Genomic DNA, 144,179 nt, shown 5'->3' on the forward strand with positions numbered 1-144,179 from the left:
GGGCGATGATATATTTGTTTTCTTTCCTCCCACCAATGTAGTGGATCTTCTGTTCTCCTAATAAGAGGTTCATTAATATATTTCTCTACCTCTACGATTCACATCTTCTTTGAATGTTCTACATTTATTCAGCATTCAAACTCCCTGTATATAAAATTAACTAAATGCAATACATACGCTCCATATAATATACAGTCCTTGTTAGCCATAGGTTCTGTAACAATATATAATTTAATTATAGAGTTTTTGTCAGACACATGCATAGCTTTATAAATCTGGTACTCGTTCATGAAAATTTTCATGAGCGTGTATAGGGTTAGACTTGTACCCTTTGTTTATCCTATATGTAACAATACCTTATCCGTGGTCCAGTATTGTTTGTCTGTTAAAATAAATGTCTTGACGGACCCCTAGACGAGAAGCGAGTGTCCTTGTATTTTCCTTCGACGTGTTCTTCTATTAATTATTCGTCTATTTCGTTTTAGGGATATCGCTGTGCATTTGTCTGAGAGAAATAATCTGTACTTATCTGTGTATACTTTTTTAAGGAATATATTATAACCTTTCGAGACTGGCTGAATGAAGAAAGTCTATGCCACAAAAAAAATACCTCTACGATACTAGCAGCTATAGGATTTGCCACAGTTAGGACGTTCTTGGCTGTTCTATCGAAATCCTCCCAAATAGATGTATTTGATTTAGACTCGGGCAATTAATTAGGTTTAACAAGTAAAGGGGGTTGATGAGGGGTATTTGCAGTTACATCAAAATATGTTATTTTCAGAAGAAAATCCATACTTCTTGAGCCGAGGATTAAGAAATGTAGCTTCGCTTGTTAATTCATTGGATTTCAAGTCTTTAAATCTCCGGTTTATCTGTGAATGCTTTTTTAATATGTTGTTTATTTCTGGTGGGTTTTGTAAGTTAATACATGTTTGTAAATGGTTACTCATAGAATTGACAAACAAGATAACTTTAGATAAAGTGACAGTGATTTCCGCGCTAATTTCCACAACAGCTAATAAGCCGACAACAGCTGGTTTAACCAATAATATTCTTGAGAGCATATCATACGTAAAGTTCCATCTTGTTTTAATTTTAGTTTAGTTCACATCTGCGTCTGCAAACCTCTTAGTTTAGCTAAAGTTTAGTTGTCTAATATGACACAAAGTATGTTATTAGAAAGGCCCCATTCACCTGTCTGGTTTTTAGTTGATCTGATAACTTTTTAGCTGTATGTCGTTCAACAAAGGGAATGCAGCCCAAAAGATAAGATTTAAATATTTGCTTGCCATTATCATCATCAATAAAGTGGACGATAATGGCAATAAAACTTTGATTATTGGTTGAAGTCCACCCATCTGTAGTTAGACATACCTCATCAATTTCGGATAGTTTTTTTTTTTTAAACGACTTCTTTTATATTTTTATAGATCAGTGGTATTAAGCTATTCGATATTGTTTTTTGTCTGGCATGTTATAATTAGGGTTTATCATCTGTATAATTTTTTTAAATTCACGGTCTTCTACAACTCTGAATGGTTGGAACTCTTTTACAATTACCCTAATTAATTGTTCATCTAGCTCTTTAGATTTATTGACCGACTTTTCGCTTCAGTCTGTGGGCGAAGTTGGTACTTTTTTATTCTTCCAAGGAACGATGCGATTTTGAGTTACATGAACAGATGCAGATGAGGTACGTGGAATATGTTCTATGGTTCCAAATGGAGCAACTGGAATATCTTCACTAGGTGCAGCTGAAGTACTTGGAATATTTCTTGACTCTGTATCGACTTCATTATAATGATGCCAGTGTTTTTATATTTTTAGTTTTAATTTAAACTTTGAGCATAGTTAGGAAAGACTTTATGTAGTTTGGGTGTTAATGATGGTATATAAGGTAGAGACGTAAAAGTAAATTGAGATTGATTAATTTGGTGATTTTTCTTATTATTTTTTAGAACCAATGACAAATTTATTTTCATATGAGGTGGGTGCTGCGAATGGTACTTACCTGTTACTAAATATAGGTATTGTGTATCATTCAGTGCTCAATGAAATGTAATGAAATTTAAAAACTATGATTGTTTAACATTTTAATGTTTTGTGACAATATTGACAGTTGTATGGATTTTCACGTTGTAATTTTTTTATTGCTCGATTTATACAATGTTTTTCATCTAATATCATTGTATTTTCAGTGAAAATAAATAATTATATTTATATATTTATATATATATATATATATATATATATATATATATATATATATATATATATATATATATACAGTATACTCCCTCTATAACGAACACGGTTATTACCGAGGTTTCGCTTATAACGAGATACATTAGATGTCCCGTGAAATTTCTATTGAACTATAACCGTCTATAGCGAGGCAAATTTGGTTATAACGAGAGAAAATAAGATCCAAAAACGTGTTTTTTACGTTTTTAGTCCGGTCGTGGCTATAAATAAATACCTTTTCAAACAGCCCCTCAATAAACTTAACTGCAGCCCGCAATAAACTTCTTTACAATGAATAAATACAACTGTTTCACATCTTTAGAAAATATATGATAGAATGATACTAGACCATTTAAAGCAGTTAAAAATAACAGAGTTCTTAAAATTGCAGAAGCAATAGTTTATGTTATCCTTGAAAATACGATTTATACATTATGTAGTTGGAAAAAAATATAAGTACAGCTTTTTTGTTTTAACATATATCATTGATAATAAAAGTAAACAACTCTTTTATGTTTTAATATATTTCATTGACAATAAAAGTAAATAACTTTTTTTCAAAAACGCCATTCAAACAATATTTATTAGCATCTTATATTGGCTTCACTATAGAAAGTTAATGGTTTAGAAAACTACAGATTCATATGTATGCATAGTATTATAATTGTCTGATATAACGAGATCGGCTTATAACGAGGTAATTAGTCTGTCATTTCAGTTCTCGTTATAGAGGGAGTCTACTGTATATATATATATATATATATATATATATATATATATATATATATCTATATATATATATATATATATATATATATCTATATATATATATATATATATATATATATATATATATATATATATATATATATATATATAGACTGAGTCTGTGCTGCTCATCAGTTTCGTTATTTTCCCAAAAGGTCTAAATAATTTACGAATAGATTGCAACCGGTCCTATCGATTACCTCTTGAATTATTTATACCGCTATTTTCAGTAAGATAAATAGTTACACAATGTCTCAAATGAAGCAAAATTTTCTAGTTTTATAAATATTTGGTATAACTAAAGATCTGAAATATTTCCTTACAATAAAATTTTATACTTTAGAAGCTAAAGTATAAAATTTCATTACATCTAAACTTTAAATAAATAGAACTTGCAATAGGTCCGGTCCGGTTCCGGCCGGATTGGCCAGGTACCCGATCCGGTACATCCCTAGTCGCATATGTGTGACTTCAAAAAGTAGTGGTCCCTGCTTTTATGAAGGCAGAGGCCACTACTGTTCTTTTGAAATACTTTGCTATAACCCTTGTATCTGCTTGTACTCTTAAATAAATGCACACGCTCATTACATAATTGGTTACATTTTTATTATTTTAAAATGGTTTAAGTAGTGATCTACGTAATATTACAATAGTGACACTATTTTATAAAGTACTTTTTACCATTTTAATCAAGATTTGATAAAAAATATTTTATGTTGTGTTTAGTGCCACTTTTGTAACAAATCTGTGTGAAACAATACAAATAAAAATCGAGACGATACAATAAAAGATGAAAAGTACGAGATATAATAAAAGATGAAAATATATCACAGAAAGTTCAAAAATTTAAGAGAGTTTAAATTAGATATATTAGCTAAAAAACTTACGTGCTACAATTTCTTATACATAATTAAATTAAATTTTTTTTAGATATAAATACCTAAAATTACAATTATCCAGTATGTACCATACGTTAGAACCTGATTTATTGAAATGACATCTCAAACACACTAATAGTTTGTTGTATTTTATGATGGAACTTGTAGTATTATTTTATAAGCGGGGTATAATAATATTACAAGTTAGATCATTTTATTTAACATACATAAATTAATAAAAATATTTTATGAAATACCTCTAATCTTCCAGAAACAACTTTCTGTTATTCGGTTTATATTTATGTATAGGGCGGCGTATTACGTATCCGAAGGCACTGATGCGTTTTATGTGCAGTTTCGGACATAAAAGGTTTAAGGCCGTATCCTTTCTAGTCTAAGGTCGCCACAATATCCCTTGGAGTTTCGAGAGTCGAAAGGCTCAAAACAATGTGGCTTTACTAGGCAATCGAACTTGGCTAGGATTGTCACACGAGCTCGTATTTCCGTTGAAATTATTGGTTTACGGTGGAATCGATCCTTGTCAGTAGACCAGATCTTTAGATGGATGAAGGGTATTATAATCTCTAATATAATCTTTTAGATTTTGGAACTCGGAATTGTCTGTAGACGACTTACGTACCTGGCAGAGTGTTGAACCTCGTAGAAAAGTTTCCACGCTTTGATTCATTGAGACTCAGCCCTCAGTTTGGGAATTCGTCTTGTCGGTTAGACGGGAGCCCTAGTATACATTACAAAAACATGAATATAGCAACTCTCACCTCACAGCAGTCAGGAGTTTTCACACACACACATACAGTTTCTTTTTAGGTGCGAACACAGGTAGTAGGACAGAAGAACCAAGGAGTGTGGATCCTCAGTATGATTAACGAAACCGACAAAATCTATAGAGATATACTCTTGTAGAATTAGCAGGTCCGTTGATGCTAAGGGTTAAATATAGCAGATGCCCATATATCACAAAAGAAGATAACAAGGTCTAGGACACCTAGTCCTAGACTAGGACGGTTACTGTCGAAGCCTCAAGGTGTATTATAAGAGCATCTTGTAGGGCCTGTCAACATTAGGTGACGAACTTAGGCCAGGCACACTACTTCAAGAGTATTGAAGGAGAAGAGGTCGAAGGAATTTCCATTTTTTGATTTTAGGTCCATAAAAAGACGTTCGATTGAGAGGGGCCAAGACAACTGTGGAATCGGCTATTGCCATTTTCAATCAGAATGATTCCGGACTCTTCTTGGTGAGTCCAAAGACAAAGTATATGAAAAGAAGATCAAAAATCATATCATCAAAGAAAAAAATCTTCCGCCTGGATCACAAAAATGCCTCGTATGAGGTCAACCACTTCTAAAATCCCGTCCCGTTCTGCTGAGACCCGTGAAGAGGATAATACGACATATATCTCCCATGTCTCGACACTTTAAGAATTTCCCTGGTGTCGATTAAGATTCGCAACAGAAAAATCTCTTCGCCAAATAACTGCCATAATCTTGACCAGATTTACCTACTGGCTTACCAAGTACCTCCAATACGTGCTCAGGCCTTACCCGACGAATCCATGTAAGTAGATCAGAAGTTAAATTTCAAATCCAACGATCTCAACCTCAAGACAAGACACAACAACTTGTACCCAGGCTACATCTGAGCCTAACACCAAAAATTTAATGCAAATACAGAATCGAGCATATTCCAGACAATATTTACCAATAGCACAAATTTTATCAAATATTAAGCCCAGCGAGTCTTCAAATCCAACTTTCAATCTCTTATTAAAGTTTTTCGCAGGATCTGAGGCGAACTTTAATAATTTCCAACCGTCAATGATTCGAAAATACACAAATAAACATAGAAATTACCGTCCATAAAAGGCATTCAGAACCTCGACCAGATCCCAAAAACCTTCAGACCAACGACCATTTCTTCAAAGAATATTTCTATATGACCACTAGGTCATATAAAAATGTCATAAAAGTATTCAATATGGCGGTAATACCAGACACTAGCCTGATACTACTCTACTACTAGATTAGGCTCAAGTAGACTTGATCATCAACAAACTGGAAAAAGTAGTGGAGGAGGCGCCTATCGGAAATCATAATGAACTTCTACAGTTCCATAAAGCAACGTTTAGAGCAGAGACCCTGTGGGTAAACTGTGGATGTAAACAAATCTACCGTTAATGTGGCGAGGGTGGCTATGGAGGGCCTGTGGGAGGTAGCAAACTTGAGTATACTCTTAATAATATACCTAAAGGAAAGATCCTTGAAAAAGGTATCTTTTAAAACCATCAGAAGCCTTGGTGGCTTTAATCACAGTCCTGCAGACGAATTCCCAGCATAGTAAGACAGCTTCTGCAGGAGTGTTGCATGTAGCTTTGATATAAGAGCCTTGGGTCTACCAGGGCCAAATCAAAGGTCTATCGGGAATTGGTGGAGAGCTTATATGTAGCCGATCTGCCAAACCCCGAGGACCTGTATAACAGTCAAACGACATATTAAAATACTGCCGTTGATGAATTTATGTTTCAAAGATTTAACGACGACGGTAAATATAGATATCACAAAAGATGGAAGTATAAAAGAGATAATTCCCGGATCAGTATATCTTCCATATGGTGACCCCGAACAACCACTACCAAAGGAGATGAAAAGGCTAGTTTCAAGAAGATGAAACGGAAAAAACTGTAGAAACATTTTACGATAAATATACCGCAATTAATCATCGTCTGTTTGACAATGCGCACCATCTGACTTGGGGTAGCACAAACAGTTGATTTGTTTTTTGTTATTAAAAAGTTAAAAGAGTACAAAATTGGTATAGTGTTGTATTTTAGTGCACTATTTTTTTCTGTACAAATTTAAAAATAAAATTAAAAAGTAGAAAATGTAAAAATTTATGCAGAGGCCTAAATAAAATAAATAAAAACGAATAGCGACGATAGGAAGCACATACTCATGTTGGCCGCATCGCCTTGGATAAGGTCTCTACAATAGTACGTAATAATAAATAGGTACGAAAAAATAATTCATAACAAATACATGATAGAATATAATAATAATAATAACACAATCATTATCCCATTCAATATCGTTGAAAAGTTAAATTAATTTCAATTTTCAAAAGTGGTACTATTACCAAAAGAGATTGAAAAATTCATTGGATCGAAATAATTTTCTTTTTAAATGGACTCTTCAGATCCATGCTCTCATTGCTCATACAATAAACCTGAACCAAACGACGAGGCTAGGCTATCATTGAAATTAAAAGAAAACGCGAAATCAGAGAATCAATAGAAATAGAAAAACTCCCAACAGTCAAATACACCTTGGATAACTTCCAAATCCGGATCAGCTCTTCTTTATTAGCCATTTTACAGTACGGTCATTGAATAATAATTTCTAATAAATAAATAAATAGTACGTATTTGTAAATATAACTTTATAATAAATAAAAATAACTTTAATAAATAAACAATCACCCAACAGTTTGACATACAATCATATAAATAGTTTCGTATCCCATTTTTGTTTCTTTCATAATTTTCTCCCCAAGAACATTCCCATATATATATATATATATATATATATATATATATATATATATATATATATATATATATATTAGCTTAGCTTCCACAGTGGACGTGTTAGTTGTTGCTCTGGAGTCCTCAGAGTCTGCTAACATTATTGCCACAAATTGGTCGCATTGCTCCTGTAGTGATCCTTTCTCTAGTTAACATGCTCCTTTTCTAACTTGGCTGCACCGTACTATTGAAGACGACCAATGGTCAGAAATACGTATATACGGTTGCCTTCCATCTTATATACATATTTTATTATATTTTTTTCCTTTGTTGTTAGCTATGCCGATACCTATTAACTTTATTTTGCTATTAACTTGCATTAACCTTTTCTTGTTGTTTGAAACGTTCTAAACGTTTGGCATTCCTTTTCTCAGGTAGCTTAGCTCCAGCACAACTGGATTCAGGATGCTCAAGACGACTAATGATGACACTATATATATATATATATATATATATATATATATATATATATATATATATATATATATATATATATATATATATATATATATATATATATAACTACATTCTTTGTATCGACATCATTTAAGTATCCTTTCCGAAGCACTGACGATGAACAGCAAAGTTTAATGTTCATAAGTCGAATATTTACTAATATTTATTTCTTTGGCCTTAATAAAATGGACTCACACGTGTTTATGTTTTGATTTTTGAGAAAACATTAGTATTTTTCTTAATTTCTAGATTAACTCTTGTTATCAAGGTGATGAAACATGCCCAGCTGTCTCACTACAGGAGCAGAGCTGACACAGTGTCCCGTTCGTCGTTAAATGAATCTGTATAGAATACAATCAAAGTTTATGGTGAAACAACCATAATTCACAGTAATTTTTTTTATTCTTTTTGTTTTCTGCTAAAGAAAATTAACAAAAGCTGAAATTTTCTTAATGTACCCATTAATGTCATTAGTGCTGCCGTGAAATGTTAAAAAGATCTATCAGTGTATTTTGGTGGGGTATGTTTTTTATTTTTTATTTTCTTGTATATCTAGTAATTTAATCATTAATGTATGTAGATTGTATTAAATATTTTTTACATCCATCTCATGATATGATAATGAACATTTATTATATTTTGAAATTAAATATTTACCAGGCCATCAAGATAAATAATAATTAAAATTCTTATAGATATATTTAGGACCAGATAGCGCAGGCGGTAGAGTGTCCACGCAGAAGGCCGGGGATCGATCCCCAGCGTAGACGAGAACATCTAGATATTTTTAAATATCTACAGGCACCAGGTCGACTCAGCCTGAATAAAATGAGTACTTTGGATAAAACCAGGGGTCATAATGGGCGATTGAGGCGTAGGACTCTACCTGTTAACTTCCTTGTATAGTAAAACAAAGTATCCAAGAGAGTCATGAATATTCAGGTCAGCGGGGTGATATTGTTCCGAAATGAAAAGTGGAAAAATGGAAGTGTGAAATTCCATCAACAAGAAATATCAGTTTGAAGAGCCACGTACAGATTTAAAGTAGGTATAATTGTCAATGAAATGAACCTAATTTTCATCGATGTATGATTCCAGGCTCAACTGTAGTTATGGAAATGATTGAACCCTTATTGGATCAGAGTAGGACTCTTGTTACAACTGGAATATATCAGTTAACCTTGCTGAAATTTTGAAAACTAGATCCATTCATCTTCTAAAAACGTTGACAAAAAACCGAAAAAATCCCCCCCAAAGATGTTGTAGAAGCCAAACACAAGAAAGGAAAGATCATTGGCAAACAAAACAAAAATAATATTGTGGTTACGAAGTGGCATGACAAGAGAGACGTACTTTTTCTATCTACAAAACATAGAGACGATATGATAGAAGTAACGCATAGGGAAGGTCCTAAAAGAAAAGCTGCAGCCATTGTCGAGTACAATATCGCAAAAGCGTTTGTGGACATGTCAGATCAAAAGACAGCTTATTCACATAGTTTACACAAAAATCTGTCAAATGGTACAGAAAAGTGGCATTTGAGATGATTGCTGGTACTTCACTGGTGAATTCTCTCATTACTTTCAATAGCAGTTACAAAATTCGAAGAAAATGTGTGCATGTAACTTATTCAAAGTAGTAATCTACCCCTTCCTGTATAAGTTCAAACATAAACTTACTCAAATGCTTTGAACAAAAGAGGTAGATGCACGATTTAATACAAAAAAAACTCTGAACTAAATGGTCCAAAAATTATGCTGTAAAAACACAAAATGAGTAACATGTGTATGCAAGAGATGTCAAGGCAATCGTTTTATGTGTTTAGAATGTTTCTTTGCCAATTATGTTTCAAAAAAAAAAAAGTAAAACATGTTCAATAAAATGGGCTCTCCCTACTTAATTTTCTAGTTAAAAAATATTACGGTCTACGTTACTTTTGATTTTATATGCTGTACTGTCATAAAAATAAAAAAAAAAAATGTTAATATGTAGTCACATTTTCAGTTTATTATTAAATAAATAATTCTAATAAGTTTACTAAAAGACCATATAAGGTAAGTGTGATTGTTCCTTTTGATTTGTCTATATATTGGTTTAGAAAAAGGTTAAACCTAATTGTTATAGGTTATATTTTTGTCAACGAATCTTTTAACATCTAATAGCCTCAGTTTTCGGCGCCAAGTTAGCGCCCAGCTTCTGGGACCCTCTTTAACCATTCTAGGTTTATTGTACGTGATTATATTAAGTCTCTATGTAATGAGAGTTTTTTTATTTCGATCCATAAACTTTTGTAAAACTTAATATATGATTTTTATATAGCATTTTATAAAACAATAACATTTCTGTCTCAATAATAATAAAAAAAAGAAATCGTCAAAAAAGTAAAAAGAATTGTGATGTGAAAAAATGTAAATTTGTAAAGAATTTACATTTTTACCAGAAACGTTATAAGAAGTAAGAAAAAGAGACTAAAATAACAGAAAATAATTTTTTGAAATTAATAATAGATAATGAAAAAAAAAAAATAAAACTTCAAGAGCTCCACTCTAATACTACAAACTTTTTCTATTATATTTCTTTATTCAAAATGACAATGAAAACGATATTTCAACACTAGTAGGTATGAAATAGCTTTCGTTGATTTGTTGAGTAATAAATACGCATTAAAAAAATTTCCACTTCACAATTTGCTAACTATTCTAACTAATTAAGGTTTAATTAATTTCTTCTAAAAATAAATAAACTAGTTAGTGCTTCACAATGCCATCACCACAAATCTTACAAAACTAAACCATATACACCTTAACTGTAGTTATTTTCAAACCTATCGTCGTGTTCCCAACCTTTGCTTTTACCCTTGGCGTTTTTATCATTGTTTCCCCACCCAGACTTTTTACCCCATCCTCCACTCGAAGAATTATCCTTGTCTCTCCAATTTGAGGAATCGTTAAATTTACCTTTGTTAAGACGCGCTCCTGCTCCCAAAATGGGTCTTCCGAATTTGCCGGTGTTGTTACTGGAATTCTGAGTCTTCTGAGGTTCTTTTGGGGTGTGGTTGATTGTTTCCGTTGGGAAATTAGTCACGGAGTTGGTGACTTGTGGAACAGTAGGCTCTAGTGCAGGCTGAACTGGTTCGGGTTTCGTGGATAGCTGAAGGACGTTCACGCTGCTATGGTAGTTTTCTAAGGTTTTGTTGTCTTCTGGCGTTTGTACACTTAAGATGTTTTGGGAGCACTGAAAAACCAATTTTTCATTTCTAATTATATTTTTAGATCTAGTAAAAAAATTAAGAAATATGCGAACTAAGAAAAATAATTAAAACCGTACTTGTTTTAAGCACAAACAGTTTATATTAAATTTTGGAAATACATTTTCACCGCTGATTTTTCATGTCTTCACACTTTTTCTTTGCAAAGTCGGCTCGACGTATGTTTGTGAACGACTGTTTTCAAATATGAGTTTTATTTAATTTTATGTGCTTCAAAATGAACCAATATTCACTTCAAAAATTTAATTTAATTAGTTGTAAGAAAAATTGACCCCAGCATTCAAGATTTATTTAAGAAATTTCAGAATCAAATGCTGCATTATACATATTAACCACAATACAAGGTTGATCACTCAAAACAGTCATTATCATCATTGGCTCGACAATATTTTGTGGACATTGAATCATTTTCTTAATAATTATTTTAAGCGATATACATATTAAACCAATGAGAAGTTATTGAAACCCAAATACCCTACGGGTGCAAAGAAGGGTACACCATTAAGGGGTCTTAAACTTAAACAAAAAAAAATAATTTAAAGCTCTACATACTCTATGACAGTAAAATCAAGTGTACAAGACTATTAAACCAAAGGAAAGGTATTATAAAATATAAAAACTGAAAAATTAAGAAATGTCAATTATTTAAACTAGGTATTTTAAAGACAATTAATTTAAACCCACCTATCCTATGGCTACAAAATCAATAATAAACCAAGGATAAATAAATATTTACGGATATTCGGAAATTCGGAATTACAAGTATGAGGCGTATAGAAGCCTTTGAAATGTGTGTGTTTTTCGAAGGAAGCTGAAGATTTTGTGGACAGAGCACGGTACCAACAACGAGTCGCTGAGAAGAATGGAGACTGAGAGAGAACTCCTAAATATTGTAAATAACAGAAAAACGAATTATCTAGGACATATTTACACAGAAGAAAAATATAACTTTCTACGACTCATAATGGAAGGGAAAGTAGAAGGAAAAAGAGGTCCAGGAAGAAAAAAATGCTCCTGGCTGAAGAATGTAAGAGACTGGACAGGCATGAACACTCATTCGACACTAAGAACAGCTCAAGATAGAGAGCAATTTGCTGCAGGTACCCTTCCGTAATGAAGAAGGAACCTTAAGAAGAAGTGTAAACAGAATTTTATTTAAATTAATTTATTCAACAAAAAAAAAAATATAATTTAAGAATAGCTATTTTTATAATTAGGCATATTGGCTATAAGTCAGTGAAATATTTTTTTACTCGGTATTGAAATTTTTCTCACGAATTGTCAGCAACAGCCGGCAACGAGTGGTAAATAAAAGTTCAATGATTAAAAATACTATAAGAATAAGATAAGTAAATATTATATAATTTTATAAAATGTATTCTTTTCGCCTATCCGATTTAGAAGATCGCTCTATGATTGCATCAACATCTAGAGAAATTTTAGGATGCACATTGATGAGTACTAAACCAGTTAAACTTTCCTCCGAAGTTCTATTTCTAAGCCAAGTCTTTAGACGCTTATGTAATTAATATTTGCAGAAATATTCTGATATTTGGATACACATGAATATCGCAGTTTTCTAATACTTCTAAAATAGAATCGGGAAGTTTTCACGACTCTTCCACTTTTGAATCCACAGTGAAAACTCTTGGCCTCGGTAGCCTTCTTCTAATTTTGGTGACTAAAGAAGACGACGTGATACAGTTGTACCTAAGGGTGGCCGCACACAGAAAGAGCAAAACTGTTTTAGTCAAAAACGTTTTTGTTTGAAACGAAAACGTTTTTGTTTTCAAGAGAAACAAAATGTTTGCACAAACCATACTGCAATCAGTTTTATTGAAGATGTCGACAGATAACGACGAAATTGCACTAGTTTTCTGGCAGTGGTTCCTCCTACAGGACAAAAAAAACGCAAAATAAAAGACAATTTTGGGTGCATCCTATAAATGAGAAAAGAATCTGGCCTCAATCAGTACAATTAATTTTTCTGCGTCCACTTCCATGATACACACAATATAAACAAGGAAAATATCGATGTTTCCACATGTGCTTCTTGTTGACTACTCGAGCGGTTTCAAGAAGGGAATTCCAAAAACACGTTGCGCATGCGTACATTGAAATGTTTCGACACAAAACGACGATCCGGTAATCAACATCAAACAGACTGACTGAAACTAAATGAGCCTAAACATGCTTTAGACACACGACTAATCAGTGTGCGTCAGCTCATTTCATTTATATGGAAACATCAGCATCAGACTCATTTAGTCAAATACGTTTTTGACTAAAACAGTTTTGCTCTTTCTGTGTGCGGCCACCCTTAAACATCACTAAGACAAACTCATACTGAAATGATAAATTCTGGGCTCCTAATAGTTTGCATTAATGAAAATGCATCATACATTTTACTGTCCTTCCACGTAGAAATTGTTTCAAGAGCGTTGTATATTTTGATGATGGATTCGCCCTGGAACTGAAGATGACCTTCATGCCCTTCAACCCAACGAGTTTCACAAATACCTTATACAGCAGCCCCCAGTTCCTTTATTTTTATTCACTAACGTATCAGACAGAGCTAATGCAACAACAATATTCACTTTGATATTTATTATAGATAAATTATAAAATGAAGCACACAGTCTCACCATAATTATAAAACGCCGTCTACACTCTCGATCGAAGTTCCTCCGACGAAGTGAAGTTAATCGAGGCGAGGTGACTCTCTACATACTCGTGAACTCGAGTAATGTAGTGTGACACTTCGTATTCGAACTTCGGACCCTTTGACCCGGACGCAAAAAACCGACACAGAACGGAAGTACAACGAGGCGAAGCGAAGTCGCATGAAGTACCTGTCTACACTCTCGTATAGTACATCCACTAATAATTTTCCAACATAAACATGTCTCATTCTGGTATTAAAGAGACCGCCTTTCAAATCAAGGTTGTCAGACATATTTCCTAAAATTCCTAAGGTTATATTTAAAAAATATTCTCTATTCGTTATTATTCAATTGCTAGTCAACGAACGACACTCTTAAAAAATGATATGAACATATTCCCAAAAAATATATCTATAAATTAATTAACTAGGTACTAATATTTCCATGGACTCTTCACTAATGAATTAAAGCAACCGTGAACGTTTATATATTACTTATGCTCTAAGTAATTTTCGAATATCGGCAACATTGTAGTCTGGAGAGAATTTGAACCTTCGATCTATCTTGACGTTGCCATGTTGGTGAATTTAGCGGTAATACTCTTATAGATATAATGATCGACTTTTAAGAAATCAGACATCTTTTAAGAATCCAAGTTCTCAAAAACGGTTACAAGAATTGTATTATTTTTTTCCAAATTTCATTGATTTTATACCTTACCTGGAAACATGAAAAATTGCAGATATATTAATATGTTATATTAAAGTTACATTCAGTAATTTTAAACTCATGCATTATGACAACAGCGAATCGCAAAGCGATAAATCGTAATGAACACCTGTGTGTCTGGCTCTGTGACACCCTAAAATATTCCTATTTGCAGGCAGATATCACAGGCGGAGGTTTATAAGGTAAGTAATATTATATTTTTCTAGAATGGCATTTTGGAGACCGTTTGAAACGAATGATCAAGATGCATCAACTTCTGTGTTATCAATAAATAATGACAATTATTTTAATGACAGCCCGGAATTAAAAAATAAAGATTTGCACGTACAATCCCAAAGAATAGTTTTAAATATGTATGAGTGTTTGAAAAAAGAAAATATTGGGATGGCTGATAATGCAATTGTTTCGAGAATTCATATATTAACAAAAATCGGGTATAAGACGATATATACAATTATTAAATTAGGCACTGTTACAGATCATTCCTTAAAACGAAAGCGACCAAATAAAAAATTGGGTAGGATTGACACTGCTGCAAAAGACGTTATTCAGCGAACAGTTTACAATTTTTACAAAGAAAATAGATTGCCTACTTTAGAACTGATTCGTGAAAAATTGAGAGATTTCCCTGAATATAATTATACATCTTTGGAAACACTGCGCGAGATTTTGATAAGTTGTGGATTTAAATATAAGAAATTAGATAATCGAATGGTAATAATGGAATCTCGGCGTATTGTTGAACTTCGACGAGAATATTTGAGTAAAATAAAACAGTATCGTAATTCAAACAGAAACATAATCTATTTAGACGAAACCTGGTTCGATACGCATGATGTTGTCAAGTACGGCTGGGTTGACAACACAAACAAGTGTGCGTTAAATACACCGTGTTCACGAGGAAAACGTGTTATTATTCTTCATGCCGGAAGCAAAGATGGTTTTGTATCTAATGCATTGCTATTGTCGGCCAAAAATATAACAAAGTCTTCTGCCGATTATCACGAAGATATGACAGCCGATTTATTTGAAAAGTGGTTTGTTGAACAACTCTTGCCCAATATTCCGCCGAATTCAGTGATTGTTATGGATAATGCGTCGTATCATTCAAGCATATTAAATAAAATACCTAATAATAACACGAAAAAGGACGAAATTTTAAAATTTATGCAACTTAAAAACATCACTGTTCCTAAAAAGATTCCAGTAAAGAAAGAATTAATTAGAATGATCAAAAGTCGGAATTTTAAAAACGAATACGTTATTGACACCATTTGCAGCAGGCACGGCCATACTCTTTTGCGATTACCCCCATACTATTGCATTTTTAATCCAATTGAAATGGTTTGGGGTACCGTAAAAAAACGATTGCGAACATATAATCAGTCACCAACATTAAGCGCAGTGGCCATTGAGAATATTCGAGAAGTAATTAGTGGCATTAATAGCGATGTGTGGAAAAATTGCGAAGCTCATGTTTTAAAAATAGAAAACGAATATCCTGTTTTACCGGCAATAGCACCAATAGTTATCCAACCTGGGAACGATTCGACTTCAGAAGACTCTGACGATTCTTTTTAGTCCTTCTAATTAATTTCTTTACAGCTATCGCGATGCATCTTGAACACTAGTATTCATTATTATACAGTGTGTCACATTTAAGATGAAGACACCTCTATATATCAGCTATCAAAATACATACAGATTTAAAATTTTGCACAGTCATACATGTTGATAGTGCACATTTTTTTAAGATAGTGATCTGAAATTTTAATTTTAAACGCGGCTCCCTGCGAATCCACAAACAGGGTAAATTTTCGATATTTTGCTTCGCGTTAGAGAAATCGGAAAAACTTATTTGGAAAAGTTGTTCCACTTATTGTAACCGCACATACCAAATTTCATGACAAAATTCGCAATTTTAGTTTTTCAGTATTATTTGTAATCTCGATCATAAATCTACAATTGATGCATCTCGGGACAGCCAACTGTCCGTTTTAGAATCCTGACTACAATTGAAGATCTTATTTCCAAAGTGTCTTAAATCCATATAATGAAATCCATGAAATTACAGATTTTCATACAAATTTAACATACAAATTATACAATTTTCATATGCACTTTTAAATAAATAAGAAGTTGTTTTGGTACATATAACTTTATTCTAGACTTGAAGAAATCTATAAAGTTTAAAAAAAGAAAATTAAATCTTATCTAAATAAATATATATATATATATATATATATATATATATATATATATATATATATATATATTAATCATCTTAAATGCGACACACTGTATAAAGTCAGAACAAAAAAACAAAAAAAATATAAAAACAAAAAAGAAAAAAAATAATAAAAACAAAATGAAAAAAAAAACTAACTTTATATTCTTACTAACATACCCAACCCTTTCCTTTCCTGGCAAGGAAGGCTCATACCTCCTCGTGGTCCTTGCTGGACAGACAATATTTTGAGATTTTCTGTCCTTGCTGGATAGACAATCTTTTAAAATTTTCTGACAGAATGAGCCTTTATTTACAGATAATTGTAAAAAAATATTCTGGTTTATGTAAAAACTAAATAATAATTCCAATATTCTTATAAATCACTAAAATTAACAAGCTTTAATTTGAAAGAATTAATTTGTTATTTATTCAATATTCGATGTTGTGAGCCCGCTCCCATTTAAAAAAAAAACTTATTCTGTCCTTTGAAGAGTCCTATTCAAAAATGCCCCGTTTAAACAAATCGAAGGTTGAAGGGTGCCGGACATTTATGCCGGAAACAATTCAAATTCAAAAGATCACCTTTTTCTGCTACGGAAAATATTGCCCCGATTTCTCACCAAAATCAATGTTGAGACTTTAGTTTAGATACTCTTGAATCTCAAAAATACTCATTTACATATTTTTCAAGCCTCGAAAATGCATATTAGGTATCGTATTTTTCGGATTTTAAATCGCCTATATCTCCAAAACTATTAACTTTTGAGAAAAATGACATAGATCTTATTTAGAGTCACCCAAAAACCTAAAAAATATTTCTTGGAGCACAAAAGGTGATATTTTGAATTTGTTTAAAAAATTGTTTAAACAATTTCTGCCCAAAAATTGAGAAATTTTCCTGAATATAATTATGTAAAAATTAATAAAAATTATATAATTTTTCTTGAAATATGTGTTTGATGAACTGATCCCTTTTCTTAATTTCCACGCCAATGGTCGGCATTGACATCAAAGAATCTCAAAAGCCGACGCTTGGCAAATTGACATTGGAAAAAGTATACTCGCTGAACTTTCTATCAACTTCGTGAGTAGTATAGTGTAATACATATTCAAATTGCAAACAACCAATTCGTAGACAAAACTGAAGATAAGAAATACCTAATATAAGTAATGTCATGTACATTGAATGAGTTTAATTTTTGTTTTTGTTTAATACAAGACCTCTTGAAATTGGGAGTAATTGCTCGTAAATTATCACAATAATTAAAAAAAAAATTATAACAATATATCTTTAGGGTTCTACCGAAGCTTTGGAAACATTGTCATTTTTGTGATAATATTTTTTCGGCTCCTGCACTAAAATAAATTGAGATTGTACTGTAGAGGTAATGGATTTTAACAAGAGCTATGAGTCATGCTGATGCAATACACAAGATTACCTGTTATTTACAAGGCCATAGCTCTTGTCAAAATCCATTACCTATACTATTGTATAATACTGCGTCGTATTATACGTTCCGTTAAAGTTTAGAGAATTCTGTTAACTTTGGTTACGTCAGATCTGCTTTGATGGTAAGAGAAAGACGAGTAGAAGGAGAAGGTGGCTTGGGGTGGTCGACGCGTCGTTCGACGTTCAACATCATTACTGTTGCGTTTGTTTTAGTGTCAAAAGCTGATTTTGTGAGTTTTAAATCATGAGCTCTAGACGTAATAAGACTACTTGTTCTATAATGGGAACTTACAAAGAACTTAAAGATCGACAGCTACCAACTATAAGAGATGTTATGAAATGTATTTTATTTGTGAAAGAACGATCTAAAATTAAAATATAATGTAAAGTATCCATCCAATTCAGAAATATATGCCATTGTTTCTGAAGAAGTTATTAATATTTGGACAAAAGGTTCGATTCCAATCGTAACTAAGGAACAGATTATTCAGTTACTAAAATATTATTTCGAAAAGTACCTCAGTTTGAAAAGACACCCCAAAAGCAAACGAAATAACAGTTTTGAAAACAAAGTGAAGTATATTGTAGAGTCAGCTGAAAAGCTTTTCGACGTTGCTGCTTGTTTTTTTATCGAATCTTGTTCATGTTTAAAACATAAAAAAGTTCCCATCAATTATAGAGACTTTCTGTTGGATCAAAGAAATGACAGGATAATGGTTATAGGCAATGTTGATACGAAAGAAACTGCCAGATTCATGAAACGACAGCAGAGAAAAATAGGTGAATCAATAAGGGCAAAAAAAAAGTTGTGTGCTACTCAAACGACTGATTCTATATCAGCAAATTGTGATGAAGAAGCAGTGCCTGCCTGACTCTTTCTGAACAGAGACACCGTCGACTTCCACGTTTAATAGAAATACGTTGCGGTTGCCAACAGTTGCTAAAGTCAGTGATAGATACGGTTTATCGATGCGATCTGCTGCTGCTGTTGCTTCTGATGTTTTGGTTGACGTGGGTTTGGTTTAAAAGATGTTGCAGGTATTATTGTAAATAGCATTTACTTTGATGGACGAAAGAACAAGACCCTGATAAATGAGAAAATAGGGAATCGTTACCACGCAAAGAGATTTTGGAAGAACACATCTCATTGTTATCAGAACCCTGATCAATTTATTTGGGACATACAACGCCTAGTCGTGGCACTGCAAATGGAATTTTTACTTCGATCACAACTTTTTTTGAGGGTCAAAGTTTGAATTAAGATGATGTAATTTGCGTTGGATGTGATGGAACTGCAACTAATATTGGCTGGAAGGGTGGTGTGATTCAATATTTAGAGGAGTATTGGGAGAGACCGTTACAATGGTGCGTTTGTTTGCTTCATGCTAATGAGTTACCGTTTCGTCACTTGTTGCTGACCATAGATGGTTCTACTTCGGGTCTTAGAGAATACTCCGGACCTATTGGAAAACAGTTGCTCATAAAAATAAAAGTGGATTTATAAACTTTATGTTGGCGTTAGCGCTGGCGTTCGCCGTTGACCGTGGCGCTCGCTATCGTATACTGCATTTATAAACTTTCGGTTGGCGTTGGCGTTGAAGATCACATCTAAATTTCTAAGCTTACATTTTTGATTTGGTGTTATTAGTTTTTGCTTGAAAATTAATACAATGGAAAATGAAAATGCTCGGCGTTTGTTAGGTGCAGTGGCACTTATACACGATACTTTGTATTCGAGCAACATACACAACGTCGATACACTCGCAGGCCCATTAACCAGAACAGAAAGACAAGAGGTAATTTTAATTATTATATAAATACAAAAAACTGGGATAAATAGCAGTTTTTTAAATATACCAGGACGCAGGTTCCAGTATTTGAAAAATTACTGCAAATGGTAAAACCAAAAATAAATGTAAACTATCGCTCTCTAATATATAGGGAATATAAATTAAATTATCTAAACTATTTCATTTATAAACACGTGGAAACACAAACATAAACAAATAATTTAGTTTGATTTGTTTGACAAACCTTGTCACTTTTTCGGTATCGCTATTGGCTGCGATGACAAAGATACAGTTTTTTATGTTCTGTGATCACAGAACCTACAACACTACAACCACAGAAGGGTTGGTGTATTCTCTGCTACAACGGCCAACGGCGAACGATGTTTTTAAATAGACATACGAGTTTCCCATTTGACCATGTTGTAACGCGAACGCCAGCGCCAGTGCCAACGTAAAGTTTATAAATCAGCCTTAAACCCACCGTGACTTTTTCTGCTGTGAATGGTAATTTGCCTGATTTGCCAAAAAATGTGGTCAATGAATTAAGTACAGATCAAAAATATCTATATGAAATATGTCAAGCAGTATTAATCGGTTTCTGTACTCCTGAATTGGCAAACCGTGAACCTGGAAAAATGGCGCACTCCAGATGGCTTACTACTGCTAATCGTCTACTCAGACTTTATGTAAGTATGCTTAATCCAGCAGAAAATTTACAATTGCTTGTAAACTATGTTGTTAAAGTATATGCTCCGATGTGGTTCAGACATAAGCAAAAAGCGTCTTTTAAGGATGGAGCGAAGTAAATTTTTCAACTAATTATGTAATCTCGATTTCTACCCGAAAATCTAAGATCTGTTGTGGATACCGTTATCGAAAGAAATGCCTTTTTTGCCCACCCAGAAAACTTACTTGTGAGTATGTTGTTTGATGATAGAGATCACATTAGGGAGCTGGCATGGCGAAGAATAAAAAAAGCTAGAGACACTGAAAGTAGCGATAAACGCAGAATATTTAAAACACCAATATTAACTTCTCTGCTAAAGATTACACCGATATTATTATGTGGCACGAATGTCAGGATTGTCAGGTTACAACACCGCCGGTTCTTCGGCATATTTCTACTGAGAACCTTCATATCATGATAAAAGATAAAAGCTTGGATATTTTTGACTTTCCTGCCACACACATCTGTGGAAAGATGTGTTAAACTGATTACAGAGGTCTCGCAGAATGTAACTGATGCTACTTCTAGAGATAGCTTTATCAGAACCAGGTTGGAGTCTCGGGCAGAAATGCCAAATTTTGGACACAAAAAAGTTCAAATTTTAAGTTTTTGTCATCAAATATATGATCTATTTTGTTTGTTAAGTTGTTTGGAACCTTTTTCATTAATTTTAATAATAAAATATCTTTTAAGTTTAATTTGTGTATTATTTGAAGTATATGATTTAGGTCTGTACAAACGTAAAATTTACAAAACTTTAAAGTCTAGTAGAGCCCTGAAGGTGAGATGCTATCGTATTTATTTTACATTTTTCATAATCTCTGGAAAATTACACAAATTTGGATACCTCTTGCGATAGTGTAGCTCAAAAAAAATTTTTATGTAAAGACGGGACACCCTAATGAGCAATAATGTGTGAGCGATAATTCTATCTCATCTATAATCGAACGATTCTCTCAAATGGCACTCAAATGACGAATTGATAAAATTTGAAAATCGCGTAACTCTGAAGTCGGGATAGCGTTAGTCGAGATATTACTTACTGTATTCAGAATTGTTGATTTTTTTAAAGAGCAATGTAAAAAAGGCTTCCGCATAATTCTCCACTTACCCCTAGATTAAATCATTTTAACTCTTGACTTCCATCTTATAGGGTTGATGGGTTTTAAATTATTTTTTTTTAGGATTATTTGATCGATATTTAATTTTGTTTGGAGGGATCATGACCCCTCCCCCCCCCCCAGTTGTTTCATTAGATAATGCTTAACGTGAAAATGATATTAAACATGACGAAATTGTAAAATTTCTTTTGTAAAATTTTCTTAAGTTGTCACGAATTATCATTTAGGGAACACGATGTGTCGGGGCAGTCGTTAAACCAAGATAATTATAGAGAACTAATAAAAATGTTAAAGAAATACGATTTGGAATTTTCTAATTTACTTTCGGAGTCGAAGACATTTAGCGACGTATCTAAAACAATCCAGAATGAATTAACACAATCAATTAACATTTTGAATAACGTTAGTGAATCTGAGATCCTGGAAACCATTTGCTTTTCACTAGAAGTAGATGAAACTATTGATATATCATGTAGTTCATAATTATCAATTGTTGTTGATATACGTGTTACGTGGTAATATTTATGAAAGGTTTTTAGGTTTTACAGACGTGAGTAAAAACCATAAGGTAGAATATATTTTTGGTATTTTAAAGGAGACACTAAAATTTTTTGATATCAAAAATAAATTGGTAGGGCAAATTTATGGCAGCTCTACTGTGCTGTCTGGTGAATTGAATGGTCTTCGGGCAAAAGTTAAAACTATTGCACCGCAAGCTTTATTTAGTCACTGTCATGCGCATAAAATGAATTTAATTTTGCAGGATATGCGGAAAAAATTAAAGAATGTCTTTTTTTTACAGTTTCAACGGATTTGCTTCATTTTTCTTAAGCTCGCCTAAACAGAAGAATGTTTTAGAACAATTTGTTTCGAAAAAAATGCCAACAGTTTGTCAGACGCGATTTTACGCAGAAAATATTATTGTTTTGATGTCATTTTTCCATAGTTACCTCAGGATTTAACGTTATTATGAAAAAAATCAACGTATGTTGACATAAGTGAATGCATAGCTAGGGTTTAGTGAATTTTTTTTTATTGTTGAAAATAAATAAAAAACCATAAGGGTAATGTTTTTAATAAATATTAATAAAAATGATATATTAATTAATGTGGGAACTTATAAAAACATGCAGAGTATAATTTGTTTATGATAATCGACTGCAAATTCCATAGGTGGGCCAACTGACATGGGAAGGGGCTCGTATATTATCAAAATTAGACGCTATAGTAACACACTTATTATCGTTCCATTCTACAGAAAGTATTTCTGCATTTATATAATATCTAAAATCATGATCCACAAGCTTCTTTACCAAATATTCGCGATCATTGTTAGCGATTGTTTTGCCTGTATAAAAGTCAAAATTATAACGGTATCTGTCACCTCCACAAAAATCCCAAAATTTGTAGCAGAATCGAATAAGCCTTCCACGTATAAATTGCTTGAATGAGTTATGTTCATATTATTTGACAATAGTTTCATTTACTTTATTTTTACATTATTATCCAAAGTAATATTCGTTAAAATATTAGTTATTGCCATATAATTTCTCCTAAAGAAGATAAAATATAAAACTTTTTATGTAAATAGCAATAAAAAAAACTAAAATTAAAAAAATACTACTTGGTGCACAGATTCACATTCAACTGAATACTGAATGTGTCATATTTATAGATTAGTAAAATAAAACTTATATTGACGATTCAACCATTTATATTTTTAAGATTTATTCATGAATATAGTTTATAATAAACATTAATCAACAACAGCCTAAAATATTCATGGAAAATTTTTCTTTAAATTCAAAAAAATTTTAAGGGTTGAAAAAATAAAATTTTCAGTGATCTATAAATAGGACGCTGGCCTATAAATGGGTTAATAACACCTTTCTGTTGGGTTAAAAAAGTTAACCAAAGTAACAAACTAAAATATGCATTTTTTCTGACGAGTTCAATTCTACCTTAACCTTATTGTTCCCTATAACTGCCATGTTAATAATATTTCTTATAATTTCTAGACCGCATTTTAAATTAAACGAGAATTGTTTATTTTATGTAGCTTACCTATATCCAGGTTTTGTATAAATACGAAATAAGGTCCTTGGTCTGACTCAGCATATTTATTTGTTTTTCATTTTTTTTTTCAATACTTACCAGTATGAGCATATTTGAATTTTCTACTAGTTCAATTTTCTTGTTTCTTTCGTTTTCCTTATTTCTTTTGGGGATGTTTTGCATATCCATAATTGATTCATCATATTCATTATTTTTCGATTTACCCTGATCTGGCGGGATGTTATCTTTTTCCATTATCACTCTTTCACTTCACAAATGAGTACAACCAAATTCAATATATCAAATCAAATGTACTTCACAAAGGTTAAATAGCAACGTTTATTGAACTAATTCAATATCAATTTTAACTTTTACAGTTTAACAATTGTCATATGCACTGGTCTTTTGTCTATCAATTTTAGCACCAGAATTTCACTTTAACTTTGTTGCCCTCATACTTCACTTTTCGTAACTTCTTACTCATAATGCTGGTAGAATTGGCCTATTATTTAAGTTTCAAAGTAGCTACCACAAAGATAACTTTTCAGGCCCAAAAGACAATTTGGATGCTTGAATAATAATTATCCACAAACAATGCACAGCCTTCATTGATTAGTCCATTCAGTAATGTTATACAAAGATCGTATGTGTGGCCATGGGTGGAAAGTGTATGGACCATTTTTATTGGCATATACCTAAAGATGATAAGATTATAGGTATAGCCATCTGGAGTACACATTTTATACACCTTTACTCCACATTTGTGCGTTTTCTTGGGAAGGTATTGACGAAAAACTAATCATCCTCTCCATGTAAATTACTACATTTTCACCATGAACGAGAACTTTTGATATTGTTGATGAATCATTTCAGTAGTCCGTTTTACTTTAAACAACCATATTACTCTTACTCCAATATAGACGGCTTTGTGGTAAAAAACACATACCCATAATTATAAGAGTTTCTAAGTATCTTCTAATTTCTTGGCAAATGGTTTGCGTCCACTTATGAACGAATGATCAGTGTCGAAGATGGTGCGTGCGGATATGTTCAGCTGCATATCTATTAGTTTCTTCAACAATTTCATCTAGAATAACATCGCTTATAAACTATCAATATATTTTGTAGGATTAGATAATACAAAATTGTCCAAGTTAACTTTCTCTTAAAAGAGAATGTGAAGTTGTCTTGATTATTATACATTTTCCCCAATTTTCCAATATCAGATTATTCTTCTGATCTTCATCTAGGTCACTTGGTCCAGTCTCCTGATAGAATTTGTCTCTCTAAGGCACTGTCATCCTCTTCGAAACCTTAGGCATTATAAGGGATATATTCATCCTAAGAATCTAAACATGGTTGAGTTTCTTAGATCTTCTTAGGTGTCAAGTGGTACATGACCGCTATTAAAAGAAAATCACTATCGTAGCTGTCATGTACCACTAACGGTATAAAAAAAAATCGGAAATAACAGGCCAAAACAAGTCTGAACATACAATAAAAACACAAATAACTTTTAAAAATACTCTGCTTTATACAAAGCAGACAATTGATGAATTAATCAACAAGGAGAATCTACAATTTGCATTCCACAAGTTGCCGATCCACCAAGGCAAATATCCTTTGCGAATTAGTTTCTAGTACTCACGAACATGAGTAAATAAATAAAGCAGAAATACGTATAAGGGGATGGCAGGAGCCCTGCATTGAAATTAAATCTCCTTAATCGTTTTTCTGCTGAATACTCTTTGTATTTCATAAAGGCCGTCATATTTTGACATCAAAATTATGCAGTTAAAACATTTACAAATTATATTAACGAAAAGCTCTGTATACCAGATGGAGATTCAGCTTTCTAACACAGCCACATATGACGTACAAAATAAAATATTGAATATACAGGATTCTGCAAAGTAAATTTAAAGAAGTTTCTAAAAAAATATATAAATTTATTGTTATTCTATACATGCTTCATCTATTACATACACAATATTTATTTCTAGCTTCTGTACTTACTTGAAACAAAGACATTCCATTACCACCAATTTGTTCTTGATAAAATTTAAAAACATCTATAGGCAGCACTCCGAACTTGTTTGCCCCCAGTTCTATGGATAATAATAGCCATAGCTTTCCTTCTTTAGATATTTGTTTGTCAGATGTGAGAAGCATTCGTATTTTGTTGTATAGTTCGTTAAGCTTATCAGGACATTCAGTTTTAATAGCAGCGCCATTCAAATAAAACTGAAAACAGGTTTCTATTAATTAATAGTTAAATATATATGTAAATATTGCTGCTACATACGTTTCGAAATATGGTAACTTTCGTATAGAAATGCCAAATCTGTCACTAACATCGTAATATAATGATGAGCTATCGGGATATCGACCAGTACAAAAAGATACTACATTATCTTTACAATCTGTTTAATCCGAACACTGCTACTACTACTTATAACGGATTATGTACTACATAATACGTTAAAATGAGACAACGCGTAGCTGGTTTTTTCCCAAGCTCACATATACACTGTATATCTATACTACAATGGATATTATTAAATATGCGAAATCTTCTTTTACATAACAGCTCGGTGTATAAACATAAAAGCATAAAAATATGTACCTATATGTCGAATTCTACAGAAAATATCCACTTTTTATGCAAAAAACATTGGTTTTCAAATTTGAGAGCACACTCTTCGGACCAATTTTTGTTGTTCTTTATTACTCACAACTGAAGAAAAAATAGTGCCGCCACCCGGAACGAGGGTAGGGGAGGGCGTCACTTTAAGAGATCATCATTTTTTGTGACTTAATTTTGAGATGAAAGAAATATGTAACTATGCTAGCGATCTAAGAACTAAGTTTTTAACTTAAATTAATTTTCAGAAATTTTTCATTCGCCTTGATTAAGCGACAATAAACGCAACACTTTTTGTGTAACGTGACGGCATTGCCCCAGGCCTAGGGGGTAATGGCGCCACCTACTGAACTGAAATGATGGATAAGACTTCTCTATAAAACATGTTCTAAGCAAATATCTTTATTGAAATTTTATTTGGAAACATAAAAAATAACAGTATAATGAATGATAAATGAAAACATAACCTAAAAACAACCTACTATTCTATTCACAGAAGACACAAACATAATTTTTGGCACTGTCTTTTCCACTGCATTGAGAATGAGCACATTTCGAGCAAAGTGTACAGCGATACCAAAGTTCAGTGTCTTCAAATTTTCCACAAATTAAACATTTCTCCTCATCGGCAAACACAGTGGGTAGGGAGATATCATCATATGAAGCATCATCACAAAGTTTGTCATCATCAAAATCTTCCGACGATGTTTCATCAACATCGAATTTTGGTCTGGTAGTTTTCTTCATTTTCTTTGTTTTTTTATTCTTAGAAAGCTCGTCTTCAGATATAAACGTTCTTCTGTTTTGTTTCAATTTTTTTGATTTTTTTCCAATATTTTTGTTATGTTCGCAATCTGTAAAATTTCGTTTCACTGCTTTCGCTTTTTGCTTCAACTCCCTTTTTTCTTTAGCATCTTGCATGATATCTTTCATTGGTGTTACAAGTCAGGATAATAGAATGTTGCTTTCTATCCTGATCTTTTTGTTTAGGATCGGTCCTGTTAGTTGGCATTGGTGAAATGTCGAGAATGCTTTTTGAAAAATCTACTTTTCTTAACGATGTCCCCGGTTGACTGCGATTAATAATCTCGATAGCAGTAGCAGTTGCAGGACTTTCAGGAGGATTTTCATTAATAGGTGCCTCATTAGTAGAGGTATCATTGAGTTTTTCAGAATTTTCCTCCTTGTCCTCAACAATTATTTGCTCTATGACTGAATGAGCAGGAGCAAAATCTTCTTCACTAAATTTATCTGGTTGAAACGGAAAAATTCCACATGCTTTGAATCCTGCCACTGCCTTTTCAAGGGTAGCAATCCTCAAGTAAGCTTTGCTGAATATCGGAGCAATATCGTATGGAGTGATTTTTTGATGAAAATTTGTTTTCATAAAATTATCACACTCCTTATTGAACGCATTCTTAAGAGGCCCGTAGAAAGATACATCTAAGGGCTGAAGTCTGTGCGAGGAATGGGGTGGAAGCGACACAACGTGAATGTGGTTTGAACGGCAAAAGTCATAACATGGCAAAGAAATATGGGTTCTATGATTAACCATTAACAGAGGGACAGGGTCCTCTTCACTTGACTTAGTGGTTCTCTGGAAATGTTTCAGCCAATCTAAAAATAAATCTTCGTTGGACCACCCATTGTGTGAACATCTATAAATGGCTCCAGGAGGTCCTCCTCGATGCAACAAAGGTGACATCCGTTTCCTTGGATAAATAAACATTGGGGGCGTATATATCCCTGAAGCGCTCATGGAACACACTACAGTGATATTCTTGCCACGCTCCCAACTCGTAACTCCTCCCAATTTATTCTGTCCTCTTGGTACAAGAATTTGTCCCGGTTTTTGTACTGTGGAAATTCCAGTTTCGTCCATATTATGGATACGGTTCGGTGGAAAGTTATATTTAGTCATCTTCTTCTTCTCGTGCCACTCCTAGCGGAGATTGGAAATCATCATGGCCACTGCGACTTTGTTAGCAGCGCGCCTAAAAAGTTCAATCGAACTACACCCGAACCATTCACGTAGATTACGAAGCCACGATATTTTTCTTCTTCCCACACTTCTTTTGCCCTTAATTTTGCCCTGCTTGATATTTCTTAAAAGTTCGTACTTTTCACCTCTCACAATGTGCCCCAAGTATTCCATCTTTCTAGTTTTTATCTCATTTAGAATTTCGCATCTTTTGTCTAAAGTTTGGAGTACTTGCGTGTTAGTGACGCGGTCCATCCATGATATTCTGAGAATGCGCCTATAGCACCACATCTCGAAAGCTTCGATGTTTTTTGTGGTCAACTGTTTTAGTGTCCAAGCCTCTACTCCATACAACAAGGTAGAAAAGACATAACACCGCAGCATTCGTATTCGTAACTTTATGTTGATATCACGATTGCAAAAGAGTTTGCGCATTCTATTAAAGACTGATCTAGCGATTTCTATTCTACATCTAATCTCTTTTGTTTGATCAGTATCGTCTGTGATCCAAGCACCTAGATATTTATAACAGGACACACGCTCAATCGTTGTATTGTCTATTACAAGATTAGCTCTGATGTTCTTTGATTTCGTGATTACCATAAATTTAGTTTTTTTCAAATTAATTTTCAAGCCGTAACTGTTACAGTATATATTGAGACTTTGAACGAGATGTTGTAGTTCTACTAGCGTTCCCGTTAGGAGAACCGTATCGTCAGCATACCTTATATTGTTGATCGTCTCACCATTTATTATCAGACCAAGATCTTCTTCCTCGAGTGCTTGTTCACAAATAGCTTCACTATACAGATTAAATAAAAGTGGCGACAAGATGCATCCCTGCCGGACTCCTCGACGGATTTGAATTTCTTCTGTAAGCCTACCCTCAACCTTCACATTTGCTGTTTGATTCCAATATAGGTTGCATATAATTCGAATATCTCGGCTGTCTATATTTTTCTTTATTAGAATTTGTCTTAGTGGTTCATGTTGTACTTTGTCAAAGGCCTTTTCAAAATCAATAAAGCAGGTGTAAATTTCTTGGTTCATGTCTAAGCATCTCTGTGAGAGAACGTTCATTGCAAACAGAGCCTCCCTTGTACCCAGCCCTTTTCTGAATCGCATCTGAGTGTTACTGATGTCTGCGTCTAATTTCCTATAGATCCTATTATGGATTATTTTCAGGAACAGTTTTAGAGCATGACTCATCAAAGCTATCGTACGATATTCGCTGCATTCCCTTGTATTTGCCTTTTTTGGCAGTAGTATAAAGGTCGAACGGAGCCATTCCCTAGGTATTATTCCAGTTCTATATATTGTGTTAAATAGATCTAGGAGTATTTTAATAGATTCATCTTCCATAAGTTTGAGCAGTTCTACGGGAATTTCATCAGGACCGGGGGCCTTACCACTTTTCGCTTGTTTGATTGCATAATCTATTTCTTCTCTGATTATATCAGGCCCTGTATCATCTGTATATTCGTTTGAGATTTCTTGTCTATCTTTGTCATCAAAAAGTTGTGATATGTATTCTGTCCATCGATTCATTTTTTGTTGTAAATCTGTTATGAGTATACCATCTGTATCTTTGATCTGTCCTGTCTGTGTTGTTCTTCTCCTTCCTGTCATTTCTTTAATCTTTTTGTGTACATTAAAAAAGTCATATTTTCGCTCCAGTTGTTCCAACTCCTGGCATTGCTCACTTAGCCATCTTTCTCTAGCTTCTCTTATTTTCTTTTTTATCAGTTTATCTGTTTCTTTGTATCTTATCGGGTTATTTGTTTTGTGTACCCTTCTTTCACACATCAACTGTAGTATTTCCTCATTCATCCATTCTTTATGTTTCCTTTCTTTCGGTGTTAAATTTTCTCTCCCTGCCAGCATTACGGCATGTTTAATATTCTCCCATTTTTGGTCTATATTATCAGTATTTCTATTCAGTTTCTCTATATTTTGTAAATTTTCTTTGATGTTCACTATTGTTTTCTCTCTTTTTTTTTTTTAGACATAACAGTGTCTAAATTTTTGTAAAACAAATCAACTTCGTATTTATTAAATGCTTTGACCCTGTTCAAGCTAGTCGCTTTCGGTTTTCTTAAACTAACCCATTTAACCAATCTATCCCGGCCAAGTTGGTCTCTTTGTTAGAGTTGTGTTTGATTTGATGTTTTTCAGCCAATTCGAAAGCCAGTCGCCTTAGTTCATTTGTAGTGATGTCATAAAATAGTTTTGATAGGCTAACCACATGCTCTGCTAAGTTTTGTTCTTGTTCTACAGAAAAAACGCATTTCCGACCCAATCTCGGCTTACTACCATCGTTTGCCTTTATACTATCCCTTAATGTTGTCCGGGGTATGCCAAACATTGTAGCTGCTTTTTTTGCAAGACACAATTTTGGCGAACTGCTTCAATAGCATTTTTGAGGTTTTCCTCCTTCCACATAGCCTTTTCTGTTGTTCTTTTACGTAATCGTACCATCTGAAAATCACAAAAAAATGCGTTGTTAACCTTTCATTTCAATAAGAAAATACGGAGCAATATCGTCATGACTGAATTACCCCTCGAGAACAACATGGTGGATATATCACTACATAGTACAAACAATAACCAAACATTTAAAAGCAATCTCACCGAAAAGTATCTAAGGTATCATATTATTAAAGGACATATTCAACAAACCAGTTAAGAACCTTATTAACACACTTACCTCGAGTTAAAAATACGGCAGAAGTAAGTAAAAATATGGAACTATAATGGTTTTACTAATATTCGCACGAACTAACCTTGAAAGCGGCAATAGCTGTGTAGCGTTTTATATTTAATATCTATATAATAGTATAAATTCTGTTTTAAGTTTTGTATTCAGTTGTTTCAAAATATAGATGTTTTTTGTCTCTGTTACATTGTCAGGTAGAAAATTATTCCAGTTAAAACTGGGAAATGAGGACGTTTAAAATAATCAATAAAATGCGTGTTGTTTATCTCGTAGTAAAGACGTATTAACGCTGAGAATATTTTTTTGTCTTTATTTACATTAAAATCCCCCTATTCTCTGTATGTATTGTGAGGTCAAAAATTTCCAGTTACCCAATTTAAAAGTACATATTTCAAGATGTTTTTTTGTCGGTTCATTGCTAAGAACGAGGTCAAGAAGGGTCAAGTGAAATAAGTGAAAATAAGGTAACTTTCAATATATTAATTTTTCCAAGTAAAATAGACATTTTTTTTAAAAAACAATAATTGCTTTCATAACAATTTAAAAATTGTAATATGTATGGTTATGCTGTCAATCTATTTGTTCTTAGTCATCAAAATTAAATGTGACATCTGACAGCTAGCTTTAATTTGTTTTTTTGTTGTGACAATTTTTAATTTGCTTGTATAGAAAAGATGTTTTATAGAAAAGGTTAAACGTTACGATATCTTCACTTATAAAGATATCTTTGATTTCAACAATCTATTTTGGCCAGTGATAAATAACCTAGGAACCATTTTGAAAGATTTTGTATAAATAGCAATCTCCTTTGTAAACAGATAGACATGTAAGTTTTTTTTATTCTGTATTTTGCAACTATTTATATAGTATATTTTTTGTGCCATTTGTATTTTTGATGACTGTTTGAGACAAAAATAAATGTTTGATTTATTTCTCTGATTATTTTTTGTCTTTATTTTAGAAAAATCTCCTAACCTTTTTTGTGTGTTTACTTTTTAGGAAAGTAGAACCCTCCTTTCCTCCAGCAGGAAGTCTTCTCGAAGCGGCGTCCCATTTGAAATAGCTAGAGGTATTTCTTATCTGTCAATTTTATTCATAAAAGGTTCGGAGCCGATTGAAATGTGATACCCTTATGACCAAGTACAAACCTGATGATATAGTTATCGCCAACTATGATTAACAGGCGTTGATTCTTATTTTCATATCGGAACGGCTCCGGCGCGGATACCGATCGTGACTTGACACCTAGTTAAGAATATCAGCCAACACCCGCTTGTAGGTCACATTCAGAAATACTAAAGATACGCGGGGTTGATTCTTCCTAGTTGGCTAGTAGAACTGTTGCTAATATAAATATTTTAAAAATGATAAGTATCTTACCTGAAAAGCAATTTGTTGTAAATCGGAAATTTGTGGGGAGTCCAGGAGCATTTCCAGACAATTTACCAATGGAATTAACATAAAGGTAAATGGTTCGCCATTTACTAGTCGTGCTTTATTATAAAATTCCCCTAACATACGTACACAGTTTCTAAATGCTACCGGATTCGTTTTCTGAAGAACTTTGCCTCCTAAAAAATATTTTATTATTACTACTATACTCCATATGAATAAAAGTAGATAAAATATAAGACAGATTAATTTGAAAAGTTGTTCAATTTTGAACTGGCAACATCAAATAAACATTTATCTTCTATTTTGTGGTTTATGTCAACAAGATTTAATAAAAGCTAAGTTACCTCCTAAGCTCAGAAGGCCGAGGAAAGTTGCTAGAAATATACGGGAATGGAGATTTCTCTGCAACCATGCCAAGATCCACAAAGGATTGTGGAGCCAATTATGATAATGATAAAGATATCACCACCTGTGGTGACCTAAGACGGTGAGTATGAGTTCACCTTCACTTTACACAGTACATACTGGGAGGGGGAAGGTCTCATCTGGAACACCCATGTCCCAATGGTTAAAAGGAAACATCCTATGGGTACATTGGACCATAGAACAGATGCGAATAAGGTATATCCAAATGGATTAAGTGAGAACACGGAATAGAGAAATGACACCATCATGCCCAGAGAATGCACGGAACATGGTAAAAGTATTGCTTAACCGACGCTCCAGAGAATTTGGAAACTCATGGCGATTATAGCCTTGGCCATGGTCGTGCCTGACAGCATTCTGTCACAACTCCTGGGGAATAAAATGAACAAAATGAAAAGACAAAAATACATGGTTCAGAAGAGAACTCAAAAATGAGTGAGTTTTCTTAATCCATAAATAAAAATCTAGCGCGAACAAGCCCGGAGGCGAACACAGTAGTAGACTCGACATCTATCCCAAATTGATTTCAATGACCCCAATTGCAAACAGCAAAGTGTGATTTCTTTGCGTTCCCGAGAATCAAAAACAAACTACGAGGTAAACATTTCAAGAAGCCAGATGAAGCGGCGGTCGAAGCATACAAAAATCTCATTTCTGAGGTACCTATTTTGGATTGGAATAAATACTTTAGATTTTTTCCTTCTATTTGTAGAAAACTTTTAGTGTGCGCTCCATATACACATTAAACAATTTTTATTTTCCATAAAATATGTTCAGGCATTTTGGAAAGCCATTGAGCAAACACTGCATGTAGGGAACCTAGATTAAGATTAGCTCATATATGGCACTGCATGTATTAGACAAGTTCTGAACGGGTATATGAATCAATACAAATTTATTAAACAGTTGAAACTGATGTGAACTCTTCATAAGACAAATACAAAATATGCCATGTATTCATTTGAATACAAAAGTTAAGCCGGTACTCAATTTTTTTCTTTGTCGAAAAAATCTTTTCAATGTATTTTTTGTGTGTTTATATGAGAAAAATAATAAAACCAATCCATGTTTAAATTTTAAACTTTTATTTAAACAAATGTGTATCTGAACAACTGATAAGTAACCTCGTTCACTGATTAGAGAAGTGCAATCTAAAAAAAACGTTAGTTCTAGAAACTCTAACCGTTTTTAGGGATACATATCAAATTTAAGCAGGATGCAGCCATTAGTATATTTTTGACAGCTACATAAAGTTGATGTGTTTTGAAAAATGACACATATGAAGAAAAACGATTTTTTGACAAATAAAAGGGTGAAGGGACCAAAAGAAAAGCTGGATAAATGATATCGGAACAATGGTCATTAGGACTACACTATCAAATTTTGGTTTCCTGAATTTCTTCATTCTCCGTAAATAATAACCAACATAAATTTTCTGGATTGCCTGGACTTACCTAGACTGAAGCAAGAAGAATTTTCTGTAAGTGTAGATGATGAAGATCAGAATACTGAAGTGCTAAGTGTTTTTCGTAGTGATTTACATAACAACAATAAGGACCATAAAAATATATGTTTATAAAATTAGAAACTTTTGAAATTTGGTGTTACATGGTAATAGTACATATTTGCTGAATGGATCAAGTACATAATGAAATAAACGAAAAAAAAAGAGCAATGTTCTTAAAATCCATTTAAATAATTGTTCTGTATTTTGTGCTGATGTATGAGACATGTATTATATTTGACTAACATTACACTTACCTTCAAAATCATTCTGTAATTTTCTTAAAAATAAGAGACGGAAATTCTGGTCATGAACTTCTTGAGATATGAAAGATCTTGACGAGATCATAATAACCAGTTTAGAAGCTAATTCATCATCAATTAAACATCCTTGATACAAGGCATCAAAACTTTTCCTATTAAATATATTTACAAATTAGTAAAAATCATTAAACTTAAATTTTTAGTCAAATTACTTAGATTCCTTTTAAGTGAATAGAGTGAATACAATTTCCATCACTAAACTTGAATCATCTCTCTCTTTTGAGACTTAACTTTAGACAAGTTACATGATGTTTGGTTTGGTTCATATCATATTAAAATTCCAATACTGATTCAGACATATACAAATTTCAAAAGGCACACAATGGCTATAAATAGCACAGGTACTCAAAAAGAACTATCAGTGAGTGGAAGACAGTTATAACTGTTATCACATCATCTTTGATAATGTCTGCCACTTTGATATAGTTTTAAAGATCAGCATAAAAAGGTATATGAAATTACTAATGTTCTAAGATTATCAAAGGAACATGTTGGTCACATTTTGTATCAGGAATCAAACATGAAAAAGTTTTGACCATTTAGATTAAAAGAAAAAAACTTTTTACCTCAATATATTACAATGGTGGAAATATGGATTCAATAATATATATGTAGAACTTTGTGTGATAAGTTCTTGGAAGAAAAAGAAGACACAGAATAAAACATTTTTCAACAAAAAAATGTAAAAAAGGGGATCTGCTACTGGTGTAGGGTACAAAGGATTACATAACAATTTTTTTAAATCAAAAATGTTCAAAGTAGAACAATAAATTAAGTTTTCCTGAACATTCCTAAACAGTATGATATAAAAACTAAACACTGAAACACAAAATCTATGATAAAATGGTAATTCTCCAATAATTGTCAAAACAATGCCAGTTATTAGACAAAACGCAAATATTAATGTGCATGTTAATTGCAATGAAAATGTGGCACAAATAATAGCAGCAAAAAATTAAAGAAAACAGGTCGCAGCTTCACAAGAATGTAGGCTTAAGTCAAAATTTGATGAAATGGACTTATTAATGCAGATCTACTAAAAGTCAAAATATCTATCGCGTGAACAAAGACCTATTACGTTAATAATAATAGTCGCAAAGAGATGGCACTAAGTGTCCATATTTGTTTGGCGCGAATGGAGATAAAATACTTAACATTTTCGTATGAATACAGTCCAAAGTTAGTTACACCGCAGACTATGAAGCAATTCTGTGTTTACTTCTCGTCAAGAACGACCGTTCTTATATTTACGACTAGTTTGTGTGAAATTTTTCTCTAAAATAAGGACCCATTTTAATTCGGTCTACATCCATGCGAAATTATGGAATATTGTTTAGTTAGAACAATGGTGAGTCAGTGTTCATGAGATATTTGTTAAGGGTTAATGATAGAATAACAAAATCAGTCTATGTTCATACAAAATATGAATTACTTTTGTGGTATATTATGATGATGTTTAATTTTCTGTGTTATATGAAAATAAAGGTTACATTGATTATATAAATATATTTTGTTACTTAAATGATTGTGTTGTTCCAGAATGTCAAAGAGGGTTGTGTTCTTAGTCTCACTGCTAGAAAAAATATTACAAAACAAAAATCAGTGATTCAAGAAGATGAAGAATAATTAAAAGAATTTTCATCTAGCGACAGCGTAGCCGACATGGATTACACTTAGGATCAGGATTATTTATCGAACATTTAAATGACGACATGCCCCAACCAATTAAGATACAAGATAAGAAATTACCTATAAAACGAAAGTCACACCTGATGAATGGATTAGAAATAAGGTGAAGCAAGAAATAATGGAAAAGAATATGTAACTAAGTAAAAAAAAAATGAGACCGATGAGAAAAGTGGGAAGACTGTGTACAGATAAATGTAAATTACAAAGTACTAGTAAAGTTACAGAGGAATAAAAGCAGACAATTTTTGAGGGATGTTATGACTTACTAGATTTTATATCTTTTAATATGACACTTATTGAACCGAAATATCAATATAAGAAAGGAACAAGACAACCAAATACGACATTCTTTACAAATAGCGGTACGATACGAATCCGTGTATGTAAGACATTCTTCTTCTTCTTATCCACACTAGATATTTCTGATAGGGCTGTACGAACGTTAAGGATAAATCACGCAAAAAGCAAAGATATTCTTGGTATACTGTTTGATGATTTATGTGGAAAACATAAGAATTATTATCATGTTGATGAGAATATAAAGCAAAGTACTCGCAACTTCATTAATAATATACCGAGAATTGAAAGCCACTATTGTAGAGCTGACTCTAAAAAATAATAAATTGGTGGTGGAAAATCACTTTTAGATATATACAGAGATTATGTTACAGAAAAGGAAGAGAACAAGGAAGCTTACCTTAATTATGTTATGTTCAACAAAATATTCCAAAAAGAATTTAATATTGGTTATTTCCAACCAAATAAAGACCAATGCGAAGAGTGTATGTCTTTTAAAAAAAAAGACAAAAAAAAATAAAGATAAATTATCAGCTGAAAACGATCCATCACTTGTTGTCTGTGTTTATTATCTGCAAGCGTCTATGTCATGTCAGCGAGATGAAGTATCAAATTTTTATTATGTATCAAAATTAAACATGTATAATTTTACAATATTTAATTTTAAAATCTAAAGATGTGTCATCTTATGTTTGGCATGAGGGTGAAACCAATAGAGACAATGAGATTGGTACCTGCATCTTTAACTACTTACAGAGTCTACAAACTACAGTAACAGATTAGCAGAAAATTAATATTATTTTCTTCTCAGACAATTGTTGTAGGCAACAGAAAAACTGATTCTTAATCCCCCTATACATGTACACTGTGAAAAAGTTGCCTTACATTAACACAATTATACATAAATTCCTCATAAAGGGACATACCCAGAATGAGGGCGATTGAGCATATTCTGTAATTCAAAGAAGTATGGAAAATCTTTAAAGTCAGGCCCAATATACACACCTGACCAATATATTTCAATTATCAGAAATGCTTAAAAGTCGAGTGCTCCATACAAAGTTTTTGAAATGTCTTCCACAAGTTTTTTGACTTGAAGTCTCTAGCCCCAGATATTGGTAGTAATTTTTTTACAACTACAGAGAATGAAACCTTAAAGCTAAACGATATAAAATAATACACGTAACTGGTGATGATGAGGGTTATTTTTTTTATAAGACCTCATTTGTCCATCAAGAATACAAAGTAGTTAAAGTGCCAACTGGTAATAAGACATCAAAAGCTTTTAATCTAACTTATACCTTGAAAAATATTTATACAAAAAAACACTATCACCGCTAAAAAGAAAAGTAGATTATTGCATTTGATTCAAAAAGATGTTATTCCTGGATACTATCGACCATTTTACGAAAGCTTATAATTTTAGTATTATTAAAAAACAGGGTATAAAATAATAAACGATTTCATTTAATTGGTCTTTTATTGTTTGACTTCTGACAGACCTTTTATTGATCACTGACTCTGTTTTGCATATTGGAGCGATAGGTAAGACTCACTTTTAAAAAGATAATAATGGTAATATTACGTTATACAGTATATAAAAAATAGCCCTATTAATAAAGTTGAAGTAAATGTTTCTCAGGAAAAAAGGACTCAACTCTAATAGGGGTTAACAAAATGATAAAATTTAACTATTTTTAGACTTAAGTCAGCTTGAGAGGTATTTTAAAATGTCTCTCCTCTAAAATTGTCTTTTTTGACTTAAGCCTATGTTCTTGAAAAGCAGTGAGGTGATTTGCATAAGGAATAGATGTAAACAGAAAAGTAGAAATACAACAAATTATCGTCATAGAACTAATAAATTCATGTCCTGATAGTCGCCAAGGACCCTACAAGATGTTAACAAGTGGTTGAACAAATAAAGAATACTTTGTCTCAGTATTTTAAGGATTTGTTAAAACTGAGAATATATTGGAATTAGGCAGCATGCTAAATTATGTTTTCCATAAATACTTACTCCACTTCTTCACTACTTTTACAGTCTTGTTTCCAATTTTCCAATATATATTTAAGTTTTTGGTTAAACTTTATACCATCATCAGACGTATTGAGCTCTTTAACTCTGTTAATAATATCTTTGTATTCAGAAGAATCAGTAAATAGAGACTCATCAGTAACGGAAGGAATATTTGGTTTAGCTACAGTTATATTACCTGGAGGCACAGGGTTATTCTGATTTTTATTGATATTTAGCCATCCTCTACCTCTGCCGCCTTTAGACATTTTACAGTAATTTAGGAATATATGGTAGAGTGAATTTTAAAAATTGTAGATTCTGCGTTTTGGACAGTATAAAAGTGAAAAATAGAATAACCCAAAGGAGATAAACCTATTTAGGCATTAACCTAACTTTCTTTCTATTTGACGAAATTCAATCTAACATCAACATCACATCCATCATATTTAACTTCTTAAAACACACAGCAACACTTCACAGGACACAGAAATACACAGAGAAGCATTCTCGTAGACACAGACACCACAGATAATATAACAATTACAGACATACGGTCAATCAGTCAAACATCAAAAACTGTCAAAATAAATGGCTAATGGCATCTGTCATGGAAGTTAACAATTAATTGATAAGTTAACCTGTTTTTTTTTTATTTTTTTGATATAAACCCATCTACATAATAATATATAATTAAAATAGGCTAGGAAATGGAGGGAATGCTATGGGTGAGAATATAACATTGATTTTTTTAATCCTAAAGATATGAGAAAACATAACCAGGGAGACATTTTTGAACATTTAAATGCTCCTTTAACCATTATACAAATAATATAATTATTATTATTTATATTATACAACATAATCTCAAAACAGTTTTCATACACATAATAGATCCGTCTTAATTTAATTTTTTGTTTTTTTTTTCTTAACTTAATCACCATATTAGTTTGTGTTTTATACCTATCTTAATGTCTCATATGTTTCAAATAAACATTTCACTTCACTAAAGTTCAATTTTCCAAGCTAATTACCAAAGAATATAGACGCGTATGCGTCGATATACTTTGTAACTACTATGATTAATGGATGACTAATATTATCAACTTGAACATGTAATACTTATGAGATATTGTCAATATCAATATGAATAACAGAACAGTCTCATTATTGATGATTTTAATAAACAGCTTTCATGGTTTGAATTTTCTACTTGATTGGAAGGATAATTTTAATTGAGAACTAATTGTGAATGTCAAAACATAATTTTTGAAAAATTGATGTATGAATCACCCGCAAACTATCCTGGTCTATGATGGTTAACAGAGGTTTTCTATATATGTATCTGCAGTAATAGTATACTTTGGGGTTTTAGGAACCAACCTTATATACTGTAAAAGGTATTTTAATAATGGATTGCACAGGTGACAGAGTATTGGCCAAATACTATGATAAAAATGTATTTCCTACATCCAAAGAACAAAGGGCATTTGAGAAAAACTTATTTAGTAAAACCTTCAAAAATCCAGAGGGGGAAATTATCAATGTAAATGGTTTAACTTGTGTTTATAAAAGTAATGTTGAACTGCTTTTTTATGTTATAGGAAGTTCTCAAGAAAATGAGGTAAGATGTTAAAGGTATAATGACACATCAAATTAATTGAGCAGTAGCATATCAATTGATAAAGAGCCTTAAAAAATTGTAATGGGGTAGACTATGAAATAATTTCAAAGTAAGGGATGACTGTAGTTTACTTTATTACCAATTTTGCTGAATGATACATTTATGACTTGACATTAGCAATGTTATGTTTGGTTATAGAGGTATATTAAAAAAAATGAGAAAATTAAATAACAATTCAATCAGCAAAAAGACAAGATTTATCAAATATTACTTCTATACAGATGTAAAATTAAATGGTAAATGACATTATTCATTTCCAGAAGAGTGTGAATGTGTTTTTGACTAAGCAGTGGTCACATTAGATAAATTCTGTTCAACTTAGAATATTCCACATCAAAGAAGTTGGTGGGCACTAGAGTGGCAGGTTGGGGGATGTTTTGGGGTAGCATTCATTTTTAATAGATACTATCCACCCACACATTCCATTCAACTGTCCATCCTAAAATTATATCCTTAATTTGCCTAACTATATTTAAGTAACTTTGCAGTAGATTAGGCTAACATGGTCCTTTGATGCCAAATTTTTGATAAAAGAGACATAATTATAAATTTAATGTATGCTGCTTGAAAAAAAGCAAAAAACTCTCAGGTATTGAGTTGTACCAGTACTAAACTTTGTAAGAAACTTTTTATATTCAATTTAAAATATACAGTATATATGATTCTAATGTTAAACTAAAATTATACAGAATATCATTAAAAAATTACAATCATTAATTTTTCAATAATCTACATTAATACTTAAACATATGATATACACTAAGACATACCTAATTTCAATTATGAGGACACACAAGTTTAAATTCTGTACTATTGGAAGTATGCTATCTTAAAGACAGCTTTGTACACTAATGTTATGCCACTAGTTTGAATCTAACACTGCAATGTGCCTTCTAACTTTGTAACTACATCCAAATTTTAAAGGTAGACTAGTTTGGCAATTCCTTCTCCACATTTGAATGACCTGGTTTATGAGTTTTATTATAATTCTGATAAATAAGTTATGTTAAGTTCTGATAAAAGAAGTTAAATGTGTTTATATAATCTTATTTTGTTCAAATTTGTGTTTTAAAGAAAGCAACATTTTTTAAATAAGTTAGGTTATAAATTATGTGTTATTGTGTGGAAGTGACAAACTTTTTAACTAAAGGAATGTTTATTTCAAAGCCTGCCTAAATTATTTTTTCAATGGCTCGATATTTTCATGAATTTTAGTAAAAGTAAATATTTTAGTTTAGAGATCATGCACATTATGTTTAAAAATCTTTAGATTCGTAATATGAAGTATAATTGATAATATTTAAAAGACTTAAGGCAATATCAAATTGATTATTGCAGGCATAATTGGTAGCATAAAAATTTATATGAAAAAGTTCAAAGTCTATGCTGTGGAATATTGAAGCTTATTTTACTTAAAAGTTCCAGACATTGAATTAAGTTATTTAATAATTTTTAAAAAATAACAGAATCAAACTGAATTTGTCTGTTATAAAGTGTTGTTAGATTTAATCTATCTAAAATTACTTTTTTGTCTATATTTGCCACTGGAATTCCCATTTTGTAACCGCAATACCTAAGAAACTTATTCTGAACTTTCTTAATGGAATTGATTAAAAAAGCATATTGGATCAAAATTGATGCGTATTGATGGAAATAGGTCATACCATATTTTGCCGTGGTACACTCATAGACATACAAATAGACTAGGTAAGGCTCGGGCTGGTCTGTGAATAGAGGTGAAACAACAATATTCTTTTTAAGTGGTCTAGCTATCTTTGTCTGTGCGTGATCTACCAAATCTACTGTCTGTGCGTGATCTATGCGCATGATCTACCAAACTAATATAGGTGGGATTAATGGAACGCTGGAGGAGAGGTGTATTTGTTATGCTAGGTGATCTAGGTATTAAAGAGTGAGAGGTATACCATCAATTGAGCTTCACGTTTCATTATTTTACTTACTGTGCTTAGTCTATTTTTATTATGTTGATAGGTACACATTATCATTAGTAAGTATTACCAATAGGTATTGAACTTTAATAGCTCTGTTTAAGATATTTTTGTTGATTGTGGTGGTGTCATTAGCAAATATTCAGATTTCACTAGTTTTTATAGTAGAATAATTGATATGATTTTTTAAGTATTACAGCAGCCATTCATCCTCTTTTAATGTTTACAGAGCATATCCAAACTAAAATATTTACTCTAATTGAAATTTATACTGATATCAATTGATTTGTTTAAGAATAAATTCCTTTTTTGTATGTTTAACGCACAAAACTCATTTTAGCTTATGCTTGTGAGTGTTTTAAATTGTTTATATGACACAATTAACCAGATCCTAAAGAAAAATATGGAAAGGAAAGCACTCTTAGATTCATTAGATATTGTGATGTTAGCTGTGGATGAAATTTGTGATGAAGGGTAAGTTAATTATATCAGTATTATGTTCTTTTATTGAAACTTGTTTACATATGAAATATTTCACACAACATATGTATATGTATATCTTTTTAAAGCCAGGTTTCTCGAAAACATGTGTTTCTTAAAATAAGTTTTATTTATAGTACAAAAGATATTTCAAAATAAAACTTTTTACAGGTGAAACTTTATGAAATTAAACTACTTGAAGAATTTTTTTGTTTATTTATTTTTCCAAAATGGCGGATCTGAAAATGGCTGCTTGAATTCGTCCAATTTATTGGTTAGTGTCATCATTCCTTAGAAACGAATCATTTGAAAGCAGAAAACAAAATGGTTTTATATTCTGTATCGAATTGGCTATGGTCGGTACTACAATGAAACATTTTTACAAAACAAAAATAAAATGGCGGCGTTTTGAATTTTTCGACCGTTTTGTTTCACATTTATTTTTTATAACTTTTTTAAATAACAATGAATATTATTTTTGCTTGTAGTACCACCATAGAGAGACAGTTCTAAAGAGTGAAATGCCGTTTGGTTCATGTTGATAAGTGCAATTGGAAATAGGAGTGACACTTAGTTGAAAAAACGTGGTTCCGAGAAAAGCCAATTAAAGTAAAGAGCTACCGTCACCCGGCCCGCTTGAGTGGCCTGAGTAACCGCTTGGAGCGCATAGCTAACTTCTCTTCTTAACCTACTTCAAAGTCGCGCGGGTCTTCGTGACCAATTCTATACTATTTATAGAGTATTTTCTAGTAATTTTTGAAAAAATTTCCATTTTTTGAAAATTATTTGGATGAACCTGGCTTAACATATTTATTTTACTAGTTAGTAACAATTTTGCGATGGTTGTATCTTCATAGCCGCAAAAGAGATAACTCAAAAAGGTATAGCCGGGAAAACTATAATAATCTGTAGAGATAGCAAAAAGCGCTACTAACCTTGAATAGACCACATGTCACATCAGGGTTAGTAATGGAGTGTCACTAGTCACTAACTCGAGCTTCGGATGGTAATACCATCATCCTGAGGTGAGTTAAAGGACACAACAGGAATAAAGGCAAGCAGGTCATTGCTGACCAATTAGCTAGGGAGGTGGCATGCCTAAGACTCTTAGGACCTGGGGATCTTTTTGGTTGGTCAACTACAACAATCGCGGAAATTGTTAAATGTCATTCCCACACGGAAACCGTGAAAAGATTGGAAGAAGGGCAAGGATGTAGACTTGCCAAGGTAACACTAAAGCTATGGTTTGTTAGAACAGTGAGCGACGCATAACTCACAGTCAGTCGAACGCCACGCACGTTCGTCAAAATCAAAGGAATGGTTCTCTTATGTTAACGGTTTGTTAGGTTCTGCTTAGTTGCGGCGCGCTGCAGATCGATAGCAGTGTATGTCGAAGATGAGCGCTGGAATCAATTGCGATTTGATTTGGACGCAAACGTTCAGCTGAGCTCACATCGTATACATCTATACCGAAATTTTAATTGTATTTTTCTATAGTTATTATTATTGTCAAACACCACAGACTGGGACTAGTAGACACACGTCTATGCAGGAAGTGTGAATAAGAAACGAAACTGTAGAGAATGTCCTATGTGAATTCCCGGAATCGTTAATACGAGAGTACGCGTTCGGCAAGTCCTGGCCTACACCTGCCCATATAAGGAAGGTGTCCCTGGTGACTTGTCCACCTTTCTAGAAATGGCAGGATGGACAGCGAGCTAAGGACGACAGCTCCCTGGGAGGATGCACAATGGGTCAATTGTGGCCTAAGTGCTGTGGAACTTAAACTCGCCCTTGCTACTCTACAGATACACAACAGTTTGAGATCATTGTTTTTGTACTACAGACATTAAGTTTTAATTTTCATCATCTTCTTCTTTTTTGTTGGTTATTGACAAATTAATCCTCCTCCTCCTCAATCTTTTCTTCTTCGTAAGGATGTAGTGGCGTCATGTAATTTGTTTGATTATTTCTCTCCAATTATCTCTTTCCTGTGCGTGTTGTTTTGCTTCGAAGACAGATTAAGACGTTTGATAAATTAATATATCTATGGAATGTTGTCACTGCATCTTTTATGCGGTAGTCCTACCGATTGGTGACCTATTTCTTGTGATTTTGACCACACGGGTCTCCCCGATTCTGATTATGTGGTTATTTCATTCTTTTTTCTGTTTAGATTCCATTCGTTTATACACTACGTATTTTCTGTAATTCTTCTCAGTACTCTCATCTCTGCCGCTTCTAGTAGTCTTTGTGTTGTGGCTGTATCGGGTCTCGTTTCTGATACATATGTCATTATTGGTCTTACACTGGCTTTATAAATGTTTGACTTCATCTCAGTGTTAATATGTCGGTTATTTGCTCTTTATACTTGATCTATCACTTCTTTGTCCAGGTCTCCATATCTGGACATTGTAATTCGAAGGTACTTTATTTCCATTACTTGTTCAATAATAATGCCACGAATCTCATTGCTTCTGTGCTGATTACTATTGTTTCAGTTTTCCGAGTTGAGACTGTGATATTACATTATTTTGCTCTTGTGTTAAATACGTGGACCAGTCTTTGCAGACTATCTTCATCTTGGGCTATCAATATAGCATCGCCTGCGTAATAGAGTATTTTAACTTCTTTGTTTCCCATTCTGTATCCTCTGCGTTTGTTGACACTTTTAATGATTTCAGTCATGATTAAATTGAAGAGCGTAGAGCTCAATGAGCCCCCCCTGTCTTATTCCGCTGCCTATGTCTATAGGTTATGTAAGTTGTCTATCTATGCTGACTTTCATTTTGCTGTTTTGGTAGATGTTATCAAAAGTTTTTATGATATCTAGGGTTTTAAAAAGTTTTAATTCTCATTACGAAATTGTGTGCCCAGAATGTTTTACTCAATGCTTCTCATGAAATCAGTTTGACAATTGATCAGTAATTAAACGATATCAATGCAAACGTGAAGTTAAATGTGTCGATAGCAATTAAAGTAAATTGTATACTCACGCTTAATCAAGCCATTAAGAGCGATGCTGGGAATGTTTATATTCCACTATGCATCAACAATTTGCCCATATAAATTACCATCATTCTTGTACTCATTGCGTCGAGTAAGGATGATAAATATACGAAAACGGTTGCGTTTCGATTTAATTTGAGTCTCTTACCACTCCCTAATACGTGTTTCTGGGTCTACCCGTCATCTATCGACACATTTAACTTCATCTTTCCTCACTAGATGTTTCTAGTAGCATACTCTGGTAATTATTTTTTCTATAATTGCCAGAGTAGTCGGTGCGTTTTGATATGGTTTGAGTCTTCTTACAAACTCTCTCTGATGACGGGTAGACCCAGAAACACGTGTTAGGGAGTGGTAAGAAACATTTTCGTATATCAATGCAAACAACTATTGCTAGAATTTCTCAAATTGTTGCTTTGATTGAGGATATTGTACAATGGCATTATTCTTCATCGATCCTGCTGTATTATTACTACTGCTGCTACTAGATATCTGCGGCGGGCAAGCATTTTTTCAGTAACACATATGAACCCATTTTTTTTTGAGAAAGGGCTACATATGTAACATAGTTACTCTTTAATAAATATTCTTAATGGGAGGAGACTAAAATTAATGAAGTGATGAAAATCGAGTGTTACTTCAAAGTGAAGTCAAAGCATAAATTGGATCATTTATGCTATCCATAGTACAAAATTAAAGAACAAACTGTAGACAACTTAAAAAGGTCGTTGTCTTTTGAGTACTGTAGTAAAAAGATGAAGAAGATGCTTTTATTATGTTCATAAAAAAATTTATCAAATTCATTTGTGACTTTTTTTTTTCAGGATAATGATAGCCGCAGACTCGAATTCAGTTATATCTAGAATAGCTCTCCGAAACGATGATATTCAAATCGGAGAACAAACTGTAGCCCAGGTAACTACTGCGATACATTCTTTGTTTTGGTAGGATATATAAACTGTAAAAATAGTGTTTTTTTGTTAAATTTATACATTACTACAGTTGTAAAGATAGCAGTATTTTTGTATTTGTGTACGAATTATATTTTAAATATTGAACAAATAAATTTATTTATAGGTGTTTCAATCTGCCAAAGAACAGCTGAAATGGTCATTTTTAAAGTAAGAGATATATTTTAATACAAAAAACAATGTTAAATGTTACACATTTATTTCATATTATAAAAATAAATTTATTGTTCCTGAAACCTGTTTCGATATAATGTTAGTTACATTTGTTAATCAACTTCAACAATTTCAACTAAAGACAGTTTTACATTATGCTATTTTCATGCTAGGCAAGAGCCATGCAAGACAGATCATGGAAGTGCGCATGCCCACGGGCTATTTCCATGCAATTCCTGTGCTAGACGAAAAATTAGAACATGTTCTATTTTTCATGCTATTTTCTTGCAATTTATCGTTAAAATTCACGTTGCCAACATAACAATTTATAATAGATTACAGAATAAAACATAACCTTATCTCATCTCTATCTTTAGCGTATATCATAAATTGCCCTACACATAATGGGAATAAATTGAGATATAGCTGATTCTGATACTCTAAAATTGTACATTAGAGATCGAAACGTTTCACCAGTTGCCAGATACCTTAAAGATATAATTAATTTTGTCCTTGATGGAATGCACTGGCGAAAATTGGTATCTGTTTTCTGAATTAAGGGATTAATTTTTTCCAGGAGCTTAAGGAAAGTGGACTCGTTCATTCGAAGAAAGTTTTTAAAACTTTGAAGGTCTCTAGCATCCAAGAACTCTTGGGGTAACTTCAAATTTCCCAGTCCTGCATTCAACCAAGGTTTGACCCAGCATTTTCTAGGTTTTCTTTTTTTATTATTTTTCATGATTGTTGCTACAACAGCAATATTCAACAATAACAATGTTTTCTTTTCTTTGGTTGACATCCTTCACCCTTTTAATAACCATAAATAGTGTATATTTATTTATTATATTATTTATTTTAGTACTTAATTATATTTATTTAAAATAAAATAACCTCAAATTGATAAATATTTTCTCTGTTGGCAACAATGTAAGTGGGATCTAAAATTGCACAGAAATATCTCTGATGTAAAAAGGTCAAGCTAGGCAAGAGATGTGCCATGCAAGACGGACTTGCATAGCATGAGACTTGCATAGCCTAGATGTAAAGCTGCCTTAATGTTACTAAAAAATGCTTGCTTACGACAGTAACTATATTTTGTTTTCCACAAGGAAAATTAATTTCTTGTAGTCGGCTGTATACCATAAATCGCAAACATTTTAATTAACCCTCGAATTTATACAACCGATTGATGACAACGTAACAATCAAAGGAAAGGATAAATTCAAATACCTGGGGTTTATAATCACGAAAAAGGCAACAACAGAGGAAGAAATTACACAAAGATTAGGACAAACAAGAACAGCAATCCGACAACTTAACTCAGTATGGTGGGATAGACACCTAAATATGAAGACAAAAACGCAGATTTATAAAACAAGAAAAACAGCATTAAGATAATAGCAACAGAGATGGAATGCCTGCGAAGATGCTGCAGAGTAACAAGAATGGATAGGAGAAGTAATGACGAAATAAAGCAAAGAACATCAATAGAAACAGACATACTAACATATATAGAACAAAAAAGACTAAAGTGGTATGGACATGTAAGAAGAGCTAGTGACAGCAGATGGATAAAAAGAATAACCGAATGGAGCCCCATAGGAAGGAGGAAAAGAGGACGACCCCGAAAATCCTGGAGGAACGAAGTAGACGACGCCATGAGTAAGAGAGGACTAAACGATGGAGAATGGAACAACAGAGAGAGATGGAAACGGTTGAGCGAGGGAAGGCAGTGAATACTGTAGAATCCCTAAATATATATATATATATATATATATATATATATATATATATATATATATATATATATATATATATATATATATATATATATATATATATATATATATATATTTATACAACCGCCTTGAGGTGGACTTGGACCAAAGTCATATTAAATGAACGGGTGAAATTCTGGTTGCATACCTACTTAAAACTGTTTCGTGGATGGCTTGTTTTATATGATAGCAATGTCCGTAGTTTCATATCTGTCACAGAGCAGCCGAGGCGGTTAGTTATATGGGAACAATTAGTAGTATTGAGTGAAAAAATTATTTGGCGCGAATACACATTTTTATTCAAATAAGTACTTGTTTGTGGAACGCTAAGTGAAGCAGAAAAAATTATAGGTGAGTAGCTAAATGCCTCTATTACGCATTTTTTATCTAATTTGAGTTGAATCAATTTCGATATTTTCGGAAACTGGAACAAAACCATGAAGTGGATATATCCAGGAGTGGCTAGTATACCTGTTGAATACAAAGCATGTTGTGTTCGTGTGTATCAAGGTATAAAAAAATGCTTATTAAAAGCTTAAAACTTTTATTTTAAAGAAGATCTTTTCGGATTGAATCATTCCATCATCAGTTTAATAAAAAGTTGTTAAAAACATTGTTTGGCCACAGAAAAACATTGGAAGAACATCAGTAATAAAAACAATCCTCATGGAATTTACAAAGGTAAATGTAATAGACTGTTAACTTCGTTAATTAATAAAAACTAAAAATGGGGGCATCTTACATGACCCCCAGAGCTGGTGAGATTTTATCGACTTACATTACCTCTGATCTGTTACAATAAAACCGATGATCACCCGTCACCAGTTTAGCACAACAGTTTGAACTATGTTTTCTAAAACACTAAATAATAATACTTGTATCGGCATGTAAGTAGTATTTATTGGTTATTTATTTATTTAATTTCAATTTACTAGATTGTTTTTATCGCTTAATTTTACTTTTTGTTTTATCATTTCTAAATCATATTTAATAATCACAGACATATAACATTGGCATAATTGCTGTATTTTGTTTACTAGACAGCACCTTAATACGGGTTTTATAATTTCAGCATTTAGTTTACCATGTACCTTAAGACCTGAAGATGCATAGCAAATTATAGTATGCGAAACCGGTCGTTGGTGGTAGAATAAACTGATTATGAGTAAGTATTATTCTTATTTCTTTTTACCTATTTTAAATGGACTCAAACAGGCAACATATTCAAGAATTAATAATAATCAAGTCAGTTTTTCATGTGATTTTGATTGAAATCTTAAATAAATATTCGAAAAGAAGCCATTTTCATTGCCAGCGCTAATAATTATAAGTCTTCGTTCTTTGGAAATAGGTTAAAACATTCCTGATTCGAATGATTTTAAGATTCTAAATGATTATGGAAAGAATGGATAAATATTCCATCCATGAAAACTATAGGCCACTTTTCTGCACGATAGCGTTTTATAAATCCCAAAAAATTAATTCCAGATTCCAGTAAGATCCTAAGAAGGTATCCATTGAATTCTGACAGGCAACGTTTACGTTGGACCTTTGCGAAGTCTCCATCAGCTTAGCGTATTTCGCAGTGTTTAGTACACCACACAGGGGCAGCGTAGGTTACCACCGACTGGAAAACTCTATTTAGCACCTTTCTTTTGGTGCTTCCTGGGCCTCCAATGTTTGGCATCAGCCGTATCAATGCCTCCAGATTTCGGTTCGCCTTCTCTACTGTCTTTTGGATTATTATGTGACTTGGATAATAAAAAAAGAGGCCACTTACATAGTTTAGTCACCGAACAACGTTTTTAAATGTCTTTAAACAAATAACGTTTAGTCCAGAATATTTGAATCTTAAGGCAGAATTTTATTTTAGTTTAAGTCATGTGTATCTTGGTTCCAAAAATATTAAACCAATTTTGATTTCTTTGCGTGGTTCAGTGTTTGGGTCTTTGGCGACAGCCTCTTTATTCTATCTCATACAGACATTCATATTCGATGAACTTGCCTGGCTGCCGTAGTCGACTTCAATGGTTTGTGTCTGTATGTCACAGAGATATGTAAGACAGGGAATATGACTTACGGTGAAATATATGGGATCGGTTCGCCATATTGGTGAGTATCTGACAGATTGTTGTTTGTGTCGAGTAGTTCTGTGCATAGAAATTTAATTTTAAAAATATTTTGAGCTTATTTTTGTACGGTTTTTACGTTTATTTAAAGTGAAACTGTTATCCTGTTCTTTTATTTTGTGTCCAAATAACACTCGTAATAATAAGAAAATCTCCACTGGAATATCTTTTCATAGGTTAGTATCAAATTGTAAACAGTGTACAGGGCGGTATTACTTCCGTTTTTAGTGATGCCGCGTGTAAAAAGAACATGTAATCTTTTTAATTTGGTTTATGTGGTTGTAGATTTCCTAAATATGTTGAAAGGAGAAATGCCTGGATACAGTTCGTAAATAGTGTGGGAACTGGGAACCTTCAAAATTTAGTAAATTGGACATTATAATTATAATTACACCTGGACATTACACAGTATACAACTTCAATTGTACATTTCACTTGCTTTCATTTGCAAATAAATAAGTTTGTATAGGTGTGAACAAAGAGATTTCAACTAGAAGGTTCTTGATATTTTGTATAAAGTACTAGTTAATAATTAATCACATTTTTGTTTTGGCTATTCATATATATATATATATATATATACATATATATATATATATATATATATATATATATATATATATATATATATATATATATATATATATATATATATATATATTCGTATATATATAACAACAGCAGTTTTTTGCGTTTAAAAATATGATTTATGCTTTTTTGATAATAAAGCTACTTTATTTGTGTACAAAATGAAGTTTCAGTCAGCTTATAAAAAAATTTTGGTGCATGTTGAACTGAAAAATAAATTTAGTGGTAACTGCTTTCCTTTAGAAGATTTAAATATTTTAAAATGCAATCCCACCGATCACATTAATATCACTTCCAGAGAATATAGATTGATAATAATAGTTGTGATACTGATGTGTCAGTAGATATAATTGATCATGATCAATGAGCTATATCAATCCTTTCTCTCAATACTCTAAAAGCATAACTACATACATTGCTGGTTATGTTGTGTTTTACTTACAAAAAAGATTAGTATGTAGTGAATGTTTAAGCGCCTTAGTAAGTGTCACTCGGAACAACTTTTTATTTTCATTTATTGATAAAAAAAATAAAAAAGGATTGCAATATCCATCTGAAAGTGTAATTGATAAATGCTTTATGGCTGAGACAATTTTAAAAGAAATCCCTTCTCCAACTTGTATGAGTACCAATAATTTAGTTACAAAAGTTTTACGGAGGTACATAAACACAGACATCTTTTTAAATTTACTTAGTCATAGCATTGATCAAAAATTTTCAGATAATCACAGAATACTCCTAATAAAGGCTGTAGCAAGCCGCTATATTGATATTAGGATGTTCTATATGTGCAAGAGTAAGACTGACAAATCTCTCAGTATGAGACCTCTTATTAATAAAGTGGTATTATTTAGTGGAATTCAAATTGTTAAAAAAAAATAAAATAAAAATATTGTTTAAAAATTCTTGTAAACATTGTTAACATCAATATAATAAAGCTCTTTCATTTTTCTAATTTTTATTCGAGGGCTCGATATACCATCATATTGTGAGCCAGTTTTTGTACCAGCTTTATACATAGGATGAGTGTCTCAAACTGTAACATATGCTACGGAAAATAAACGAAAAGCCGGTGAATATCGACAATCGCCTGTTGAGTTAGTTATTGTTGACAGTTGCAACAGCTAAAAAGTAGTATTTTCAACCGTTTAAAATATCCCGCGACTTTGACACTAGCTATAATATCTCTTATCATAGGCTCACATTACTGGAAAAGGGATCTTTATATGCAGATATAACAATTCCATAGAAACCACAATAAGTTAAAAAAGGATAAAGAACACGGCATGTCTTTGATACAATTCTTTAACTACCTACCTATACACAATAACCAATTTTTATATTTTTTATATAAATATATAAAATAATTATATAAAAATATATAATTTATATTAATAGTACATGGAATGTACTATTACTACTACTTAATGGAATATTAATAATAAGTACCAATATGCCCAACTTATAGTGAAAGGAAAAATCGAGGGAAAGTGAGGCCTAGGAAGGAAAAGACTATCGTGGCTCAGAAACATCCGACAATGGACAGGGCTAAATTTTGAACAGCTAAAGAACAGCTGAAGATAGAGAAGAGTTTAAAATTGTAGTAGCCAAACTCCATTGAGGAGAGGGCACTTTAAGTAAGAAGAAGTACATGGAACTAACATATCTAAATGTATATAAACTTATGTAAGTGCACTTGCTAATTGTTGTTTTTTACTTGTATGTAAATGTTATAATTTTAAAACCATATCATTGACTGGTTTTGTACATTTTTTTAAACTTTATGTATGTAATAAATTTTATAATTATTATTAAAGTGTACTTGAAGAGTACTAAAAATGAAAGTAATTTTATTCCAAATAACTATTATTAATCTAACTCAATGCTTATTCCCAAACTAAACAGTAAATCGTAAATACAGTTTGAATTAATTTGAATCCGGACCTGCCCGTCGCCATATTGGAGAGTACATCCTGTCAAATTAAGTGGTCCCATTTAGTAGATACAGAAATATCGTTTGTGTCATATCCCCTCTCTTACATATCTCTGGTATGTCACCATGGTATTCATTGTACCATGGCACAGTATAGACCATGGTATGTCACAAGACTGACCACAGGACTTTTCATCAGCCGCCATGTTTTTCGTACAGACAGATTTAACAATGACGTCTATTAATAATTATTTGTAATAATAATACGTCAAACGTTTATAAATTAATAAAGAAATATCTATCAAATAAATATTTTTTATTTTATAAAAAATAACATTGCTTATAACGAAATAAGGGCTGAAGAGTTTAAAATAATATATGTATTGTTTTTAAATAATTTAGAGCGTGTGACACTCTTACATATTCCATAACTAAAGCGCTTGGTTGTTTCGTTTTCTACAGGTATAATAATAATTGATTAAAAAAATTGATTTGCCAATTGTGAAGCTTTATTTTTTCAAATAACTACAGTTCATCCCAAACCCTTCTTTCAGTGCGTCATAGTTGATCGAATTCTCTCTAACACATTAAGCTAGAAGTGACAGAAAAAAACGTGAGTCTGTGATTATTATACATAGAACTTGGAAAATTATTTATCGTAAAGCTAATTCTAGTTACGGATGTATAATTGGTTGGAGTTTAGAATACGCTAAATAGATATCCAATCAATGATGCGCATAAATATAATTTGACGCAGAAGGTCTCGATCTTGACATTACTTTCACAACGTCAATTGATAAAATAATTGTCATTCCAGGTTAGTATTATCAGACATTTTACAGTGAAAATTTAATTTTGTATTTATTGTCATAAAAATATTTTAAATATGCCGAGATATATCGAGAAAGAATAAAGACTAATATTAAAATTATTAAATTATTTTCAATTAGAAAAAGAGGGATTACGATCCTGCAACTGTCAAATTTAACTAAAATGACATGAAATAATTCTCGACATTCTTAAAATCCTATATTATGTCAAAATTAGTGACGCACTGAAAGAAGGGTTTGGGACAGACTGTAGATTATTTTTGTTTACAAAATGTCTGTTCGAAAAAAATGGGTGACACATTGTATTGATGAAAAGCCCTATTTTCTGTCAATGTCAGAGTTAACGTCAATACGTCAAAAAAAAAAACGTATCAACACAAATTTATTATAGCTGTAGACGTGTACTTTTGTAAATTTATTCTCATCTCAAATATTATTAATTAAAGTAACATTAAAATGGAAGGAATATTACTGGTAAGGGGAAAAAATTTAATTCATTATTTTTTATGTATATGTTCACATTATTTCTGACAATGGTTTGATGTTATATTGGCATTTAAATGTTAAGTATTCTAACTCAAAAATGTTTTTCTTTCATTACTAAGTTAAACTTTATTGATTGATAATATGGTTAAATATGTGAGTTTCTGTTATTTATTGATTCAAGAGTAAACCAAATTCCAATAAGACAGGCAATATCAAATGTCTGAATTGTTCTTGTAATTGCTACTTGAAGATTCAGCTATATGAAAAGGATTATTTGTGCATAATGGAAATATTTTAAGTATATAGTTGTGTTAATTTATGAATTGCATTTTAGGAACCAACGTTGTATACCATAAAAGGTATCGCTATATTGGACTATGATGGTAATAGAGTGTTGGCTAAATACTATGATAAAGATATATTTCCAACTGCAAAAGAGCAGAAAGCTTTTGAGAAAAATTTATTCAATAAAACCCACAGGGCAGATGCAGAAATTATCATGTTGGATGGTTTAACTTGTGTGTATAGAAGTAATGTAGATTTATTCTTTTATGTTATGGGCAGTTCACATGAAAATGAGGTAAGTGTTTTATGACAAACACTGTTAGTGGAATATAGATTACAGTGATTGAAAATTAACCAAAAACTAATTTTTGTAATGATGTCTTTTTAACAGGGTTAGGGTTTATGAATAAATGAATCATTATACTACTTATTGGTAGAAACAAAATAATAATTATCTTAATATAAACTTCTTTATGTATTGTTTTTGGTTGGTTAGTGCATTATAAAGCACCAAAAGATACTTGTATAACTTCTTATAAAGAAATTATCAGTGGTATAAGGAATCTATCAGAGTATATGGCAGTTGCATAGACTAATCCAAAAGTAATATGCAGTTTTGTTTAATTTTTAATTTAATTTTAATGTACTTTTAAATATTGTTTTAGCTAATTCTAATGAGTGTTTTAAATTGCTTGTATGACTCAGTAAGTCAAATATTGAAGAAAAATATGCAAAAAAGAGCTGTTTTGGAATCACTAGATATTGTTATGCTGGCTATGGATGAAATTGTTGATGGAGGGTAAGTTTATTTCTTCTAAATGTAAATAGGAAATACTTTTTGAGTTTATTGGCTTTATTGTGATTAAGCTATCATATATACATATAATTTCAAATATAAAGATTTTGTATTACTTCTTGTATAGAGTCACCTAACACAATCATAATCATATTTATAAGAGACTGTGAATTTGACTTTTAAATAATGGAAGTCTGCAATTCAGTTAACCACCAATTTTTGCTGAATAATGTGACATTTACTTCTTGACATTATCAATCTAAAGTTTGGTTATATATGTATTAAAAAAACGATCTACAAGTGTAGTATGAGGGTACAATGTCTAGGTATAAAATATGTAATTTATTTCAATGAATTCTGTACTGATTTGATGTTTTGATTATTTATTTAAAAATATTTCCACTAAAAAATTGATGAATTCCTAGATGAGTCTTTTTTTAATATGTCATACTACATATTTCAACTGTCAAACCCCATCTATACAGTTATGTTGAGTAAAAAACTAACTTAATTGGTTTAATAAGCCATATATGATAAAAGCAATTTGTCTGAACAATTTCTGAGTACTATATACTGTTGAACTATTTTTTATGAATATGATGAATATTTGTAACTAGAGAAAATTAAAAAAGTACTTTTGTTTTGTTTTAGGATAATTATAGATTCTGATTCAAGTTCAGTAGTATCTAGAATAGCACTAAGAACTGATGATATTCCGTTAGGGGAACAAACTGTAGCACAGGTAACTATAAAAATAAATGCTTGATTTCTGTATTCTGATTTTTTTTATAAACTTAGCCTCAAAAGTTTTGCACCACCAAAAACTATGCTCATTTTGATAGTTTATTATGTATAGCTTTATTAACCAGTGCACAATTCGATGATAAGAATATTTTTTTAACAAGTCTTCAGTACCTTGCAATTCAGGAAAATTTTATCTTTCTATTTTCGTAATTGCTATAATTTTCAATTTTTCTATAACCTCTAACCATGTAAATTAAGCTAATTGGCTGCAGAAAGACATAATTCCAGTGAAAACTCAATATATTATAATATTTTTTACAAGAGGTAATGAAGTTTTGTGTAGTTAATTTATTTATAATGGAATAAAAGTAAATTGAAATGCACAAGAAATGGTGAAAGTTAATAAATTTCAAAATAACCAACTGAAACATTGACATCAAATGTGGATATTAATATCAGACATCTATTTAAATGTAAATTGTAATAGGAGTTTTTTAATAGAACTTTCCTATGTATTATTTAAAAACTATTATTTATAAACTTTATAATTTTGGAATTAAAACTCAGGTTACTGAACTTTTGTGGCCTTAACATCAAAGGTAGTAGGGGCAGGAAATGTCACAGTGCTATAACTTTAAATTAACTTTCTAATTAGCGAAAAACATTAGGAAATAAAGAATTCTTGTTTGAAAGGAGAATATGCCAATGAAATATTGTCCCATGTTGACGTTATTTCTATCAAACCAGTGTCAAGAAATTGAAAAGGTTTTTACCTTCTTGACCAGTACCCTTTGTTTCTTTGAGTACTGGTATTTTCATATCAGGTCTACTTAAATAAATGATCTCATTTATTTTTCAGCTAAGTAAATCCTTTTATGTTCCAAGTTCCAAAATTAAATTTCCTTTTTCATAACATATGTTATCATTTTTTCATGAGTCTGTTCCAAGTCATGAGTAAGAGGAAGTTAACCCGATGCCTCAACCCCCCAACTTGGAGGACCAGGGTTTTAGCTAGCTTCCACTATAGCTTAAGAGTATCATCTTCCTTGCCTTTTGGTCCGTGAATAATATTTGTTATTTATTTACTGTGCTGTAGAAGCACCTAGTTTCTACCATAATCATCCATGGTGTAAAAACAGAATAGAGATATTTTTGTTAATCAAAAATAAATTTATTTCTAGGTATTCCAAACAGCCAAGGAACAGCTAAAATGGTCACTGTTGAAATAAAGTGTGTATTTTAAAAGAAGGTGATCGGTATTTATTTCATGTACAATTTAATTATTAAGCTGTAAATAAATTTATTGTGTTTAAAGATTTTCAATTGTTTTTTATTTCACATGTCCGATTGCAGAGATATAATAACACAAAATAATTTTAAATAACAGTTTTTGTAGATATACACTATGCTATGACAGGGAACAGGCACTTGCAATAGTTGCACTAGTGTCATGTTACCCAAACGATTTTAAGTCATGTATTAGTGTTGTATTAATCGCGATTGATTGGTACAGTTTGATTCAATCACTTCAAAGTATTGAATGACCGAATCCCGCTAGTTCATAACGATCGAATTGTATGGTGACAAAAATCTATTGATCGACCGCCGGCGGCGCTGAACGAGTTTAAACCAAAACAAAATCGCACAGCCAATACTCTCATTACTTTCGGTCCTTGGTCCTCGATCGTCCCTCATTTGCGACGACGACCGATATATGCTATGCGGCTGAATGATTGCATTCGTGTGAATGATTGAAAACTTAAAATACTACATATTGAATTAAGAATTGCGTGCAAGGCAGCTACAGACCGGGAGTATTGGAGTTGGAAAATATATTATCGGGCCCAATTATATCGTTATTAGGTAGTTAAAATCATAAAATATCGCAAAATTAAAATTTGCACAAAGACAATAAATATTTATATTTTGATGCAGCACACATTTCCATATAAATTTATAATTATTTCTGAGTTACACTAAAAGTCTAAAGACCAAAACATAATAAATTCTAGCTTCTCGAATATTTCTTCTAGAATCTAAGCTAAGCCCTACTCGCACTAACATAAACGTATGAAGGACAATGAACAAGGTAAACAATACTACCGGTTTTCAGTCGATTTAGATCAATCAATAGATTACTTGTTATTTGTTTTAAACGGCAACGAAAAGTATTGAAACGAACGAACGATTGAAGTGATTCAATCGTTTTCAGAGTCGGCCACTGATTATTTCGGTCCTTAATGAACGATTGACACAACACTACATGTATTAAGCTGGTATACTCAATTTTATACCTGACTAAATATACTTTTGATTGCAGAATAATATGTAAACCTATCAAACTTGCAAAATTTATGGCAAGTGTGTTTATGTCTGTGTTTTACTAAGACACTAACTACTTTTTACAAAAAGATTTTGTTTTTAGCTCAAACAGCTGATAAAAACAAAACCAAAACTGTAGAGTGTAACGAATCAGTAACTTCAGCTCAAAATAACAAATATAACGAAAATAACCAACCCAAGTATTGAAAATGCGCTCCAAAGTCGAAGAGACCATGTGCTTGAAGAGTTACCAAATAGTGACAGTGAAAATGAAAGGGAGGATCCTTTTAAATCGGATGATTCTCTAATCGACAAAAACTATGTTCTTTCTTCAGATGAATTGTACAATGATGTAAGTGCGAGTAATTTATTTGATGATGATAATGAGACAGAAATTGAAAGCGAAAAAATGTCAGAATCTGGAAATGATGATGAAAATGAGTGGCATGATATAGATCAGAGTGACAATGAAGATGGTGAAACAATATCAAGATATGCCTATATTACATTTTAACGTAAACGAAATAAAAAATCCTATAGACGCTTACAAGTTATTTGTAACCGATGATCTTTTACAGAATATTGTTACTGAAACAAATAGATTTGCTCGGGAAATATTGTTAAATATACCTCGATCAAAATCACGTATACGTTCCTGGGTTGACTGCGATATAGCCCAACTTAAACTTTTTTTTTCCAATATGTGTAGTTATGGGATTAGTTGATGGTCCCGCAATAAATTTATATTATTCGAAAGGTCCCATGTTCAGGAATGAGTTTATTACGAATACCATGAGACGAGACTGGTTCCTTTTACTGATGCGTTGCATTCATTTTTATATTAATGAGCAGTGTAATAAAGATGATCTGCTCTATAAGTTAGGTGAAGTTTTAAAAGTATTGAACAAAAATTTTCAAGTTGTATTAACTCTAGGACAGATTTTGGTAGTCGATGAAAGTATAGTACCATATCAAGGAAGACTGCAAATAAAGCAATATCTGCCAAATAAAATACCCCTATGGAATTAAATTATATAACATATGTACAGTGGATGGATATACTAAAAACATAACCGTTTGTCGTGGTAAAAATATGACTACTAATGCAAATACTCAGAGTGAGCAGATAGTGTATGATCTTGAACATGTTGAATTCGAAAATGGCTTCTATCGCTACTTGTATGCTGATAATTATTACTCGAGTTTACCTTTAGCCAAATCATTACTCAAAAAAAAAATATTATTTATTGTGGAACCCTGAGGTCCAACAGAAGAGGTATTTCCAAAACGATGATGTAAAAAAATGAAAAAGTGAGAAATTTGGGGTACTCAGAACAACTCCTTACATATTACAAAATGGATGGACAAACGGCCAGTTCTGATGTTAAGTAGTGATCCATCCCATACAACTACTTTAGAACCAACAGAAAAGCGAAACTGGTAACGTGAGCTTGTATTGAAACCAAAGGCAATTATTGATTACAATCAAGCAAAAAAGGAGTAGACTTTAGTCATCAGATGAGTTCTTATTCCGTTCTTATATCATTTCGTTTTCAGAAAAAGTTTAAAATGGTCCGTAAACTAGCCTTTGAATTTTTTCTTGAAACAGCTATTGTAAATTTCTGGATTGTTTATAACAAGATTAGTTGTTCCACAAAATTATCTCTAATGGAATTTAGAAGATTGGCACGTGGGTTACTTCTTACTTCAGTTGCAGACGAAGACACCACTACTCCCAAATGAATTCTACATACTTTTGTTAAACCGTCAAGACTTGGAAAGAAAAGGAGAAGATAATGCCAAGGATGCTATCATAAATTAAGAGAAACACATTCAAACAAACAGGTAAGTAATATGGTGATAAAAGTAACAAGTTATTGCAATGAATGTCCTGGACAACCAGGGATGTGTTTATCTTGCTTTAATAGCATTCACATTTAGTTTACACATTTTTTTGTTTTCAAATATCATTTATACTAATAAAATATTAAGAAGTCTTCTATCATTTGATCTTTTAATCTAACTGATGGAACTTTGTCTGATTTCCACCAATTGTTGGGGGAAACCTTATTAAATTTCTTTCCCCAGGGTGTACAGTACTAAATATTTTAAGACCATGGACTGTTCAAGAGTCTCCTTCGATATATGTAAGCAGACTTCACAGCGATAATTCCTTATGTGTTTGGTTTGATCGACTTGTACTTAAAGAAAAATAAAGCGTAATCAATCAATACTATACATTTAATAATTAGAGAATATTTACAAAACCACTATTACTAATTAAAGAGTTGCTTTAACACATTGTTCATTGTTATACCGGCGTTTTTGGGAGCGCGAATATAGTGGAAACTAATGCACATTTTCCTGCATTTTGGAGTCGAAGAGATGGCTTAGGTACCATTGCGCACACAGCCGCACGTTCAGCTAATCACTTGGGAACACAAAATCACATCTGCCATTCTTTGGCTTGAATTTTTATCTAAAAGTGTCGACATGCCGGCGTCAAATGGTTACAACCTTAGAGTAGGGAATTTTACTCGTCAAAACCTTGAAGAGTAAAATTCCCTGCTCTAAGGTTACAACCCAAGGCCCTTATAAGGTATTTATGACATAAATATTTTGAGGCAAGAAGTACAGTCTGTCACATAAGATTCAAGCCAATATTTGTGAAAACAAAAAATAAATTAATTTTAATATAGCTTGTTGTTTTTACAACACTAACTCTGTAAAAAATAGTAGGCTCTCTTGACACTTTAAGAGCGTAGGCGCAAAATTTCGGGCCAATGCTTTTTAAATGCAATCATTTTTTTCGAATCCTGAGAAAACTAACAAATATTTTTGAAAAATTTAAACGCAGAATGAAAGATTACATTATTACCGAGGGCCGAAAGTCCCTTAGAATAAACAAAAAGTTTTTTTGAATGAGATATTTGAAATTAAAAATCACACTAAATTTTCTCTTTTTTTTTCACCCCTGTAACTTATTATAATAAACATTATAGAAGTTTTCAGGGACTTTCGGCCCTCAGTAATAATGTAGTCTTTCATTCTGCGTGTAAATTTTTCAAAAATACTTATTAGTTTTTTCAGGATTCGAAAAAAATGAATACATTTAAAAAGCATTGGCCCGAAATTTTACGCCTACGCTCTTAAAACATTCAGGAAACCTGATCAAAAACAGATGACAATGGTAAGTTTTTAAATGTTTTTGCTTTTAATAATTGATCTTAAAACTATAATTTATATGATAGAACTGTAAAAGTATAAATTTAATATTTATTTATAAAAAACTACAAAAAGTGAAATAAATAGCCATATATTATGTCGTGAATATCATGCAAATTTATTGCGACATTAACTTCGTAAGCAATTCCGCATAGGTTTGGATACTTTCGACTTTTGTTCACGTTATTGGGACAGTTTGATGCAGGTTGACCTTTTTTGTAAAAAAGTATAAAAAATAATTACGTCATTACCGGTCCCAAACGGTCAGTAACGCATCATGTTCGCACCAATCTACCGATCCCGGGGGATCGATAATGCACAGCTCCGTAGTTTACATATTTTGGTAATGCAGTCAACCTGTTAATGTCAAAGTACTTTTTCCATAGCTTTTTGACATCTATTTCGTGAAGCAGTATTTTATTATTTTCGACCCGGATACGTATAATCAAATTAAAATCTTTTACTTTCTTTACTCTATGTTTGGTATTTTATATATCTTTGCTTCAGCCTCCCTAGTATCAAGTTGATCGTATTGATTTGTTTACTTTCGCTTCCTTTTTGGCTACCTCCTAATTTTGAATTACTGTTTCTGACATATTTTCTTGACCTTCATTTGATCACTACCAGGTTTCTAATATACTCTAGTGTATCCCCTTTTTTATTTTTACATTCCCACTTGTGACTTTTCACTTTTATTATCCCAATATTTTGTCTCTTTACAATACTGTCTCTAGATGTTAAGTGGTTCTTATCGTTTTTAGAATCTTCTTCCAGTTTTTATTCCCAGACTGCGCAAGGTATTCTAATGTTCCGTTTACCCATTGAACTAGTCCGGGGTGCCTTGTACAAAGAAGGGGTGGTTTTAGTAAGAAGGCGAATGGCGTATGTGTTTCTCTCCGGATTGAATCTAACAGCACTAGGGACACCTTCCCTAGTCGGTTTAGAACCTTTCCATCTCAGTCAAAAAGGCCTCTAATATACTAGCCATATTCTTCCAAAATTTATTATGACTTCCTTTCATTCCAACTCATTTTTTCCCCGAGTAGACTGAAAAAACAGATCTGAACAATTTGGATTTCGAGGCAACTTATTTGGTAGAATATGACCAGAACAGGATATTATTTAATAATCACAATCATGGCTCACGGTGATGACGGTAGTTCTGTTTTAAAGAAACTATAAAAGGTCTAATAATAAATGCCAAAATTTGTAATAATTGAGAGATTTTACAAGAATACTTATCTTTATTTATCTTTCCAAAAACGTATTCATACATATAATGCATGCTGAATTAAAAAAGGAAGACAATATGATGTTTTATTTAAATAAATGACTTACGTTAATAATATTTATTTAACAATCCACTCTGTTTACCCATACATAATTAAAAAAATAAACGTTTTCATTTATATCAATGGAAGAATGGTGATAATTAATTTCTTAAAAGAAAAATACTAATTATCTTATATTAATCAGAGAAGGCCAACTTCTTGTACTGTGGTCCGAAGAATACTTTCATGGACGGAATCGAATACTCTCTTAATATTTTTTGTATCTGTAGCAATTGTATAATGGATGTAGGTATCTCTTGGTGCTATTCTTTCGGTAATATTTTTGCCGCGTTTAACCGATTTTTCCACATTCACAGGCGTTTGAGCGATACCCTACAATAAAAAAATAATACAGAAATATAATACTATAGTGAAATTCATATAAAATTTCCATTACGCGAATATTTCATGAAGTAGTCGACAGAAACTTATTTATTTGCCTATATCTTCTGAGAATGACCTAGTGTATCTTTTTTAAAAATGTATTGGTGCATAACTTTTGGCATATATAGTACATAATATGCTAACCTTTAAGTTTTGAGTTTTTAAACAACTCCAAATAGATACGGTGAAACAAGATGGCCAAATTCAGGAAAATGCATCATAGACGAATATTATAATATCCATCGAAGGCCAAAGGGTATAACCCTCAAAAACTGGAACTGAAATACTGAGCAGAAGTATATCTCTCGGCCAAAGGTCGTACCCCACAAATGAATATACAGCTGTAGCTATCATAATACATTATGTACATTTGGCGATTTCAGCCCAACATTTGGCATAACTCTCACGGCGTAACCCACAACTACTAACATCACTTACCCCTCTTATGGGTGTTCTTATGTCCTCGGATTGATATCAAATTCTGATCTTTCTGTGTTTATATAGTTAATTTAGATGATGTGTCTCTGACTTTATATTATGTTGACCTCATTAATGTTGGCATATTCTTATTGCTGAGTTCTTCTTTCTTTCAGTATTGGTAATCAGAGCCTGCTACATTCTATTGATGTGTTTACTACACATTTTTCTTCTTTTAGAAAGATGAGGGCTGTGTCTTCGATTTTTCTCTTTTTGCTGTTCGTTTCATTCATGATTATATAGTGATGCATCTTTCCATTTACGAAGAAACACTGCATATACTTTTAGATATGTTCAACAAAGTATATACAACTGGAGTAATAGCCGAAGATTGGTTGCTGTCCATGTTTGTAACACTACCAAAGTCAGTACGTGCGACAGAATCCTCCCAGTACAGAACAATTTCCTTAATAAGCCACACACTTAAGATATTTCTCAAAATAATACATGGAAACTATACAAAAAAATAGAAGAAGATATAAATGACACCCAGTTTGGATTCAGAGGAGGACTAGGAACGAGAGAATCTCTGTTCGCTTTTAACGTTCTCGCGCAAAGACGACTAGATATGAACTAGGATCTCTATGTCTGCTTTATAGATTATCAAAAGACTTTTGATAGAGTACATCAGAAACTCGTAACACTGTTAAAAGAAAAGAATGTGGATAGTCGAGATATACGGGTTATTGTCAATCTGTATTGGAATCAAAAAGCAAAGGTTATATTCGAAAATGTCGATACAGAAAATATAGAAATCAAAAGAGGTGTTAGACAGGGTTGCGTGCTGTCCCCATTTTTTTTCAATCTGTACAGCGAAGCTATTTTTAAGGAAGCAATATCAGAGCAACAACAAGGTATATCAATAAACTGAAAACTCTTAAACAACATGAGATTCGCAGACGAAACCACTGGTTTTGCAGACAGTCTAGAAGCACTGCAACGGTTAGTAAATAGATTACATTAAGTCAGTATAAAATATGGACTAAAAATAAACGTTAAGAAAATCAAGTGCATGATTATTTCTAAGCAACATACAGTAGGAAGGCTAGATATCGAAGGAAAACAAGTAGAAAGAGTGAATAACTACAAATATCTGGGAACTTGGGTAAATCAAAACAATGACCAAGGTAGAGAAATAAGGACACCATTGAAATGGCAAGACAAGCATTTATAAAAATGAAAACAATGTTTGTTAATCGAGACCTTCCTCTGGAGCTGAGAATAAGAGCCTGAGATGCTACGTGTTCTCGACACGCTGTATGGAATGGAAAAGTGGATAATATAAAGAAGTTGGAAAGCACATCAAAACAAGAAAGTTGGAATATTTAGGCCACATTACCAGAGGTGCGAAATATGAGATATTAAGGCTCATAATGCAAGGTAAAATCAAGGGTAAAAGATCCATAGGAAGACGAAGAATTTCTTGGCTAAGAAACCTAAGAGAGTGGTATAGTTGCAGCTCAGTAGATCTTTTCAGAGAAGCCGCTAATAAGGTACGGATAGCTGTGATGCTAGCCAACCTCCGATAGGAGAAGGAACTACAAGAAGAAGATCTTTCAAATCCCTTTTTTGTAAGTATTTCTGAATCATTTAGGTGTTTTTGTTTTCTTCAATTTTATGGAATTCGTTGTTTGTAAGTAACAATGGATAATCATTTTTGTTAAAGCCGTTCTTAGGAGATTTTTTCTTCCTGTAATGCATTTTTGTTAGAGCCGGTGTTTTGGGTTCTGTCATATATTGATTTGATGGTTCCCTTTTTGATATTTATATTGTGGTTTAAGTGATTCTTTAAATGTCGTGTTACCTAATCCCATATATCAACACAACCAAAATTGCGGTTTAATCCCACATAAAACAATATTTAACTTAAACATGCATAAAGATAACTATAATCATCATCATTCTGGTTTTACAACCCTTCTGGGGCCCTAGTCTCCTCAAGAATTTCTCTCCAGTCATCCCTATCCATAGCCTACCTCCGTGAAGTTCGTATTCCCATATTTCTCATGTCTTCGTCGATGTTATCAAGGAACCTTGTTCTGCGTATTCCTCTTCTTTTCTGACCAATGGGTCTATCAAGGAGCGTTTTTCTAGCTGAGTCATTTTGTTTCATCCGCATTACATGCCTTATCTACCTCAGACGCCCTATCTTAATATGTTTTATGATATCTGGTTCCTGGTATATTCTATAAAGTTCGAAATTGTATCGTCTTCTCCACACTCCATTGTCATTCACTGCTCCATAGATTCGCCTTAGTAATTTTCTTTCCAAAGATCATAACATGTTTTTATTACTTTTTGTTAGAGTCCAGGTCTCTGAATCATACGTCAGGACTGGGCGTATTATTGTTTTGTAGAGTTCTATTTTTGTATTTCTCAATATAATTGTGGATTTAAGGAGCAAATTGAGTCCAAAATAGTATCTGTTGGCTATGCAAATTCTGCGGTAGTATTATTTTCAGTGTTAAGGAGCTCTTCCAGCTATACAAATTCGTTTACTGCTTCGATGATGTCGTTTTCTATAACAAGTGTTGTAGGATTTGTGGTTACGTGCTTATTTTCATCGTTTTGTTGGTGTTTATTATTAAACCCATTTTTGTAGCTGATTCTTTTATTGCTACATACGCCTCTCGTACAACGTTTTCCGTACTCCTAACAATATTGAAATCGTCAGCATAGGCAAGGATTTTCACTGCTTTATTATATATTGAACCAATGGTTGTGATTTGTGACATACGTATTACTTTTTTCAGAGCCAGATTGAACAGTATACAGGAGAGCGGGTCTCTCTGGCGCAGCCCGTTATTTTTTTTAAAAGGTTCAGACAGTTCCCCCTGAATTCGTACTCTACATTCAACTTTTTATAGAGTTAATTTTGTTAAATTTACCAACTGATTTGGTATTCCTATCTCTTTCATTGCTTTGAACATTTCTCTTCTATTCACAGAGTTTGTAGTCTATAAATATGTGATGAGTATCAATGCCATATTCCCGTGTTTTTTTCTAAAATTTGTTTCAGGGTTGCAATCTGATGAATTGTCGATTTACCACCTCTGAAACCAGCCTGGTATTTTCCTACTATCCGTTCTGCATACGTGCCATACGGTGACATAGTACTATGGAAAATATTTTATACGCTGCATTTAGAAGCGTAATTCCTCTGTGGTTAGAGCATTCAAAGATATCTCCTTTTTTGTGTATGGTGCAAAGTTTTCTAATATTCCAATCATTGGAAAGGGATTTCTGTGTCCATATTTCTTTTATAAACTGCTGTAATGCCATTATGGTATCGTGACCACCTTCGTTATAATATAGTTCAGCTGGGAGATTATCTATTCCGGATGATTTGTTTCTGGCTAGATTCTTAACAGCATATTTAACTTCAAGAATCGTTGGTGGTTCCTCTTCCCTCTTGTCTGTTCTCCTTACCTCATCTCTTTCGTCTTTCAAGTTTTCTTCTTCTTCCTCTAAAGATAGAATAACTATATTTATCTATTTTTATATATAGGAGAACTATAATCACTAACAATTCATTGGAAAAGCAACAAAAAAAGTGGAAAGATCATGATAAAATTTTGTTTTCTGTCCTACAAAGACAAATATTATATATTTAACTGCTAATTTTAAATTACAGGCTATTTTAACTTATAACTAGTATAAATATAGGTAACGCTATATGTACTTACTAATAGTTTTTGTTTCATAAATAATTTTGCTTTTTCATATTCACTGGTATCGCTTACGTTAAAATGCGAATATTCCGGAAAGTACTTCGACAATTTCCTGCCTTGCTCAATTTTTCTCTGTAAGAGATCTTGTTTATTTAAAAATACTATCATCGCAACTTTTTCCACATACCTAAAATTGCAATACGATTAGTAAATAAAAGGACTATAAAGTAAATATATATATATATATATATATATATATATATATATATATATATATATATATATATATATATATATAACAAATACTGAGTATTAGTGACTGTCGATGGATGATTATATATATATATATATATATATATATATATATATATATATATATATATATATATATATATATATATATATATATATATATATATATATATACAAGGGCGATTCTTTGGAAGTATTTGGCTATTTTCTTGTTTCTACACCACTGTGCATTCCTTAAATAATGCTGACCTAGAAAAAGGATTAATTTTTGTGAATTATTATCCAGAACAATGACAATGAAGATTGTTTATTATTAGTAATATTATTTGGCTCAAGAGGCAAAATTTACGGACAATGGCAGATTCAACAAACATAATTGTCACTACTGGCATCCGAAAATCTCCATCTAATCAGGCCAAGAGAAATTTCAAGAAAGATGGTCCTCTAATGTATTTTGTTCAATAAAAGGCTAGGAAGACGGTAGATTCTTGAGTTCTAGATATTTGTTATTAGTTGTTTGGTATTTTTTTTCAGGTGATTGAATTTTATGTGTTGACGAAAAACTTACTGGAAAACGGTATTTGAAAATTACAAGGAATGTAGTTTAAGCAAAATTTGGTCAAAATTTTTGAAGATATGTGGCCTCCACTTTCTTCTGGTCTATCGCTTTTGGTCTTTTTCATTTGAGGATTTGTAAAAAATAAAATGTAGTGAGATAATCCTACAACTAAAGAAGACCATATAGAAAGAATTAGGAATACTTATTTTCATATACTTCGTTTTGTTAGTGTTTATTATTAAACTCATTTTTGTAGCCGATTCTTTTAATGCTACATATGCTCAACTTTTTCAAGAGTTAGTGTTGTTAAATTTACCAACTGATTTGGTATTCCTAGCTCTTTCATTACTTTGAACATTTCTCTTCTATTCACAGAGACGAGAAGTAAATTCTCGTTTAAATGAGGTGTCGCATTATACCGATTTCTTTTTAAAAAAATTAACGATTACGTCACTACACCTACACCGGTGACATCATCCCTACTCCATATACGTTATAACATGGGTATTTTATAACAAAAATCGACCTGTTTCGGGATTTCCCTCAAAACTCAAAAATTTAGCCGTTCACTGTATATAAAATACATCAGTTTAAAAAACTTCTGAAAATTTCTAAAAAAAGTTCTGGTTTGGATTTACCGACTTTTCCTTATATGAGTATAAAAATGGGCTGGATTACATGTAGTTGACTGGATGACAAATATTAAAAAAATTTAAAAAGGCCAAAAAGGTACATCATTGTAGAGAGCTTAGATAAATAATTACTTACTCACTAGAATAAATGTCTTGAAACAGCCTAAAGGATTCCTCAAGTCTATTTACGGTTGTATCCTCTCTTAACATTAGATCAAAATCGCTAGCAGCAATTAGAAACAGAATTCCCTGAATTCCCGCAAATACTTTAATCCACTTCTTTCTCTCTCCCCTTTGGCCTCCTACGTCGAACATCCAAAACTCAGCTTTGCCTCCTCCGTATTGTTTAGGTACTGGCATGTCAAATTCTATTTTTGAAATGGATACAGTCATTATCCTACAGAATAGTATATCTTGATTTGTTGGTAGGTAGTCCGGTTTGGAAACGACGTCTACTTGATTTAAGAAACTAAAATCATAATTAAATATTTTTTAATAATACACTGGACACTACTGAAGACAAATACTGTAAATTTATAATTTACTAAACCTAAGTGGGCTTTCGACTGTACTCATTTCGTAAACTTACTGTTCTGCACTATCAATTAGTTGATATTCATTGGACCTTTGAAATGTCTTTTGTACTCCACCGTCAGCCCAAGCTGTCTTAACATGGTAAACGTATTCCTAAAAAATAAACATAAATATAGTAAAATACATTGAATGACATTAACCGTTATCAAAAAGCAAGGAAAAAGGAAACAGAGCTTTAGAAAAAAGAATAAAAGAGACTACCATGAAACAAAACTACAAATCAATATCGTTTGATTAATAAGAACATTCGAAATTTGTGTCAAGGGGTTAAAAAGAATAAGGTACAGTCCGAAGAATCTGTACTAAAACGAAAATGGTGGATGATGATGGGCTTCCGAGAAGATGTCCACCAAAGGGATGTCTAGGATAAGGGCTGTGGTTTTTGTTTTCTTCTAGATGCTTGTAAAATAGTTAACAATGTGGTTTTCCGTTCCATTCACTTTTTTGAGTTCAGCTACCTCTAATATGATAGACGTTGTTTGCAGCCGCCCACTCTGAATCAGTTGCTGCGTACATGCTTTTCTACTCATTTAAAATCCGGCTTGTCTCTTTTGCCGAATTTCGAATATTCTTTTCATCTGCCTGAAAATGTTCTGAAAAACAGAATCGAGTAGTTTGGACTCTACATAAATGAATGTGAGATTTCTTTATGTGCCATCTATCCTTAGAAGACATGCAATGATCATAGCTATCCACACCCACACAGCGGGTCTATGGGTCTCAAAGACAACAAAAACTAAAGAAGACAAAATAAGCAACTAAATTAAACAACTAATGAAGAAATGAAGACAAACTACTTTTGGAAAACAAACGGCATCTAAACTCCATCACTTGTTCTATTATCTGACCTTTCAGCTCTTATTTACATCTTAGTAAATTTGCTGTTATAACCATACATTTTGTCTTTTTTGGGGAAATTAACATGTTAAGCTTTCTGTTAAATTTAATCTTCACTTAGAGAGAGTAGTATTGCGTCTCTGCATAACAGATTATTTTAAGTTGTTTTTCTCATTTGGTGTCCTTTTTTAGTTCTTATTTCATCCATAATAAGGTTGAACAACAGATGACTCAGGGAATCTCCCTGCATTATCCCAATGCCAGCTTTAACAGGATCAGTTAGTTCTTTCTTTAGAATTTCTCTTGCACTTGCTTCATTATAAATATAGCGCCGGTGCATGATATTGCCGACCCAAATCCTTGTTGTTCTTCTGCTAGTGTCATAATTTCATTCAGTTTATTTGCCATCACTTTGGTTATTAATTTTAGTATAGAGTTTAATGAATTAGTTCCTCTGTAATTTTCCGGGTCCGATTTGTCTCCTTTGAAAAGAGGTATTAGGATGCTTGATCTTCATTCTTGAGGAATTCAGTTTTGTTCTATTATTTTTTGGATAAGTTTTAATAGTTGTTTGGTCAGATCTGATCCTCCGTACTTTAGGAGTTCGTTCAATATTCTGTTCTCTCCTGGTGATTTTCTATTTTTTAATTTCCTTAATGCTTCCTTTACCTCTTTCTCCACAATATTTATTTCTTCGTTTGTCGTCCCCTCTGGTGTTGATTGTTCATTATCATCACCTTTAGCAAATAGGAATCGTAAGTAATCTTATCCAAATTTGTTTTTGTTTCTGTAGAAGTCGTGTTCTATCTGTTTTGAGAAGCTCTGCCAGTGTTCCCTTTTTATTTGTCTAACTAAAGTATTCGTTTCATTTCTGATTCATTTATAGTGGGTGTATACCTGCTGTGTTTGTTGTGTTCTGTATTGTAAAAATGCTTTCTTCTTTTCCTTCTATTTTGTCTTCACTTCCTCTCTAAACCATGAGCTTTTTTTTTTTTGTTTTTTTGATATTATAGTGTTCGTTACTTTCCTCTCTCCAAGTGATTCGATTGCTGCGTTAAGTATGTTATTTTTGAGTTTTCCCAGCTTTCCTCGATGTTATCGTTTTCTAATATTTCATTTCCAGCGGATATTATTTTTCTGTATAAGAATATTCCGTGGATTTCGTGTTTGGTCCTTCGACTTTGATTTTTGTTTGTGTAGAAAAACGTATTCAAAAGTACAAATTGGTCAACATATGGCATCAACGTGAGGCCACATTCTGAAGCTTGACAAAGAGTGGCGAAATCACTAGAAGAGCAAAACTGACATGGGCAGGATTTGGAAAACTTAGTTGGATACTTAAGAACCGCAAAATACCTCAATATTTGAGAAGGAAAGTTTTCAACCACTGCATCCTTCCTATCATGAAATATGGATGTCAAACCTTGACACTAACGTTAGGTGTTAGGTATACGTCTGTTACATAGAAAGAGGAACGACTGACTAGAATCCACCATATACGCAGCCAATACGCTGATTGGTCAGAAACTAAGAGCAACCGATGACATCTTCTATAGTATTTATAAAGTCAGTTGAAACACCTAAAAAACTGGTAGCCTACAAACATTAAAAGAATAATATCATATTACCAGACATGAGCGCATCATTTATTTTTATATTCAAATATAGATTAATGAAGAACAGAATAAGGACAATTTTAATTTACTTAAAACTGTCGTAATTTACATAAGTGTATAAAAAAGTTTTTAACATATATTTAGCAACAAAAATAATTTATATATAATGGCAATATGCCATATTGACAGTATAATGATTTAAAACAGTTATTATACTTCGTAAAAATAATTAACATTTTAGTTGTACAGCACTGGCATGATTCAACAGCGTTTCTTATCTGTACACCATCGCCAGCGGCTAAAAGCGAACCTCCAAGTAGCCTGTTAAATATTGGTGATTTTGAATAACATATCAATGTCCAATATTTATTTGATGGGGTGTATCTTTCATTCTCTCTTTCTTCTATCTCTTTCCTACGAAGTACGGGGATTGTTCAAATACGTTTGAAACATTGACGCGTGTTATTTATACTTTAACTTGATTACCGGTAAATGTAATATTGAACTGCCCTTATAAATCTCGTCGGAGTGAAATGTTTCAACTGACTTTATAAATACTATACACAGGTCTGAAGGTTTTTTTTAAGATTTTCCTCCCCGCGATAAAAAGTGTTTATACCACGTTCATTTTAAAAATAATGTTTCAAGGGTTAAAAAGCATTTAAAATGCCTATGATACATTATAATGAAGCATCTTACCTCCGTAAATTCACTTGGGCAATCTGGTCCTAGGTTTAAAATGTATTCAATAGATGCTTTACTTTCTTCACTTTGTGCTTCTACTGGAGGATTAATTCTATTCATGTTACTAACGATGTCGTATATAGACTCGTGAATATTTTGCCTTATAAATGGAATTTTTTCTCTTCTTTCACTAGAAAACAAAAGTTTTAAATATTTTAACAATTAGAGCAATATTTAAGGAAGAAATAATTTGAAATATTGTCTCTCGATCAATTTGTTTCTAGTCATCATATATTTACTCTAAGCAAATTTAAATTAACAACTGCATGTAAAATAACTAACACATTACAGACATTAAATGAGGAGCATCGAGTTAGAATCTATGGAGAGGGCATCACGTGACTAAAAACGACCTCACTTCGGCCAAATTGTTTTGACACTCTTGACAGATCGTATATGTTTGTTTACGTTTGTTGTTTTTCGAATATTTTTAGTTTTATAATACTTTTATAGAAACTGTAATAATATATTGTGATAGTGCATAATAATGGTTTCTTGTTCTCAACGTAGTTGCAGTAGCAGAAGCAATGCTAATAAAAAATCTTCAGGAATAACGTTCTACAGGTTAGTATACAAATATGTAAACAAAGTAATGGCCCGTACTTCAGAGAATAAATTAATAGTATTTGACTGTATTAATTTATCTTTATGTATAATATATCGTGTTTTTAGTGTTTACCGTGGGATAAATAATTCATAGTTTATTAAAAATGTATTGCACTTTTTTAGATTATGATTAAATCTTCTGAATAACTAGTCATATTTTTATAGTAGTTTTAATATTATTAAGTCCGGCCATGATCCCACCGCCATATTGGTATCATCGTTAGCCACGCCTACCTACGCCGTTTTTAATACATACGTTAATATGCTCATAGCTTCTCCATAGATTCTAACTCGATGATGAGGAGTAAAAAAGTGAAAGAATATCTATCAAAACATGGTTCGATTGGAAGCGATTGTCAAAATTTAAAAGTCCTAAATGTCATCCAATTAATAACAATATACCAATTAAAATAATTTCATATAAATACAGTCATTATTTTTAAACATCTTATTTAGTGAGTATGATAATTAAATTTACTAACAAATGATTTTTTATTATAGTCGGTTCGCTATTCCCAGTCCGAACTGTCTAGTGAATTTAGTAATTATTTTTTTGCGAAGTTAGTTACTTTTTGACAGACTAGAAGTGGCTGAAAATTACTATACAATCAAGCACACGTACTCATAGCCAATATTAATAGTAAATAAAATAGAACTTTACGAATTACCGACAATTAATATTTATTTATTTGCACCATATAATAAAGTTATGTTAAATTATAACAACTGAAATATATTTTTTTAATATATACTACCCAAAATTTTATGGGTTTAGTATACACTTCCACTATTTATAATAATTCTTCTTTTTTCAATGAAAGAAGTCTGTAATAAAAGTTTATTTAAGCTGTTAATAGTGTGAGCTAGGAACTTTTGTGTTGTAGGTTTCCAGCTATAAATCTGTCAAAATATGCCTGAGTTGAGCAAATAGACCTTAATTTATTATTTCGTCTGAATTTGACAGATCTGTCAGAAGTAAACAAAGTATGCTTTGTTAATGTTAATAGGTGGCGTTAGGAGCAAACAATAATTTATTCTATGATTTTAATATAATTTGTTTAAAATATAAATAATAAAATTACTTTATTCAATTTCAAATTTTGAAAACGAAGGTTCGCGCTAGTCTACAGTACAGCCTTCTCTGACACTTTTTCTCTTTGTATTGAATCATACCACATAACGCCATGTACTGATAACGCCAGCTATCATTAAACATTAGTAAAACACTTACCGATATTTTCATGCAAATAGCACAGCATAATTGAAAGATTCAAAGACAAGGCAATAACATATGATGATATATTTTGAGTTTGAAATGCTGAAAAGAAAGCCTATGCCCAATAAAAACGATTTTTTTAATTATAAAAAAATATACGCCCGTTGAAAAAAAACCAACGCTATAAAATTCAAGTTATCTTGACTCATTAATTATATACAAAAGTCGTAATATTAAGGATCTTGTAGGAGTAAGTGATTCAAACACATCTAATCATATTATTTTTATCTTTCAAACAATTCTAAATTTCTCTGTCTTTCTCCCTTAATATCGCTACATTCCAAGTCGTGCCCTGGCCTTCCCTCCGCCTCCAAGCATCCCTTTAGTTGGTTTCTTTCATCTAGTTATCCACCCTCAATATCACTTTAGCATTGGTTCTCACTTCGTCTCCAACTCTTCCTTGGTCTTCCTACTGCCGACGCCCCACTATACTTCACTAAGCGTTCTACTAGGTATCCTGTTATTATCTATTCTTGTAAGATGACCTGCCCAGTACAATCTTCGTATTTTTGCATAATTTGCTACAGAGGATTGTTTGTAATAATGGTGTACCGCTCACTTAATCTTCATTCTTCTCAGGACCTCTTTATTTGTAATCAGTCAGTCCACAGGTTCTTGAGTATTCTCCGATACACCCACATTTCAAATGCTTCCAATCTGTTGCACATATCTTCGTTCAAGGCCCACGATTCAACACCATAAAACAGGACAAAGAAGCCTTCTTACTTTAATTAATAATATACAATACAAATAAAGTACATAATTGAAAGGCATTTTTGGGGAATGCCATGTCTTCATCTCCCTTCAAATTATACCCTAAATGTATATTCACAGAATCACTAGATGATGCCGAAATTGATAATAATTGGTAATGGAAAAAATATATTATTTAGATTAATATTACATGCCGACGACACCGTAATGATGGCAGGAAAAATATAAGAATTCCTTAAGATGGAGCTCTAAAATTGAAATATCAAATTTTTATCAAAAGTAATCTAACCTATTATATAGTGCAGAGATGTAAAATCGCGAAAATGGCAGAAGAAAGCTAGAGATGACATATATGGATATGTTGAGATAATATTTGTGAATATCCAGAAGAGATCGAGTTAAAAATGATGACGTCAAACAGCGTACGGGAGTAGGCGATTCAATAACAACAGGAACTGAGAACAAACAGGTTATATGGTACATTTACAAAGAATAAACGAAAACAGATTGCCCAAACACATCATACAGTAGATACTACTAAACCATAGAATGGCAGGAAGACCCGAGAAAAAATTAATAAATTAATTATATAAACTTACTCGTTTGAATAGCCATTGATATGCAAAATCTTCATCTGCTTGATAATAGTCGTTTTCCCAGACTCACCAGTACCAAGAAGCAGCAATTTGATTGTCTGTAGGAATTTCTTTGTATACAATTCATGATCTCTATCTTCTTTGATTTTACTACCGCAACCCATAGTTGTAAATAAATAAAATTAACCTCTACATTGACGGCTATACAAAACTCCTATTAATATTGATCAAAGTATTGATTTATGTAATGAAAATATTTTTCATTTGATAAGTAGTTTCAGTGATATACAGATAACTACCGAGAACACTTAATCTTATCAGTGCTGTACTTAAGATTATGTGTATATATATTTCCTAAATCAAGATATTATAAAAATAAATCACCGTGAACTGTTTCGACTACTGCTATTTAAGTTACTTATTTCAAGTGGATCCAATTGTAAATCATGGAAACGATTTTCCGATAGTTTGTATAATTTAATATGTTCCATCTATCCATTTTCCGTGGCATTTCTTTGTTCTTTTGGTTTTGGTTTTTCCTCTCAATTTTGTCTATAATCTTGAATCTAATAACTACAGAAAAGCGTATATCACGTATTTTATTTTCAAACTTAAATAGATTTTGCACATTGTGTTTTTAATGATGGTTTAAGGCTGGTAAAAACACGACTTTTTACCAGCCTTAAACCACCATTAAATACATAATGTGCAAAATTAAAATTAAATTTGAAAACAAAACAATGGGGCCCAGAGTGCAGTAAAACTTTAAGAAACGCTTAAGGAGGTATTTGGTATTTTCTTTTCCACAAAAATGAATTAAAATTAATGTTTTCTAACGTAACTGACCACAAGAAATGAAAAGTAGTGAAAATGATTTTAATTAAATAAATATTATTTACAAAAAATAATTTTATTTTATATTATTTTAATTATATTAACGACCATGCCATTAGTATCATGGTCATTACAAACTAATTATCTTAGTACCTCGTACCCATAAATGATAATAAGACGGCTATCTTGGAAGACGTGCCTGGTCTATTCAGACGATATAATCAAATCGATTTTGAAGATAATCTGAAGAATTTGGAAGATGTTTTTAATCGATATAAAGCTGACCAATTGATGTTAAACCTTAAGCGCCAGCTATTCCAAAGTCAAGTATCTGGATCATATACAAGTCAGTCAGCAAAGAAGGAATGACAGTGCCAGGGGCGCACCAAAAGGGGGAGTTTGGGGGTTGACCACCCCCCCCAGGACCCTATTCCGACACTGTTACTCACACATTTTAAAGACTCAAAATGGAGGTAACATCATAAAAAAAATTTCGGTGACCAACCAAAACCCCCCCAGAGACAAATTCTAGGTGCGCTACTGGGCAGTGCATAAGGGAAAAATCAATTCTATTAAGGAGTGCTCTAAAACCGACTGACAAACATCAAGTGAGGAGTGTTCTTGGGCTATGTACTTACTATGAGAGGTTCATTAAGAAGGTTTCAGATATTTCTAAGCCATTAACGCGACCTACAGAGTCAGCAAGAAATTATTGGAGACTGGAATAGAGACTGCCAAACTGCCTTTGAAACCTTAAAGATGCATTTAATCACAGCACCAATATTAGGGTATCCAGGGTAGGGTATTTTCCAACATTTTATTCCGCGGTAAGGGATGGGATAGCGATTTTTGCTGCAGGACGGGACAGCGATTTTTCTGCGGGTAAATACATTTATTATTCGCCTATCTCGACAAAAAAATGTTAGAAATTAATACTGACGAAAACAATGACAAAGAATGCAATCAAAACTTTCTTTGCTTTTCTAAATTTATTATTCGACTATCTCGACAAAAAAAAATGTTAAAGTGTTCAAAGTCGATATGGCATTGAAAACAGCATTAGTCGCCAGGTTAGCATCAAAAGATTTTGTTTGTAGAAGTCGGCTTAGTGGCAATGTTAATTTTAGTATGTTAATCAGTGACATCATTGACAATAGGAACTCGGATATGCATAAAGAATTAAGCAAAGTTGATGCAAGTGTAGTAATCTTGGGATCCGTCCATGTTGAGATAAATGTTAGTGCTTCAATTTTATGTACAATTCCAGATCTGAACTGGATTAAACTTTCATGGCGCTCCACCCATCTTGTTTCGCAAAAAATTGTTAAATTTTGTCCGAGTTTTAGTTTTAATACATACAGTAGAACCCCGATTATCCGTGCGCGCTTTATCCGGGCGGTGGATTCTCCGTGCCGCATATTAAATTGATCATCCGTGCGCGGATTATCCGTGGCTAACGGCCAGAGGTTGGTGGCGCCCATGAACGCTGAATAATGCACCGTGTAAACATTCCTCGCTGAATAATGCAGCACCGTGTAAACATTCATTTCGGGGAATCCCCAAGTTTTCTCGTATTTTCGTCAACTGCTGGCTGACCGGTTCGTTAGTTGAACGTAAATAGGCGCACAAAATGCAGCGTACGGGTGCTAATGAAAAGCGTAAACGCAATGTTTTAACTATTGAGCAAAAAATGGAAATTTTGAAACAATTTGAAAATAAAATAAGTGTTGCTATGTTGACTAAAACATATAATATTGGGAAACAAACAGTTAGTGACATTGTGAAGAAAAAATCCGAATTACAGAGCTTGGTAGCTAAAGCGGACAGTGCAAAAGCAATTTCTGACAGGAAATCTCTAAAAGGATCTACGTTTCGAGAACTTGATGATGCTATGACCAAGTGGTTCTTGCAGAAAAGATCAATGGGGGTTCCAATATCAGGACCTATGTGTGCTAGGCAAGCTGAAAGTTTCACGAGCAGTTGAAAATTAAAGGCACCTTCACGGCATCTTCTGGTTGGCTTTACATATTTAAAAAACGTCATGGAATACGAGAATTAGCTGTTCAAGGAGAGAAATTAAGTGCTGATGATGTAGCTATGGTAGAATTTTGCTACGATTTTGAAAATCTCATAAAGAAGCACGACCTAAAACCTGAGCAAGTGTATAATGCAGACGAAACTGGGCTTTATTGGAAAGCAATGCCGAGAAAAACCCTTCTCAGAAACTAGTGCACCAGGTTAGCTTTAATTCTTTTTACGTATAAAGTATTTTTCAAAATAATTTTTTTTTAGGTTTCAAATCAAGCAAAGACCGTATAACAGTTTTATGCTGTGCTAATGCCTCAGGAACCCATAAGCTTAGGTTAGCCGTCATTGGAAAATCCAAAAATCCGAGGGCTTTTAAAAATATAAAAACACTGCCCGTTGATTATTATAATCAAAAGGCAGCTTGGATGGATCGTGTAATTTTTAAACAGTGGTTTTTCCAAAAATTTATACCTCAAGTTAGAGCTTATCTACAAGAAAATAATCTTCCACCAAAGGCTATACTGTTACTGGACAATGCGCCATAGCATCCTGATGTAGAGCAACTAAAGTCAGCAGATGGGAACATATTCGTAGCATATTTTCCTCCGAATGTAACATCTATTGCCCAGCCAATGGACCAAGGTGTTATCGAGGCCATGAAAAGGCTTTACAGGAAAGACCTTATGCTTCAACTGTTGGGAGAATGTGATATTGTGGGATTTTGGAAACGCCTAAATTTAAAAGAGGCAATTTATGCTGTAGCTCGGGCTTGGAGTGAAGTGAAAACGGATCATATTAAAAAATCATTTTATAAAATAATGACCTTAGAAGATATGGAAGATGAAGACGGTAATCACGCAAATGAAGGTGAGCTATCGGTCGAAAACATAGCATCTATAGCCTCACAAATCAAAGGTTTGGAAGAAATGAACAATAACGAAATACAGGAATGGATAGAATGTGATCGCCAAGAAACAGGGTATCAGATTATGAATGACGATTATCTTACAGAAAGTTCTGACACAAGTAGTGATGATGATGAGAATTATGCTGACAATGATTGCGTCATTAAGACAAGTCATCGGGAAGCAAGGGATGCAGTAAATGTACTTATTCAATATTTTGAAGAACAGCCTGGAGCTGATGACATTCATGTACTTCAGCTTAAAAACATAAAGGAAATTATAAAGTGTAAAACTTACGAAGCTCAAAAACAAACCAAAATTAGTGATTTTTTTAAATATGTAATGTTTATTCATAGCATATACATTATGTAGAAATAATAATATGTATGTACTTTTATTTTTTGTTACATGTATGTTGTATGTATCACGTTTCTGCTCTTCGTTTGACATATGTATTTGTCTAAATAAATTATTAAAAAAATAAATTGAGGTCTTTGGATTATCCGTGTTTTCGATTATCCGGCGAAGGCTCGGTCCGGGCTGGCCCGGATAATCGAGGTTCTATTGTACTTCATTTCTCTTGGCTAACATTTTAAAAAATTGACATTAATTGAGTTGACATTAATAAAAGTTGAAAGGGAGTTGCTTAAAATATGATTTAGGAAAGAACGTCTAACTGCTTTTTTATTTTTATTACCGCATCGACTGCTTCAGAGTTTATTACGCTGCAACTGCCAGTACCGATTTCTTTTCCAGCTACACACAACGATTTCAGTTTAATACTAATTTTTCCAAAGCTTCTCCTGTCGGGCGTTGTTCTCCCCATTTTTCTTGATTTTCACTAATTATTTTTGTTTTCTCATAAGCGTCAATAAACTTGACAAAGTCTTCACGAATGTTGTTATTGTATGGGTATCTCAAATTTAGAGAAAACTAAGAGTTGTCGAGTCAATAGCTTCTTAAATTTGTCTGGAAATGTAGGGAGTATCCTAATATAATTATTAGGGTTGCTTAAATATAGTCAGTCGAATTTGTACCACCAAGGCAAACTGTATTGAAATAAAACTTTAAAGCTACACTTAAGTATTTTAATACGATTAATACGATGTGTATTTTAATATTAGTATTTTTTGTACTTGGACCAACCCAATGCAGCGATGGTTCGTGGAGAATAAAAATGAACCACGAGCTGGATGAACTAATGCAGAGCGCAGATATTGTCAGATTTGTAAAGTCACAAAGACTAAACTGGCTTGGTCACCTAGAAAGAATGCCAGATAATCGAGCTGTAAAAGTAGTCCAGAGATGGAAGCCCCAAGGAAACAGAACAAGAGGAAGGCCCCGTAAAAGATGGATAGACGACGTAGAGAGGGATCTTAAAACCATGAACATCAGGCAGTGGCGAAGGAAAGTATCCGACAGGGCAGAATGGAAGAACATTGTTAAGCAGGCCAAGACTCACAAAGGGTTGTAGCGCCATTAGAAGAAGAAGAAGATTTTTTGTACTTGGAGTTTAATTTTGTACTATTCCGAACACGGAATCTTTCACGGAAAGTAACTGCAAGACGTTCCAAACACATCACAAATAATGTGAGGATTGGTGGAGTGCTATCTCAGATTCAATGAGGACAGGAACGAGTCCTTCGATGTTTTAATAGAGAGCTTTTAAACCCTGAGCGAAATTATTGCGTCACGAGGAGAGAACTCCTAGCAATAGTAAAATCAGTATAACACTTCTATCAATATCTCTATGGAAGAAAGTTTTTAATGCGATCCGACCATGCTGCCCTTAAGTGGTTAATGCAGTTTAAGAATCCAGAGGGTCAGATAGCCAGATGGGTTAAACAACTCCAAGAATACGGAGAGGGTGTAACCCCTTTCGCATTTGCGGATAACCTCGCTAGGGAGGACCTTATCTTTGGTGTACAGCGTACATGCGACCAAGTCGAGGAATGGATAAAAATGCATAGAAGAGCTAGAACTGGCTGCGGGTAAGACCGGGACTATAGTTCTTAAGGGACCAAGGAAAAGGGATAACATTCAAATGTGCAGGAAAGAGAGTGGTTCCAAAGAAATGCGTGAGGTATTTAGGGGTGATTCTGAGTTAAAACGGAAGGTGGGGGGAGCACGTAAAGGCGGTGACTCAAAGAGCTGCGGTGAGATCCGCTGCGTTGGGGGGATCATACCCAACATCGGAGGGCCCTTCATTCTGTTATGCAATTGATCGTTCTCTACGCTGCACCTATCTGGAGTACTGCAGTTTTAACACAGGCGTACAGAAAGCAACTCACCCGAGCAGATAGGAAGAGTCTATTGAGGGTTGCATGTGCTTGCAGATCAGTCTCTGCCGAGGCGTTGGGAGTTATCACCGGATGTATAACGATGCACGTGCTAGTGAAGGTAAGAGGAAGAATATTCGAGAGAAGAAATGAAGACATAGCAACATACGTTTAAAAAAAGAAGAAAGAGAGAGGTCCATAATGGTGTAGAAGAGAAATGAGACGAGACGAGAAGGGTGGCGCAGTGGACGAAGTCTGGAAAGATGGATGGACTGCGGGCACAGGCGTTTGGATTACTTCCTGACGCAGATGCTCACAGGACATGATTTCTTCAGGGCATACCTTTACAGATTTGGAAAGGCAGAAAATGACAAATGCCTGTACTGTGAAATATTGGACACTGTCTCACATACTCTATTGGTATGCGATAGATGGATAAATGAGAGGAGGCTGCTTGAGAGAGAGAGCTAGGAAGTAGGGTGCAATCAGTCACGGAATTCCGCGCCGATGTTGTGTCCCAATCAGGGCGATCCGGCCGGTAATTCGCCGCTGAGGAGGGTATTTTTTTTAGCAGGTAGATCTCTGGCATTGACGGCGATGGTGTCCGAACAACCCTTGCGCGCGGTCTCAGATATCATCGTGGCCACGCTGGAGGAGTCCTGCATAACCGAGGGTGGAAGGCGGTTCTGCCCACCTTCTAGGACCGAGGTATGTTTCAAACATTTGGAACCTCCCCTTATAAAAGAAGAAAAAAAACTCCAATAATACGATTTCAAGATTGAACATCAGGCCAGAGTTAGCCATTTTGATTTTTAACATGATTTACAAGCCTAGATTCCATGATGAGAAAAACTACTTAAGTATGTGTCACAAACAAAAGTTCCCTATTGAATCCGTAATGGATATTTCCAAACACAGGACAAACCAGCACTACTTATATTTAAAAAACTGTATAATTTTATTAGAATATGGTTTCTACTAATTGATTTCCAAAATAATACAAAAGAATTTAGTCAAATATAAGAGAAAATCTGCACAACATAGTGCAAGAGTGTAGGAGAGACAGTAAAATAATATATTGAAGATTGAAAGTGAACAATAATCCTGAAGATCATAAATTAAGCATTCTGATGAATATTTTAAAGAATCAAGCTAGATAAAAGAGCTGATAGTAGCTATGAAACATATTTAAATTACGAGATGTACATCAAAGAAATAAGATATGAATCTTAAAGACCATAATGAGCTATGGATGTCAAACTTGGGTATTGAATCAAAAATCTGTAAAACACACAGTAGATATCTTTGAAAGAAAGGTACTGAAATGAATACTAGCCCTTATAAATGAGAACAACAGGTGGCCAATCACATACAATTATGCAATATATATATATATATATATATATATATATTATATATGAAGAACCACCTCTATCTGCAGCATCTTCAATGAGCAGGGCATGTATTTAGGATGAAAAAAAAATAGGCTTTAAAAAAATGTTACGTGTGGCCTGTTCTCCTGTACGGAATAGAAGCATGGACGTTAAAGGCCAGTTCCATTAACAAACTTGAAGTGTTCGAAATGTGGTGCCTGCGTCGAATGCTCAGAATATCATGGACGGACAGGGTCAGAAATGAGGAAGTACTCAGAAGAGCGGGCTTACAGGATAGGGAACTTTTTAATTATGTAAAAAGTAAGAAGACTGCATACTTGGGGCACATTATACGAGGAGAACGATACACTTTTCAGCAACTGATACTCGGGAAAATAGAGGGTAGGAGAGGTCTCGGACGTAAAAAAATGTCATGGCTGCGCAATATTCGACAATGGACAGGAATCCACAGCTATGAAATGCTTCGCAATGCTGCTAAAAACAGAATTATTTAACATCTCACCTGACAAGACGATGTACGGTGGACGCCTACGCAAAAATGCATGGCACCTTAAGAAGAAGAAAAAAAATGTTGAATGCAAGGCAAGAGACCTATTGGAAGGCAGAGAAAGAGATGCGATTATGATGTGAATGAGGATGCAGGAAATCTCCTTGGCAGTTTATCATGTAGGAAAATGACTATAGATCATAACGAATAGAGGGGTTTGCTGAGAGAGACCAGGGCTCAAATTGGGCTGCAGAGCCATAGGATGGATGGAGATAGAGTAGATTTAGAATATCTGACTTTTTAAACATGAATATCATATCAATTAAAAAAGTAAACAGTACACAATATGTTGTGAAGGTAAAATAATTTTGACATTAGTGTATGCAGCGGAATCATATTTAATAATAAAATATCGGTTGTGTTTATATGTTTATAATTACTTTTTACAAAATAATAAACTTATTTCTACTTAAACATACTAAAATGTACACAAAACTAAATGACATATGTATTAACTTTTCTCCTCTTTGGTCTCTTTAGCAGCTTCAAGAGCTTCTTTTGCCTTTTCTCTGTTTCTCCACGCAGTCATATAACTCCTAGGGTGAATAGGATAGAATCCTGCAAGACCTAGAAATTTAGATAAAATTTAAATTTTTAATATAACAGCATAAAGTTGATAGACAGGATTATGAAGACAGTAAATCTTAAAATAAAAGATATAATTTCACATAAATATTGAAATTAAGCAAATTGAGGTATTGTCACATAAACTTTTTATCTCTGATTACTTACCAACTTAGGAAAAATATATCCTACATTATTGAAAATATCTTTTATTATTAGTTTACCTAGCAATATGATATCTATTTATAAATGACAATAAAAATACAGTAGACTCCCTCTATAACGAGAACTGAAATGACAGACTAATTACCTCGTTATAAGCCGATCTCGTTATATCAGACAATAATAATACTGTGCATACATATGAATCTGTAGTTTTCTAAACCATTATCTTCCTATAGTGAAGCCATTCAGAGCAATATAAGATGCTAATAAATATTGTTTGAATGGCGTTTTTGAAAAAAAGTTATTTACTTTTATTGTCAATGAAATATATTAAAACATAAAAGAGTTGTTTACTTTTATTATCAATTATATACGTTAAAACAAAAAATCTGTACTTAACATTTTTTTCCAACTACATAATGTATAAAGCGTATTTTCAAGGAAAACATAAACTATTGCTTCCGCAATTTTAAGAACTCTGTCATTTTTAACTGCTTTAAATGATCCAGTATCATTCTTATTTTTTAAAGATGTGAAACAGTTGTATTCATTCATTGTAAAGAAGTTTATTGCGGGCTGCAGCTAAGTTTATTGAGGGGCTGTTTGAAAAGGTATTTATTTATAGCTACGACGACCAAAAACGTAAAAAACACGTTTTTAGATCTTATTTTCTCTCGTTATAGCCAAATTTGCCTCGCTATAGACGGTTATAGTTCAATAGAAATTTCACGGGACATCTAATGTATCTCGTTATAAGCGAAACCTCGTAATAACCGTGTTCGTTATAGAGGGAGTATACTGTAATAGTTTTACCAGATTATATAAACATTTCATTGAATAAAGAAAATTTTTCTTCAAAAATCTCTTAATAATTTAGTAAATATTATCTATATCTACAGGGCATTAAAAGTTTACAGTTACAAACCTAATAATTCAAGAACAGGATTTGTTGCAATGGCTCCATGTGTTAACCAATATCGAATTCTTTCAAAGTTTAAGGATGTTAATTTTTCATTGTGTTCATTTGGGAAAGGGTCATGAGTTCCAAGTTGTTCTATTGAAGGATCGTGTTGATCTGTTCTAGTCTGAAATACACAAGAAGTAAGCAAGTATTAATTAAAAAATAGCTAAATTTCTTACATCGGCAACTACTATGTGGAAAAATGGTCTATTAGTACAACCTTTCCGAACAAATCTAATAATCTTTGTAGGTACTGGAAATGGCAGTCCAGCTTTACTCATTGAAACGCTCAGTTTCTTAATATGTGCCATTTTTATTCAATACCAATCCTTTTATGTATTAGACAGAATCAAATAAAATTTGATATTTTTAACAAACTTTATTTTGCTATAACCTGGCTCTAACTTTAGGTTATAATAACCTCATCTTATACTTCTTCTTTCTATAATATGGTCTTGTAGCCTTGTAGTAAATTAGTAGATTTAATTTTTGTTTAAACTACCGTTTGAACGACATCCGAATTAGTTTTTTGTAAATTTAAATTAAATTAAAATCAAAATAATTATGTTTTCAAATATCCAGTTAAACTTACCTTCTATTCTTACCGATAGAAATTCTTGTGACCATAACAGAGCAAGTAATATGAAGAATAATTGAGGTAAACAAATTTTGTTTTTGACAAACAAATCTACGCCTATGAATTCTTTAGCACTATTTTCGCAATTTTGAGTGTTTTGTCCCAACATGGAATTACATACTTCACACTGGTTGTGAATAGATGAAAACACTTCAGATATATTATTTAAATTTTTGACTTTTAGTTGCCGATTCCCACAAAATTCTTGGTAAAAATGGTATATTTTTAACTGATTGCTAATAGAATAAATAGCACACCAATTATCGATGCAGTACCTATGTTATCTGAAATGATTTACAATCTTACATAAATTTACTTTTAGAAGACAGTTGCATACTTACATCTCTGTGGTTAGGAAATAAAGGAAAATTCCGAAATTTGTGTTAAATATGTTAAGAAACATTTTTACGAGAGTGCGCCTTTCTGGTCGAAATTTTTCGACTTCGTCTACATTTAGAGAAAAATATAGGTAATGTTAAATATTTTTTTAGAATTAAAAAATATTAATACAACTAATTTAAAAGGGCACACCCTTTTTCTTGGATATATTGTGAAAATTTGTCTCGGTCTTGGTTCTTTAAGGTTTTTAATTGTTTTTCTAGATCAGTCCCTTATGTATATCTTTAATTTGATATTGAATATGTATATGATTTTCAATTTTATTATTGCATGCAACTGTCATCTACCTGTTTGAAGGGTTGAGGGGATACTATGGATTTTCTTTGCTTGCCAATTCAAAAGTGTCATCAAAGAAGAAAGCGTCTATATTCTTTGGTGTCATTGTTACTAAATTGGCCCATTTTTTTTTGTTTTCTTTTACTATTTAGAAATTTGTTTAATATTTTGCTAATTCCTTTTGCCCCTTGTTTTTCTTATTCCTTGTTCACCTGCGGTAGAATTATTTATTATCTTTTGTATGTTTTCTACTTAGTTTCTTTATTTTATTTTGTTTCAATATTTTATGTTTTGTACTTCTCTGCCCAATACTCCCAATACTCCGCCCAATAATTAAATTCTCTGCCCAATACTCTTTTCCTATGAGTGTCCAAATAATAGGTATCACAGGCCCCTTTTATTCAGACCAGACATATCTAATTTCTTTTTGTTTTCCTATAAGAGTTATCAGATCACATAATATTACAATTTACTATTTTTACTAGAAATAAGCCACAATTTTACCTTAAAATATTTTTATTTGATGTTTCAATGTTCACTTCATAAATTGTTGTCCAAATATAAAACATTTTAATTTTTTGTATTTTGAGGACGATTTTCAAAGTGGAAGTTGAAATCACAAATAAACTTATTTTAAAGTAAAATTGTGGCTTATTTCCAGAACAAAATATAGTACATTACATTAAGACGCCACAAGAAAATAACTTCAGAATAATTTAATATTATTGACAAAGGAGTTTTTAATAGACTAATTTCAGCATACATGTTTAAAAATCAATACTGAACTGATAATGAACTTATCAGAGCTAAGTCAAGCTGGATCTGTTTCAGAATTGATTTTAATTTCATAAATTCTACACAATTTAACATTTATATTTAATTAGTATTTGATATCGAAAAACCTATTATGTATCGTATTTCATTATCATATTGGTATCTATCACTTTCTTTGTACACCACTCTCCAAATTTACGCACCACCTGTTCAAATATTTTCTGAGAAATGTCAACATTTTACTCATATATGGAGTGTGAAAATAAAATTGTGTTTTTTCATCTTATTTTGCATCACCCAGTGGAATTTTTTACAAATTCTACATCCTATTAATATTGCAAGATAGCTTCATCTTTTCTCAAAATTTTCGTAAAAAAATCACCTTAATATTTCTATTATCAAAAAACAAATGTACATACAAAGGGAATGTGGTTTTAGTGAATTTTCAAGAGCACCTTGAATGGAATGTTTATGACTGGGAGCACATATCATTCACACATGAGTTGAGTTATTGTTTATATAACTCAAATAGATGTGTAAGAGTTATTTGACAGCCAAGAGAATGATATGCATATAGAGAATGCATACTTTAATCAATGGATGATCCATAACGGTTTGGGAAGGAATATCACTTACAGTGAGGAAGGACATTGTTGCTTTATGAAGATGTTCCTTAACAAGTGAAAATTATATTATAGATATTTTGCACAGCAAATAATTTTATTTTAATGCATGAGATTGCATGACAGAAACAATGAAATAAGCAATGACGACTCAAGATGAAGAGTTACTATGAATCTTTGAAAGAAGTATTGGGGACCAGATATAGCGGAGTTAACAAACAGGGTCTGTGGAGAAGGAGATATAATTGCGAACTCTATAGACTTTATATCTGATACAGATATCATGAAAACCATCAAAACAAACCAACCACATGTTGTATGTGTGGTCTATGTGAACGAAGTTGGTATACAGACCATGATCTAACCACCCTGCAGCCCTGATCTAAATCCCATAGAGAATTTGTGGGATATTATTGATCTTCCACTAGGAGCCCACATAAGAAGTTTCTGTTTGGCCTTAAACATGAATCACTATCCAAATTATTAACTGACTTTGTTTCAATAAGGAAAAACTAAACTTTCTAATGCTTGAAGCTATTTTCTGATCACCACAGCAAGATATCACCATTTCTCAAAATGACATATTACTACCTTGACCAAAAAAGTTAGTTTCATAATATAGTAATGTATAAACTCTGGAGAGTTCTTTTCATTCTTACTTTTTTGAATGCATTTATTTTTTACTTATTATTTTTGAAGTTATACTTCTATACACGCGCTCCACGTTGGAAATTTGTATGGGAGTGAATCTGTGAAATCATTACATATGTAAGATAATGAGTAAGAGAGAGACAAAAGATATATTTTCTCTCTCTTCCTCTCTGGAATATAAAAATGTTCCTTTTGTATATATAATTTAATTTTAAATATATTATATAAAGATATATATATATATATATATATATATATATATATATATATATATATATATATATATATATATATATATATATATATATATATATATATATATATATATATAAACTCCTGGACAAAATTAACGCACCACTTTAATTAATCTAAATATTTACAATATGAACACAAAATAAAACTAAGTTACATTGAAATAATAATAAACACCTACAAATAAGTCCAGCATGACTTTATCATGACCTTAATTTGCCTTATTGTTTCTTTAAAAATTTGTTTTTGCCGGAAATGCGTAAATAAGCTAGCATAACTCCAAATTGCAAAAAGAAAAAAATCAGTAAAGTAACATAATATAATGCATCTGGATCAACACTAATACCGTGTAGGCCCTCCTCTACTTCTTATGACTGCATTTATGCGTCGAGGCATGGTTGATATCAAATGTTCAACAAACGCTTGCGGAATATTCTCCCATTCTTCAATAACGGCCTCAATGAGTTGGTTGTGATTGGCAATACGGGGTCTACGACTTTGAATATTATTTTGAGATAGTCCCATAGATGCTCTATAGGATTCATGTCCGGACTCTTAGGTGGCCACTCTAATAATAAAATAACATCATTTAGGTAGCCAATAACCTGTCGAACCACATGGGGAACGAGCGTTATCTTGCATGAATAAAAAATTAGGTCCAAGGAACGGAGCAAAAGACATTACATGTTCGACAATAATGCTGTCTAAGTAATAATGGGCATTTATAGACCTTGTACGTATGGGAACCAACTCCATACGAGCTTCAAAACAAATTCCTCCCAAAACATTCTAGAGCCACCAACAAAAATTACTTTAGGAGAGATATTACAGCTGGCAAACCTTTCTCCTCGCCTTCGCCAGACACACTCACTACCATCTGGAGCTTTTAGGCTTACTCTAGTCTCATTGGAGAAAAGAACTCGTTTCCAATCATCGATGGTCCAATTTTGATGCAATCTTGCAAAATTAAATCTCTGAACCCTGTGTTCTCTGGTCAGCAAGGTTTTTTGGCCGGTTTCCTGTTGCTCAATTCTGCTTCATGTAAACGTCTTCTAACTATTCGAGACGATATCGCGACATTTTGAACATCTGCTAGTTCATTTTTTAGCAAATTGCTGGTGACTCTCCTATCTCCGAGAGCACGTTGTCTCAAAAAACGATCATCAATTTGATTAGTGCAACGTTTTTCCCTTGCCCTGGTCTTCGATGGTACGACCCTGTTTCATTATATAGCCTCACCTTCCGACTGATGCTGGAATGATCTCTTCCTAACAAACCTGCAACGTATCGCATTGAATATCCTTCATCTAGGAGGGTCGATGCTCGCACTGCCTCCTCCATTGACAAATTTCTTTGGTGGTTCATTTTTTTATTTGATTTTTATGCAAATGAACTTCCAAACATGCATGTGATGAAAATATCTCAATAAAAAGCTTGTTTCTCACAAGCACTTTGCTTTAATCGGCACTTTTTATGAAAAGCTTAACTCACTTTTAGTCTAAAACGAAGTTTAATACAAATTATTGTTAAAACAAGACTATTATTAGCCTACATAACAACTGTTACTGTCAAACAAGGTCCATAGACAACTTCTCGTACAGTAAATTATCAATAAATAAAGATTATTTAGAAAAACATAAGTGGTGCGTTAATTTTGTCCAGGAGTTTATATATATATATATATATATATATATATATACACATAATATTATACATATAATAAAATATTTATTAATATTATTATTTATGTGATATGTTTTGTATTATTTATTAAATGTTCATAATTATATTATTCTTTTGTATTTCAAAATAATAATCTCAATAAATCACTGTATGATCCAGAACTGTCAATTTTGAAATACATTTGTGTCATGTCCTCAGTAGTGTAGTAGTCAGTATCCCCGCCTGTCACGCGGGAGACCGGGGTTCGATTCGCAGTCGGGGAGAACTTTTTTATTAATATTATTACATTATTGTCATTTTCATATCACTTATGGATATTGCATTTTAATTTGTATTGTATTATTATATATGGAATTATGTTGCACTGTATTGTAGTGTATTTTTTTTTTGTGTATTATTGTCATTTTTAAATACTTATGAATATTGCAGTTTAATTTGTATTGTATTATTATATTAATAACAAAATAAACAATGACTTTTACTGCAGAGTATGTGTAAAAAAATTTTGCATTCAACTCCTTTCATACATATATGAAAATAAAAATATACATTTTCATCAAAATATTGATTCAATCCTTCATTGTTAGTAATTTGTTATTAATTCTGTTTCTCTTTCTGCTATGTCTTACCAATAGAATTACATATGTAATGATTGTGCAGATTGACTCCCAAATAAATTTGTAACGGCGAATGCGTGTATAGAAGTGTAACTTCCACCGGCAGTCCCACTGGACTGCCACACCCGTTTTTTTTTATTTTCTTCATCTTTGTTACTTATTTGTTTATTTTCAGATGCCTTTAACTTTAAGCGAGCACACTTAGTGCAAGCGTCATATGCTAGATGGTGAAATGTAAAATTCTTGATTAAAAAATTTTCTATAGTGCATCTTATATTAGTTATTTTTGATAAAGTATCCACAATAACATGTATATTATAATCAGTGCAATAAATATAATTACTTAGATACTTTTTCAGGGATCGTCAATTAGTTTTACTTTTTCGTGTCCAAGCTATATAAGTATAAGTTCTCTGGTGCTATAGATTGGCCCCCTCCAATCTTAGGACATATATTTTATTCACTATTTTTACTTTCTCAGTGATAATTCTTGATTTCTTAGTTATATCTAAAGTATTGATACATCCTAAATACATGAAATTATATTATCTGTAATTCAAATAAATAAGTACTGCAATTCTTGGGAACATTGGTCATTCATTGTTCAGATAAAACCATATTTAGATAAGTAGTCCCAGCAAGATCGAGTAACTAAATGCTTTTTTACATATTATTTTTAATTGCTTCTACAGTCTGCCACTTTTGTTAGTCTGTTTTACCAATATAATTGATTGTAATGATTATTGTTCATAAATCATTAAAAATATTTTGAATAAATGTATAAACAACATTTAATGTATCAGAACATATTAATAAACATTGATAATTTATAAGTTGCATTCTACAAAAATAACCAATGATAAAACTAAAAATATATATTTTTTAATATATTTATATCAAAAATGTAGATATCTATATAATGGGTGTATGATTATATATTTTTCTACAATTGCGACACTTTTTACATATAGAGTAGAAATATGTTTTATTTACTGGAATTATAGTGTTATTTTGAGTTTTACACAGTATTGAAAAATTCAGTAAATAATAGATTAGGATTAAATAATATTATTTAATACATTATTTAATACTTACTTGCGTTAAGATTGTGCCTTTACAAATATCTACAATTGTTTATTTTTTTATATTTCTAAATATAAAGTGTTAATCAAATTAAGAAATCAGAATAAAGGTAGACTTAGTCACGTAAAGATGTGTCAATATTCCCCCTTAACTATTTACTTAACATTAAAAAGAACATGCACCTGTTCCCAGTGTCAGTTATTCAGGATTTCTCCTATGTGATACGGTGATACCCGAGACCAATATAAAAACACTTTCCTCAACCATGAATTACCTTTTTTGGGCTCGATTCGGCATTCATCTTGCTGTTCATTTACGCAAGATTCTCACGCATTCTCGCAATTTTTTCCTGAAGACTGCTTTAATCTTTTCTTACTGTCTATCTCCCTATTCATGTTCAATTTCGCCACTTTCGCCACCTTTCGTAACCCTGTCTTACCTTCCTACTTGTTCCTGGGCTACCTGTCTCCGGTAGGGTCGCTTTTCTTCCTATTATTTTCTCTCTAGAGTCCTCTTCACGTATCTCTTCACCCTTTTGGTCACGTTAGCATCTCCTCCATCAGTTCATCGATCCATTGTAGCTTGTTTCTCGGGCTTGTCTCTGCTATCTATATGTTACATACCAACAGAGTGCGTAAGGCAATGTCTGGCGTCACGCAGTATAAGCATTTGTCATTTTTTGCCTTTCCGAACCTGTGAAGGTATGCCTTGAACCAACCATGTCCTGTGAATATCTGCATTAGCAAGTAATCTACACGTCGATGACCGCAGTTCATCTATCCTCTCAGCTTCCGAATCAGGGAGTTTGTCCACTGTGCCATTCTTATCATCTCGCCTTCTTCCTGTTGCCAAATTATAATGGTTCTGTCTCATTCTTTTTTTTAATGTTCACTTGCTATGTCTCCATTTCTTTTATTGTATATTATTTCTCTTTCCTAAACAAACATCTGTATCGAAAGACACCAGGAGATAATTTCCAGAGCCTCGGTAGACACCGTTCTGTATGCACATGACGTCCTCAACAGAGTTTTCTAATCTGCTTGAGTGAGGATGCCTCATGAGCGACTTTGTTGAAACTGCCGTAGACCAGACCGGTGCCGCGTACAGAACGATTGATTGCACATAATAATGAGGGACGTCCTCCTCTCAATTTTGTACCCTTCGATGTTAGGCATGATCCCTCCCTCGGCAGATATTACCGCAGTTGGTCGAGTCACCGCTTTTATGTGCTTCGCTACACAAATATCCCACGAATTTCTTTGGAAAAACTTAACTCCTACACATTCGAATGCTATTCCGTCCTTTTTCCGTGGTCCCTTGACAACTATTTCCTCGGTCTTACCTTAGTCCATGTATTTTCATCCATTCCTCGACTAGGTCGCACGTATGCTACAGGCCGAAGATAAGGGCCTCCCTGTCTCGCGCCACCACAAGCGTAGCGAGGTCATCTAAAGGATTACACCCTCTCCGTATTGTTGGGACGTCGATCACTATTTTTTTATACGAATATTTTCCTCCCTGACAGATAATCCGAGACCGCATTCATCAAGTAACCCGGTCATATTCTCTCTCACAAAACTCTCGTTACTTCTTTACACTTTAAGGCATTGAAAGCATTCCAGACGTCAAACAGCAGTAGGATCACCCATTGACTTTGATATTGAGACCTACCGACTCTTCAATGACTGTGCTAATTCGTCTTCTTAGCATCCTCTCATGTAGTTTATTTATTCACGACAGGAGGCAGATACATCGATACTTGTCTTCTCCTTTTGGAGAGGTGAGGTGAGGAAATTAAAACGAGATATGGGATAGAAGAAATAAACTAGTGGACCAATCAAACAGTACCTTTTAGCAAATTGTCTTTGGTTTCGACTCTTATTTACTCAGGCAGAACATTGAGTATCTTTATTCTTTACATTTTTTTTGTTTTAGTTGCAAATTATTGGTGGTTGGAGGAGGAACAGGAGGATGTTCTACAGCAGCAAAATTTTCCCGTATAATGGCCAAGAATGATTTAATTGTATTGGAACCAAGTGAAGATCATTATTATCAGCCTCTCTTTACTCTAATAGGTAAATATAATAATACAATATACATTTAAAATAAGATTCTCATTATTATGCACAGGTTGTTGCTTTACGGGAAGGGTATAGAAAATTTCTTGTATTTTTTATTTGATGGATTATTTACTTGGCCATATTATCAAATTATTTTGTCCACTCGTATATCAGATTTTTATAATAATCCCCAAGATATAATGGACAGAATACAGAGAAACAAAAAAATAGTAATTGTTGGAGATTTTAAAGCAAGAGCAGGAAATACAAGCATAGACAATGCAAAAGAGCTATTAAAAGATGATACATTGAATCGTAACAGACACGCACATCAGAATAAACATGTTTTCCCTCACAGACTCCAACGTACACCTGACAGAACACACAAGGTCAACAAACAATAACATATAGAGAAATAATACTAACACAAATCCAAATAAGAATAAATAAAGTTCACGTAGTACTCTTATTTTAGCTCTTTAAAAACAAATCTGACGTTCGGTCGACTGAATTGGTAAGGGGCAGCTAATTATTCAAAAATCACACCCACACCTCTGTACTTTTTTCTACAAATTTTGAAAGCATTTACTCTTTTACGATTTTTTTACGATACGAAATATCATACGTGGAGAAAGTGACTCATGTTTTAATTATTTTTTGTAGGCCAGTAAAATTGGACGTTTACCCTATAGAAAAAAGTATTTTTGTTCTGACAAAAGGAGAAATTTAAATGAAATCGTAGGCTTCCACGGCCAGAGTCAGAATTATAGTTTATTCGTCTTCCGGGTTTGGACCGTGTCATTTGTGAGTGACCCAAAAGTGGGTTCATCTCGACGTTTCGCTACAATTGTATGTAGCTTCTTCAGGAGAACAAAAAAGAAAGAAAAAGAAACAAAAGACAGGAAGATGGGTAGTTAGCAACGGTAACTCAGTTACTCAACGCAACCAGAGGCGAATACTAACTACCAAGATGGGCATTTGGTCACAGTAACTCAACTACTCAACGCAGCCAGAGGTGAAAACCAAATGCCAGGACAGGGATTCACGTCCATGGACAGGGATTCACGTCCATGGACGTGAATCCCTGTCCTGGCATTTGGTTTTCACCTCTGGCTGCGTTGAGTAGTTGAGTTACTGTGACCAAATGCCCATCTTGGTAGTTAGTATTCGCCTCTGGTTGCGTTGAGTAACTGAGTTACCGTTGCTAACTACCCATCTTCCTGTCTTTTGTTTCTTTTTCTTTCTTTTTTGTTCTCCTGAAGAAGCTACATACAATTGTAGCGAAACGTCGAGATGAACCCACTTTTGGGTCACTCACAAATGACACGGTCCAAACCCGGAAGACGAATAAACTATAGGAGAAATTTAATTATTATTTAATAAACAAATTAGAGGATTATTGCAGAATCTGTTTAATCTTTTAAAAATTGACAAAAACCTTCTTCTGACTGTTCAAAGAATATGCGTTGAGATAGAAGAAATCTCATTTTATACGAAATCAATTTTAATAATTTGACTGGTCTATCTTTAAACTGTTTAAATGTTTTGGCAAAGATTTGGGCTCTAAACTTAAAATTATCTGCAATGTGGTAGTTAATATCTTTCTCTAACGGTAGATAATGTCTGCGATCAACATCATCGCAAATTACAGCGATGTAACTGACAACAACGACATTGTTCGGGTAGAAATGTTATTGTCTGTTATCTGTACGTCGGTTTCATAAGCGCACTGACAGGGGTTTCATAAGCCCACTGACAAACTTAAATATGTTTGCCCCCTTTCATAATGTTTCATAAATTATGTTTTCTAGATAAATAAATGATACCTAATTATACCTAAATACCAATTAGCACGAGAATTATAATGTTTAAATCTATAGAATAATAATAAGAGGTATACTTTATCTTTAACTAATATACTTGCTAGTGATTTTTTAATTTTCTTTTATTTAAAGATATAAAGCTTCATTATCGAAAGTCCATTTTATTTAAAGTGAAAACGACATAAAACAGATAATATTCTAACTCCATAAAATTCAAGTAATGAGCCGGTTGCACATGAAAATTGTTTGTGATCGTTAGTAATAATTGATTCCAAGCAACTTAATTTCAGATGAGTAAATCAGATGAGTAAGCAAAAATGACTAATTCTTGTATAGCAATTTTTTTTTAATACGAAACATTGTGTAGAAATTTTAATTTTAACAATTTATTTGAACTGATAGGTAACGAGTCAGTTCTGTAAATACTATAAAGTCCGGTTCTAGTAAGCTGTTCCAAAACTATTGCTACCCGTCGCAAAGACAATTGAGGGATTAGTAACATCAATATTTATTGTTCATTATTATAATACTGCGGTCGACTGGATCATCCCACCAGCCTCAGGCCAAATTTATTATATCTTGAACCAAACTATACTGTGCTGTAGTGAGTTAGATCAGTTTTTATTTTTAATTTTTAATTAGTCGATAATTGCTAAAATAACAAAAAATATTTAGGTGGTGGAATATCAAATATTGAAGCCTCTAGAAGAAAGGAACGCGATGTACTACCAACAAATTGTACTTGGGTTAAGGATAAAGCAGTTGAATTCGATCCTGATAAAAACAGTGTTAGAACACAAAACGGTCATGTCATCGAATATGATTACATCATAATAGCCGTGGGCTTGGAACTTCGATATGACTTGGTAAGAAACGTTTTTTAAATTTGTACATAAAAATGAGAATCAGCGGCGGATCCAGCATCGCTACGAGGGGGGCCGATCGGCTAAATTTCTAGATAATAATAATAATAAATATAGTAGTAGATACCATTTTTTATAATTAATTAACTAATTTTTAAAATTAATTAATAAAAAAATTAATTTTATAATTACTTAAATACTTAAATTACTTAAATAAAAGTCGTTATTTCTTTTAGTTTGAAAATATATATTTTTTCTTAAAAAACATTTGTTTTTAAATTAAATTAAAAAGGAAAGTTGTGTTATTATTTGTAGGTTCCTGGATTGCAAGAAGCGTTGGATAATCCAACTAATGTATGTTCAATATACTCACCCAAATACGCGCCACACGTTTTCGAAGTTCTGAAAAATGTTAAGGGTGGCGAGATTCATTTTACATTCCCAAGTTCACCAGTAAAATGTCCTGGAGCCCCTCAGAAAATTTGTTACATCGCTGAGGACTATTTTAGAAAGGTGAGTAAATTAATTAAAAACAATAATAGGATTTCCCACAATCGTTATGTCAAAATCACATCACTGGTATGATGTAAATCCTAAGTCTAACACGATTCATTGCGCATCGTCGAGGCATGAGTCATATTCCTAAACTTAAGTTTGTTGCATTATCATTATAACTTTTTAATGACTCAGTTGTAAGAAATAATGGTTCAGTGATAAAAGCAAATATTTTACATTTTTTAGCACGGTAAAAGAAACGATGTAAACATCACGTATGATACATCATTAGCAGTGATTTTTGGTGTCAAGAGGTACGCTGATGCTCTTTGGAAAATATGTAAAGAACGAAATATTAACGTTAATTTAAGAACAAACTTAACAAATGTTGATGCTAGTAAAAGCGAAGCAACTTTCACAAATTTGGATAAACCGGAAGAGAAAAAAACAGTAAAGGTAAGTGTAGGTTATTAACACAATGAACTAATTTTTTAAAACCGGACCTGATTTTGTTCCAGTTTGAATAAACCAAATGGAAAAAATCAGGTCCGGTTTCCTTGAATTAACTAACTGTTTGTTAAATTAAATTGAATTAAATTAACTGTTTGTTCAGAACAATTTAATCTTGTAAAGAGTTACATTTTTTTACATCTATTATTCACTTCGCTAAACTTTTAATAATTCATAGTCAAATTTGATTTTTAATTAAAAATTAAATAATCGTTTGGGGAAAAAATAAATGTGCCGTTTTAATTGTCTATTGGTTTTATTTATAAAACTCTCCACTTAGGTGGTAGTAGTGTAACGTTTGACCAAAATATGAGACACATCAAACTTACCGTTCACAAGTAGTTATGATAAATAAATTTCAATCAAAATTCACTGTGTATATTAATAACCAATGGGAGCAGACACTTTTTAACGGTCATTTGTTATTCCCCAAAGAGGCCTCCATCCGAGGCAAGAAGTATGTACAGTTCCTCATGTCTCACCCTATATATTCTTGCATTTACTTCCGTTGATAAAAACTGATTTCTACAAAAAGAAAAAAGTGTCCATATATTCTGTTCGTTTTATTGGTTATTTTATATATATATATATATATATATATATATATATATATATATATATATATATATATATATATATATATAAGGTTCTTGAACTCCTAAGTGGAGCATAGAGCTTCAGTGATAACGCGCCATCGGGTTCTATTTTGCGCTAAGGCCTTCACCTCATTCCAAGACTTTCCTTGGCCTCTTATCTCGTCCATGATGGATCTTCTCCAAGTTTGTACTGGGCGACCTCTTTTTCTTTTCCCTTGGGGATTCCACTCTAGGGCAGTTTTTGCGATACTGCAACTATTTTTTCGGAGTGTGTGACCGATCCAACCCCACTTTCTGGACTTAATTTTATTTTGTACCCTCTTTTGTTCGGTCAGGTGTAGCAGATCGTCGTTTCTGATGGTGTTAGGCCAGAATATACCAACAATTCTTCATAGACATTTGTTAACAAACACCTGCAGTTTGTCTGTGAGGGTGTTTGTCACTTTCCAGGTTTCACATCCGTAGAGTATTGGTTATTTTACCGCTTTCTTATTTTTTGATCGCTGGATAATATAATTATTGCTCTTATTTTAGTATTGCTCTTTCGCTTTTCGCTATTTTTTTTTGTTAGCATTCTTATTGTTAGCTTTAGAGTGGCAATCATTAGGTTTCTTCCACAGTAGTTATTGAGATTTTTTACAATCTGATTTCTTGAAAAACATTAACATTATTATTGTTCTCCATTTGTCAGATACTCTATTTTGTATAATGATCTCGTGTATTAACTTTAAAATTATTTAATAAAAAGGGCCGATTGAGCGAACGCTAATCAAAACTAGATTATAATCAAATATTTAATTAAAATCAAATGCGTCACATTTTGAGGTTATGTTGACTGATTTATTTTATTCAATTTTATTACTTTGCGTTTTAATTTAAAATAAACCATAATTAAACTCTTTCTGATGTTAATTTCATGTTTTTATTTACAAATCAATAATAATAATAAGCAATTTTTAATAATTTTGACAGCTGCTGTGACGTATTTGATTGTAATTAAATATTTGATTACAATCAAGTTTTGATTAGCGTTCGAACAATCGGCCCAAAATGTTTCCTCCATATATTTTATCCATAGGAATTTCTGTTTTTGTTTTTCATTGTTTAAAGTTTTGCTCTTTATTTTGTTCAATAACCTTACCTTTTGTCTTTTGTAATTTCAAGAGATTTTTCTAAAATTAGGTAGATTTTAAAAGAATCTATTTTATTGGTTATGTAGATCGTGACAACGAAACAGTGGTGCCCGCAAGTATGTCTGAATAGGAGATATGGCTAATACTAAACAGTGACTAAAATTTCGCAGATGCGTCCTTGAATGAATGTCAGTCTAATCGTAATCATAACTAGCATTTGCTGTATTTCTATCCTATTCCTGTATTAATATACATTAATACTACGAAGAAAATAATGTCTCTCTAGTTTCAATGCCCCTACAACAAAATACTAAATTCTAAAAAACGAATGTTATCAAATAAAATAATATTTGAATTTATTGCTTTTAGTTCTCCATGCTCCATGCTGTACCCCCAATGGCTACACCAGATTCTTTATCTAAAAACAAAAAAATATCCAATGATACTGGTTTTGTCGATGTTCACAAATATACCATGCAACATGTGAGGTATCCGAACATTTTTACCATTGGAGATTGCAGTTCTACTCCTAATTCAAAAACTGCTGCAGCTGCAGGTAAATAATTGTTTTTAATCATAAGTTCTTGTATGTGTTATTATATGTATTCGCTATGTGCAAGTTCGGAAGAGCGACACCTAGTGTCATAAATCAGCGATATTGTTAGCAGTTTTAATATAATATATTATGTACTCTTATGTAAACTGCAAATAAAATGACCTAAACTTGTTTATTTAATATAATTATTGTAATTTATATCAATATTTAACTTCTAAAAATTTTTAATGGATTTTTAATTGTAAAAATGAGTAAATATATTTTTTACGTTTAGATTTCATCATTTGAACATTAAAGGTAGGGATTATTAAAAGATATCCATTTCGGAAGAGCAAAATGTAGTGTCATAGACAAGCGAACTTTTTAGTAAATAAAATGACAAACTTGTTTTTGCTTATAAATTTGGAAACGAATAGAACTTGAATGGACTATTTCTTGTTGTATTTTTATAATTTATAATACAACATTTGCGAAATCCCATTTTTTCAATGACAGTACTTATGAAATGTTCTAATAAAAATGCAAGGTTTCGCTGCTTCACGCGCACGATCGTTTCTCGTATTCCCTCCAAGTACTTGCACACAGCGAATTATATTAGATGGCTGTATTCTATAGTAACTACACTAGATTTTTTAAACTTTTGTTACAGTCTATGGCCGTAAAAATTCTGTAGCTTTGACATATCGAGCTCTATTATGTTATTTTTTATCCATCTGCTGCTGTTTTCCTATATGTGCATATACTTCAATTGATTCGTACAATATACATTAATATACATTTTTATATTGATTTTTTAATGATAAAAACATTCATCCGAGTATTTCTCTATAATTACAATCTGGTCAATAAGATCCATAAGCAATTTTGTTCTAACTTATGTACAATTCTTGAAGACTGGCTTAAACTAGAATTGTCTATTAAAGTCTAATGTCTACTAAAATTATCTGTAACGTGTTATACATGAAACCACGTCATACTCTGCTTTTAACTTTTAGTCACTGAACTAATGGTTGTTTGGTCCCCTTTAGTCTTGCTCCCTCTTGACCTCATGACTTCATGAAATACACTCAGCATTACTTCTTTCAATTACGGACTTTCAACCAATACACCATCCCTAATGCACTTATCAAGTAGTTTTTCTACAGTATTGTTTCTATCTTCAGCTCAATTATTGGCCTCAGGGAGTTCTTACTGTCCGGTTTTGCCAGGTTTGGATATAAAATTCTTATGAATCTCCAAGCTTTTGGTATATATCCCAGACCTAAGCTAGCTTGTATTATCATATATAACTTTTTGTACAGAATGAAGATTGTCCCTCTTTTAGAAATCTTGGATAAATCCCATCTCTACGAGGTGATATATATTCTATGCCATTTTTCTTTAACGCCATTTTAATATTATGCATTTCTATATGTTTTTCGTCTGTCACTCTTTCAGATCTTGTGATCTTCTCCTTCTTGGAGTGACTATCCGTTTTGGATGTTGGCGACCATCATGGCAACACTGTTGCTCTGAAAAGATTTGTGGTTGTGACCCACGTACGCAGATTTTTTAGCCAGAAAATCCTTCGCCTTCCTGGTCCTCGCTTTCCGTCTACTTTTCCTTGTAAAATTAGTTGCAGCAATCCATATCTTTATCTGTTCCTCATGATGTGACCGAGGTATTCGATTGTGGCTGTTTATATTGTGGTTAACAGCTCTTTTTCTTTTTGAATTCTTATTAAAACGTCCTGATTAGCAACGTGGTCGGAATAAGATATCTTTAGGATTCGACGGTTAAGCTTCATTTCGAAAATCTAAATCTCAATTTTCTTACAGGTGCATCTGTGAGAGTACACGACTCAACTCCGTACAACAGTATAGTAAATATATAACATCGTAGTAACCTGATTTTTGTGGGTATTGATAAATCTTGTGATCACCAAATGGTATTATGCAGGAGGGTGTAAATATCTGTGATAAAAGAAATTATTATATTAGATACCATTGTGTACCTCTAAACTCTTTGAAAATACCAAGTCATCATTCAATCTTCACTTGTCCGCTATTTTGTTCCTCTTGCATGCAGTTTTTCTGGAAACTTTAGATCGTCAGTCCATAGTGTTGATGGACAACCTCTACTTCGGTAGGCATCATCTTTCAGTCTCCACTCCATTTCAGTATCCGCTTTGTCATTGCTGTTATCTGCCATTCGAGCCACGTGACGTGCCCAGTCCATTTCAGTGTTGTTATTCTTTTTACAGCATCAGTCACTTATGATTTTCGTGCACCGGCAATACACATTGATTAAAGGTTTTTATTTTATATACATATACATATTGGGAAATCGGACGATTTGAAAACGTGGTTTAACTTTCCGAAGGCTGCCCAAGTCAGAGGTCACGACGGAGAAGCTCAATAGTTTGATTATCTTTGGATTTTGTTCTTACGCATATATTTTCACTGTCTATAAGAGTTTCATTATCTGGATTTTAGACATATATTGATTTTCAATCCCTCTTCTAAAGAGGAAAGGTAGAGTTGATTGTTTGGTAGAAGTTTCTTGGTCTCATCTATCCTATTATCACAGTATCATCTACAAACCTTAGATAGCTAAGATTTTCTCCTTTTATATTTATGCCCTTATCAGATTTGCTCTGTTACATATATATTTCTAAAATTTTAGAGAACAGTCCGCCTTTCTTCTTTCAACCAACATCTCCAATCCTTTCTATCCAGCCATTCTCCATCTGAGGTTTCGTTTTTCCATGGCCTCGTCCACTTCAGTCCTCCATGATCTTCGGAGTCTGCCTGGCTCCAATCCGAAATCTTTGATATCCACCTTGTACGATGTGCTCTTCTCACTTGTCCATACCAAATTAAACGTTTCTCTTCAACGCAGCTTAGTACGTATTGTTCTACTGCCATTCATCTTTGTATCTCCTCAATTCTAATATGACCCAGTATTAGATATATAGAGTCTTGTTAAGTATTTAATTATATTTATATACCGATAGTGAATTTGGCATTCTGTCAAGGCTTCTAACATTTGTTGGTTTATGGCGTCGAAGGCCTTTTCATAATCCACAAATATTAAGCTAGTGATTTATTATATTCAGTACACTTTTCTATACGATTTTTTTATTACCAATAGATGATTATTTGTTTCGTAGCCTTTGCTAAAACTCTTTTAGGATTATCTAATACTATCTTCCAAAATGAAATTTTTGCAATTAGTTTTAAAAAGGGAGGCATATTATGCACCAGAAAGTCTCTTAAGGTTTTTTGCACTGTTGAGCTGTTCACATATTTAAAATTATATCAGTGGTACTTTCTGTTATTGTTCTGGTTTAATGTTTTTTTATTAGATAGTTCTTGAGAATGTACAATTCTTTTTCTTAAGCGTACTATTTTTTCTTAAAAAAATTGAGACCATTACCATATGTACGCCAATGATGAATATAAAATTCCTAATTGTATGTCAAAAAATGCACAATAAAAAACTTTTAAAACCTACTAAATTTCATTTGCATATTCAACCAGTTTCAGGGCAATAAGTAAATCGTTAATTTGTAAGAAAAATTTCTTCTTCTTCTTGGTTCAGTTCAAGTTCGAAGTTGTATCGTCTTCTACACACTTCATTGTAATTCACTGCTCCATAGATTCGCCTTAGTATTTTTGTTTCGAAACATCCTAACATGTTCTTATTATTTTTTGTTCTCAGAGTACAAGTCTGTGAACCATATTATATTAGGAATGGGCGTATTATTGTTTTGTATAGTTTTATTTTTGTATTTCTCGATATAATTGTGGATTTAAGGAGGAGATTGAGCCCAAAATAGCATCTGTTGGCCGTGCAAATTCTGCGGTTTATATCTGCGGTAGTATTATTTTCAGCATTAAGGAGCGCTCCCAGATATACAAATTCGTTCACTGCTTTGATGACCTCGTTTTCTATAACAAGTGGTCGTACGATTTGTGGTTGCGTGCTTATTTTCATATACTTCGTTTTGTTGGTGTTTATTATTAAACCCATTTTTGTTGCTGATTCTTTTAATGCTACATAAGTCTCTCGTACAGCGTTTTTTTTCTCCCAATAATATTGATATTGAGAGAAGTTCTCCCTGGCGCAGCCCGTTATTTGTTTTAAAAGTTTCAAAGAGTTCCCCCTGAATTAGTACTCTACATTCAACTTTTTCAAGAGTTAGTTTTGTTAAATTTACCAACTCATTTGGTATTCCTAGCTTTTTCATTGCTTTGAACATTTTTCTTCTATTCACAGAGTCGCTGGCTGCTTTGTCGTCTATAAATATGTGATGTGGCGCAATGATAACTTTTGATCAGCATGACAGCAAGAAGGCAATTGTTATTTGTTCTGTGACCAAAGCTACTTATCTGCAAAGTTTCAGCCAATTTAACTGAAACCATTTTTAAATAAGAAAAGTGGCGGGATCCTTTATTTCTGAAAGATAGAGATATTTTCAAATGTTTCAGCGTGCTCTACATATCTCAAAGACACACAGTTGTGTCTATTTTCTGCCATCTAAAGTCTTCTGATAGTCTTCTGTCTTATACTAACTTCTTTCTCATATGATATGACCAAGTTTATTATTTTTGTTTGAAATACTTAAAAAGTCGTTTTTTGTATATAAATAAACTTTTATATTACTAATTTAGTACCAGAAAATGTTTTTAATAATCGTATTATTTGTAGCTGCACAGACCGAAGTGGTATTTAAAAATCTATGCGCAGTAATGAAAGGCCAAGACCTTTGCAAGACGTACGATGGCTACGCGTCTTGTCCACTGGTTACAGGTTATGGGAAATGTATTTTGGCTGAGTTCGACTACGATTTACAACCTCTTGAGACTTTCCCATTTAGTCAAGACAGAGAATTGAAAACGATGTATATTTTAAAGAAAAATTTCATGCCAGAACTGTACTGGCATGTGATGCTCAACGGATATTGGAACGGACCTGCCCTGTTTAGAAGAATAATGCATCTTCAGTTGACTGACAAGAAAAATGATTCATAGAATTAGATGTATTCGTTTAGGGGTAGATGGTAGCTTAATAGATAACCTGCCATAACTCAGTGAATTTTATATTTTTCCTCAATGTATGCAACAAGAGAAATATGTGCTTTTAACAATTACATAGTGTTGTCTAATACAAATGAATAATTTTCCCTCAATCTCTCCCAATAGTAAAACGTTGTCACTATCCCGTTTTTTTGTTGTGACTTTCGTCCGTTTGTAACAAACATTATCAAGTTCCGGTATTTCATTGATTTTTTTGGGTAGATAATTATGATATGTAAACATTGGTTAATCTTTTGGCACAAGGTAAGGTGAATTTTAATTGAGTTCTAAAAATATTTTAAACCACATCTCAAGATGTAGACAAACTGTCACATTATTTTTCTTGTTCGCTAATCTGTATATTTAAGTTACGGCTGCAAAGTAACTTTCAGTTGTATGAACGTCTTTTTTGACATTTATATACTATGTTGAATTTCTTCTGTCTGATCACCATCCCCCGTTGACCATACTCCCAAGTATTTATTATGTCGTTATTCTTTCTTTTGTTGTATTATTGATGACCGTTAATCTAAATCTCTTGACCGATTTTTTGTTTTCACGTTTATCTGTAGTCCATGTGTTATATACATGTATATCATATGGGGTTCCACTGCTATTGCTGCATCCTGTATTTCAATTTCCATATTCTACTATCCTGCCAATCGTTTTCTTCCATGTTTCTGTCCCTCATTGCATTTTCGATTTCCTTTTCCATGTTATGTTTGGTCGTCCGCGTTTTCTTCTATTTGCAGGATGATATTCTAACGCTCTGTTTGGCCATCTATTGTGATTCATTCTTGCTCCGTGTACATATATTGAAGGTGTGAAGTTTTTATTCTATCGGTGATCTTTTCTGTTCTAACTTCTTTATTTCTTCTATGTTCCAGCTTTGATATTCTCCCCACTCTTTTGCGGAATTCCATTTCCACTGTCTCATTTTTTCCCTTATTTTCTTGCCACGTTTCCATCACTCTGAGCCATACGTTGTTATAGGCTCTAAATGGACTTTTTATTGATAATTTGGTGTCCCGTCTAATTTTAGGTGACCAACGTATTGAATTTAGTCTTTATATGACTATTGTATTGTTATTCTACTCTAGATTGTTTATCTAACGTCTATCAGACGTTCTCTTACAGGATATAACGCTTTCTAACTAGAGAGAAGTTAACTCAGTAAAAGTAGAAAGGATATACCTAAGGATAATTCGATTAATAATAATAATTATGTTTCAAAAATGTTAGACAACATCTATAATTGATTTATTCTCAAATTTTCTATAGGAAAGAGTTAGTGCACACAATACACTTTCCTAAGAGAATAGTAGTTATGTAGAGGTAATGGATTTTGACAAGAGCTATGAGTCATGCCTATGCAGTACACAAGTTTACCTGTTATTTACAACGTCATATCTCTTGTCAAAATCCATTACCTATACTATACTCTATTAAGAAAATAGTAATGATATGAGATACATCTGGGTATTGGGAGAGAGATTAGAATTGCACAAATAAGATTACTTTGACGGATGAGTTCTAAAAAAACATTAAAGATTATATTCCGAATAACCCATAAGGAATTATAAGATAAGATATGTTTATTTCATGTAAAATGTGATATAGTATTCTAGTTATATAGATATGGCTGTGAGCGACGTCAATGATAGGATTTTAGAACACATTAATTTAAAAAAAAGTAATTATAGAACGAAGAACATCATCATGAAAATCATTATCTTTTTAAAATAAATTCATTCTATAGATTTGTAAAATGTCCACTGTATTTACTTATAATTATTATTATTAACTTTAGTCTGAAACATAAATATTTATTAATATTTTGTAATTGGAGCGACGACCGAAGAAATTAAATACTTTATTTTAATAATCTTAAAATACACGATGTTATGACTTATTATTGTGTTATTATTTAAAAATCTCTCATAAATCTTATTTTGATATAAGACATAATATTAATTACAAGCTGAGTTATGTCAGGTTGTTTCTAAGCGAAGGTTTTTGGTATATATATTTTTCTAAAAGTATTCATTGTGGAAAAAGTGCTTAAATAGTTGAAATGTGCTTTAAAATTTACCGTTATATATTTACAACATATATTTTATAAATAAAGAATATATTACAAAATTGTTAATTTAATGCTTTTATTTGTTTACTTATTTTTATTGAAATTAAAGTAACTTAACAACGAAGGCCATTGACATGGTTACAAAAGTTACTACAAAAGAACTACAATATATTTAGCCCTTTCAGTGCGGTGTACTTGTATACGAGTATTATAAAATCCGTTCCATCAATTCGCTCCGTGCGTGACCATGGTAGGGGTACTTTGAAACGATGCCAGCGTGCGTAGCGGCGAAATATAACAAAATTTCTACCTTTCTACGCATAAATTTTATGAAAAATATATGCAAATACATATTGCGTATTTAACTGTGTTAATAATAGCAAAAATAGTAAGTGTAGTTTTTATAGGTTCCCAAAGATTACATATAAATTAGAGAAAAGAAAAAGATGGATCCGTGCTATTAATATGAAAAAGTAAATATCACATAACTTCATTTTTATGCAATTGAAATAGGAAAAATTTAAATAATTTACCTTAAATGATATTTTATAAGGCTTCAAGCTAACTGCAGAGTGCCTGATGACTTTAGCTTTTATATTATAACTTTTACTATTACTGCTTTTAAATACATATATGCTCTTTCACGTGAAGAACTTGATTTGCCGGTACTAGATTTTTCCCTTTCTTTTCGGTTTGTGGTTGAAAAGATATACTATGATGAATTTTAAGAAACCCAGTTTTTAATACTACATTTATTTTGTACATAAACTAAAAAAATATAATTAAAAAGTTAAATATTAATAATTGTCAATTTCGCATGTATTTAACAATGTCAAACATATGTCATATGTTTAACCTGAAAATTGGTAGGTCCAAAATTGTCAGATGAAGGCGGTAGGTGTCGCGTCAGTCACGCACGGAGCGAATACGAACCTCTCTTTGTCAACAATTTTCCATCCACTCCTGAATGTAGGTCTCTCCCAATTGCTTCCAACTTTCTCTATCTTGCGCCAATCTAATCCACTGTTTGCCTGCCACTGTTCTTATGTCATCTACCCATCTTTTTTGAGGTCTTCCCATACTTCTTGTTGTCGTCCTTGGTCTCCATTCTAGAATTCTCCGTGTCCACCTGTTATCATTATATCGGGCTACGTGACCTGCCCAGCGCCATTTCATTTTTGCAATTTCTTCCACAATATCCCTAATCTTCGTTCTACGTCTTATCTCGGTGTTTCTAATCTTGTCTCTTAGTGATATTCCAAGCATGATTCGTTCCATTGCTCTTTGCGTTGTTTCTAATTTTTTAGCAGATTTTTTGGTAAGGGCTACTGTCTCCAAGACGTAAGTACAAACTGGTAGTATGCATGTGTTATACACCTTTTTCTTTAAGTTTACAGGAATGGAGGTGTTTTTCAAGATATATGCTAATTTGCCGAAAGCGCCCCATGCCAGTTGTGTTCTTCTTTTAATTTCAGCATTAATACGAACCACTTGGTAACAAGTAATTGAGTGACGCGCTCTCATTACGAACCACTTGTATACAAGTTGTATTTACTTGTTTAGAAGTCCTATGCTGTAGGCGTAAGTGACTAAAGGAAGTGCACAAATGACAAATCATTGTTGAACCAATGAAATTGAAAAATAGGTGTGGTTTATTTTTATGCCGGAGTAAGGAATTTCAACAAACGGTGTTGACCCGTTGACCATGCCATTAGTTTTGATCTGACTTTTGAGAGAGGTTTTGTGCTAATTTGTAGTGAAGTATGTTTCGTGGGAAAAAGGGTTTGAGTGAAGCAGAATTATTACAGTTAATTCTAGAAAGTGATGATGATGAAGTGGAATATGTGTTATGTGAATGTGTTATGTGAATAGGTGCAAGCTAATAATAATGATAATTCTGAAGATAGTGAAGATGACGAAATTAATATAAACATTGCTCATAAATTTGACTGGACTACCAATAATTTATCACCTAATAAATTTGTTTTCGATAGCTCTACTTCAGGAAGTAAAGTGGATTACTTGAACGCAGAATCCACACCATTAAAAATTTTTGAAAGTTTCTTTACTAGTGATATTGTGCAAAAATTTGTGGATGAAACAAACAGGTTTGCCCTACAAGAACTTGAGAAAGAAAACACGGAAATAAGTCGCGATCTAAGACGTGGAAAGATATAAGAAATGAAGAATTGTATGTTTTCTTGGCGTTAACCTTTCTGATGCCAAGAACAAAAAGTTAATCCTTCATGAATATTGGAGTAAGAATCCACTATTACGCACACCTCTTTTTGCAGAAGCGATGTCACGGGATCGGTATCAAAATATTCTGAAGATGTTACATTTTTGTGACAACTCAGTTCAACGTGAAAATGATGTTCTCTTCAAAGTTAGGATGTTGGTAGATCATTTCAAAACAAAATTTATCAATATCTTTCAACCTTTCGATAACGTATGTATTGACGAAAGTTTGCTTTTATTCAAGGGGAGATTATTTTTCATACATAATAACGTGTGTATTCAACAGTACATACCATCTAAACGTCACCGTTTTGGCATAAAACTTTTTTTACTCGTAGTCTGCAAAACTGGATATATTTGTGATTTTATTATATATACCTACGGGTTCGAGTACTTATAACTCCGATATTGGAAATTTATGAAGATCGGGTTATATTGTAACAACCCTAATGAATAAATATTAAGACAAAGGCTATTCGTAGATAACTGGTACACAAGTCCAGAACTATTTTATTGGTTATACAATAGAAACACCGGAGCTTGTGGCACAGTGAAGAAGAGTAGGAGAAATATGCCTGCATTGTCTGAAAAATTGACTCAAGATGAATTAACTTTCAGAAGCGATGCATTGAGACTTTTCTATACCATTTAATACCCCTACGCACTACTGATAACTATTATAGGATGCTTTTTGATCAGAGACTTCTATAAATGATTTCACTTTATTATACCGCACGATTATGGAAGGCTTTCTCACCACATTCCTTTTTGTCGGCACATCCACTATTTCAGGCACCGACTCCGTACTGAGAAAGATCTCTTTTGTGTTTCTATTTTCCAATTATGACGTTGCTGTTGCTCTGCCTCATGACTAATTCACCTCTTTTTAATTTAGGCTTACTTACTACTTTCTAATTATGCTTCCTGTTTTTTCTGTGTGCCTATTAAATGTGTATCTTTGTTCAGAAGTTAGTGTGCTAAATTCACGCTAGTGTAATAATTATCTGTGCACATAACGTGACCTGAATGTAAAAGTGGTTCCATAAGCTGTAGCACCACTTTTGTACCATTGACTTTTCATTAGGTGTTTGCTCTTTTCCGGTATAAATTTTAAAATTGTATGTGTAACCTTTAACTCCACACAACTTAAATAATTTTACACCGTATTTGTGTCCCACTTCCCCGGTATATATTGACGAAAGCTCAGTCATCCTCGAAAAGGAATCATCGTCTTATCCATACACACATTCTTGTCAGGAACATATGCTGATTGGAACTTCTTGATTAGCAAATTTTGCAAGGGAAGGAATTTTTTGAGCCTATCATCTGAGGCAATTTCGTTGTTTGAGAAGTGAAAATTGGGGAAAAGAGCTCAAACCTTATCCTGGACATGTGAATAAATTTTTCAATTTCATTTTTGTTCAGCAAATTGGTGCTAAAATAGTATTTCAAAGTGGGTTTACAATTTCAACCCCATCCAAATTAGAAGACCTAAGAAAACAAAAATTTCGGATCGATTTGTATTTCTCCATTGTTCCAATAATGTTGTTTTTGTTAATGTTGCATTTGTAACTCCGAATATTATTTTCTGTTCAGCATATCTATTGGTTTCCAATAATTTATAAAAATGAATCGGATGATCTGCTTCCCTGTATGCAAAAAAACTTTGGAAGAATCCTGAATTTTCCATGAAAGTAAATTTTTTCAAAATACCTTCAAAATTGTAAACAAAACTCAAAACTATACAAGTGAATACTAATTTATATATTACCTGCACAATTATTACAAATGATATTAGGATTATTATTAGTATTATATAAAAAATATCAGGTTCAGAATCGTTGTTGAGAGATTCTAGATCAGATACGAATTCTAACTCTTGCCCATCACTGTAAATTTCTAAATTAGAAGAAGAAGAACATGAATCTTGATAATTTTAGGTCATCTATCGAATACGATACACGAAGAAAAATATCGTGGCTTCGTAATCTACGTGAATGGTTCGGGTGTAGTTCGATTGAACTTTTTAGGCGCGCTGCTAACAAAGTCGCAGTGGCCATGATGATTTCCAATCTCCGTTAGGAGTGGCACGAGAAGAAGAAGAATCGAATCATCATTATCTTCACTAATAAAGTCATACTCCATTTCATTTAAATTCTTCGCTATTTCAAGTAGTTCAGCATCATTTAATTTTTTATTTGCCATTTTACTAATTTTAGAAACGTAAACACACAAGAGTAATATTGTACAAACTAATACAATGAATCACGCCTGCAAGTCAGTAATATGCAATCTGCTGAAGGAGTTTCAAACTGCTCCGCCAGTATTTTAAAAAATCGGTCTTAGTCCGGCCATATGTTGAATCAGTTTCAAACTGCTTCGCCAGAATTTAGCCGTAAATTGTAGGAGCCTAGATGCGCATATATAAGCCTCAGAACTGCGTTCACCAAACGTACACATGTGTGGCACGCGAAGCTCCATTTAGGCAATTTTTGTCGCTATGTCCTCGACTTTTGTTTTGGATCTTACCCAGTCGTTCCTCTTCTTATCTGACAGTCGTATACCTAACATTGCTCTTTCCATTGTTCTTTCTGTTGTGGCTAGTTTATTCATGTTTGCCTTGGTTAGGGTCCAGGTTTGACATCTATATGTCATGATAGGAAGGATGCATTGGTTGAACACTTTGCTCCTCAAGTATTGGGGTATTTTACGGTTCTTAAGTATTCAACTTTTCCAAATCCTGCCCATGCTAGTAATTGTAAATAAAGAGTCTTGCTCTTCTAGTAATTTCCGCACTTTGGTTCTCTTTGTCAAGTCTCAGGATTTGGCCTAGGTAGATATATTCCTGGATTTGTTCTATCTCACTGCCATTTATAGTTATACGTCTAGGGTCATCTGTGATTGTCGTTATTTTAGTTTTTTTCATATTCATTTTAAGACCGACGTATTGGAAGCTGGCTGCTAGTTCCCCCATCATAATTTGCAGTTCCTCGAATGTGCTCGCTATAATCACTACGTCGTCAGCGAATCTGAGGTGGTTTAACTTGTTGCCATTAACGTTGATGCCATAGGTTGACCAATTTGTAGTTTTGAAGACGTCTTCTAGGGCTAGGTTGAAAAGCTTTGGCGATATTACGTCTCCTTGTCTCACTCCTCTCTTAATGGGGATGGGATTTGTATTTTGGTCTAGTTGTACGATTATAGTTGCATTTTCATATATATTATGTATTAGTTGCCTATATCTCGAATCTGTTCTACAATTAGATAAAAATATTAAGAGAGAAAAAAGTTGAATTCCACACTTATGAACCCAAGTAAGAGCGTACAAATTGACCTCAGCATTCACTTTATATACCAATTATTGTGACAAGAACACCTCATGGGAAACAAAATTATTAAAATAATTTGATTTCATATGAACCAGGGCTAATTATTAATAATTATAATAGCCCTCATCCAACATTTATTCCAGATGCATTTATCGAAGAAAATGAAGAGGTGCAGTTGATAGAAATAAAGTGCCCTGTTACGATAAATATATAATTCATATTTAACTGTAAACATCTTTTTTCTAACAAGTATTTTTTAGCAGGTAATACCCAAACGGGTCCCGTCTTAGGGCCATACCTCACCGGGATGCCATGGCGGCGTAGCCAGCGACGTTTCCAATTAATTCTTTTAAAACGAATGGCAGGTACCTCACTTGGCGACCACTTCCCGACGGGCCCGAATTGGAGGCGTCGCCAGTGTCTACAGTTCCACTTGTGGCGACTGGCTACCCTGGCCACTTGGCGACGATACCAGCAATATAAAGGAGAGTATACGTACCGTCACTCATTCAGTCGCCAACCAGTCGCTACTTTGAAAACTAGGAAGCAAAATGAGTTTTGATACCGAAAGATTTATTGTAGAAATCGAAAATCGACCATGTTTGTGGAACAGTGCGTCAAATGATTATTCAGATCGCAACTTAAAAATTAAATGTTGGGAGGAATTAGTTAATATATTTCAAGATAAAGAAGAAATGAGTAACCAAGAGAAAAAACAACTATGTAAGTACAATGATTTATTACCAGTTTATAACATAAAATATATGTTAATTATTTATAATATATGTTAATTATAATGTAATAACCCAAGAAAAAAATTTCCTAACCTAAGAATCCGTGCTCTAATTATATATTTCATATTATTACAGATTTATCATGCATTATTAGATATATTAGGTATAGTCTGTAATAATAAAAAATATAATATAATTAGAGGACGGATTCTTAAGTTATTAAATATTTTCCTAACAATTAGTCCTATATACCTATTATACATTTCTTTTTTGCCATGGTAGTGGGTGATTAACAAAATATTCTGCCAGTTTGTCTCGAAATGTAAGTGCTGTTCTACCTCCTCTATTTCGTTCTTGATCTGTAGCAGTTTGGAACCCCGATATCGTCAAAGTATCGTCGTATGAATAGCCATCTCTTGACCGTACAAAATTGTGCAAAATGCAACATGTCTTTACTATTTTTTTTGCTAATTCTATATGTACATTCAATGGTCTGTGAAATATTCTCCACTTATTGGATAATATACCAAATGTGCATTCAATGAAACGGCGCGCCCTGGATAAACGATAATTGAAAATTTTTTGCTTGTAACTAAGATTGTGTCCTCCATATGGTCTCATAAGATTTTCGTGTAAACCAAAGGCTTCATCTCCTACTACCGTATATGGAATGTAGTCACCATTTTCTAGTGGTTTGGCTTCAGGAATATTTAGAGAATTGCTAACAAGGTTCTGGTAAAAAGAAGTTTCTTTGAAAATTCCCGAATCACTGCTTTTTCCATACGCTCCGATGTCTACATATGTGAAATTATAATTAGCATCACATATTGCAAGTAAAACAATGGAAAAGTAATGTTTATAGTTATAGTACAGCGATCCAGAATTTATCGGTTGAATTAGTCTGATATGTTTTCCGTCGATAGCACCGATGCAATGTGGAAAATTCGAGTTTTTTTCAAATCCATTTGCAATTGTTTCCCAATCGGTTTCTGTGTTTGGCATAATTATAAATTTTTTTTGATGTTGGCATATTATGTCGCACACTTCTCTAATTATAGTACAAATCGTTGTATAACCAAGTCTGTAGTTGTAATAGAGTTCTTTGAACGTACATCCTAATGCAAGATACCTAGAACAAAAAAATAATTAAATTATCTCGTCAATTTATTTTTATCTATTATGTATATTATAAATATATTATCATCTATATTTATTATATATAAATTTTCATTTGTTTCAGGTGTTGCTTTACAGAAAAAGTGGAAAAGTATACGAGGGTGTTATACAAGGGAAGTTAGTCGACAAAAAAATTTAAAGTCTGGATCCGGTGGTGGATCACGAAAAAGTCAATATGTATTCTTCCAGCAGCTGCAATTTTTAAAACCTGTGGTAGCTATTAAGGAACCAGAGCACGTTGCTGGTGACGAATCTGTGGAGAATATTGAAATAGACAGGGAGGTGGTACGATGTCCCAAAAGGAAAAAAACAAAAGATACCACTACAGAACCTGAGAAGGATAAATTCCTTGAAACACTTAACAGAAGTATTGAAATGAGAGAAAAACATGAGGCCAATAGTGAGGACGAAGATAGACTATTTTTGCTATCTTTGTTAGGTACCCTAAAAAAAGTACCTCAAGAAAAAAAAATGGTTACGAGGATTCAAATGATGACCTTGTTTGACAATGCCACCCGTAATATTGAGTCTCCGGGCAGTTATGGGCACCAGGGGACTTATAGACACCCATATCAGCAAAGTTCGTGGTCCCAATCACAACAAGTGCATAATTCTACTCATCACTTTGGATATTCTTCTCGTCCTGGAGGATCTGAAATGCCACATTCTTCCTACCAGTCACCCGCATCCGTATCCAATTTTTCCGAAGAATCATCAATTCTTGATATATATGACTTATAAATAATTTAAATTTTCTACTTAATTTTATTTAATGTGTAATAGTTTAAATGTAACAATATTAGAAATAAATGTTTACTTACCTCAATGTTACAAAAAGTTTTTCTTCTGGACTCACGGATTTTCTTAACACAGTATCTTGTTTAGTCAGATCATCCCGACATAAGCTCAATAATTCATTAAATGATGCCACTGACATTCTCACGTAATTGAAAATTTTTTCGGGATATTTCATTAAATCTTCATATAATTTGACAAAAACACCACTTTGGCTTCGATTTGATATAAAAGGATGTACCCATATTTTTTCCTTCTTCTGCTTAATATTTTTACGACGTACATAAAAATAATATAACAGTGCGATTTCTTCCACGTCCATTTCTGTCTATATAACGAGAGCGACTGTGGTGATCGCTGGCGGCGTTGTTGGCGACGTGTTTTGGCGACCTATAGTGGCCAGGAGTAGCCGTGGCGACGTCGCTGGCTACGTCGCCATGGAGTCCCAGTGAGGTATACCTGCGATTGGAACTCTCCAGAAAAAGGGTCGAATAAATTTGTCGGCGACCGAAGATCAAAGAAGCTTCGAGATAAACAAAATGACGTGTAGAAACCGGTCTGGCGTTTCATTTCATTCGAGACAATTCAAGGGTCAACATCCGTGGGCTTAGAGAGATTCCAGGCTAACGGCTGTTTTATATATATATATATAGAGAAATTTTAATTGTTGAAGGCAGTCTGAAAAATATAATCGGGTCGAGTTTCGAATTGTAACGCGGAAATAAATATTGTAAATAAATAATATAAATTAAAGTAGTTGTGATAAGTGTAAGAATATTGTATATATAAATTAAATAAAGACTTTAATAAACTAAGTGTTAAAATATTTTATAATAAATAAAGTTAATAAATTAGACTAATAAACTCAGTCAATTTTAAACTAATAAACTCAGTACAGTCCTTTACTAGGAAAAACTAACGACATTAATAATGTTACAAACAATTTAAATTATGTGTATGATTATGAATATGTTGGCATGCATTTAATCAATAAATAAATAAGAATAGATCCCAGAACACTTTAATAACTACAACTATAACAAATAAATTTTATGAATTTATATGAAACATTAGATTATGTTTGAATTTTAAACTGGATTAATATAATAAGATAAGTTGTAAGGGCCGATATGAACACCGGTATCATTTGCTGATTTATATAGAAAAAACCATACATAGTAAATTTTGGTCTCAGCTCTATTATGAAAGTAGACAAACCACGAAGCTCCTCTTCTAGGATTGGATCTTGAACATTAGCATGTAGACTGCTGCATAATTTTGCTATTTTGAATGCGACTTTTTCTGCTTTATCGCAGGACATGACACTTATTACAGTTAATATCTAAAACAAAATGTTTATTGTTACATAAAATAGAACAAAGAGGTAAATCAATAATTTGTGGAATAACAGAAATATATTTTATATTTCTATTTACAAGTTAGAAATCTGAAGCATGTTGAAGCTTGGCTGCATTCTTGTTACTACTTTGAAACAAAAAGGCGACAACATAATAACTACTAAAGTAGCTACTACTAGGCACTGCTAGAAAATATTTAATTTATCCGTATCCAACACTCTCACTTTAGTCCAGTCGTCAGAGAGATGACCCCTACAAATCATACGAACAAGCTGAATTTTGAAGAGATTATTAATTTTGGGATCCCAAAAAAGAGGCAAAAAAGTTTACAACTTTTACCGCCGGGCTTCACCCTAAAGCGGGGTAAAAATGTGATAAAATCGATTTACCAAGAATCTGTACACCCTAGACAAAAATGTTTTATAAGCATTTTTTTTTGTAGCATGAATCGTTCTCTTAGAAACAACGCGCGAACTCAATGTTCAATAATTGCCTCACATATCAAATCAGAAATAGAGATTCTAAATAATAATAAGATCACTGTTGACTTCATGTTTGTTCCATCACATTCAGGTATACAAGGAAATGAAGAAGCAGATGAACTAGCCCGCTTAGCATCGTTCAGCCAGGACTCCATTCTTATTAATGAGGTTTCTTCAGATGATTTCAAGTCAAAAATAAAATATAAAGTGTTAAGTGCGTGGCAAAATAAGTGGAGTGCATCACAAAATAAACTGAAGGAAATCGAACAATTAGTGAAACCGTGGCTCCAACCCACAGCGAATAGACACGACCAAGTGAGAATAACACGTTTGCGACTAGGACACACTAACTTTACACATAAACACCTCTTTACGCGAACTGAGCCGCCAATGTGTGAAAATTGTCAAGCAACACTCTCCGTGAAGCATATACTAACTCAGTGCAAAACATATGAAGCAGCAAGAAAGAAGCACACTATCCCAAATAATATAAAGGAAGCCTTAGGAAAAAACATGAACGTTAAAAACACAATCAGTTATCTTAAAGACTCAGGACTATATCAAATGTTCAATAAAATTTGTATCAGCGGGACGGTAAAAATTCGATATCTTTTGATCTAAATGTCCTATCGAGAAAAATCAAGATGCGTTTTAAAGGCAAATAGTGCAGCTTTCGTATGCAGTTTTTTTTTTATTTTAGCAAGAATAAACTCAGTTTTTATAAAGGTGTTAAATAAATTAACGTATCGCGATTTTTGCCATTTTTTACGATTCTTGTGAGATCAATATTAGGAATTTGAAATATGAATAAATAACTCCGAATTTAATGTTTTACATTAAAAAAGATCACACGTCACGGGAAATGCATTTAAAAAGACTATTTTGGGTGTAGTTTATTGCAGAAGTTTTGTTCTTTTGAAAAACATACTAGTGTAATTGCAAAAATATGTACTAGTGTAATAGAAGATATCTTGTGAGATCAATATTAGGAATTTGAAATATGAATAAATAACTCCGAATTTAATGTTTTACATTAAAAAAGATTACACGTCACGGGAAATGCATTTAAAAAGACTATTTTGGGTGTAGTTTATTGCAGAAGCTTTGTTCTTTTGAAAAACATACTAGTGTAATTGCAAAAATACTTTTATTAAATGTTTTAGATCGTTTGTTGTGTGAAAGTTTAAATCCAGCATTTTTTAAGCATATTTCAAATGCCTTACATTTGTTATCAAAACTCAAAACTAAAATTTCATGCTATGGGTTTTAAAGGTTAGGCTCTAGTAATCGAAACTTCATAGTGGCCAGTCAATGAAGGGGATAGATTGTGTTGATCTTGTAAGAATCATACAAAATGGCAAAAATCGCGCCACGTTTATTTATTTAACACCTGTATAAAATCTAAGTTTATTCACGGCAAAATACAAAAACTGCGTACGGAAGCTGAACTCTTTACCTTTAAAAACGCATCTTGATTTTTGTCTATAGGTCACTTGAATCAAAAGATATCGAATTTTTACCGTCGAGCTGATACAAATTTGATTGAACATTGATTTCGCGCGCGTAACTGATAATCAAAATCGACGGTCGCTTCAAGCGTTGTTTCTAAGAGAACGGTTCATGCTACTTAAAAAATGTTAATAAACATTTTTGTTTAAAATCATCGCAGCTACATGTTTTATTTGATACATTTTTTTCTACGGTGTACAGTTTCTTGGTAAATCAATTCTTTTGCGTTTTTACTACCCTGTGAGGGGCTTTTAGGGGGAAGCCCGGGGGTAAAACTGGTAAACTTTTTTGCAACTTTTTTGGGGTCCCAAAATTAATATTCTCGGCAAAATTCAGCCTGTTCGTATAATTTTTAGAGGTTCAGTGGCATTTTCGTCTCTAACGACTGGAGTACTTGATAAACTAGTAACGGGAGGTGATTTCAATACCGGTGATTCAGTCACCGTGATTTATAAATCACCGATAACTACCGTTCCTTGCTAACGTCGATAATCGCGATCAGTGATCAGAGATATCAGATATTAATTCACGGTCACCGTCTCACAAAACGTGTTTATATAGTAAATATTATGATATTCTCGGTGACCGTGAGTTCTTGAACGGTGACTAACATCTGGGGATTTACAAATGGTGAATTTTGCCAACTGAAATACGAGATATTGGATGTATTATCTAGAATAATTATAATAGGATAATTATCTGGATAGAGCAAGCGATAAACGGCAAAATCGGGGAGGATCAGGAAGGCTTCACGGCAAGAAGATCATGCATAGACCACATATACACACTGGAACAACTGTTGGAAAAGATAAAAGCAAAAAATAGAGATATACATTTGGCATTTGTGGACCTGAGAAAGGCGTACGACTCTGTACCAAGGTCAGAACTATGGGAGGCAATGTACAAATTAGAAATACAGACGGAACTCATAGAAGCTACAAAAGCTCTGTATAAATAAAATAAAGAGTCCATTAAAATGGGAACAAGAATCCTAGGAGACTTCACCACAACAAAAGGGCTCCTGCAGGGTTGTTCCACATCTCCAACCCTATTCAAAATACACTTAGAAAAAGCCTTGACTACATGGAAAAGAAAATGCGAAGGCATGGGAGTGCCGATACGGAACGAATACCTATATACGTTAAGCTTTGCAGACGATCAAGTAGTGATTGCACAAGACCAAGACGATCTCAGCTACATGATGAAGAAACTACAAGAAAAATATACGAAGGCTGGTCTAGATATTAACCTCACGAAAACAGAGTACCTATCTACAAGTGAAGAAGACATAGAAGATCTACAGATTGATGACAACGCAACAATCAAAGGAAAGGATAAATTCAAATACTTGGGGTTTATAATCACGAAAAAGGCAACAACAGAGGAAGAAATTATACAAAAATTAGGACAAACAAGAACAGCAATCCGACAACTTAACTTAGTATGGTGGGATAGACAAAGTCGTACGACTTGGACATACCCAGTTTTCTCATGAATATTTGTTTAAAAAAAAAATGAACGCCCAGTTCGTGACGAGTGCGGTTCATCCCTTACGGCAAAACATGTGCTAGTGGAAAAATGCTGAAAGTTCAATCGTCACTTATACCTTATTTTGTTTTGGGTGGCGATGTACAGCGGAAATTCTTTGCTATGGTACATTCGTTCAGCAAACTCCCAACTGTAAACAAGCGCACGTGTTGATATTCGCCCTCTCATTCGTCAAGAGGCTATTAAATATAATTTATTGCCTTAAGCCAGATGAATTCTCATTTTACAGACTTGCCAGTCTGTTTAAATCCAAATTGTATTTTTAGCGTGTTGGTTTTGAGTTAATATATTGTGTGCTATATGTTATAGTTATTGTTGAGTTATTTACTGGTCGTTTTGTTTTTTAAAGTTTAGTTTAAGTGTTTAATATTAAGTTTTATAGTGTGTAGTGAACTTTTAGTATCCAAAAACAAAGTATTTGTTAATCAAAAGTAAAAGTAGCTTGCGGTAATTACTTTAATTAAGGTAAGAGAAACCAATATTTTAATTTATTGATGTTTTGAAAAGGTTTATTTCCTTTTTGGTCCATTTATTCAAGGTTTTTGCTGTAAATATGCTGTAAAAAAACGCCTTGGATTTGCATGAAATTTGGCATATACATAGCTAAATTATCTTGCAGGTAAATATTTATGTGCTTCTTCACTTCAAGTAAATTTTAAAATAATAAAATTTTCAGGAAAAAGAAAAAGACTAATAATCTGTCACATTAGCAGTGAAGATGGATTTGTTCCAGAAGGGCTGTGGGTGTTTGAATAAAAAAAAGTGCGGAGTACCATAAAGAAATGAACGAGAAATCTTTCGAAAATTAGTTCAAAAATATACTGCTTCGATTAGAAGACAACTCCATCATCGTATTGGACAACGCGTCTTATCATTCCAGAAAATTGGAAAAAATTGCAACTACTGCTTCTAGAAAAGCTGACATCCAAGCGTGGCTGAAATAAAAAAATATAGGGTTTGAGGACTCCATGTTATAAGTGCAACTGCTGGCTATCGTTGAGGAACATAAGGGACTATATAATAAATATATCATTGATGAGATGGCAAAAAGCCAAAACAAAGTAGTGTTAAGGCTGCTCCCATATCATTGTGAGCTCAATCCGATCGAGCTCATCTGGACAGCAGTAAAAAATTATGTAGCAGCCAAAAACACTACTTTTACATTTTCAGATATGAAAAATATTTTTTATGATGCAATAATTAATATTAGTCCAACTACGTGGCAGAAATGTGTGCAACACGTTCAACAAAAAGTCAAGTCCTAAATGTGGAAGTTGGACAATATAATAGAGAACCATATCGAACCCATAATAATAAATCCAGACAAAGACAGCAGCACATGTAGCTCCTCAGACTCTAAATTTAAATGGTACGTTTTTATGCTTTGATAAACTTATGACAATGCTACTTTATTCAAAATGTTCACTTTGTTATGTATCTCTCAGTTAATGAATATTTTATTTTAGCACATTTTCCTTCAATGGAACATTAAATTTTGCTCACAATGATTAAATTTCAAGAAATTCTTACACTAATAGTTTCAAAAGTAAATCGTTTTAAAAATCATATGAAACACCACAGTACGGCCCTGTTTGGCTTTCACGTGCGTTTGTTGACAGTTGGGAATTTGGGATACCCTTTTTTAGGCCAGCGGTGACGTGCATTACAGCCGGATTTCTCGCTAGCGACAGCGACGCAAGTACTTTTTTCGGTGCGTTCATGGCTTAGGTTTAGGTTTAAGTAATACATAAATCTCCATGGCGCAAGGCCCCTCGGATCGCGAGGCCGTGGGCTGTGGCTCACGTCGCCCACGCTCTAATCCGCCTCTGTTAATTGTTAATTGTTAAGTTGACTAAATAATGGAACTTTGTTAGTTTTAATGATATGTATTTGTGGATCAGAACTTCTGCCGGTTTCACTGAATTTTTCTAACGACTATAAATGTAATAATAGTAATAAGTGTATATTTAACGATATAATAAACTTACACAAAATATTCCTGTATAGGAAATTAAGGTTAAAATAAAAGCATTATCAAAACTGTTTAAAGATTTTTTTTCGAATATAATGATTACGATTAAACTTATATCACTAATACATTCGAAGAATGTAAGACTAAATAAATTCCAGAAGCATATTTGAAATACAGAGTTTGTACTATACGCAATACAAAATATATCTCTATAGCGATGTTTAATTTTTCTTATGTTAGTAGAGGTTTTGTCGCGTTTTGCTGTAAACACTAAATTTATTTGATTATATAAGTCATTGTGCTGTTGACATACGACATTAATAAGTTCTTCTAGACAAGTAGTTAGTGAAAATAATTGAATATACATTACTACAATGTATTTCTTAAATAAAGCCCTCCTCCAATCACTGTTAAAATAAAGTAATCCTAAACAACATATTATTAATAAACTATATCGACATATTCTTCGAAATATGTTATCTTGAATGGTTGTTTTCAAAATATCAAGTTTATCAAATATTAGTTTCCAATCTTTTCTCTTAAAAATTAACGCATACATTATTGTCATTGTAAAAAATGCATATTGAAAAGAAGATATTACTACGGGAATCTGCTCTATCGAAAACTCCATGGAAGCAAAAAACGAAAAAAGCTTGATCATCTGGGCAATGTCCCATGGAATCAGAAGGAAGTTAAAAATTAATTGTATGAAATTTCCTAAACATTGATATTTAAAGCTCCACGGGAACACTCCACAGTATATACCCAATTTGTAAACAATTTTTAGATAATCGGTATCAAATTTGTTATGTTGAATATTTGTGTACATTATATAAATGTAGAGATCAGAAATGGAGACAATCTTGTTTAGAAGTAATTTTAAAAATGTATTAACATTGTATACCAATATTAAGACTGATCGATAAGCGAAGAATGTATTTCTATTGTCAATTTATTATGTAGTAAATGACATTTAATATAATAAGAGCTAGAGTATTTGTAGTTTCTTATTAAATGAAATTTTTCTTACTTATCTGATTGATTGATTGATTGAAGTTATAATAAAATTGTTTGCTGTGTTTCTATATGGACTTATTAATTTTTAATCGTCGATCTTCCTTCTATAGGTAATTTATCGATTTTATTGATAAAAAAGTATATACCTATATAAGAATATTTAACGGTTAGACTAAATTTAAATCGTTTATTGTATGAAAGTTTAAATCCAGCCTTTTTAAAGAATGTTTCAAATGCCTTACATTTGTTATCAAAACTCAAAACTAAAATATAGTAATCGAAACTTCATAGTGGCCAGTCAATGAAAGGGATAGATTGTATTGATCTCCTGATCACCTTTATAAAATCAGAGTTAATTTGCGGCAAAATACAAATTGAATACGAAAGTTGAACTCTTTACCTTTAAAATGCATCTTAAAAGACATCGAGTTTTTACCGTCGAGCTGATAAAATTTATTGAACATTGATTTTGCGCCCTTAACTGACATTCAAAATCGACAGTAGCTTCAAGCGTTGTTTGTAAGAAAACGGTTCATTCTAAACATTTTTGTTTAAAATTATCTCAGCTACATTTTTTATTTAAAACAAACATTTTTTTCACGGCGTACGGATTCTTAGTAAATCGATTTTTTTGAGTTTTAACTTCCTTACGAGGGGCTTTTTAGGGGAAAGCCCGTGAGTAAAAGTGGTATACTTTTTTGCATCTTTTTTAGGGTTCCAAAATTAATATTCTTGGTAAAATTCAGCTTGTTCGTAGACTTTTTAGGTTCATTGGCATTTTCGTCTCTGACGACTGGAGTATATTTTCCATTTTTTTTACTAATATGCTATTATTATTATCAATTATTTCTTCTCAAATTGGTTTAGCATCGGTTGAAGTTTTTATGACATTTCCCGTTTTAAAATAATTTCATATAAATACAATTATTAGTTTTAAATATCTTATTTAGTTTATATAATATTTAAATTTACTATCAAATGATATTTATTTATATTTTATTATTAACTTAATGTAATTAAAAAAATAATTAAAATCCTTTGTAAAAGGTATATATTTAAAAACCCAAACGGGCTGTGTTAGACAGAACGTTTTCGGAATACATCATTCCATCATCGGTGTCTAGAAGTACATGAATTTAGCTACTAAATATATGGGTAAAAACCCGTTAACAAATAATTAGTTACATTTGTTCGACATTATATCTTATAAATACTTAGGATGTTAAAGTTACCGTTGGATTAGGTAACATGGCGACATATGACTCCACGTTGAAGTTGCAAGTCCTGAGACGGTGTGTCTACGAGGACTTTATGGAAGCAACTTCCATACGACGACGAGTTGCTTCCATAAAGTCCTCGTAGACACACCGTCTCAGGACTTGCAACTTCAACGTGGAGTCGTATGTCGCCATGTTACCTAATCCAACGGTAACTTTAACATCCTAAGTATTTATAACATATAATGTCAAACAAATGTAACTAATTATTTGTTAACGGGTTTTTACCCATATATTTAGTGGCTACATTCATGTACTTCTAGACACCGATGATGGAATGATGTATTCCGAAAACGTTCTGTCTAACACAGCCCGTTTGGGTTTTTAAATATATACCTTTTACAAAGGATTTTAATTAATTTTTTAATATATGGTATACAGCCAAATACAGGAACGTAGATTCCTTGTGGATTTTAATGTAATTACTACTTTTAGTGGGAATAAGCCACAATGTAAGTTTAAAATAAGTTTATTTTTGTCATTTCGAATTCCACTTTGGACATCGTTCTCAAAATACAAAATATTGATAAATTAAACAAATTTTAAATCCGTAAACTAATTTTTCGAAACCAAATTCAGATTTATGCTTTAATCTGTGCCTTCTAAGAATTGCAAGGCAAAACAGACGTCGATAAAGATGTTATTAGAGATATAGGGAATCTAAAATTGCATTCCACAACATATCTCCTCAACTATGCAAAAATCTTTAGCGAATCTTAACTTCGTTTTCCTTTTACAAATTTTCTTTTTTTTTTATTACATGGTGAAAAATTCTTTTAATAATTTAATTTTATCTGACTAATTCATATTGACAATTCAGACATACAGTATACATTTTAAAGTAGACGACTTTAAAATGATATTGATAATATTGCAGTACTCACCATAATTTATCTCTATTAGTTACATTGCTATTATGGTATATTCAGTGCAATGATAATCACGAATACTTGAACGCACTAATCTGCGAAGGTAAATGTGGTTCCACATTAGGACCGTACAGATAACAAAGACAAAGGAGATCGTCTTAAATAATTGTGCCAAGAACATATTTTTGTATAGTACTATATATACATATATATATATATATATATATATATATATATATATATATATATATATATGTATATATATATATATATATATATATATATATATATATATATGTATATATATATATATATATATATGTATATATATATATATAATATATATAATAATATATATATATATATATATATATATATATATATATATATATATATATATTAAATGGCCAAATATATGGCCTAGGAGGACAAATTTGTTGAACTTCCCGTGCTAGAATCGGTATCAATAAAGAGTTATGATCATTTCGGCCTATCCCATAATAATTTAATAAAGCGATAGCGGCTTTCGCTAAAAGATTTTATCTTTTACACATTTCGCAAAGCGCAAAGGATACAGAAAACGATATTATCATATCGTTTTCGTTCACGGCCGCCAAAGCAGATGGCGCCTTTGTAAGCTAACTACTGTTGTAGTGAAGTTTTGGGAGACATTCGTTGGACTTTCCGAGTTTGAATTTGTATCAGCCCAAGTGTTTGATGAGGCTGGGATAGGCCGAAATGATCATAACACTTTATTGATACCGATTCGAGCACGGGAAGTTCAACGAATTTGTCCTCCTAGGCCATATATTTAGCCATTTAATTTAATAAAGCGATAGCGGCTTTCGCTAAAAGATTTTATCTTTTACATATATATATATATATATATATATATATATATATATATATATATATATATATATATATATATATACAAGAAATACTGGATATTATTGACTGTCGATATAAACAAACAACACAGTTTATTAGGGCTGCAGTCAGTAGGTTTGGCCGGGATGTTATAGAAAGAAACACTCTTTTGACTTTTGGTCGAGCTTTCGGAATTCTTTTATTCCTTCTTCAAGACATTGTAATTAGAAGAAAGTGTAAATATTTACAACATATCTCAAATTGTCATTACAACTTACTAGTCGTTGAGATTATTTTTCTAAAGCTACGACACTCAACATTAAAAACACACATAAAATATAACATTTAAAATAATGGACAATTGTTGTTTGTATATATATATATATATATATATATATATATATATATATATATGTATATATATATATATATATATATATATATATATATATATATATATATATATATAGGACTATACACTATATACTACAGGTTCTGTATTATGTTTCTAAGGACTCATTACTATTCAGCTCAGCGGGGTGCTATAGTTCCAGGTGTGGAATTCAATACACAAGGAATCTACAGTACATTCAACCAACTTACACTTCTAAACGATTAACGAAATTCGCAGAAAACCTTTCGTTGTAGTAAAAGGCACAGTAAACTGCACTGGTGTTCTCCATAATGTTTAACACTTTGCTAAATTTTAGGTATAAAATAAATATATGTGTCATTAACCCGTTGTTCATAGTTTTGCATATTTTGTTACATTTTTTTAATAAATAGTATTCTTGCATAATGTTATTTAACGTAAAATTCTTTCAACTACTTGTTTAATAATATTTTTCGAAACATATACTACCGTGCTAAGGATAATTTATATTCAAAGTAGATAAACAAAGTACTAAAATATCACTTTTAATTTTTGATAAAAAATACTTCGGAGTAAACTAGAACATTTTGTCAATTTAAATAGTAGTGGTTAGATTGACCATATGTCGATTAGAGTGTATCGGTTTTGAGACGTCTGCGATTACGGGTTAAAGTTAGGGTTTTAATAAATATATTAACCTTTTTATTTTCAAATGAAAGTACTTGCACTAAAAATAAAATAATTGTGGGAAACAATTTAATTTTTTTATGTACGATTACTAAACTTTTTATCAAACATAATTAAATTACAATCGGTATTTCTAATGGTCATTAGGCTAATTTGCTCTATGTGTTTAGGATCTTTGTAAGCGGTTATATTATATTTTACCTCTCAAGCACAACAGTTACAAAGTTTCTGTCATATTTAAACTTAGTATATTGTAATTCAAACGTGTAGTTTCAAGTGAATATTATGTTTGGACGGAAGTTGGATATTGATGAATTAATTGCAAGTATGCATAAATACTTTACCATGGAAAGAGACAATGGTGGACCGTTAAAGTCATTATTATGTATAAATCAACGTGTTTGTGACGGACTCGGGATAAGTGAAAGTAAGCTAAAAACTCTAATGAAGATTGTCAGAGATTCTCAAGAAGATCTTACTGTGACTGAGTATCACGAAGACAAGAAAACAACTTGTAAACATTCTAGGAGCATTGACTTACCTGATGGAGAAAAATTTTAAATTCGCAATATTTTGTATCGAATGCGTGAAAACATGTCAGTTTAGATACTTTACTGGCCAAAATAAAAGAAAGACAAGTTTCTGAAATTAAGAGGACTAGCCTTTGGAAAGTGTTGAGAGATTTAGGATTTAAATTCAAAAAAGAAAATAATATGTTACTTTTATGCGAAAGGTGTAGTGTGGCAAAAGACTCATCATTCTTCATGCAGGAGGGAGAGAAGGCTTTATAGAAAACGCAGATTTGATTTTATCTTCAAAATCAAAATCTGCTGATTACCATGAAAACATGAATACAGATATGTTTGTTAAATAGCTTAAGGACAAACTGTTACCTAATCTGAGTAAACCATCAGTTATACTTTTAGATAATACACCTTACCATTTGGAAATTTTGGAGAAACAACCAAAACAGTCGTGGAATGTACCGAGCATAAAAAATTGGTTAGTTAAAAATAATATTAATTTTCCGGAATACGCCTTCAAATTAGAGTTACTGGAAATTTCGAAACGTAATGAAAAACCAACAGTTTATATAGTTGACCAAATTGTATCAAGTTATGAACATCAAGTACTATGGTTACCGCCTTATCACTGCCAGTTTAATCCCATCGAACACATCTGGGGTATATGTAAAGCGTATTATGATAATCACGTTGGATGCAGTGGATACAGTGACGATGCAGTTAGGCAAATGTGGCAAGAAGCTCTTAAAACTGCAACACCAGAAATATGGGCCAAAACTGTAAATAAATGTGAAAAATTAATAGAAGAGTAGTGGATCTGGGAAAATAAAATAAGTGAAATTATTCCAGTGATTACAGATTTACATAATGATAGCGGTAGTGAATATAGTGACGATGATGACGATTTATAAATTTAAATAATCAATAAGTACATTATTATAATGTTATTTACAAAATAATTGTACAGCAGGTTAACCATTATATTTATACATTCATTATTAGCCAAATAAACAATAATATATAAAACTCCATTTGAATTCTTACTCCTCATTTTATACAAGCTAACTCGAACTGATAATACAGGCAAAAATATTCTAAACAAAGTAAGTAATTATAAAGATTATGGAGAACTCCAGTGCAGTTTACCGTGCCTTTTACTACAACGAAAGGCTTTCTGCGAATTCCATTAATCGTTTAGAGGTGTAAGTTGGTTGAATGTACTGTACCTGTTTTATGAAATGATCCTTTGTTTATGTAATTTCACATCTCGAACAAAAGTATCCTTTTGAGCTGAATATTCATGAGTCCCTTAGAAAGATGTAGTACTAAACTAATACTTTTTATACACCATTTTTTAGAATGATATTAAAAAGTTAATTATCAAATTCATTAGACTAATTTAAAGACAGATACTTGTGTCCATTGTACACAGATCAATGAATAATATGCTTTTATGATATAGATGTAGATTTGATTGTACAAATACTTACGCTACCGATTCCGGCATATATAATTGATCGGAAAAGAAGATTATGAGCTGAACTATTCGAGGCATCATTTTGCAATATAGGGGACAAGATTTTACTTAAATCGCTCATGTACTCGAAAAATGTAAGATTCACTAAATTGAAAAAGCTCATTTGAAATAGTGAGTTTGTACTATCTGCAATAAAAAATATTTCTCTGTACTGATGTTTAATTCTTTTTATATTAATATAAAAGTCCACCTGTTTTTCTGTAAATGATAATTTCATTTGATTACATAAGTGGATTTGCCTTTGATATATGATATTGATAAGTTCTTGAAAACACGCCGTTGTTGAGATTAATTGGATATATGCTATTAAGAAATACATATTTTTTAAAAATGCCATCACACTTTCATATTCAGATATACCTTGTATGCAAAATATACCTAAACAACATATTGATAATAAAATATTTCGAAATGTTCTATGAAAATCTGTTTCTTGAAGGATTGTTTTTGAAATATTAAGTTTATCAAATATTATTTTCCAATCTTTGTTTTTAAATACTAACACATACATTGTGGTTATAGTAAAATGTGCATATTGTCCGCAAGATATTATTGTTAGAACTACATCCATAAATGCTTCTGTAGAAGTAAAATAGGACGTAATATTAATGGTGACAACAATATTCCATGGAAATAGAAGGAAGTTAAACAGTAACTGTATTAAATATACCAAACATTGACGATCAAATACCCAGGGAAGTACTCCACAACACACACTAATTTTATACATTATTTTTAAGTAATAAGTATCGAATTTGACACGTTCTATATTTGTGTACATAGTACTTAGTGTAGGTACTTTAAAAATTTAATAAGAATGTTAAGATGCTAAACAGTAAACGATAGACAATGTAGTTATTAATATTCTAGAATTAATAGAAGTAGAATTCCTATCGTATGTTATATAGTAAATAACATTTATTGATTTTAATTTTCTTTAGGTATGGTTTGGAAAATAATTAATAATAGTTAAATATTTTATGCGATGATTAATTAGATGTGCTTTGTACGTGACTAAACGATAAAACATTAATAATAAAAAGTCATTTTAATGATAAAGGCATATATTAATCGACAGACAGAAAAAAATTTCGGTTTCTAAATTCCAGATGCTGATTTATTCTTGATGATAATTTCAAACTTCTTGTTAGATTCCTACTTCAATGAACCCTTTCAGTACCGCTTTTTTCAGCGGTCTAAAATGCACTTAAAACAGTTCATATAAAACTATTTGGAGATTAAAAAAAATATAACATATATATATATATATATATATATATATATATATATATATATATATATATATATATATGTTCATGAAAATGGTGTTGCTATAATTCTTGAGGAACGACTTGAAAATCTGGTTGACAAATTTGTTCCTCTTTCAGAGCGAATAATGATGATAACTATTAAAAGTAAGATTAATATAAACTTAATACAAGTATACGCTCCTACAAGTAACAGTACAGACAACGAAATTAATGAATTTTATCATGTATTAAAGCAAGCACTAAATAACACAAAAACACGAAATTTGTGTAATAATGGGAGACTTCAACGCTAAAGTAGGAGAAGACATAACTCCCGGAGTTACTGGAGGATTCGGTCTTGGGGAAAGAAACGAAAGAGGTGATAGATTGGTAGAGTTCTGCCAAGAGGAAAACTTTGTTATCACCAACACATGTTTTAAACAACCAAAAAGACGTCTCTATACATGGATATCACCGAGAGATGGCCATGGTAGTGTAATGCGTAACCAAATAGATTATATCATGATTAACAATAGATTTCGAAATGTACTAAGACATATCCAAGTGCCGACGCAGCCACCGATCACAATTTACTGGCATCTAGAATCAACCTAAAATTAAAGACAATCAAAAAGCCTTCCATTACAAAGAAATACGATAGACAAAAACTAAAAGAAGAAGAATTTAAACATCACTTTGAACAGACAATGAACGAAAAAATTCGAGACAACATCACACAAGTATACAATGTACCAACAGTCGAAGAAAGATGGGATAACATAAAGAATGGTATCATCGATACAGCAACGCAAAGTGGAACTGTCACCCATTATAAAAAGCAAGCATGGATGACAGATGAAATAATCGAAATGATTGACGAAAGAAGACAGCTTAAAAATAGAAATAATCAGAGTATAAACGAAAGCATAATCTGATTCGAAGAAAAATCAGGGAAGCCAAAGAGTTATGGATGCAAGCAAAATGTGAGGAACTAGAAGAATTGCAACGAAAACATGACGAATTTAACACACATAAGAAAATAAAAGAACTTACAGTACACAAAAGAAATACACCCATAACATTAACGAATACTGAAGGTCATGCACTATCCCTAGAAGACGAAGTAATGGAGGAATGGGAAAACTACATTAAAGCATTATTTAAGGATGATCGAGGATCACTACCTAACTTAAGTGCAAATACAGGACCATCAATCTTAAAAGCTGAAGTGGAAAAAGCCATACACCAAGCCTGTAACACTGCCGTGCTACAATAATATTACAAGGCCAGAATCGCTCGTTGTCGAAGAGAATAGGGCGGGGTTATAGAAACTATATCGTATTTTAAATTCAAGCACAATTAGATAATATGAAATTATAATTTATTATTGGACGCCACCCCTGGTTTATCCTCGAAGGGGAAGAGCAAAAAAATTAAGATTTATTGAAAGTTTACAAGAAAACTATTCTTTATTATTTCTTAGTATTGAACAAAAAGAAAACATTAAAAGTTACGTTATCCCAAAGGGATTCCAAAATATTATTTTATGTTAACATTATCATAAACAAAAAATCTTTGTATCGTATTAAATTAAGAATTGGTTATAAGGAAAATGAATGTATATATATATATATATATTAACCCCAAATTTCGAAATTTGTTTACATTGAAAATAATATAGTTATTTATCAACTAGGAACAATGAAGAAAATAAACCTTTAAATTAAATTAGAACACTTCACTATATTTTAATTTTTTTGAGTTCATAATCATTTCTGTTGTCTTGAAAGTAGGTATAATAAAAATTGGTACAACCTTAATCTGCTCTGTTTCTCTTCTTATTTAATCAGTCACCAAATAAACCATTGATTCAGCTACATACTATATCAAATCACCACCATCCTAGATAAGAGGGGTTAGGTATTCCATAAAAAGATACTGCTACTGGGCCATGATCTGGAATAACTCCATAGCAATACTATCTTGCGACGAGTATTAGAAATATAATATCAGCATTATAGCCTCTCCAATAAGGGTCTAAAAAAATAAATATCTATCTAAAATATGGACAAGAAAGGGATTTATTAGCTTACCTCTGAATTGAGACCCACTTTGGAAACACGTCTTAACGGTTGGACGGTCTTAACAGAAAAGAGCGAAGCGCTATCATGGCGCCTGAATCTGGAAATTGGGCGTGAGTGACAAGTTGAAAAATATGCTCATCTACCGGATATATTTGGGAATTACAGAAGAATCCTTGAGTCGGCTACAGGTAGGTACTTGACAGATAGATGGGGCTATTAGTTTTATTAAAAAAAAATATAATCGAAATATATAATGAGTTTCTTTTAAATCTTTTGAAACGGTTACACAGCCCTCCCCACGATTTCAACTGGGTACCAGCGTGGAATCGGACTAGGCATGGTGGCACACCATACTAACCTTTTCAAAAGTGGGAATAGATATACGGAGAGGTAAGACAAATAGAATGGACAAATATAGCTACAATCTGGACTCACAGAATCCTTCTTTCACAACTCACGTGGGAACAACTCAAAGATTTCAGAACAAAGCGAAACAGAACGCATAGAAATGACTCAACTATAAAAATGTAAACAAAAAAAAATAATTGCATTCTCACTCTCAAAATGCATAGGGTATTTCACCTATAACCAATATCATAAACAAAGCGGAATAAAACAAAACATATCTACAAATCATTATTTGAGACCAAATGCTCGCATTCAATCGAAACAATATAATTAAGATATTATTATTTGAAATTTCATAAGTAATATAAAGCAAAACATATTAGTGTTGTCACCAAGATACAAAACAGATAATTTACTGCGTAGTCGTTATGAGACCTAACACAATAAAACACAAAAAAAAAATAATGTTATCGTTTGATCGGAAGCGTAGAGTCTTTCATCTATGACTTAATCCACGAATAACATAAGAATAATAATACAATCGTATCATTAACGCCATAAGATACAAAATACAAATGTGTCATCGTTTGTTCGGAAGCATAGAGTCTTTCATCTATGACTTAATCCACGAATAACATAAGGTAATAACGCAGCGCGTCATTATAGACACATTTAGAAATACACAAATAAAAGGAAAGAGTTACTAATAGTTCAAAATTGGGTACATTAAAGTTCTACAAAGACAAGCCTTAATAAGTTTACAGGGAAAGGTAGACATCAGAATTTCTGTAAGACACATCTATATTTAGAAACAAAAAAAGGCTGATGTTTAGTTATTAGTATGACAACTAGAATTTGTGATAACTAACGTGTATCATCCGCCTATAATAGGGACAACATCGGTAGGTCAACTTCGGGTAGGGTTAACTTCGGGTAGGGTCTAAATAATTCTAGATTACATAACTAAACAAGTATTGGAGAACTAAAAAAGTTTCCTGACGCGGGAGGCTGTTATTCTAGATTTATTACTGAAATAAAATTATGAATGGCTTATCATTCCGACGAGTCAACTAGCGGGAATCCGCTTACTTCATCCCTAGCCTTCCTCAGTGTCTGGCCATTCAGAATATAGGATGTTAGACAGCAATAATCTTTTCAAACATTATTTTGGGGGGTTTCGAATAGAGAGTCGAAATTCGAAGATCTCCACACTAAGAGTAAAACTTAGGCAAATGAACAGATACTATAATGAACTATCATTGGTAACTAGACAGAGGAATCTTGATATCTTTGGTATAGATACCAAAAAAAAATTACTTGGATTTATAAGTCCGTAAAATAAGATAAACTGAATTTTGTATCCACTTGAAGACAACTAAAGGTATGTACAATTTATTGTAATATAAACTAACATAAGCATAAAAATATCACATTCTACCAAGGCATTCTAAAAATAAAATGAGATTAAATTTTGCAAACACCCTTAAAATCAATATAGGTTCTTGGTCGGGGTAGCACAAACTCAAGATCTCGATCAATACAAACTAGAGAGAGAATAATACCGAAGTAGAATAAGATAAGATAAAAATAAAATTTATGTCGAAAAGAAATACGACATATATACATATATATATAGACATATTGAACACAATAAATGATCAATATTATAATAATAAAAAGTAAAACAGTTCAACGAACTGGGGTGCGAGCCAAACTGAGTTGCTCTGGAGATCGACGTGCGGAGTCTCCTACACTACTTCCAGAGGCTCGTCTCTTTGCGACAACATCTGAGATACACAAAATTATTAATTGGAATAGGGATAGGTCCACTAATCCACTTGACTATAGCAGGATGCTCCCTGACTAATAGTCAACACCACCGACATAAAACAAGGGTTGTCGAGACAGCTCAAAAAAAAATTGAAACGTGTCAACTTCCTGAAGGGAAAGAAGCACTAAGGGACAGATTTGCCGAAGCAAAGTGGTATTCAATGTACTAAGTACTAGGGTATCAGTGCTGTACTGACCCCACGCCAAAAAAATTTGGAAAGGAAACGAATCCTCTCCAGGATAAAGTTCGCGTTAGCGCAACTCTTCCTGTACACGGGCCACGGAGGGGTTGAATAGTCGCTGGAGAAGGTAGCAAAGATTAAGTACGCAAAGGCGTAAAGGGAATCAACTAAAAAATTAAAAATTAAGAATGGACTGAACATTTTAGAAGAAAGGTATTAAAATTTTAAGAAAACCGATTTATTCGGTTTCAGACAAATCTGAATTATCCGACGAAATACTGACAGGTTGATAAGCTTTTAGGTCTTTTATATGCCAATTTCCGGCATTTGATCCATCTGGATTTCTAAGAACATATACTAAAGGAGATAACTTCTTAATAACCGTACACAAAATATATTTAGGAGCCAATTTTGCCATAAAATGTTTTGGAGCGCTAGATAGGACCATGTTTTTCCTCCAAACTTGGTCACCGACATTAAACTGTACGTCGCGTTTACGCAAATTATAAGTTTTGGCATTTCGCTCATATGCACGAGATAAATTCCTACGCACTACTGAAAAAACTTCAGTTAAACCTTTGACTTCCGAGGCATAACTATTACGATCACCCGGTAGGATTTCAATATCAGCAGGATCATTGGGTACTTGACCATAATAATTTCCAGATAACGGTACATGTCTAGCAAAATTCAGAAATGCAGGAGTATATTGAGTTACTTCATGTTTAGCGGTATTAATGGCTTGACGAATTTCATGAATATGTTTATCCCAATCACGATGGTTATCAATATAACTTCGAATCGCGGTACCAATAGTACGATTATTTCGTTCGACAAAATTTACCTGTGGTGAATAAACAGCAGAAAATTTCCAAGCAAGGAAACTTCCAGAAGGACAAAAGAAGAAAATAAATCCAAACCGTTAATACATAATCTTGGAGAAGAAGAAAGAAAATGGATATATGGCATACAAGCCACAATCGCTACACAAACAGTTCAGTTTCAAACTGTTGTTTCCAAAAGAAACAAAAAAAAAATAGTAAGAGTCTTCCACGAAACAAAAACTTACGATAAGACTTAAAAGGAACGGAAGAATCATTACAATCTTCCAAAGAAATAGAAAAATATTACAGTCCATCGTCAATAATAAAAAATCGTGATGTTGGATGTAACACACCACAACAATAAAAAAAGTTGAACAGTAAAACATTTTTGACACCTAATTGAATTCAATATGGTCGTCATACAAATCACAAAGAAATGTTTACCATTCTTTAGCAGAACTCCAATAGAGTCAAAATAATATAAACTTTTAATTCTCAGTGGGTCATTTACGGTAGCACCAGAACTATTTCAATTGTTAAACAAACGTGGTCTTAACGTCGACATAAAGATAAAAGATAAATTCACAATAGGTGGCAGCGGGTTGTTTCACCTCTGTATATACAAAGAGTCACAATAGACAACAGCAAACTACTTCAACCTCACTTGTACCGTATCATGAACACAAGATAATAAATAAAAGCTTTTAAGCCTTAGCCAAAAGTCTCAAAGCAAAAAGATATATGTGGTCTAATAAACTATTAGAAGACCGCAAAAATGTCAACGACAAAAAAAGAAAGCTGCTGCTTATACAACAGTCTGACATCACACAAATAACTCAAGATACAATAATACAGGTCACGTGCCTGTACGTCCTACAGGACATCTCGAGAAAAAAAAGGTAAAACCACAAATAACAATAAATTCCAGTACCAAAAACATACTTCTACTACATCTGACCACACAAAGACATAAAATTAACATAACAGAAGGAGAGTAACAATATTTCCGCTCTATATTCTCAACAAAGACGCCTTAGGCAGAGAAAAACGAAGTCATATCATTACTTCCTTATACTTTTAAAACAAAAGAACCATGGACTGTAAATTATAGAAAGCATTTTCCTTTTCAGGAAATAAAATTTTCTTTTCAAAGTACGAAAAAGTTAAACATGGAAAAATAAATTTTTAAAATAAACGAAAGACAAATTAAAAAGAAAATTTAACAGATAACAGACTAAAAAAACATATTAAAAACATCCTAAAATCAAAGAACTCAACTTCAAATCCTCGAAAAAAGAATATTTCGCGTAAGTATTCTACACGAATCCAGATAACATATTTTAAAATAAGGTAGGTCGGGACAGCCTGTATATAGATATAATTCCCAACTGTTTGCCGTAAATAGAAACCATGAATCAAGGTCAAGAAATAAAATTCACTTAATTGATTTTTCAAATAACGAACACTAAGAGCCATTTCGTTTATTTAAAATAAACACATTGAGGAATATAATTATTATGGTTCTATCAACAAATAAGACTGAACTGCAAAGAAAGCCATCGTTTAGATACGAATTAATTTATGGACATAAACAAAATTTCTCTAACATGGAATGTTTATTCTAGACGAGTCTGGGAATACACCGAATTAAGAATACCGACAAAAAGAAATTCGAATGTAAACAGTAAATTATTACATCATTCCAAATACGTTTTAAGTGTTTCACAAAATTAAAAATAAGACGAGAATATTTCTACGCAATTTTACGAAGATTAAATTAAAGGAAAACGAAAATCGTACCAGTTAAACTGATTAAACAAAAATTGGGTAAAAGCAAATACACAAACAACTTGAGTCTAAAATACGAAATGTAAACAGAAATCATAAACATATTACGGTGTTTTTATAATGAAGATACACGCTCCACGATTGGCGCGCCATTTATGTAACACTTGCCGTGCTACAATAATATTACAAGGCCAGAATCGCTCGTTGTCGAAGAGAATAGGGCGGGGTTATAGAAACTATATCGTATTTTAAATTCAAGCACAATTAGATAATATGAAATTATAATTTATTATTGGACGCCACCCCTGGTTTATCCTCGAAGGGGAAGAGCAAAAAAATTAAGATTTATTGAAAGTTTACAAGAAAACTATTCTTTATTATTTCTTAGTATTGAACAAAAAGAAAACATTAAAAGTTACGTTATCCCAAAGGGATTCCAAAATATTATTTTATGTTAACATTATCATAAACAAAAAATCTTTGTATCGTATTAAATTAAGAATTGGTTATAAGGAAAATGAATGTATATATATATATTAACCCCAAATTTCGAAATTTGTTTACATTGAAAATAATATAGTTATTTATCAACTAGGAACAATGAAGAAAATAAACCTTTAAATTAAATTAGAACACTTCACTATATTTTAATTTTTTTGAGTTCATAATCATTTCTGTTGTCTTGAAAGTAGGTATAATAAAAATTGGTACAACCTTAATCTGCTCTGTTTCTCTTCTTATTTAATCAGTCACCAAATAAACCATTGATTCAGCTACATACTATATCAAATCACCACCATCCTAGATAAGAGGGGTTAGGTATTCCATAAAAAGATACTGCTACTGGGCCATGATCTGGAATAACTCCATAGCAATACTATCTTGCGACGAGTATTAGAAATATAATATCAGCATTATAGCCTCTCCAATAAGGGTCTAAAAAAATAAATATCTATCTAAAATATGGACAAGAAAGGGATTTATTAGCTTACCTCTGAATTGAGACCCACTTTGGAAACACGTCTTAACGGTTGGACGGTCTTAACAGAAAAGAGCGAAGCGCTATCATGGCGCCTGAATCTGGAAATTGGGCGTGAGTGACAAGTTGAAAAATATGCTCATCTACCGGATATATTTGGGAATTACAGAAGAATCCTTGAGTCGGCTACAGGTAGGTACTTGACAGATAGATGGGGCTATTAGTTTTATTAAAAAAAAAATATAATCGAAATATATAATGAGTTTCTTTTAAATCTTTTGAAACGGTTACAAGCCAAAAACAACAAAGCTAGTGGACCAGATCGAATATACAGCGAATGGCTAAAATTACTCTCAAATGACAATATAAAAGAACTCACTGTACTTTTCAATCAAATATATGATACCAGTGAAATTCCATGAGACTGGTTAAAATCGATCTTTATTCCTCTACCTAAGAAACCAAACGTTAAGAAATGTAGCGACTGTAGACTCATTAGTTTAATGAGCCATGCCGTTAAAATACTGTTGCATATTCTTCTAAATCGAATTAACAACAAGTGCGAAGAAATAATTAGTCAAGAGCAGTTCGGGTTCCGGAGATGCCTTGGAACTAGAGAAGCACTATTTTCTATGCAAACACTCCTTCAACGATGTTGGGAGGTAAGAAAACCCGTATATATGTGCTTCATTGATTTTGAAAAGGCATTTGATCGCGTTCAGCATACCAGACTAATTACCGCCTTGCCGAGCATCCAATTAGATGAGAAAGACATCAAACTTATTGCCAAACTTTACTGGAACCAAACAGCCATTATTAATACCAACAACAGAGAATCAAAGCCAATCAGTATTGAACGAGGCGTAAGACAAGGCCGTATACTATCTCCCACCCTCTTTAACGTGTATTCTGAGAATCTATTTAGGGAAGCTTTAAAAGATCAAAAAGGAATTATCATAGGAGGAGAAATAATTAACAATATACGGTACGCCGACGATACTGTGATTCTAGCTGAAAACATCGACGATCTGCAGGAGCTAATCAATAGAGTTGACATGGAATGCACAAATTGGGGACTGTCGATAAATATCGATAAAACTAAATACATGGTGACCAGTAAAGTGGATATCGGCGCAACCCAACTGATATTAAACCAACAACCGCTGCAGAGAGTTCAGAGATTCAAATACCTTGGATGTTGGATTACCCAAAATCTAGATCCATCCTTCGAAATTCAATGTAGAATTGAACAGGCAAGAAACTCATTTCAAAAATTCAAGCCTCTATTATCCAATAACTCATTAAATTTGGAAATCCGTGAAAAGTTTACAAGATGTTACGTGTGGTCTGTACTTTTGTATGGATGTGAAACTTGGACTTTAAACGCCGATATCATGAATAAAATCGAGGCGTTTGAGATGTGGTTGTATCGAAGGATACTAAAAATTCCATGGACTAGCAGAACCAGAAACGAAGAAGTTCTTCGAAGAATGGGACATCAACGAACTCAATTAAATATTATTAAGAGGCGTAAACTAGAATATCTTGGACATATAATCAAAGGACCAAGATATGAGTTCCTTCGGCTAATTGCGGACCGATTGCTATACGTAGCGCAAGACCGAGATCAGTATAAAAATATTATAAGCATGGTAGTCGCCGACGTTCCGTAGGGATATGGCACTCTAAGAAGAAGATATATATATATATATATATATATATATATATATATATATATATATATATATATATATCTATATATATATATATATATATATATATATATCTATATATATATATATATATATATATATATATATATATATATATATATATAAATTTATTATGGTTTCATTTGTACCCAAAAGTATCTGCTTAACAAATCTAAAAAACTGGCCCGTATGAAACATAAAAAAGCAATTTCTTTCCTTTTGAAGGTACAAATGGACATTGCACTTCTGACATTTCCATCTTGAATTTGCTGTACAACTAGGGTTTTTGCATCTTAAATATAAAGGTAGCTGTGGGTGCTCTGGAAAATGTCCAATATTAGCAAATTGCACCTCAGTAAGAGGTATAATTTCAATGTTTTGGTGTTTTGCAGCTACTACTGGACTAGATGTATCGCTTGAAGGTCTTTCCCGTTTCAGTTATTGAAAGAGTTGACTTTTATGAGGACTTCACCAAATTTCATCCTAAAGTGTAGAAGGTCCATGATATCTTTTTGTGGAATTCCCAAAGTATGCATGTCTCGTTTATACTCTAAGCAAGAGTTTGTTAGGGCCATGTTAACTGCATGAGAGATTAGTCGAACAGTCCACTTTCTGCAAAATATTTTATCCTTATTATATTTTTGTATAACTTCGCGTCGACTTACGTCAATGAAAAATTTTGTTTTTTTATTCCAACGAACTAATATTCTATACCAATCCCAACGAAGTTGTAGACCATGATCACTGGCTTGTTATCTAACCATCTGGTTACTCCAATTCCATCAGAAGAGATAATGTGTTCCGTTGATCCTCTCTCGTTTTTTGAAAAATATTTTACATCAGTTAGAAACTCTATTGATCCTCGCAGTACCAGCAAGAAGTATTGATTTTTGGTTGAGAATTTGTAAAAGGTTATAGCTCGTAAAATAATTGTCAGAGTACAATGCATGCTTATTAGGTTCAAGTACTTTTGATAATTGCATTACAATAGCTGCACTCTATCCATATTTCAAATAATTTCTATTTCTGTGGTACGACCTTGATAGATTAGAAAATTGTAAATCAATCCACTTTTACCACCCAATAACTACAGTTTTACAGCCCATGGATTGGGTTTGTTTTTGATGTATTGCTTTATAGACGATCTCCCTTTGAAGGGCATGATTTGTTCGTCTATGCAAACATTTGTTTCTATCTGCAGTTCTCTACATCTCTTTAGGACTGATTCAAAAACTGGTCGAACTTTCCATAGTTTGTCGATGCTCTGTCTGGATTCCAAATTGTCAACACAATGTAAGTGGATGCGAAGTATGAAAAACGATTTAATGTCATTGTGTGTGGAAAAATATTATTATTAAGATTTGTTCCAATACATTCGCAGTCTTGGGGAAAAGACGCTGTACAAAAATATTTGTACCGATAGAAGACACAATATTTGATTTTCGGAAAATTTTGACCCCATTTTTCCCAGTATGGCATTTATCGTTATTAAAATTCCTTTTTTTGCAGTGGTGTACATACCGACTGGTACAGGGGTAAGAAATCTAGGGCGCATTCCTATATTTTCAAGTAGTACAAGGAAGGTGATTTGAGCCAATATGAAACTCACTGATTTAAATTTAATTGCATAAAATAATAATATTTTTGAACATGCCGTACATTTTTCACGGATTACACGGTTTCATGTGCTTATGAGAGGAAAATTAATTTCCCTTTGATAAGTGGAATATTACGATCAAAAATTTCTCTACGGGATTGCTATACTTTGTTAATATTAACATCAATTTTCAATGAAAACAAAATTCCGTACAAAAAAATGGTTCTAAATGGCTTCTTCTTCTTTAGGTGCCGTCTTCTTAGCGAATGTTGGCGATGACGTCTACCCGGGCCGCGTCTGCCTTCTATTTTGCCTTCTATAATAAGCTGAAGGAAGTTATTCCTGTCGTGTCTAAATATGTGTCCAAGATAACACGTTTTACGCTTCTTGACAATTTCTTTGAGTTCACGTTCTCTATTCATACGCCTTAAAACTTCTTCATTTCTAACGTGGTCGGTCCATGGAATTTTCAGCATACGACGAAATACCCACATCTCAAAGCTCTCTAAACGTCGTAACGAGCTGACTGTTAACGTCCAAGCTTCCACGTCGTGTAATAGTACACTATATACATAACACTTTATCATGCGGTATCGTAGGGACAAATCAAGATTACGGGTAGTGAGTAACTGTCGCATCTTTAAGAAGGTGTTTCTTGTCTGTTCTATTCTACATTTAACCTCTTGGTCTTGGTCTAAGGTTTCATGTATCCAACAGCCTAGATACTTAAACTTTTTCACTTGTCCAACTAGATTGTTGTTGACTAGTATGTTTATAACTGGTGTGTGTTTTTTTGAAATTACCATTGTTTTGGTT

The 144,179-nt window shown here is 32.5% G+C and overlaps 7 protein-coding genes across 7 annotated transcripts; 4 read left to right on the plus strand and 3 right to left on the minus strand.

Moving 5' to 3' along the window:
* Positions 1-7,988: 7,988 nt before the first annotated feature.
* On the minus strand, positions 7,989-39,455 carry LOC140441197 (CBP80/20-dependent translation initiation factor). Its single transcript, XM_072531769.1, has 5 exons — positions 38,976-39,455; positions 34,907-35,064; positions 32,705-32,895; positions 26,000-26,227; positions 7,989-11,184 (listed from the first exon to the last, which is right to left on the minus strand). Exons 1-5 carry the CDS (start codon positions 39,239-39,241, stop codon positions 10,753-10,755), a joined length of 1,275 nt encoding a protein of 424 aa, XP_072387870.1. The 5' UTR covers positions 39,242-39,455; the 3' UTR covers positions 7,989-10,752.
* Positions 39,456-39,547: 92 nt separating this feature from the next.
* Positions 39,548-47,301, plus strand: LOC140441198 (coatomer subunit zeta-1-like). The gene is made up of 5 exons (XM_072531771.1): positions 39,548-39,700; positions 40,348-40,596; positions 42,946-43,079; positions 46,919-47,009; positions 47,172-47,301. Exons 1-5 carry the CDS (start codon positions 39,683-39,685, stop codon positions 47,217-47,219), a joined length of 540 nt encoding a protein of 179 aa, XP_072387872.1. The 5' UTR covers positions 39,548-39,682; the 3' UTR covers positions 47,220-47,301.
* Positions 47,302-54,806: 7,505 nt separating this feature from the next.
* On the plus strand, positions 54,807-58,105 carry LOC140440565 (coatomer subunit zeta-1-like). The gene is made up of 5 exons (XM_072530945.1): positions 54,807-54,950; positions 55,297-55,542; positions 55,913-56,046; positions 56,695-56,785; positions 57,969-58,105. Exons 1-5 carry the CDS (start codon positions 54,933-54,935, stop codon positions 58,014-58,016), a joined length of 537 nt encoding a protein of 178 aa, XP_072387046.1. The 5' UTR covers positions 54,807-54,932; the 3' UTR covers positions 58,017-58,105.
* A 5,563-nt stretch (positions 58,106-63,668) lies between these two features.
* On the minus strand, positions 63,669-76,889 carry Galphaf (G protein alpha subunit f). Its single transcript, XM_072531772.1, has 6 exons — positions 76,627-76,889; positions 73,387-73,561; positions 70,230-70,327; positions 69,777-70,109; positions 68,213-68,384; positions 63,669-63,998 (listed from the first exon to the last, which is right to left on the minus strand). Exons 1-6 carry the CDS (start codon positions 76,785-76,787, stop codon positions 63,807-63,809), a joined length of 1,131 nt encoding a protein of 376 aa, XP_072387873.1. The 5' UTR covers positions 76,788-76,889; the 3' UTR covers positions 63,669-63,806.
* Positions 76,890-84,932: 8,043 nt separating this feature from the next.
* On the minus strand, positions 84,933-86,718 carry mRpS16 (mitochondrial ribosomal protein S16). Its single transcript, XM_072530946.1, has 3 exons — positions 86,480-86,718; positions 86,265-86,424; positions 84,933-85,177 (listed from the first exon to the last, which is right to left on the minus strand). Exons 1-3 carry the CDS (start codon positions 86,609-86,611, stop codon positions 85,062-85,064), a joined length of 408 nt encoding a protein of 135 aa, XP_072387047.1. The 5' UTR covers positions 86,612-86,718; the 3' UTR covers positions 84,933-85,061.
* Positions 86,719-87,088: 370 nt separating this feature from the next.
* Positions 87,089-108,540, plus strand: Sqor (Sulfide quinone oxidoreductase). Its single transcript, XM_072531773.1, has 8 exons — positions 87,089-87,154; positions 87,260-87,406; positions 95,231-95,370; positions 97,854-98,044; positions 98,357-98,554; positions 98,783-98,992; positions 101,145-101,331; positions 106,024-108,540. The coding sequence occupies exons 2-8, from the start codon at positions 87,327-87,329 to the stop codon at positions 106,344-106,346; spliced, it is 1,329 nt and encodes a 442-aa protein (XP_072387874.1). The 5' UTR covers positions 87,089-87,154; positions 87,260-87,326; the 3' UTR covers positions 106,347-108,540.
* Positions 108,541-114,592: 6,052 nt separating this feature from the next.
* On the plus strand, positions 114,593-116,692 carry LOC140442121 (uncharacterized). Its single transcript, XM_072533199.1, has 2 exons — positions 114,593-114,764; positions 116,016-116,692. The coding sequence occupies exons 1-2, from the start codon at positions 114,593-114,595 to the stop codon at positions 116,690-116,692; spliced, it is 849 nt and encodes a 282-aa protein (XP_072389300.1).
* The last annotated feature ends 27,487 nt before the right edge of the window (positions 116,693-144,179 follow it).

Source organism: Diabrotica undecimpunctata, chromosome 5 (genome assembly GCF_040954645.1).
Source record: "Diabrotica undecimpunctata isolate CICGRU chromosome 5, icDiaUnde3, whole genome shotgun sequence".
Taxonomy (NCBI): Eukaryota; Metazoa; Arthropoda; class Insecta; order Coleoptera; family Chrysomelidae; genus Diabrotica; species Diabrotica undecimpunctata.

Bases quoted from the DNA above. Each gene is read 5' to 3' on its own strand.
- LOC140441197 (XM_072531769.1), bottom strand. From the start codon at position 39,241: ATGTCTAAAGGCGGCAGAGGTAGAGGATGGCTAAATATCAATAAAAAT. The intron at 35,065-38,975 runs GTAAGTATTTAT...TATATTTAATAG, and splicing joins AAAAGTAGTGAAGAAGTGGA to GAAAAGTTTTGATGCCTTGT. The intron at 11,185-25,999 runs GTAAGTACAGAA...TTGGTTTTTCAG, and splicing joins ATGGAATGTCTTTGTTTCAA to TGCTCCCAAAACATCTTAAG.
- LOC140441198 (XM_072531771.1), top strand. The intron at 43,080-46,918 runs GTAAGTTAATTA...TTTTTTTTTCAG, and splicing joins GATGAAATTTGTGATGAAGG to GATAATGATAGCCGCAGACT. The intron at 47,010-47,171 runs GTAACTACTGCG...ATTTATTTATAG, and splicing joins GAGAACAAACTGTAGCCCAG to GTGTTTCAATCTGCCAAAGA.
- LOC140440565 (XM_072530945.1), top strand. The intron at 55,543-55,912 runs GTAAGTGTTTTA...ATATTGTTTTAG, and splicing joins GCAGTTCACATGAAAATGAG to CTAATTCTAATGAGTGTTTT. The intron at 56,786-57,968 runs GTAACTATAAAA...ATTTATTTCTAG, and splicing joins GGGAACAAACTGTAGCACAG to GTATTCCAAACAGCCAAGGA.
- Galphaf (XM_072531772.1), bottom strand. From the start codon at position 76,787: ATGGGTTGCGGTAGTAAAATCAAAGAAGATAGAGATCATGAATTGTAT. The intron at 73,562-76,626 runs GTAAGTTTATAT...TTTGTTTTCTAG, and splicing joins ATCAATGGCTATTCAAACGA to TGAAAGAAGAGAAAAAATTC. The intron at 70,110-70,229 runs GTAAGTTTACGA...TTATGATTTTAG, and splicing joins CTAATTGATAGTGCAGAACA to TTTCTTAAATCAAGTAGACG.
- mRpS16 (XM_072530946.1), bottom strand. From the start codon at position 86,611: ATGGCACATATTAAGAAACTGAGCGTTTCAATGAGTAAAGCTGGACTG. The intron at 86,425-86,479 runs GTAAGAAATTTA...TGTGTATTTCAG, and splicing joins TCCACATAGTAGTTGCCGAT to ACTAGAACAGATCAACACGA. The intron at 85,178-86,264 runs GTTTGTAACTGT...CTAAATTTCTAG, and splicing joins TCCTGTTCTTGAATTATTAG to GTCTTGCAGGATTCTATCCT.
- Sqor (XM_072531773.1), top strand. From the start codon at position 87,327: ATGTTAAGAAACATTTTTACGAGAGTGCGCCTTTCTGGTCGAAATTTT. The intron at 87,407-95,230 runs GTAATGTTAAAT...TTTTTGTTTTAG, and splicing joins ACATTTAGAGAAAAATATAG to TTGCAAATTATTGGTGGTTG. The intron at 101,332-106,023 runs GTAAATAATTGT...TATTATTTGTAG, and splicing joins AAAAACTGCTGCAGCTGCAG to CTGCACAGACCGAAGTGGTA.
- LOC140442121 (XM_072533199.1), top strand. From the start codon at position 114,593: ATGAGTTTTGATACCGAAAGATTTATTGTAGAAATCGAAAATCGACCA. The intron at 114,765-116,015 runs GTAAGTACAATG...CATTTGTTTCAG, and splicing joins CCAAGAGAAAAAACAACTAT to GTGTTGCTTTACAGAAAAAG.